Here is a 144,179-nt window from a genome sequence, read left to right on the forward strand (position 1 = left end):
TAAATACTATGAGATTTAATAATGAGAAATAAAAGAACTGCCATCCTCTTAATTGTTATGTCATTAGGTAAAACTGAAACTGAAAAATCGGTAATCAAAGATATTGGCCTAGTTAAGCAACGTGGGGTTTTTTATGGTGAGGGAGCAACCCAGGGCCTTACACATGAGCAATTTGTTTTTAAACTACTTCTCCTTCTCAGGATATTTTTATAGCCCTCAAATTTAATTTAATGGGTCATTTTCATTAAATCCAATACAGGGAAATCTAAGAGGTTTTTGCCTATAGAAAAGACTTAAGACACAAACCTATGAAGTATAGAAAATGTAGCAACCAAACTGCTTTCTCATTTTTCTAATTGCTTACTATGCAAATATATTAAGATACTTGTTAAGTTGCAAAAACAAGGGATCAACTAAACTTCAACATTTAAATATTAGTTAAAACAAGCTATTAAACAGTTTGTTAAAAATAATTTTTGTCACAATAAGCAGCAGGGGAGAGAGGAGTGGAGGTTCACCAGATTGGACAGGAGGGAATGGGGGGAGAGGAGGAAGGGAGGAAAGATAGGAATTCGAAAGACGGCAGAATGATTAGGATGCAACATTCCTATGTTCACATATGAATACGTAACCAATGTAACTCCATATCATGCCCAACCACAAAAATGTGAAGTTATATTCCATGTATCATGTATATCAAAATACATTCTACTGGGCTGGGGTTGTGGCTCAGTGGTGCAGCACTTGCCTGGCACCTGTGAGGCACTGGGTTCTATCCTCAGCACCACCTAAAAATAAATAAAATGGAGGTATTGTGTCCATGTACAACTAAAAATTTTTTAAAAACATTCTACTGTAAATGTATGACTAAAAAGAATAAAAATATTTTTTACATCTATTACTATTAAGTAAACATGGGATAAATAGTTCCTACCCTATTGTTAATGTCATTAGTTTCTATGCTATGACAATTTTTATTGGGTGGTTTCTCTGAAATAGCTTCTACTCTTCATTTTGCACAAGGCTACAGTATACCAATAAACATTCCAAAGTATTGGGCTTTGGACACTTCAAAAATGCATGAAAAACTCTAAGATATCATCACAGAAGAAAAGATGCATTATTTATTTTACTGATTAGTTGGAGAACAAAAGACTGAGGTGTTGGCTATCGAGTTGAGAGAACATGGTACACTAGACTCCACTGACTAACCCAGGTAGAGAGAGGCTGGAAATGCTGAGATGGAACATTTTAGTCTGTTCTAATAGACTGATTAAGGTGTTCATCATTCCAGAAACTATTTCTTCGGCTGTTGTTTAATTCTTCCGAGTATGCCTGATCAAGTGCTAACAGCTGAGTTTCAAGTTTGCTGAAACATCTTTGTTAATTTAACTTGATCTAAATGAGAAATGCAAGTAAGAATGAGGGGTCAATTTATTTTGTGTAAATTTATCATTAAATATCAATGTGTACAATTCAAACATTTACAAATCTTGCAATCTGAACAGTGATTTGCACCATTAATTACAATTATCTCAACCTACCTTTGTAGAAAGGTAATTATGTTTAAAAGTATCCCTGCCAAAAAGTGATAATTTCACAGTACCTTTCTTTAGTATTTGTGTCACTTAAATGCCAGCTGCATCAATAAAACCCAGCAGATTTAATAATTTAGAAACAGCAGAATCAGAACAGTAGATACAAACTATGATTAATTCCAAACAAAACCTTTTATCAACATATAAATATTTTCCCATTCGACATTGATAGAAGAAAATAATTAGGAGGCAATATTTTCTTGTTTACTAGAAAAAAATAAAACTAGGTGAATTCTTATATAATACTAAATATTTTGAGAAATAATTAGTTTCACTGGAAGGCATTTCTAATGGTAAAACTTTTTTCATTTGTAATATGACAATGAGCATTGATAATTCTCTAGCATTTCCAGATTGAAAGATTGTCTTTATTCCTACATTTTCCTTTTGTTTTTAAAATCTGACATTCCCTCAATCCCTCAAAAGAATCCCAAATATATAAAAGATTAATTGAAACAAAAAATTTTATTTTGACTAACGCTTGTGTTTGAGAACAATGTTTACTGTAATATTCCATAGTTTTCTTTTTTAAAGATATATCCAGCTAGACAATTAAATAAAAAGGTAAAGTATAAGAAATATAGCTGAAATCATAATAAAGTACATTTTCTTTTTATTGACATAGGAGATATACTTAAATTTTAAATATTGGCTCTTTAAGAAAAATTTCTCTTGGTTAAATAATATGCATAACCGTTGCCCAAACATGTATACAGCTGTTTCCCCCAAACTATTTATATACATAGTAGTCCACTTAAAACCAGCCATGTTAACCTACTAAATACAATGTGCTCCTAAATTTATAAATGGGCTACCAGTAGTATATAAAATATATAGGCATGTATGTTATACATATAAAGTAAAAAAATATAAAAAGGAGAGATGGAAGAAATAAGAAAAAGAAAACATCCTTTCCTATAAGATCCAGACAAAAAGTCACACTAATTAGTCAGACAATGTAAAATACTGAAGCATTTCAGTTTTGGCAAATACTTTTCAGAAAAATATCCAAACTATGAGCTACTAAATTGTTGTCTTAATAATTTTAGTAGAATTTTACATTTAAACATTCAATGAAGATGTGGTTTTCTAATATATAGAAAAGAAAACTTTTGGCAAACCAAAAAAAAAAAAAATCACTCTTTTTAACAGGTTAGTATTAACCCCTTAATCAGGCATGTAAGGTGCAGATAATCAAAATCCTGTTCCGTTAGCATCTGAATATGTTTGATGAAAGACTCCAATGGACAGGATCTGAATTCTTCCTAAATCTTAGAGGGAATGGGGCAGGATGTTATGACAATGGAGGGGGTCAGCCCCAAAAGTAGCTGGCCCAACCTTAACTGTCAGTGTTAAAAAACACACCAAATATTTCTGTAGCATTCTTTCTGCGGCATTTTCTTTATCTCAAGCCACAGGTCTACTTGGAGGATCATGCAGCAAGTGGCTTATAAATAAAATCAGAGTCTATGAATAGTGTCATCACATTAAGAGACAGAATTGCTGGATTCTCTCATTACATAAAAAGCTTGCATCTTGGGAATCCATGAGTTGGTATTATTTATGGGATACCTAAAATAGGGGACAAAAACCATATAAATCAATAAGACATATATGAAATTCAGGAGTAAAAGCAATGAAGACTATTCAATCATTTATTGAGCTAGAAATTCAATGATTTCAAAATAATGCCTTCTAGTTAAAATGCAACAAATATAACTAAGCCTATTCCAAAATTGGCAAATACAACTACTGTTGCTAGTTGTTTACAAGGCAAACAATTCCACTATTCTTGAATTTTGGTATATGTCACAAAAAGAACCTAAAGATGGTGACAATATGCATTCTAGAAGCCTACCAATTTGAATACATACCATCATTATGCATCTCAAAATACTCGGGATAATGAAAAGTAACAGAACAGTTTCTAAAAGTGTATGTTTATATTTCTCTATAAATTTAAATTACAGTTCTCATTGCAAAATTTAGAGTCTTCCACTAAACATTCCCGAGAAGCAGAAAGAGAACAGACGTTTTCTAATTCCATATAGATTTATGTATACAGAATCCCTTAGCACATTAGTACTAATACCAGGATACTGTTAGTACACAAGCGATGATTTGAAAAAAAATTATCTTGAGTATTCTTGAATATGAAATCTAGTTTTAAATTCTCATGCAAGTAACTCAAATTTTTCATTAAAAGATAATCTAATGTTCTGATATGTAATTTTCATTTCATAACACACAGCACTAAACTGATGATGCCAAGCAAAATAAATACTTCTCAAATTTCTACAAACAGATGTTTCTCCCACATTAATATGTTTAAAATTTGCATTTTAAATCCAGGTCATCATCATATTAACTAAGAGAGATAATTTAACTCTTTCTGTAATCATTATGATTTTATAAAATGTTTTACTTTCATGGAAATATATAAATAAGAAGCAAGTTGTTTCCATTTAAGCCAGTAATTTGAAGAAAAATTGAGCTATCATCAGGAGCAACTTCCAAAATGACTACTATTTAAATAAACACAGATTATGTTTTGCATTTCATAATATGCTGAGACATTTTACTTTATAAGAATATTCAGTAGCTGTTAATATGCAAAAATAATTCAGTTTTTGTTTAATCTCCAATTTACATAATAAATTTAAAAATTTCAGCTCACCAAATATATTCTTTTAACTAAAATACAAGTGACTACAAATCTTCTATGATTTTAGAGTTTTATAAGAACTCTACTAACATGCTCTGGCTTAGAATCTTGCCAGAAATGAACTATCAAGTCTTGTTTAGCAAATTTTCAAAAGTATGAAAAACAATTTATATACTTAATTAATGTCAAAATTACACTTTAACTTTCATCAGTCACTCTGAAAGTCCTTTCATTTAAACATTAACATTTGTACTCTTCCACTTTAACTTATTGATGTAGCTGACAGTAGAATGTAGCCCCTCAAAGAAACTATCTACTAAAAATAAAAGTTTAAGCAAAGTCACAATCCTTAATTCCAATTGTTCCAAAAGATTAATTGATATAATTATATCTTTCATTGATTTTCCAGGTTCCTAAACACAGAAAGAATGAAAAACACTGAAAACTTTCTGCTGAATTATACATAAACACATTAAAGCTAACTAATAACAATTGTCTAATTTAAAGAGTAACTAACCTGAGATGTACCTTGCTCCGATTAACATTACCATGCTACTCACTATAAAAATGCCCAAGGGCAGACTACAGAAGATACTAGGGTCACCTGTGGTCATCCAAGTAGAAGGGAATTCCAGTCAAGCAAACCAAAAGAGAGACACATAATTACAATATTTATGTTAAGAATCACATGATAGCAAAACAAAATAAGTTATAAAAATAGCATATTCATAAAAGCTAGCAAAGAGTTATTACTTTAAATCAAAAATATAATCAATATCAAAGGCTTATGACAGATAACAAACAATACAGAGACCATGCCACAAGTAGCCAAGAACATAATACATATAGACCAACATTAGCCTTCCACTGGCAAAGCCAAAGAGAGCCTATGGAGAACTTTTTGGGAGGCTGATGAGCTTTGGGTTTTTCTCCCTCAAAGATACTAAATGAGCATATTCACCAAAGTTCAAATTATACATCCTTTGGCTGTCAGAGAAGAGTTATATTAGTCTATTAAAAATGAATTAAAAATGAATTCCAAATCCCTTCTTTGCTAAAACATTGATTCAGTCTCATTTTTAAATAGATGTTGATGTGTAAGGAAATGTACCTGTAATATATTAATCTACATTTTAAAATTACCCAAGAACAACTATTTTGGTATTTTCTAATCTGATATCTATTGGAATCCTTTTTTAAAGAACATTCCTTATATATACCCATTTTTTAAATTTAAATATTATATATTTAGGGCTGGGGTTGTTACACAGTGGTAGAGCACTTGCCTAGCATGTGTGAGGCACTGGATTTGATTCTCAGCACCACATATAAATAAGTAAAGGTCCATTGACAACTAAAAAAAAATATTTTCTAAAAAAGTAAAAAAAAAAAAAAGGGGGGGGTACTGGGGTTGTAGCTCAGTGGTAGAGCACTTGCCTAGCATGTGTGAGGCACTGGGCTCGATCCTAAGCACTACATAAAAATAAATTAATTAAATAAAGGCATAAAAAACACAATAATGGGCTGAGGCTATGGCTCAGTGGTATCGAACTCCCCTGGCATGTGTGAGGCACTGCGTTTGAGTCTCAGCACTGCAAATAAATAAATAAATAAATGACAACAACTAAAAAAAAACTTTAAATACAATAACATTATTAAAATAAAGTTTAAAGAGATTATATATTTAGAATATATAGTACTTTTTATTTCGGTGTTGGGTATTGAACCTAGGACTTCAAAGCTATATCTCTAACCCCTAGAATATATAATAACTCTTTAAAGAAGAAGCTTATTAAAAAACAATGCCTAAGAGTTGAGGAAGCATAACCATTAGACAGGGGCTTCACTGAAATGTGGTTAAAGATTGTGGTGTATTGTGTGATACAGTAAACTAATGACAGTAATTTCTTTGCTTTTGGGGCTGGGGATGTGGCTCAAGCAGTAGCGCACTCGCCTGGCATGCGTGCGGCCCGGGTTCGATCCTCAGCACCACATACAAACAAAGATGTCGTGTTTGCCGAAAACTAAAAAATAAATATTAAAAAAATTCCTCTCTCTCTCTCTCTCTCTCTCTCTCTCTCTCTTTAAAAACAAAAAATTCTTTGCTTTTCAAGGAAAGGATTTTTCCTCCCTCACCATGCATTTCTTTCCCCATAGAGGTAATTTTTCATTAGAGAGACATTATCCATTTTCCCTACTCTGTCACTGTTTATGTTATTTTTGTTTTCAAATAAAATAGGGTTTTGTTCCCTATTTATACTGACTGCTAAGGCTTGGATATGAGGTTTCCCCAAAAGCTCTTATATTAATTTAGGAATGTCTGGAGGTGTGAAATGATTGGATTGTGAGATCAGTAACCTAATCATAATCAGTCCATCCTAGTGTGAATGGACTGTGTGGTACCTGTACCCATGAGGAAGTGTGGCTGGAGGAGGTGGGTCACTGGGGACATGCCCTGGAAACATGCACCTTCCCTGTGGCCCCTTGTGACTCTCTTTGCTTCCTAACTCAGCTGGGATCTGAGCAGCTTTCCTCTGCTGGGCCCTCCCTTCATGGTGTGCTACCTCACCTGGGGCCCAGAGCAATGGAGGACCAACCAAAGACTGAACCTCTGAAACCATGAGCTCAAAATAAATTTTTCCTGGGCTGGGGTTGTGGCTCTGTGGTAGAGTCCTTGCCTACTGTGTGTGAGGCACTGGGTTTAATTCTCAGCACCACATAAAAATAAATAAATAAAATAAAGGTATTGTGTCTATATACAATAATATAATAAAAAAAATTATTAAATAAAATATATTATTCCTTGTCTTGTAGGATATTTTTGGTCACAGCAATGAAAAGCTGAATAAAACAGGGACCATATTTTAATTAGATTTTAGAAAAGGAAAATCTATGTTCTGGTTCTCTTACAAGTTATAAGTTATGCTAAGGTACAACATCTGCTTTTTTGGGTATTCCTACAGTGAATTCTATTTTGAAAAGATCTGAAGATTATCTATATTCAGGAATTGCTATTTATATATAATGTTAATGAAGCTATTTCTCTTTTGGTGGAATATATACATGTTTATATATTACATATATGCTTATATCACTCATACATGTATATATAGTGTTAATGAAACTATTTCTCATTAATTCTACCAAGAGAAATAACTTCATTAAAAATATCCCACCTAAGTTGATAGTAACTCTTGGATGCAGATAAGTCTAAGATTATCATATATATATATAATTAATTACTATATATATTGATATATTATCGTATATAATTAATATACATATTGATATATTATATATATACCCATATGATGTTACATTATATATATATACTAGTAATATACAGATACATATTAGATAACATATAGTATATGTATATATAGTTATATATGTAATATGCTTGCTATTTGATATGTATGATTAATATATATAAACCAATTTGACCTGCTTTCAAAATGCCATTATGGTGGGTTGGAGCCCAAACCAAGTCGTTGTTTGTGATAAACCTTCTCTAAAAAACATCAAACCTCCAATCACTTCTACATCTAAAACACATAACAAATGTATATTAATAATGCATTCAAATATAGTTACAAGCAAAAAATAAATGACTGTTCTAATGTTGACAAAGTGCTTTGGAAATCAAGCAAACAATACTCTTCCCATAATTTAAAGCAATTCTAACATCCTTTCAAGTTTATTAAAATAGGGCCTTTTGTAATTCTATTATCACATAGCTCATTATATTATAGTTATATAGCTTAAAAGAATATAATTAGCAATTTATTAATTAAATATTATTTGGAGCTTATTAATAAACAGCTTAGAAATACCCCACATATTAAATCATGTTTTTAGAACTTTGACTTTAAAGCTACTATTGTCTAGCTGAACAAAAACAAAAGAAAATCTAAAACTCTCAAAAACTCAAATTACTTTTGTCATCAATGCTGATAAGCAGAACTGAAGAAATGTAATTTTTTGTACCAACTTTTTCTTAGCATTTTAAATTAATTGATAGGTACATAAACATTGGGAAATGGGAAATAGGTACATAAAAATGGGAAAATTGATTTGGGAGGAATTCTGCAATTAAAAGTTATATCTTCAACTACCAATATAGAGAACTGTGAGAGTACAAGGTATGGCATACAAGGAGGAAGACAGGAAGATTGTGCTATTAACAAAAATTCACCTACTAAAAGAAATCTTATAACCCAACTTCTCATTAATTCAGGACAATTAAAAAAGAAGTCAGGTACCACATCTATTACATCTCACATAACATATGTATATAATGTAACATCACATATAATACATACATCTCACATAACTAGCATTACGCTAAGAAAAATAAGTATGACTAAGAAGTGTAATTGTAAAGGATCTCAAAATTGCAGTCTTGAAAGAAAGGCTTGGCTGTCATCTTGGAAAAGGCAGCTGAATCTGAGAACAAAAAGGATATCAAGCTCATTTTGGAGAAAAAAACGAAAGCTCCAAAAGTAGGAACATCAGGACTGAAAATACAGATCACACACGGAGCTGTGGTGATAGATTGTTCTGGAGGCTTGTCTTAAAAGCCAGATACATTAAAAGTGGTTCTAGGGGGCTGGGGATGTGGCTCAAGTGGTAGCGCACTAGCCTGGCATATGTGGGGCACTGGGTTCGATCCTCAGCACCACATAAAAATAAAGATGTTGTGTCCACCGAAAACTAAAAAATATTTTTAAAAAGTGGTTCTAGGGGGTAGCTCAGTGGTAGAGCACTTGCCTAGCATGCATGAGGCACTGGGTTCGATCCTCAGTGCCACATAAAAACAAAACAAAATAAAATAAAAGCATTTTGTCCATCTACAACTACAAAATTGTTTTTAAAAAATTCAAAAGTGGTTCTATACTCACTTTGGGGGTTGCAAGGCAGGTAATATTTCATTTACAAATCTTCTCCATTAAAATATATTCCTAATCATATTATTGGCCATTGTTTTGTTCATTATACTCTTGTATTTAGCAAAGGATTTAATTAAAGGCAGTTTGAGGCTGTTTAAATCTAAATGGTTTACTTGGGCTAAATATCTTCCTGCCTAAATGATTTGAAAAGTAAAATAGTCCTTAATTTTCTGCTAAAAGCCTATCTCAATCTGTTATAATACTTCTGATTTACAATGTTTGATAGATTTCTTCCTGTTTCTAGAGTATTCCCATTGTATAAATTTCCTAAGTACTTTGAATCAGGATAGGAAGTAGTAGAATATATTCTGAAATTAAAATAGGTTCTACTGGTTCAGTTCATAAAGATAGCCTCCCAAAAAGGTAAGATAAGACAAGAGAGAGGAAAGGGGAGGGAGATAAAAAGAGGATTCTAGTTGATTTTTTGTTCATTAAGAATAAACTAGAAATAATTTTACTTTTGGAATATTTAATTATCAATTGAAGTGCCAGGAATAAACTTATAAGGAAAGATATGACAGAACAGAGTTAAAGAATTTACATTAATCTGATAATAATTTCCATTTTATGTTAAGAACTTTAAAGTGCTTTCAAAATATTAGAAACTTTGGACATATGATAATGCTTTTCTTCAGAACAGCCTGGCTAAGTAAGTGTGAATGGCCAGATACGTAGATAAATTGTTTAATATACTTAGAAAATATAGAAATAATAAACAATGAAAATATTTTACCACTTTCTGGAGACTGAGTTGTAACCCAACCCATTGACTTCATCACAGCTTTCTTCCACGTAGAATAACGAATTTCACTTTCTAGAATTTGAAAGGAGGAAAAAGAAAACAGATATGAAAGGTAATTTGCAGAGGTGTTCTGTGTCATACTTATCACTCTGCATTTTACTATGATTATTTTTTGTACTGAGGATTGAACCCAGAGGTTCTCTATCACAGAACTACATTCCTACCCCTTTTTTGAGACAGGTCTCGCTGAGTTGCTGAGGATGCTTTTGAACTTGTGGTCCTCCTGCCCCAGCCTCCTGAGTTGCTGGTATTACAGGTATGTGCTACTGTGCCTGGCATCACTTTGTATTCTTGACATTGTTGTACACATTACACTAAAGTGAGGACTCAGATTTGGGAGCACATGGTTGTAGGTTAATGGGCGGTGTTTAGATATTATAGAAGTGTTGCAGAGAAAGAAGCATGATGGGAAATTCAGCATGGGACCGCAAGGTGAAGGGAGATTGGGAGACAGACTACCTGCTATGAAGACAGGGCTATTCAGAAATAAGTGGTGGTCAATTTGAAAACAGAACCCCATTTCCCATTTGATTTCTCTTTCTCTCCCCCTCCCACTCCTCCCCTCTCCAGGGAGAGGGGACTAATGTGAGGAGAAGGGGTTAGTATGATGTGGAAAAACTAGAATTGCTTTTGGTCCAGTTAAAGGATTTAGTAAATACTGATTTCTCACAAGATTCAAAGTGAATTCCTGTGAGGCTCCCCTGACACCTGAAAGCAAGATTTCTTAAGGTGAAAATCTACAACAGGAGGACTAAACAAAAAATGAACATTGACACTATACTCTAAAATCTACCAAATCATGTGTAAGACTAGCCTTTTGTCAAGCCTCCCCAGCCTTTCCACAGCTCCTGAAACCTGAAACTCCCAGGAGATAAGGCTCAAAGATCACTTGCTTCAGAAAGTTTTCCAATGTCCCACTTGTAACCCCATCCCCACCCTTGCCTTCTCACATCCCTTAAGATGATGGTTACCAAGTGAATTTTTATGGTTTGGTCTACCTCTCCCAGTTTATGTGAGTCTCCTGAGGTTTCGGAAAGGATTTGGTCTTTTACATCTTTGTAGCCTCATGAAAGTAACAATCTCTAACATGCAGTTGGCTCTAAGTAACTGTTAGCTGAAAGGATGAAGTAGGTGCCTATTAGTATGTGGGGGATAGTGGGAAGAAATCAGTGAAAGGGAGGAAAGCTGGCAGAACTGATCAACTCCAGGTTAAGGCTTTAAACGATGGCAAAGATGGCTCACCTAAGGAAACAATCATCTTATCCCCTTTGCTCAAAACTTCCTTGCTTTAAAAGTTGGATAAGCATTTAGAGGCCACATACATGTTCTGAATATTATCTGCCTATTAAGTTGGTATGTTTTTTCAGAAGAAAAAAAATTGAACTTCATATTTTATCCAGTATTACAAAAATTTAAAAATTCCAGGGCTGGGGCTGTGGCTGTGGCTCAGCAGTAGAGCACTCACCTAGCATGTGCGAGTCCCTGGGTTTGATCCTCAGCACCACATAAAAATCAATAAATAAAGGTTAAAAAATTATTTTAAAAAAAGTTTAAAAAATATTTTAAAAATTCTGACAGAATATTAGATTTTCAAACAAATTTCTACATCTTGTTCATGGTCTAATGTCTGACTATAAAATTATAGTATTATAACTTATTTTATTGTATATGAAACTCTAGTATAAATTCTAGAAAATTCAAGAAAAATGCATTTGAAAATTTATTTTCAAAAGCTCAAAATCCACTTTGATGCTTTTATGCATAAAAGGTTATAAAATCAAATTAATAAATAAAATCATATTTTCCTATTCACATCTTTAAGAAAAGTATCACTATATTTTAATAAAGATGTTGAGCAGAGCTTTTGGTCTAGTTTAATTGCTGAGGACAGTGAATCTGATATTTAATGCTCATTTATTTAAATTGCTGCCACTCTTGTTAGGGTAGTCCTGTTGTGCTAAAACATTACCAGAGTGTCTCTTAAATCAACTAATCATATTCTAGGAGCCAGGCCATCACACTGAGGGTGACTTGGTATACACATTAGAGGTGGGTGGCTAATATATCTCATTTATCACTTTGTTATTCTCCTAAACAGTGTAGAAATGAATGGTTTAAAAAGTGACTTTAGAGACTCGGGTTATAGCTCAGTGGTAGAGTGCTTGCCTAGCATGTGTGAGGCCCTGGGTTCGATCCTCAGCACCACATAAAGATAATAAGTAAAATAAAGGCACTGTATAAATCTACAACTGAAAAAAAATAAGTGATTTTAGAAGTTTTTTAAAAGGAAACAATTCTTTCCTCCACACTTATTCAGCATAGCCCAATATGGCTTAGCAGCCACATCTGAAATAGTAACTTTTGCTATTTTACTTTGTTCCTTAACTTAAATAGTAAACAGAAAGGCAAACGTCCTGAAACTGAAGTCATTTTCACAGAATACCATTCAAAGTTTCATTCTTTATATTTACCCTCAGCATTGATCTGAGGTTCAAATCGCTCCATCGTGACAGCTGACAAATCCTCAGGTTCAAGACTCCAAACGCCAACTCCTTCTGCAGCCCCTGCTGCCATTGCAGCACCGAGTGCAGTTGTTTCAGGCATGGAGGGCTTCACTGAGGGGCAAAAGATACATCAACAGTTTTGCAGTTATGTATGCCTAAGTTCTTCCGAAGGAACCATTACTCCTGGAGTTAAAGGAATGAAGACTTACTAACCTACTGGAATATACAGGATGTCCGCTTGCAGCTGCATAAGAATTTTGTTGCTGGTCATTCCTCCATCTACCTGCAAATGGCTGAGTGGAATTCCACAGTCGCGATTCATGGCATCCAAAATCTTAAATAAACCAATGCAATTAACATTATGAAACTACTTCATAGTAACATCTATGGAAATAGCAATCCTCCACTCAAAAACCCTAAGGAACTTTCCAAAGCCTACAATATGAAATTGAGATATCTTATATTCATTTTCCAAGCCCTCCTTGATCTGGTCACAGTCAATCTTTTCTCTCATTTTATCTCTGCACTATGATATTCAGCAAGCCATATGATTCTGTTCTGCACCCTAGTTTCCTGACTTGATAAGTCTGTGTCTGTGTTGTCTCCTCTGTTTACTATGTACCACTCAGACTCCCTGAAATTATAAAATGCCTAGTAATAAAAGCTGGGAAAAGGGGTGAAACATATTTAGATTTGTTTATACTAGTTCTGTTTTTTTATTAAGTATACTTTCGGCATTTAACAAATTTCAGGCATTAATATATCATTTTAAAATTCATATTAGAGGATAATTTACAAGAAAACAGGCCAATATTTATTACCTCTCGGGTTTGAAAACAAACAGCTTCTAGTGCAGCAAAAGCGATATGGCATTTATTGGTGAATTGAGTAAGTCCACAGATTATCCTAAAAATACACAAAACATTTTCAGATTAAAGTGTTATGAATAAGTCATCCATTTGAAATGTCCCAAATATGCAAAGAATGAATTTGGTGACAGAAACATTCAGAGAAAGAAAATTCAATATAATCATAAAATAACTTGGAAAGTCTTTATAGTACACAATCCTGCATTCACATATGGAAAAGTTCATGAGCCATCTAAATAGATGGCAATAAGGCAAAATCAAATCTATATTCATTTAGATGATAGCCCTTTGCTATACAACTTGTAGATGCCTTGAAGAAAAAGGATAACAGTATTATCATGAATATGAATATAGCAGAAGCTATAGTATACTGATTTATAACTTTTTGTAGTTTAAGGTTCTGAAGTTAGAGTCTCCAAACAGGAAAGGTTTTCTTAACATTTTAAAATCATGAAAATAGGAAACTAGGGCTAGGGATGTGGCTCAAGCGGTAGCGCGCTCGCCTGGCATGCGTGCGGCCCAGTTTCGATCCTCAGCACCACATACAAAGATGTTGTGTCCGCTGAAAACTAAAAAAATAAATAAAAATTCTCTCTCTCTTAAAAAAATTAATTTAAAAGAAAATAGAAAACTATTAACTAATTTGTTAAAAGAAACGAAACACCAAAAAGTAGACCATATTGTCAATACTTACCTTCTTTATTTTCTAATTGATAATAGTTTTACATATTTGTGGATGGAGTATAGTGTGGTATTTCAATATACACACACAATATGTGATGATCAAATCAGGATGCTTAGCATATATATCACCTCAAATGTTTACCATTTCTCTCTGTTGGGAACATTCAAAATCCTCTCTTCTAGTTATTTTGACATACATATTAAATTATTGTTAACTATAGCAATACTTACCCTCTTGCACTAGGTTCCCAATAAGGTGCATATAACCCTGAAAATGCTGGAACAAAGTAGCAGCCATAAGAAGTACCTACTTCTTTAGCGAGTTTTTCTAAAAGTTAAAAGAAAAAGAAAAAGATCCAAAATCACAAATATCCTACATTTTGAATAAATATACCTATTTTCAAAATTATTTCAGGGTTTTGGTTTCCAATTCATTGGGATAGCCAAATGTTCCTAATTATAGGAGTATGTTAGGAGCAACAAAAAGGTTTTTTTACACTGAAACCCATCCCCCACTAAAATATAACCCAGCTCAAGAAATCAAGGAACTGGATTCATTTCCTTAAGGTATTTTAACTCTTTTCTATTTTTTTTAAGGTTGCTGATTAGAAGATGAAGAAGTGGCCTCTTCTGTGCCTAAATATTTCTGATTGTCTATACAAGTGTCTATACAAGTGGAGAGTGAGTAGCTAAGTTCAAACTAATTACTCATCAATTGACTACACCCATATTAGTAAAGAGTTTTAATGTTCACTGTAATCTAGTGGTTAAAGCTCTTTTTTGGGGGAGGGGAGGGTGCCGGGATTGAACTCAGGAGCACTCGCCCACTAAGCCGCATACAAAATACTTATTTTGTATTTTCCTGTCTCACCAAGTTGCTTACTATCTAGTTTTTGCTGATGCTGGCTTTGAGCTCACAATTCTCCTATCTCAGACTCCCCAGCCACTGGGATTAGAGGCATGTGTCACAGCACACAGCTAAAGTTCTTTCTTATCAGATAAATGTAAGTAGACTGCTTTACCTGCAAATTTGGGCAATCTCTGGTGTTTGATTTTATATTTGGGTAATTTTTATGCCCTCCCTTTCCATTTCCAGTTTATTAATAACTACTGCTAACTATATCAATTTGTTGTTTAAGAAACCTTCACAATATAGTTTAAGTCAAATCTATAATAGGGGCCCACCTCACTTATAGAACACCTGTGTGGCAATGCAATCTATGCAGAGATAAAATATTAGAAGTTTTCATTTTTCAGATTTTCTAACCTGTTATTAGAACATACTCACCAATTTCCTCTGAGGACTTGATAATACCAAGATTATCTCGTAGCCAGCGAATAACAGCTCCAGCTATAGCTACAGAACCCTGAGGGAAAAAAGAAATCCAAGACAGAATATATGTTAGCACTACAAAGCATTTTTATTGACCCTATTCTCTGTATATGGCACTAGCAAATGGATAAATTTCAAGCATTTCAACCTTGGGAATCCCATAAATACAATAAATTAGGTCTTCTAATATGATTATAGTACTTCTAATATAAATATAGTTCACTAATAAAAGTTTTTCATGGGATAGGGAAAAATGAGCACTCCAGATACCCTTGGACCTGTCCCCTGTCGAATCTTTTAAGCAGTTTGATTCTTTTACCATTTTTTATTTGTTGCTAAGCTACTGGGGCATGCTATCACCTAGAGTAAATTTCCATTTTATTCACAAAGTTATTGGGAGAGGCTGCATTAAGTTTCTTCAACCTGGGTACAATGATGCATGTCTATAATCCCAGCTATTCTGGAGGCTGAGACAGGAAGACTGACTGGTCAGCCTGGCAATTTAGAGATCCTGTCTCGAAATAAAAGAAAACAAAATAGCTGGGCATAGTGGCACATGCCTATAATCCCAGCAACTCAGGAGGCTAATATAAGAGGATTGTGAGTTCAAGGTCAGCCTCAGCAATTTAGCAAGGCACTAAACAATTCAATGAGAACCAGTCTCTAAATAAAATATTTAAAAGGGCTGGGGATGTGACTCAGAGGTTAAGTGGCCCTGGGTTCAATCCTCAGTACCAAAATAGATAGATTGATAGATAGGCTTGGGATGTAGCTTAGTGGTAGAGTGTCACTGGGTTCATTCCCTAGTACTGTCAAAATAAGTTTCTTCAAATCCATTTTCCACATCCAATAGCATATAAAAATCAAGCAAAAAGCTGGTCATGGTGGTGGATGTAAAATCCTAGTGATATGAGAGGCTGAGACAGGGAGCAAAAGTTCAAGGCCAGCCTAAGAAATTTAGTGAAACTCTCAGCAACTTAGCAAGGCCCTATCTCAAAATTTAAAAAAAAAAAAACATCCTAGTATGCATGAAGCCCTGAGTCCAATCCCTAGCACTGCAAAAATAATTTTTTTTATTATTTTTGGACTGGGGATGTAGTTCAGTGGCAAAGCACCCTTGGGTTCAATATTTAATACCCCCCAAAAAAGTTTAAAGACACTAGCTCCAAAGTAATTATTCTTTAAGACCAATCAATCACCAATGGATTTGGAGGTAGGGGCTGTGTCACAAGGATGAAAAATATAATTCAGAGTCAGATAAAATGAGTTTGAGTCCCATTTCTAGAACTTAACTTTTCTATGTAATCTTAGACAAATTATTTAGGCTTTCTGAGCTTCTTTCCTTCCTTTTTTGTGGGACAAGAGATTGAACTCAGGGGTACTCTACCTCTGTGCTATACTCCCAGCCTCTTTTTTGAGACAAGGTCCTGTTAAATTGCCTGTGCTGGGGCTAGGGTTGTAGCTCAGTGGTAGAGCATTCGCCTCACACTTGTGAGTCACTAGGTTCAGTCCTCAGCACCACATAAAAAAGAATAAGTAAATGAAATATCTATTATGTCCATCTACAACTAAAATATTTTTTTAAAAATTGCCTGTGCTGGCCTTGAATTATGATCCTTCTGTCTCAGTGTTCTGAGTTGCTAGGATTATAGGTGTGTACCTTTGCACCCAGCTCTGCACTTCATTTCTTTACATGTAAAATGACAGTGACTACTATCACAATATGTACTTAAACAAAATTACTGTAAGGCTCAGTATGAGAATACATGTGAAGGTTCTTAATGTAAAAATATTAACTTTGTTAATTTCTCTTTTTAGTTGTTGATAGACCTTTATTTTTCTTTATATGTGGTGCTGAGAATCAAACCCCGTGCCTCACATGCTAGGCAAGTACTCTATCACTGAAGCTACAAACCCAGCCCTAACTTTGTTAAAGTGTTCAATAAATATCAGCTAGGGGTGTAACTCAATGCCTACCATGTATAAGGCTCCAAGTTCAATTCCTAATATCACCAAAATATATATTTATATAACAGATATATCAGCCAAATTCCATCAACAGATGAATGGATAAAAATGTGAAACACTAACACTATGTAATATTATTTGTCCAGTAAAATGAATGAAGTACAACAATGGGGAAGCCTTGAAAACATGCAAAGTAAAAGAAACCAGGTATAAAATATCATGTACTGCATGACTCCATTTATATGAAATATCTGGCATAGGCAAAGCCATAGAGACAGAAAGATCAGTAGTTGTTTAGGGTGAAGGTTGGCAGTTATGGGGATTCTCTTGAGGATAATGAAAAGTTTTAAAGTTGGACTGTGATGATGGTTGTAAAAATCTGTGAATATTCTAAAAACCAGTAACTTATATACTTCTAAGGAGTAAATTTTGTTGAATGTGAATTAAATCTCAATAAAACTACTATAGGGCTGGGGTTGTAGCTCAGTGGTAGAATATTTGCCTTGCATATGTGAAGCACTAGGTTCAATCTTCAGCACCACATAAAAATAAAATAAAGGTACTATGTCCATCTATAGCTAAAAAAATTAAAACTATTATAAAAAATACATTAAGGGCAGAAAAAGTATCAGCATGAATCAACATGAATTTTAAAAATATTTTGCTCTGATGATATAGATTTTCAATGTAAATTACTACCACTGAGTCACTCCAAATCAAATGTCACATGATATTAAATGTAGAAACCTGTCAGTTCAATTAACTGAATTACAAATGTCATCCCTTCTTGTTGTCATTTTTCAAGATATATACAAATCAGATAATGAATGTACTGATAAAGTTCTTCATTCATACATTCTATAAGAAGTCACTATATGTTACTACAAAGCCACAGAATACCATAACTGTTCTATTTATACAATGGCTTTTTAACTACAAATAATTATATGTGGAGCATATTTACATAATAGTACAAAGATAATGAAGCTTTAAAACTGGGTCTGGGCTGTGGTGCAACTCAGTGATAGAGTGCTTATCCATGCATAAGTGCCAGAGTTCCATCCCCAGCATGGCAAAAACAGAACAAAACACCTTCCTCCCAGTTTAAAAAAAAAAAAAAAAAAACAAGAGGGCAGGACAAAAGCAATTCAATTAAGTAGCAACCTTAGCAACCTTAACCTACTTCACTACTCCCAGTGAAACTTATTAGTATATTTCCCATCTTTGATATGTTTACATTTAGATACTTAGTGGGACTACTCAGGAGTACTAAGTAAAAATTTTTTTAGAGAGACTTTACCTTTGGATTTCCTTTGGAGCAGACAATTCAAAGATAGTAGCTGTCAAATACTACTTGTCTGGTGTTATCCAATGAAATATAATGAGAACCATTGGTAAATTTTTACCACATTAAAAAAAAACTAAACATCTGGGTGCAGCAGTATATGCCTATAATCCTAGTGACTTGAGAAGCTGAGGCAGGAGGATTGCAAGGTCAAGACAAAATTACTGAGATATTTTATTTTTTGTACTATGTCTGAAATCTGGTAAATATTTTAAATTTACAGTACATCTCAATTCAAACTAGCCACATTACCAATACCCAATAGCCAGATATGGCTAGTGGCTACCACATTGGGCAGCACAGTTCTAGACTTCATTCATAAAACAAACGTCTTTTCCCCTTCTGCTCTCAAAAGACACTATGTATAACTCGGATCTAATCAAGAAACACATATATTTTCAATAGTTTAAGGCAAGTAGAGTGAATTTTGAACTAAATTCAACTATGAATTTTTAAAAGTTACTTTGCTAGAAGTCCAGCAGGGTGATTCTACGCCTATTAGCTAGTGGAAAACTTTGGGAAACCAAGTGCTGATATACCATATTTCCACTGAAAATGGTAGAATACTATGTACTTGAGACATTTTTTTTAAAAAAGAGGAAGCAATATGGCTTTAGCAAAATGAAAATCAAGGTTTTGATAATCAGTTGACAAGCAGAGGGCATTACTTTGACTTAAAACAAAAGAAACAAAATACAAAGCCACTGCCAAGACTTCAGAAGAAAAGTGTTAAGTTTGGTCATCAGGAGATATAGAAGTATTGTGCTGTATTGTGCTGTAATCAAAGAAATAGAGTGAATATAAGAAAATAAAATATAGATTAAAAACACTGATCTGTAAGAAGTATAAAATTTTGGTATCAGGATATAATACACAGTATGGTTTAGCTTTTACAGAAATTACTAAAAATGAGAGAAATCTTTAAAATTCACACAAAAATGTAGTTTTCTGAAATCAGAGGCAGGGGATAAAATGAAAGGTATAAAATTTTGAAGCTGGACAAGAAAACAGAAACAGAAACCTAAAATGATATGAAAGAATGTAACTGTCCATTTTGTTATTAATTAAGTTACCACAAACCTAAAATATAAAAATCCAATACTTTGGTGCACTATCTACAAAAATGAAGCAGCCCTAGTTATGAGTCTTGAGCCCCTAGGAAACATGTACGCAATTGTTGTACTCTAAGGAAGACACAATGGAACTGAGAGGGTATAATGAAGAATAAATTAAATGATATGAGGAATAAATTATGTAAAAATTAGACAATGTAGTCTGGAAAATGAAAGGCTATGGGAAGACTAGACTGAAAATAATCAAATAGCGGGGCTGGGACTGTGGCTCAGTGGTAGAGAGCTTGCCTAGCATGCTCGGGGCCCTGAGTTTGCTCCTCAGCACCACATAAAAATAAGTGAATGAAATAAAGGTATTGGGTCCAACTACAACTAAAAAATTTTTAAAAAATCAAGTAGCACTGATGTAACATCATAGCAAGTGCATGAACTCTTCCTCCAAAATTCCTTGACATGAATGCCACTGTCACAACAGTGTATGTACAAAGAAGAATACTTCAGAATGTGCCAGACTTTCATCTCAAAAGGCAGTTGGTGAGAGTGGAGATAATAATGTAAAATCAAGATTATCATTAAAATTGTTTAAAACCACTCATTAGGCATGGTAAACACAATTTTGTGCATACTGCAGTACTATGTATCCTACATGTATAATTTATACTGTACTTAATTTGTATATATTAGATTACAAATGCAAAGTCTAACTCCACAGCATTTTTTTTTTTAGTGGTACTGGAGATTCTATCTAGGTCCTCATACATACTAGGGAAGTACTCTACAACTGAGCTAGACTCCCAGCCCTTTTAAACATTTTTGAGACACACACAGTCTTGATAAGTTGCCCAGGCTGGCCTCAAATGTGTGATCCTTCTGCCTCTGCCTCCCAAGTAGCAGGGATCAAAGTTGTGTACCACCGTGTCTGGCTCTGTGGAATTTTTTTTGGAGGTACTGGAATTGAATTTGGAAGGGGGTTGGTTCTACCACTGAACTACATCCTAAGTCCCCTTTTTTCTTTTGAGACACTGTCTCAAAGTTGTGTAGGGTACCTTGAACTTTCAATCCTTCTGCCTTAGCTTCCTGAAGCATTGGGATTACAAGTATGTGCCACTGTGCCCAGCTTCCATAGCAACATTAACCACAGAGAAAAGGGGATTACAGAGTTGAGCTGGGGCGACATAATTTTGAAACATAGTCCATTTCATTGATATTTCAGTAATAAGTGAGGAAACTAAAATTCAAAATGGCATTTATTGATCAGAAGATATACTTCTCAAGAAAGTACATTATGAAAGTCTATAAATAATGTTTATAAATTTGACAATCAAACTCTTAATTTAGGTGGTCCCCATAATCCTCACTTCCTGGTGTTTATACTCTTTTGTGACTCCCTCTCCTTGAGTATGGTGGGACCTTTGAGTTTCTTCAAAGCAACAGTACACATCAAAGGTGATACTATGTATGCAATGATGTAGGTGTGATTATGATACATAAGATCATTGCTCTATCTTGCTGGAAAACCCTTCCCTTTCTGGCTTAGAGGAAGCAGAGGCTCTGTTGGGAAACCCCACATGACAAGGAACTCTAGGTGACCTCGAGGAGCTGAGGGTCACCTCCAGCTGAGAGCCAGCAAGAAACTGAAGCTCTTAGTTCTACAACCACAAGGAATGAAATTCTGCCAATAGCTTGCCTGAGCTTGGAAGCAGATGGAGCCTCAGATAAGACCACAGCCTCAGCCGACACCTTGACTGCAGCCTCATGAGACTCTGAACAGCATAACCAGCTAAGCTGTGCCTGGACCCATGAGAACTGAGAGATGATAAATGTGTTATTTTAAGCCACTTATGTTTGTGATGATATTGTTATATAGCAATAAATGACTACTACATAGGCTTATACCTAAAATGCAAAAGTTAGCTCAATAAGAATGAAAAGCTCTCACAAAGGAAATCTTAATACTATAATCATAAATTAAACCAAAGAATAGATGTGCAAAGACATTTAAATAAACCAATGAGGTGATATTAAAAAAAATCCTCTTTGAAGGTTATATTTAAAAAGAAAAATGGCATAAAAACAGAATTTGGTGTTTAAATAATATTTACTGTCTGTCTGCCAGCCTGCTAGGATAGAGGAATGAACAATACAGACAAATACCCTGACCTCAGGAATCCTAGATCCCAAACATGGAAGTCTCATATCCTAAGTAAGTTCAAGTTCATAATTATATTGAAGCCCCCGCAACCCGCCAAAGGATTTTTGTTTTATGAAGCAATACTTAGAAAATGAAGAGGAACAAGGAAAAGGGAAAGCACGGCTTCAGGAAGATAGTGTACTATTAGCAGATGACAGAGGAAAGCAGAACCACTCAATTGCTCTATTTGCTCTAGTATCTTCCACCCCTGGGAAACATTTTTCAAACTAGAAAGGGTAGGACAAATTTAAAGTTGTAGAATAATTTAAGGATCATGTGCTCTAATTTCCTTATACAGATATAAAAATAAGAAATCAGAGATGTTAAAATGTCATGTTTAGAATCACTTGACAGGGTCTTGAGAGGAAAAAAAAATATGAAGAGTCCTCTTTGTGGTTAAAAAAAAAAGAAGATGCAGATGTTTATATCAACAAAGATAGTGAATTTGTACTTCAAAAATCCCATTTATTCTAAACACAAAGGGAACAGAGAAAGAACTAAAGCAACACATGATGAAATACAGAATAATGTCTACATGGATGAAAGAGAAAATGTACCACTGAGCAGGACTGAAGGCAGAAGCATGATGGGTTCTGACTTATTTTTCTGGTTGTGTCATGGAGTAGGAATAATGGCCAGGAACTAGTTCCTCCAGAGGAAAGGTGTCCAAAATGCTTTGTGCAAGACAAGAAACAGAATCAGGTTCAATGCTTGAAGCCACGGGCTAGGTGGCGCTCTTCTACTTGTGCATGGATGCTGGAAAAATAAAGTAACTGTCTATTCTTGCTGACTAAGGCTATGAGGAGGCTGGAACTGAAAATTCTAAACTACATGAAGAAATCTATAGTAAGTAATCAGCCAACAAAACTGAACACCTGGAATAGAAATCATTTTAGTCTGACAAAGACATTAAAATAAATATGCTGAACGTATTCAAAGAGATAAATTGAGGCATGACTTCCATTAAAAACACACATAAAATTATAATCAAAAGAAAAGAGGAATGAAACAAAATTGGATTGATCTGAAAAATAACCAAATAAAAACCATGTAAGTTAACATACTGAATTAAATTTAGAAATGTAATACTTGGGATACATCCTAGTCTAAACGGAGATGATGAATAAATTAGTGTTCCCATAAATGGCTGGTGAGAGTACAACTTACTACATCTTATGAAATGGTTTTAAGTACCTACTCAAAGTGAAGATACATTCCATGGCACAGAAATTCTAACCCTACAGAAATGTGTACATGTACATATATAAAAATGTTCACAGCAGCATTTTTTATAAGAGCCAATATCAAAAACTTGAATGTCATCGACACTGAATACGTACTAAGTTGTAGCAATGGGAAAGAATGGGAAAAAACAGCTATATCTAACAACATGGATGAATCTCACAAATATTGAGTAAAAGAAGCCACAGTATCTGGCTCAGACATGCATGCACGAGCTCTTTCTTGATCTCATTTACGTTTTTAATATATAAACTATTAAAGTCATGCAAACTCAATTCTAGTGTTTGGGTTGTACATTTTAGTGTTAGAACTATAAAGAAAAGTAAGGAAGTGATTAATGATAAAAGGCAGGGCAGGATTTATCTCAGGGAAGAGCAAGGGTGGCTTATAGGAATTCCCAGGTGTTGGCAGTGTTTATTTCCTGACCTGAGCACAGGTTACATGATCTTCTCTTTATAACAATTTGTTAAGCTGTACAGTGATGCTTAGATGAATTTTTCTGTATGTATCTTAAGTTTTACAATACAAAAGAGGTTTATTGTTTGTTTTTAAAGAAAGTATTTGGAAATGGAAGATAGTTACTGAGAAACTCACCAAGGATGCAGCACAGAGAAACAAAGAGATTTTAAAAATATAAAGGGCAGTTAAGAGACATGGAGGATGGTTTGAAAGGTTCCGACATTCATCCAATAGCAATTCCAGAAGAGGATGGAGGTAATGGTAGAGGAGCAATATTTGAAGAAATAACTGCTGAGAATTTTCCAGATTTGAAGACAGACTTGGATCCAAGCACCTAACAGGATAAATAAAAATAAATCCAAACCCAGGCACAACACAGTAAAACTATAGAGCATCAATGATAAAGAGATAATATTAAAAACTCTCAGACAATAAACCAACCAGATTATCTACAAAGGAACCACATTTAGAAATGACAGGAGGTCTCATTAGCATAAAAAACAGCCAGAAGGGATGTGGGAAAAACTGTTAAATCTAGGATTTTATACCCACTTCAGAGGGAGAGCAAAATAAAGACAAACTTAAAAAAATAGGCTTACTATACTATAATCTTAATAAGTGAAATATAAAATGATGTCCCTTAGCAAGAAAAATTATGTGGATGAGAACAAAAAGGGGCAAAATCAAAGACATGATACTAGACACAGAAATGAATACAAGTCAGTAGATATGAATTACTTCACTGTGAAGCAAATATTAGTATTTATTGTATGTTGAAGGATAATAGAAAAATGAAAACTTATAATATTGATTGCTGGTAGAGATAGTGGGGGTAAGGTATTTGAGGTTCTTGAATTTAATCCTTGGGAGATTAAAAATATTAAACAACTGTATACACTGATAGAAAAAAATACAGTTAAATAATATCTTAAAAATTTCAAAATACAAACAAAAGAGAAAAAGATTACTAAACCCCCGCAAAATAGATTTGCATCATGCTACTTTCAAACCAGCAGAGGGAAAATCAAGGCAGGCTTACTGACTAAAGAAGGGTAGCTACAGTTTCAGTTTTTAAAGAGGGTAGAAAGTAAAATTTTAATATCTCAGACTTCCAAGCCTATTGACAACTTGTCAAGTTAAAGACTTGATTATTCAATATATATTTTGTAAGCACTTTTTAAAAAAGAATTGGTGTGAATTTGTCAAGAAAAAGTTTTATCAGCATTATTTCCTATTTTTAATGTGGTTTAATTTTTTAAATGTTCTTTAATGTTCATTAATTGAAAACATTAATGAAAATAATTTGATCAACTAAAATTAGCAAGGTAAACATATTCCTCTCTGTGGTTGTTGCTCCTGCTGAGACTGCTAAATTAGCAGACAAAGGGTGGGGGGACACATGTGAGTCTGCAATGAAAACAACACAGGACTCAGGCTGATGCCTAACATATCCAAACTTAGAAAGAAGGAGATAGTAAATGGGGTGTCCTATGCAATGAAACCTTGATGTTCATTAACCTGAATTTGCATCCTGGATCTATCTGCTACTCACTGCCTGTCAAAAATTACTCTGACCAAGTTACTCCAATTTCACTTCTCTATTTTTAGATTGTGTGTAAAACAATAAGGAGAGTGTACTAAGTGTGTTGTCCTGTGATCTAATGTAATGTCTCTCTCAAGTCTTAAAATTCTATAAATCTAAAAATATTACATGAATTGAAAGAAAATCATGAAACATATGCTTGTTAGGTCTCCAGATGAGACAAAATTTAAGAGTAATAGACCAAACAATGAAAAATAATTCAGACTATATCAGAATAAGCTTAAGTATCTATTGTGAAATTAAACAGAAAGAAACAAAGACCTAAAATTAGAATAATAAAAAAATCTTGTACATACAATGGAGTAGACATGGTTTGACAATGATTCATTTGAAAGAGAGGTAGGTATTTTAGCATATTTCCAGGCCAATGTATGAAGGAACTATTAGACTAAATTAATGAACTCATGGACTAGATTACCAAAAATAGTACTTATGCTTTAAGAGGCAAAAATCACACTATTGAGCACAGGTCAGATTACATGTAGGATTTTATGTTCTGTTTGGGAAGACACTGACTGGCCAATCGGAATGCATTTCTTACAGGGAGCTCAGAACTACCAAGCATCTAGAAATCATGTGATATCAGGCACTGGGGCAGTTTATCCTGGAGGAGCAAGACTCACACAAACTGATAGCTGCCTCCAAGTGTCTGAACACTTGACAAACAAACTAGATCCACTGCAAGATGTATTAAGAAGTGTTTTTGTGTAGAAGCTAGAGCAAAATAAGGGAAAGAAGGCAGTGGGAAGGGGATTGAATATTATGAAGACAGCAAGATCAGTGGAATAGATGCAGAACCAGAGGGAGGGAGGGAGGGAGGAAGGGAAAGGGTTTTGAAAAAATATGAAATTAATTTAACAAAATCATGTTATATAGATACATAAATGTGCCAAAGAGAATTTCACATTTATGTATATGTAGAAAGTGCCAATCAAAAATAAATAAAGGGTTGAACAGAAGATCAGTAGCATAGAGGAGGAGAAAAGAGTGGGGACTGGAGTAAAAGAGGGGGACAAGAATTGAAATCAAATTTCTTGCATGTGTAACTTTGTCAAAATGAACCCAAATACTATGTATAATCATAATGTTATAATAAAAAAATTTACAAAAGCAGTTTTGGGTGTCATCTTCAAACAAGTTGGTAAGGAGACCAAGAGAAGGCTTTCCTATTGGGTGGGAAGTTAAGATCAGGTGTCTCCTATCTTTGCCAAGTCTAAGGAAACTAATTCTAACTGCTAATTGTCTCCTGTGCAAGGAAAAAAAGAGAACATCTTACTACCATCATCATCATCATCATCATCATCATCATCATCATCATCATCATACGTAAAACTGATCAAGTGCATATTCTATGTTGCTACTGTCATGCTAAGTACTCTCCATAGAAGGAAAAGAGAGGAAGTGGGCTCATAGGATCTTAAGTTCTGAGGAATGTTAAGATACCTTAAATACACAGAGCAAGTATTTCAAAAATTCTTCTCTCCAAAGGAAGAGACTAGAGGGAGAGATTACACTGTTTATGTGGGGGGTAGGGAAATGTGTAGAAAACCCGGAAAGAAGTAATAGTCTTCATGTTCTAAGCCTAATGAACAAGAAAATATTTTAAAACTATAATTATAAGTTTGAAATTTTAACCAAATTATTATCAGACACTCTAGAAAACGGACCTTAAAAAGTTTTCGAATCAATAGTATTATCAATGTTACAAGGTAGCCATTCTTAAATTATTTGTGTAGAAATGCTCATAAGAAATATATCTGATTTTACAAAAAGAATATTGCTTCTTTGACTTTATAAACAAATGTTTCTAATTTTTCTCACACAAACTTACCATATCCTATAGGATTTGGCTGATATATTCATCTAAAATTTACAAGTGTCTGAAACTAATACTTCCAGTAACAAATAGGGTAAATTACCTCACTTTCTTTTCTGCATCAAATGTTACACAAAAAACAAAAAATTTTACACAGAACTGATTTTAACGAGGATACAGGTGAAGAAATCTGTTCTGCCTTTATATGCGCTGGGGTTCTCTTTAAAAAACTGTGCAGTTATAAAAATAGACTTTTTCAAGTAAGGCAATCTTCATTAAACTTCAAGGGTAGAAACAAAACTTACATTACAGAGTCAAATAATATTCCCAAGGTGACACAATTAATTGGTATAATAATTAAGGACACAATATAATCAAGGTCTCCTAGAAGTAGTGATCCCCAGCTCAGTCCCAGGATCTTTCCACTCAAAGGCAAAGGGGAACAAAAGGAAATTTTTGAGCCTTATATATTTATATTTAGCAGAAAAGATTAGAAAACACTATAATTTTCATTTTATTTGAATGTTTGTCATATCATTCATATTGATTGAAAAGAACTTACTTCCAATGCATAATATACTGGTTTGTCTCTGCCAAGTTTGTAAGCCACTGTGGTCAGAAGGCCATGTTCAGAAAATACACACTATCAGAAAGAAAAATAAAACACGTCAATGTAGAGAAAATTAAAACAGCATATTTTTAAAATCTAAACTGACATAGTTTCATAATGCTACATGCTTTATATGTATACAATTTTTAATTATCAGTTATATCTCAATAAAAATAATATTAGAAAAATCTTAAAATGATAGCTTCAAAATAATTTAATCAATAGGTCAATTTAAAAAATATTAGTCAAAATCATCAGTATTAAAAACACTTGAGGGGCTGAGGCTGTATCTCAGTGGTAAAGTGCTTGCCTCTCATGTGTGAGGCACTGGATTCAATCCTCAGAATCACATAAAAATAAATTAAAAATACTGTGTGTTCATCTACAACTAAATAAATATTTTAAAAAACACTTGAATTGTGCAACAAGTTTATTGCTTATTCCAAATTAGATTTGTATTAGAAATCTGACAAGATCAGTGTCTAGTCCATCTACTGATAGGGACTGTTGGGAAGGATGGCCCTCTTTTTTTTTTTTTTAAAGAAAGAGAGAGAATTTTTTAATATTTATTTTTTAGTTCTCAGTGGACACAACATCTTTGTGTCCAGATGCCAGGCGAGCGCGCTACCACTTGAGCCACATCCCCAGCCCCAAGATCAGTGTCTAGATTTCAACTAACACAATTAAAAGCACACACATAGGGGCTGGGGTTGTGGCTCAGTGGTAGAGTGCTTGCCTAGCATGCGGGAGACACTTGATTCTCAGCACCAAGTATAAACAAACAAATAAAGGTCCATCAATAACTAATATTTTTTTAAAAAACACACATACACATACATTGAAAGAACATAAAATGGTTCTTCCTATACAAAAATCATTCAAATGTCATGAGTTTCATCATTTTTATTGAACTCTAAGTTAAACACTGATAAAGATTAAGTAAAAACTTAAGTCTCAAAAGTCAATTAATAGCAAATTATATTCAAGCATTATTCATATGAACTTAAAAGAAGACTGTCATCAATCTTTTTATTTAAAAGAAAAACCAACCTTATGGCCTGTATTACATAGTAAGAAACATCCTGTACCATACCTATAAGTGGAAGGAAAAATGAAGAGTATGACAATTTTATTTAAAACAAATGATAAAGTATTAACAATACAAATGATCTAAACTGACATTTAATTTAGTACAACAAAAGTCATTATATTAAAGTTTTAGGCAAGTCCTGAAAGCTACCAAGTATCATATACCCTTTATGGTAGAATGTTTTCAGAGATCAGTCTAGAAGAAAATTTACTTGGTATAATGGAACAAAAATGTAGCTTTAGTTGTTAGTACTTGGTCATCACCCATGGCCGTGTTTACTTTAAAAAAAAAAAAGATTAAATTACAACAAATTCTGTATTTCGTTGCAGTTATGTTACTAAGTCATGTGGAATAAAGCATTATCACTTAACAGCCACTCACCAATGGAGTTCACCAGCTTAGCTCTATCATTAAGTTATTTTTAATATGCATTTTTAAAATTCTTTTTTAAGTAGGATACATTTTTTGAGAGAGAGAGAGAGAGAGAGAGAGAGAGAGAGAGAGAGAGAGAATTTTTTAATGTTTATTTTTTAGTTTTCGGTGGACACAACATCTTTGTTTGTATGTGGTGCTGAGGATCGAATCCGGGCCGCACGCATGCCAGGCGAGCACGCTACCGCTTGATCCACATCCCTAGCCCCAGTAGGGAATATTTTGACATAACCACAAAAGCATGGAATATAATTTGCTCTAATTCAGTCCCCAGAACTTACCCCTTCTCCTTTCTCCCTCCCCCTGCTTCCCTCACTCTACCCTATTGATTTTTCTGTAATTTATATATATATTTAATTAATGTCTTGATGTTGGGATGCATTGTGCTCTATTCAGTTTAGTCATATTCATTTTCATTGTGCTTCCCTTTCAATAAGTTAATAAACTGAGAAATGTCTCTATCTTCTGGCAGGGTAAGGAGACTAGGAGCAGAATATGGAAAAGTGTAGCTGAAAAGCCAGGACAAGAGCAGCATAGAAAGACAAACTATTCAAAGTCTACATTTCCCATTCTTTCTGCAGGAGAGGGAATTATAACAGTGGTGGCATAATAAGAGCCAGAATGCAACACAGGTGATAGGGAAGAACGGAATTTCCTCATGGCAGACTTATCAGTATAAGTTTTGGACTCTGCAACAAGTCTGGCACTTGACAGTAATGAGTAGTTTTGACTTGTGCCAGGGAGATAAGCAGTCCTAACTGATACTAGTAAGAGTCATAAAGAAACAGTTTTAAACTGAGATGGGGTAACAAGGGTAACCGATGACTCTGCCCAAGCTTGAGATTCCCTCCCCTCAAGCCTTGCTGATGTGCACTGAGCTACCACAGTTCTCAGCTGGTGACATTCCAGCAAGTGGGACAAGGGATAGTGCTCAGTCTAGGGGCTAGCAGAAGGGTCCCAACAGAATTTACTATCAGTCAACAGATTCATCAGCTGCATTTGTCTTGTGCAACAAACATGAACCAAAGGCAATTTTTTCCTAATAAACATTTAGCCCAAGGTAATTCCTTCTCTTCTTACCCAGACTCTTGGCTTGCTTGATGAACAGGTGACACATTCAAGGAGCACAGCACTAATGAATACCCAATTTTGTAAAGACACTTGCCAAATAACACCAGATATAGGTAATACATTTACAGGGGGCTGGGGTTGTGGCTCAGCAGTACAGCTGTAGCCTCACACCTGCGAGGCCCTGGGTTCGAACTCAGCACCACATAAAAATAAATTAATTAATTAAATAAAGGCATTGTGTCCAACTACAACTAAAAATAAATAAATAAATACATTTACAAGTGAAAACACATAAATAGCTGTACCTTTTTCTTGCCAAATTGCTTAAAGGCTATATTGTATATTCCAAGTTAATCTCTTAATAAAAATAAAATTTAGGGCTGGGGATATAGCTCAGTTGGTAAGTGCTTGCCTCGCATGCAAAGGTCCTGGGTTCAATCTCCAGCACCACAAAAAATAAATAAAATAAAATAAAATTTAGTTATCATTTCATGGTGTTTTTTCTTTTTTGGGGAGGTGGTACTGGTACTGAGATTTGAACTCAGAGGTGCTCTACTAATGAGCTACAACCCACACTCTTTCAAAAATAATCTTATTTTGAAATAGGATCTTGCTAAACTGCCCAGTCTGTCCTCAAACTTGTGATCCTCCTGCCTCAGCGGTTTGAGGCTAGAATTACAAGCATTCGTTTCACCATTTTTTCTGTGGGGGGGACACTCGGGATTGAACTCAGGGGCACTTGACCACTGAGCCACATCCCAGTTCTATTTTGTATATTATTTAAATGAGTCAGGGTCTCACTGAGTTGCTTAGTGCCTCGCTGTCACTGAGGCTAGCTTTGAGCTAGCAATCCTCCTGCCTTTGCCTCCCAGGGGCTGGGATTAGATATGCACCACGATGCCTAGCTAATTCCATTCTTTTTAAGGGAAAAGCAGGTACCACCAATTTAGTGTCCGGCTAAACACCCTATTTTTAATTTTTTTTCAGTTAACACTCTGTTTGTTTCTTTATTGGGTGGGGTTACTGGGGATTGAACCCAGGGTGCTTAACTATTAAGCGATATCCCCAGCCCGTTTTTATTTTGGGACAACGTCTTGCTAAATTGCTGAGGGCCTTGATAGATTGCTATGGCTGGCTTTGAACTTTCAATCCTCCTGCTTCAGGCTCCTGAGCCACTGGGATTACAGGCATACACGACCATATCTGGTGGCTTAAACACTCTTTATACTGAATAGTTGTGTATAAGTGTTGAAGTGAATTCTTCAATTAATATACTTAGTAATTATAAGTTTTATCAATGTATGAAGAGATTTTTTTGGTACCTACCTTTAGACTGTAGCTTTCAAAGCAGTACACGGGCAATTAATTTCCTCTTAAATTATATTATTCTGTCTTCTCAGTCATCAAACACATGTGAAGCTATCAGCAGTTATGTGGCCTACATAACTTGTCTCAACATTGTACCATTTTAAATATCCCAGAAAGATATCTGATTTTTCTAATTCTGCAAAGGTAAAGAAGATGGCACACAGGGGCAGGGCAAGTAGCCTTGAGCAAAGCTGGGAGGGAGGTAAAAGACAGTATTATACTAGTCAGTGTCCCTAGGGAGAGGAGGTTGTCTTCCTGAAAAAATGTAATTTTAAAAAACATTTATTATTTACTTTCAGTTAGACACAATACCTTTATTCCATTTATTTTTATGTGGTGCCAAGGATTGAACTCAGGGCCCTGCATGTGCCAGGAAAATACTCTACTGCTGAGCCACAACCCCAGTCCCTGAAAAATGTATTTTAATATTCAAAGAATCCATGTTCTTTCTAGAAAAATTGGGAAATACAGCTAAACTGAAAGACAAATTAGAAGCAGCCACAATCTGATCTCCCACCCTAAATCAGTGATGGGCTTTCCATTAAGTTCTGTGCTGCCTGTCATTTTCTCCCTGCTGAGAATGGGAAAGATTAACTAATTGTTCAACCCTAATTTTTCCAGCCTCTTAGAACTTCATTCTGTCCATCATCTATCTACCATGTATTTTACAACTTCCATCTGTTCTCTGCTCAGACTCCAAAGGAACATTCTGTGGTCTTATTATAACTTAAAAATAAAACCAAAATTCCCAAAATGTTCAATAATTCTGTGAACGCCACAAACTTTGTACTTCTGTCACTATTCCTAAATGGTTGCATTTCTGGAAAACACATTCCATCATGTCTCTACTCACATCTCTTGTGACCATTTACAACTTAGCTTCCATCTTGAGCATTCTACTAAAACTTCCTTCTTGGAGATAGATCTAATTTCTACATAAAATGGTCTGTTTTCAGTTCTCAGCCTCCATAACCTCTTTGTAGTACTCTGCATTGCTGACCATGCCTCAGTTTTAAATATCCCTACTGTGGTTTTCCACACTAATGAATACTGTATTCTATGTTTCTGAGTTCTCTATTCTGGTGCCTAATTGTCCTAAATATCTCCTTGACCTGTATACTTATTCTTGGTAATGTTACCTATACCTATTACTTCTTTATAGGGGAAATTTTAAAAAAATATCAACTTTTATATTGAACTTTTTTGGGGGTGTTTGGGGATTTGAACCCAGGACCTCATGCATGCCAGGCAAGCACTTTACCACTGAGCCATATCCCCAGCCCTTTATATCAAACTTATTTCACATTTTTAAGTATTTGTGATATATTACCTACCTGTACCACAAACAGTAATACTCCTAACAGAAATTTTTCTACATGGACCTATTCCTTACTTTGGCTAAGCCTAACCACTTTGTCCCAGGACCTAGACTCCATAATTTCTGTAGTGTTATGCACATCTACCTACAGTCTCCTTCTGTGTCCTCCTCTGGTGAGTCCATATCCTCATCACTGGGATACTATAGTGGCTTCTTCCTTGGCCTCTTTGTCTCTTTTTTCTTGTTTCTCCTTGCTTTAAGCCAGGACTGCCATATAATTAACTGAAAGTTCCCACCATTTCTCTACACACTTCAAAAGTTTCCCACTACGTATCAAGAAAAAGCTTCTTGGCTTGAAATTTGGGGCTTCATAACATGACCCTAATTCCATTTTCTACTACCTTACTCTAAGGTTCTCTACATTCTCTAAACTAAGACTTCAATTTCCCTATTATCGTTGTTCAATGTTTTCTACACTCTCCAATATTGCTCATTTTGTAAAACATCTCGTTACTAACATAACCTTTTTTTAAATTTTTTTTAATATTTATTTTTTTAGTTTTCAGCAGACACAACATCTTTGTTTTGTATGTGGTGCTGAGGATCGAACCCGGGCCGCACGCATGCCAGGCGAGCGTGCTACCACTTGAGCCACATCCCCAGCCCCTAACATAATCTTTTGTGACTTTTCTTCTCTTGCTTTAAAACCCAATAGTATGCTGTATGTGGTGGTGCATGCCTGTAATTCTAGCTACTCAGGAGGCTATGGCAGGAGGATGGAAAGTTTAAGACCAGCCTCAACAACTTAGTGGGAATTTGCCTTAAAATATTAAAAATAAAAAATGGGGGACTCTGGCTGCAGCTTGGTGGCAAGGTGCCCCTTAGTTTACTTCCCTACTACTGACCCACTCCCCAAGGAAAGAAAACAGAAAAAGAAATCTAAAAGCATTACTTCTAATTTTCTTACAGCACGTAAGTTCTGATTGATATATAATTGTGTATCTGTGTCCTCTCTCTCAGAGAAAAAAAATATGAAATCTAGGGTTTTACAATTTGTTATTTCCCTCCTCCAACCTGTAGTAGCAACAGAGGTACTCAAACATGCACTCCTTAACTTCACTGATTACACTTAAGGATATGGCTGATAATGCTTAAGGGGGAGAGAAATAAAGAAGGAAAAATAGGCTATTTCATTGAGTCCCTACCATGTGTTATCTACCATGGTAGGCACTTGACATACAGAGACAGCATCTGATTTACTAGCATTAGTGTTCCTGGCAGAGGAGGAAATAAGGCAAAAATATCCTCATTTTCTATGACTCCTCAAACAGCTGCCTGAAACTAGGATTTGGAAAATATGTTCCCTTACTCAAGCTGACGTAAGTGCTCCTTGATCGTAACCTTACCAAGACCTGCAAAGAATTTTCATATTTCCCCATCCCCAACAAATTTTCACATAAATAATGCTATACTCGTTACGTGAGGACTGATGACCCTGCTGGCCACTGGGCTATAAGAACATTTATTAAAATTGTTAGACATTCTATTATGATGATGATGATGATTATGATTATTATACCAAGGATTTAACCCAGGGGCACTTAACCACTGAACCACATCCCCAGCCCTTTTTTTTATATTTTAGTAGTAACAGGGTCTCATTGAGTTGCTTAGGGCCTCGCTAAGTTGCTGAGGCTGGCTTTGAACTTGTGATCCTCCTGCCTCAGCTTTCCCAGTCAATGGGTTTATAGGCGTGAGCCACTGCACCCAGCCATTCCATTATTCACTGAAGTAAAAACTGATGAAAAAATTAATAAATTATCATGAGAACCATTAAATATAAAGAGTCTTTTGCCTCTTGCTAGGTAAATAGAAATATTTTCCACACATGGACAGTAAAGTATGGAGGGTAAGAGCCCCAGCTAAGGAATGAGATGACTGGGATGCAAATAATACATTTCACACTCATTGAATGTGTGATGCTGTGTAAATTAGTTCTCTTATTTAATTCTCAGTTCCCCAATCCATAAAATGATAATCATACAATATGTATGGATGAAATGATACAATATCATTTAAATATATGGAACATTATATATAACCCAATAGCCATTGGCTGAGCCTGTGTTATAATCAGTATTATTTCAGCCTTTGGAGCATATCTATTTCTGTTCATGAATACATGTAATTGACAAGTGTTTTCTTTAAAATTTAAAAGATTACCTTCATATACAATTAATGGTGTTAAAGAAAGAGCACCAGACTGAGAAGATGTGGGCTTGAGATCTGGCTCTGCCTTTAAGTCAAGGCTATGACCTTTCTCTGAGCATCCATTTTCTTACCCTAAAGTGGGTAAGAGGCTAGTTCCAGACTCTACATGGGTAAGTAGTAAGGAGATAAGATTAGGAGAAAAATACTCTTCTCTACTTCCTTCATTCTTTCTACTTCTTTTCATAGAAGACACTTTAGATTAGGAGTAGGGGAAGCACAGTGCCAGGAAAATAACCTTAAAAATATGAGCTTATGATTACATTGAAAACTTGAGTAGCGAGTAATATGCTCAAAATTGTACCTTATTTTATGGCTCTACCTCACCTCTTCCCAGCCCTCTCTCCTGCCCCACCAATCTTCCCATAAAAAGACAAGAATACTATGAACCTAAATTTAGTTCCTGTGGAGAAAAAGGTAATAAACTATAAACTCAGATCTTTCCAAACTGCACCAGTGTGTTTGCATATGGTGTAATGCATTTTATTTGAAGGAGACGAAGAAAAACAAATGGTAAAAAGAATAAATAAATAAATAAAAAGTACACATTTGCTGGGCATAGTGGCCCATATCTTTAATTTCAGCAATTTCAGAGGCTGAGACAGAAGCATAGCAAGTTTGAGGCAAGCTTGGGCAACTTAGAGATGTAGAGCACCCCTTGGTTTAATCTTCGTTATCACAAAATAAAATAAATAAGAATAATTTAAAAACTACATATTCATATTGGAGAGAATAAGGTATTGATTTGCAGTCTGGATGAACTTAAAAAAGTTTTTCTTCCGTAAAGCACCAAAGGAGAAAAACAAACACACACCACAATGGTTTTTAAGTCTGTTTCTTAAACTCACGTGTTTTTGGCTTGTCCATCTTGGAAACACATTTGTCCCACCAAAGCAGCAGACTGGTCCCCCAGACACTGAAAGTATAAAATGATAATAAAGAACACTAAAACAACATTACTAATTTCTTTCTTAAAAGAGTGACAGAATTTCTTTTTTTTTTCTCTTTTTTTTTAAAGAGAGAGTGAGAGAGAGAGAGAGAGAGAGAGAGAGAGAGAGAGAGAGAGAGAGAGAGAGAGAGAGAGAATTTTTAATATTTATTTTTTACTTCTCGGCGGACACAACATCTTTGTTGGTATGTGGTGCTGAGGATCGAACCCGAGCGCGCTACCGCTTGAGCCACATCCCCAGCCCCGGAATTTCTTTTTATTTATCATTCTACCTATGATTCCTGCATGTCCTCCATTTGGCCATTCCCCACATTTGTTAATACCCATACCCTACAATATAATAAGTATGGGAAGGGAGAGGTAAAATTAATTTCTTCAAAAGATTCTCAATGACTCACACTGTCACAAAAGAACAAAAATTAGCCAATTTTGTGACAGTGATCTCACTGGTGTTCTCCAGTTTAGGGAGAGGCTGACTGATTAAGATAGAGGAAGAAAACCACAACACAGAGGAGAGTGGGAAAGGAGAAGCATCAGGGAGATGTCTGGTGACAAAACTTACCCCAGATATTGGCACACCTTCCAAGGCCCCAGCTTTCTAATAAAAATTTAAAAAAAAAAAAAGGATTATGAACAGTCACAAACTGTTGACTCTGCTAATATTATTGCAACAGGAATAGACATAAAGAGAGAGCAACGTGCCAGAGGATGTGGGCAGACAAGACAAAGCAAGTGTTTCAACTACATGAGTAGTACAGAGACAGATACTAGAAGTATACCTAGAACGATGAGAACAGACGTGGTGCTGGAGAATGAACATGGAACACTGGACTGGTAGTCGGGAGACATGGGCTCTATTCCTGGTTAGTTGGTGTTAGGGCACAAGCAGGCTGCTGAAACCTCTCTATGCCTCAACTTATTACAAAATTATATGATTAATATATCCTTTAAACAGCTATCAAACCAACATGGAGTATATTTTGGGGGGAAGGCTGTATTTTTATCAACTCTTCTTTCTATTCAAGTTGCTCTTAAGAAACAAGAGTATACAGGTATTAGATATTTGTTCATAGCAAACATCATTCTTCAAATTTAGATAAGGAACAGTTAAATTATGAAATGAATAATGGACTTTATTTTGATCAATATGGCCAACATTCTAGGAAGAATACTGAGATTGAAGTGGCTGGTTGTAGATACTATAAATTTAATTAAAAAATCTACTATGGCTGGGGGTTTAGCTCAGTGGTAAGCCTTTGCTTAGCATGAGCAGGGCCCTGGGTTTCATCCCTAGCATTGCCAAAAACAAACAAAAAACCACTAATACAAAGCACATTTTATTGATTTTAAGGAATTAGGGGGATTAAGAAACATAATCCTTGAGGTAATGATGATGTACCAGGAAGAACAAATTAAAGCTTTGGACTCACTCCTCTGCCATTTGTGAGCAAGTCTCTTGGATCCTGGGAGTTTTGGGCACCCTATCTGTTAAAGTGAGGGTAAGAATAAAATCCTTCCTCATATAGCTATAATGACAAGGAAAAAATGCCCTCTGGATATCTGGTATTATTCTATTTCTTTCATGCCTTCTGTTTAAATTAAAGACCCACTACTTATTTAAAAAATATTTTTCTTAGTTGTTGATAGACCTTTATTTTATTTATTTATATGCAGTGCTGAGAATTGAACCCAGTGCCTCACACATGCTAGGCAAGTGCTCTATGGCCGAGCCACAGCCCCAGCCCCAAGACCTGCTACTTTTATTTATTGTATATTTCTTTGAGAATCTGAACCTGGATACTAAGTAAAGCCTAAATTCCATAAAAAGGCTTAAACTAAATCAACAGAAAACCTAGGTTTTATGTCTTCTTTGTTTGTTTTGTGGTGCTAGAAATGGAACCCAGGGCCTTGTGCATGTGAGGCAAGTGCTTTACCTCTGAGTTACACCCCTAAGAATTTAAATCTTGATGTATTTAAATACTACAAGAAGTCCACTTGTACTTTTCAAATTATCAAACTCTCAGCAGGACCTATTGTGTATTCAGGCATGTAAAGCACTCCTTTTTCTTCACAGTAGGGAGCATTTAGAGGATTCCCGGGAGTGTCTTCTGATGAAGCATGCAGAAAAAGTGACAGTGCATTTCCAACTAACTTGTCTGAAAGTCTGCTTAAAGTATCATGTAAGATAGATGTTCAGGACATTTAAAAACTGTATCAAAATTTCCCTACTTTAGGCTAAAGTCCAAAGCACATCACAACTGTGCTTTGTAACAGATAATATTAGAATCTCTCATTCCAGGAAACTACCTAAGTCTTTTATTTTAGAACCATCACTCTCAGTCTATGGAAAACTTTTTAAAGAAATGAAAAAACAAAATTAAACTCTTTTAAAAAAATCTAAAATCTGACTAAAGCTTATAATATTTTTGGAGGGTCATGAACATTAGATCCATATATTAAGTAAATAGACTTCCACTTGTCTAAATATAAATGGAAATGCACTGTATCTTTTCCAAATGAATGGGTAGCATAATTGGTGGGCAACCTACTCACCAGGCTATGAGAGATTTTCTATAGTCAGCACGGGGGGAAAAAGGGACAGAAGCACAATATTTTAAATGCAAGAGGAAACTAGGCCAGTTAAATGTTTTCTTTCAATCATTCTCTGAAACTAATTCTCAAGAGTAGTTTCTTTTTCTCTGATCCAGTTTGTGATAGCTACGAAACCACAAAAGTGCTTTTATTATAGATAAGCAGTGACTATGTCTAACTTAAGAAATTCCATGTTGAATAAAAAACAGAAAAAAATGAAAAGAAGAATTCTGTGTTGCCTTAAAGCTTTATAATAAATGAAACAGTTCAGAATTCTTATTCAAGCTTTGTCCAGAGCACTTAGTGTTCAACTCCATGATTAGTAACTCTATAAATGGAATTTCTAACATTTTTCATGAAATGTCTACACAATCTTTTTGCACTTAATCTTAAACTTATTTTTTTAAGTTTTATCATAAATTCCACGATATTGTGCTCAAATACCAGTTCAATCCTCTTAGAGGTTTTCATTCCTCCTTTGTTATCATAGACTCTCAATGATGCTAAGCACACTTTTTGCTAAAACTACTTTTATTCCCTGGGTTTCAATGAAAACAAAAGTAAAAATGTCCATTATGGATATCAGTTTCATTAGTCATCCCAATTCAAGATTAGATTCTCTGTTTTCAGTTTCTTCCATAAATTTTTCTCAAGCTAAGAATATAATATATAACAATGTTTTGGCTATTAAAAGAGATTCAACAGAAAAAAGAACACCATTAAAATGTGAACAGTCTTTCTCTAAATTAAAAGCAGACATCACAACTACAAACAGTTATTTGGATTGAAAGAATAAACTGGCTCAAACATTCCCACACCACTGTTCATACTTAAAAAATACTAATATTTTTCAAAGAAAAGCCAATTAAAGTTTATGAATATAAAATCAATTGGTAAGAAGAATTCTAATGTTTTTAGTTATAAACTATTTAAATAATACTAAATTCTTAGCTAACATACTACCAACTTTCACAGCAAAGTCACAAATCTCCAAACTATAATACAACAATATTGGCTGCTGAATTCTGAATGGTAAAGTTTTTTAAAAAACAAAGTTCCCTCCTCCATTTATTTTATTTCATTTTTTTACCATTAGGCCATAGATCTCAGAAGAACTCCGAACATTGGGAAGAATTTCCATTGGAATTCCAAAAAAACTGAAAAAGAGTAAGTTTGGGTATATAACAATTTTAAATAAACATCTAGAAACATATGTATATGTTCAAAGAAAAATTTAAATTAGAAAATGGATATATTTGAGTATAGAGAGTAATAAAAATATACTTGAATATTCATATTCTAACTTTATGCAATAGAACCAATAAAAATTTAAGGGCACACACAAAACCAAAGAACATTTCTAGAAGGACCAAATCCATGAAGAATAGTTAATTTGGCCTCTTTATTGTACATGCATGCCTCTCTTAAAAAGACACAAAACATAAACTTGGCATATTGTAGTTGAAATATCAACTGTTAAATTTTAGTGCTTCACTGACATCTGAAAATAGTGTGATTTAGGTTATAAATAGGTAAAGTATTGGGAAAGCTATCCTTGGGACAAAACACAACTCACTCGCAGAGCTCTTTATCCCATTCCAAAGAATGAATGTTGAAAAGCATTGTCCTACTTGCATTCGTTACATCGGTACAGTGGACGCCTCCATTGACTCCTCCTGTCAAACTCTAGACAGGATAAAAAGCCAGGTTAAATTTGTACTTACTTGCTACTTAATTCACACATTGTTAATGGCCACAATCAGCAACCAAGCACATAAAACAAAAGAAAGAAATGTCTCCATTATATAGCTTTTTAGTTTTCAACAGTGTCCAATGGAAATGAAATAGAAACAACGTACATAATTGCAAAATTTCTAGTAGCCACATTAAAAACATAATAACATGAAATTAATTTTAGTAAAACCCTAGATTTTATTTAGCCCAATGGATCCAAAATATCATTTGAACATGTAATCAATTAAAAAATTGATACTGAGACATTTTACTTTCTTGTTTTGGGCTAAGTACTTTATACTCATAGCATATCTCAATTAAGACTAACCGCATTTAAAGTATTCACAGCCTCATGTGGCTCATGGCTTACTGTAATAGTGCAACTGCAGTTAATTGATGGTTTAAAAAATCAGTTTTGTTTTCATCTTATCTTTGGAAAATTCAGAGTCTCGTTAAATTTGGCTGGGTGAAATAAATAGAAATATCTGCCTCCTGAAGATTTTTGAGAGCCCCATGTCACTGCTGCTTTATTTTTCTCTTTTTTATGACAATTGGCATTGGGCTGTATCTGTACTGACCCAAGCACATATTCTGAAAGTGGAGTTTTAAACTCTCCATGTTAACACCCTCCCACTGGAACTAGAAGCAATGCTATCTTCCTTTATGCAGAAGCAATACGAGATAAGAAGGAACAAAAGTGAGTAAATGGCATCCTACCCGGGTAAAACCAAGATGTGCTCCCTCTAGTCTCCTGCAGTTCACAGTTCTTACTCTTGTCTCACTCTAGTTCAAGACATTGTCAGAGCTACTCATTCAATTATGACTCACACATGGAAAAACACCTGGCCCAGAGCGCAAAACCCAACTTGCCCCATCCAAGTATAGGAGAAGGCACCTCTTTTTAGAAGTGGTTCTGAAAGACCTGCTCTGTGGATCCAGCAAGTGAGATTTGAGACAAAATTCCCTTGAAGTTCCCTTTTAACCTTACATATTTACAAATAAAATATTATGTCTAGGATTTGCATTAAAATTATCTGCAGGAAGAAAAGAATATATGGGTATCTTTGAAACAAATAGTCCACAGGTTGATGATCACTGTCCCTGGCTCACAGTTAAAGTTGTTCATTATACTATTGTCTATATTACTCTTGGAAATACTGGAAAAATCATCATAAAAATAATATAATGAGGGCTGGGGATGTGGCTCAAGCCATAGCGCACTCGCCTGGCATGCGTGCGGCCCGGGTTCGATCCTCAGCACCACATACCAACAAAGATGTTGTGTCCGCCGAGAACTAAAAAATAAATATTAAAAATTCTCTCTTTCTCTCACTCTCTCTCCTCTCTCACTCTCTCTTTAAAAAAAAATAATATAATGAGAGGGCTGGGGTTGTGGCTTAGTGGTAGAGCACTCGCCTAGCACATAAGAAGCCCTAGATTCAATCCTCAGCACCATATAACAATAAATAAATAAAATAAAGGTATATAAAATATTTTTTTAAATAATATAATGAGGGAGAGGGAGAAGCACCACAGGACATGTACTTTTAAGATACCTGTTGGAAATATTTGAAATGTTAAGTTTTACTTGTCCATGTTCAGCATAGGCAAAAAGATTAACAGAAATTTCCACTCTGATTTAGCTTCGTATTATGGCTTGATTACACAAAAGACATCTGTGTAATGTTGAAAGCGAATGACAAAAGTACCCTAAGTGTTTTGTCATGTTAAATAGCTATTTCTTCTTAAGAAATGGCTAGTGGCAAAAAAGAGAAAAGCTATACCTAAATTACTTATCCTAAAAATAATAGATATATGAGATATGGTTTGATAGTTGTCCACCATTTTCACTGAAATAAGGCAAGAAAAAATAAAGAGAAAGTAGACAAAAATGACTCTCAAACGGAGACTGAAATGTTCTGCTGCCTTGAGTGGTTTTTGTCAGGAATGCTGCTAACTAAAAGTTTAAAATGTGGTAGAAAATACATAGGCAAGGCAGTCTAAAAATGTTGTGAAAAAAAATCCTCCACGTATACATTATATTTAAACATACCCAAATAAGCCATGAATCAATGGTCCCAAAAAGAGCTCTATTTTCTTCAACAGCCTTTTGAACTTTTCTCACATTGTCAAGGAGCCAACGAAGTTTCACTGCACTGAAGTAAGTGCTAAGTGGAAGGCCTGTCTTGGACTAAAACAGTTATGAAGTTCGGTCAGAAAATTAAATTTATAACAGTTTTAAATAAAACCTCCAAACCAAAGAACTCAACAAATCACAAAATATTCACTGGTTCTAAAGGCAATCCCATTGTATTATGAATGAAATACTTTTCCTATCTCATGGCACAGGAAGCACGTTCATGAACAAAGATCAGAGTGATTATGTTTGAGTTCAAAGAACATCCACGTAGCAAAGTAAAGAGAAAATTAAATGACATGATGTCCTATAATTAGATACTGACAATGTAGATGTGAACTTCTGCAATACATTACCATCATATGTAGAACCTAACCCAAAACTCTGCAGTTTATTTTATATTTCACAAAAATGATAGTTAACCCATTCACAGAGACTACATTAAATCATAACTACATCAAATCATAAAAATGACTATAGCTGGAAAATTTAATTTTTTCCAACATGAAACTTAATAATAATATATTTGTTTATATACACACATACACATATTCAAATAATATAATAATATAAAATTACTGGAAACTAAAATAGAACTCAAAGCCACACCAGAGTAAAGTGACACAGAATTGCTCTGTGTAACAAAGTAGCTGGTTCAAGTCAGCAAGTACAGTGAAGAGAAGGAATGTGAATTGAATAAAAGGCTAGAGGTAATAAATAAAGGCTAAACTTCATAATGAAATCACAGTCACAGATAGGATAGTGATTAGTTTACATATGGGTTTATCAATCTTCCTTGAGAATGGATCAGGTCTAATTCTTATTTCTGTTGGAATATTTACTATCAAATTTATTTGCAAATGCTGATTAAAGTTAAGTGGTTAAGAAAATTCATACCTAAAAATAATATAAGTATCTTTCCCTTTGATCTCTATTCTCATTTAGCACCTAACTGCTGAAAGTGATAACATTTCCCCTTCTTATCTCATGTTTCATAAGAAAACTCAAACCAAAGAATTTACTTCAATGCAACCTACAAGTTAAAGTTCTTAACTCAAGGCTTCCTAGCTTTCCTAGAAAAAGGATCAATGCTCAGAAATAATGGAAGAAAATAACTTATGGAAAAATTATTATCTGATTTGAAGGACCAAGGGTCATGCCATAGGATGACCCAGGAAGATTCCACAAAGTCAAAAGTGAGATAGTATATAACATCTCATTTTTATGATGAAGGCAAGAAATGTAAAAGTTGCCTAAATGGCAATGTAGAGAAGAAAAACATGCATCCCTTGAAGCAGAGTGAAGCTGCAGGTGGGAGTGAGGGTTAGGCAGAGTGACAAAAAGAATAGAATAGGAAATGGGCAAGGGGTTTTTCAGGAGGAGCCTGAAGTTATTGGGTAGGGAGAGGGGCATGGAATGGTTTGCTAGATCACTGCAAATAATGGGATTTGATCACTATTTTTGGATCCAAGAAGCAAAAGAAAATGCCTTAAGTGTCCCACTGACAACAAAAAAGGGGATATAAAAAGAAAAAACAGAAAAAAGGGAACTTCCTTTTGATTCTAGAAGAACTTGATCTTGACCTTCCTAAGAAAAATGTCTTGCCCCAAAATTCTCTCTCCCTTCATTTATCTTGAGAGAGATCAACACAAGGACTGAAAATTAGGCAATTTTTATTAGCCTTCTGCATATGAAGAAAGTGGAAAAGGTATTCAACCAAGTGCTAGAGTATTTTCTACTTTCTCCCCCTGAATCCAGACAGGAAGCAATATGGATGAATTCAGAAAACATGGCTTAAATACAGAAAGCAACCCAATATGGCTTAAGCCACTGAGACTCATTATAATCCCCTCCAGCCTTTCAATTGGAGTATTATTTTCAAACCTACTATGGGTTAGGAAAGAGAGGAAGGCAAAGACTTGATCTGGCCTCAGTTATCTGTAAGAAATATTCTATAAATTGTATAAAATAATTATCTTTTTTGCCAAAAGATATAAGGCCCAGATAGTCTTTCTAGTGAAACTGCAAACATTTTTTTAAACAAACATTCATATAGTATACTTTTAAAGAGATCTCTTACCTTGACAAAGTTATTATTTCCTGGAATTCTTTTATAAAGATTTTCAACAGTAGACTGGGTTCTTAGATCAAGCCACACTATGGACCAAAATACAATAATATATATAAAAAACTTCATTAAAAACTTCATAATGAAATCACTTTCAAGGATAGGAGACTGATTAGTTTACATAAGCAATTGAAATGCTATAGCTTTTAATAGACAGAAATTAGAAAATTAGAAATGAATGGGCATATTGTTAGGAGAGGATAAATTTATGAAGGAGAATTTAAAGCTTTTATGCTAAATTATAAACCAAGTTAGGAGAACAATACAAACCTTAGGCCTCTTACTTTTATTCTTTTCATAGAAAAAAAATGAAATAAGTGCTTGGAGTATGGATTTTCTAAGCATATATGAATGCAAGGAAGACCTGAGAGCTAGGCAGTCTGGTCGGCTGTGTAAAATGCACAGCCCAGGATAATATGTGTATTATCAGAAAATTCGGTAGCAATCTGTGACAAAGAGAACCTGATCCTATTATTGAAAGAACAAAATATTGAGTTTCTTGTGTATGAAATGCTTATTTACATTAAAAACTTTCAGTTGAAATGGTTAATGGAATCATGTAAAAGACACCATTCTTTCCCTATGCTGGATTGCAAGGGGCAAAAATGGCCATTTTAAGAGGTCAACATTATTTTCACTAAATAGCTATCAAATACTTTCTGATCCCCTAGTAGAAAGCTTCATGACAGAAGGCTTGAGGAAGAGAAAGCATTAAATAGTACATACAACAATTGTGAAAGGTAATAAATACAATCGAATGAGCTTTATTTGTCATATTTAAGTCTTGTGCTTAACTAAATCTATTAATGGTCACTCAATATTTTTAGGACCTCCTAAAAAAACTCAAGGCCTATATTCTATTTAAAGGATTCCAAGGAAGATAATACAAGCTTACCCACTACACATTTGAATACTGACAGTTATTATAGTCTAGTTTTGTTCACTTTTAACTATATTACTTTGTTCTCTTCATTTAAAATCCATTCTTAACTGTGGTACATTTTAATCAATTCTTTCTAGTTACTTAAACTGTCATTTCTCTTGAGGGCCCTGTGCTTGATTCTGGCAGTGGCTACTTCCCATGAGATTTAAGTTGGGGACTTTAGGATACAATAATGGTTTCCATAGGTATAAAAAGCAGCAAGAAAAAGACTCATCACAACCAAGAAAATAAGAGGGAAAAGATGACTATGAAAATAGAGGGCTTATAGACGAGATCTGCATTTGCTGCCCAGCATCTACTCCTCCTAAGTCTAGAACCAGTACCTCAAATTCTCTTTAGTAAATCAGGTCTCCTTCACCCTTAGCCTTTTGGTTTACCTGAGCTTTGACCCTACCTCTAGCTCCAATATTGGGTCTGGATCTCAGGGGTTGATTCAGAAGAAAATATGTGATCAAAGAGCCCAAGAGAAAGTTATAGGAAGTCTGCAAGCACAACTCTTCCCAGCTAAGTATGCCAGTGTCTGGTGTAGGTAGGCCTGCTACCCTCATGAAGGGAGATTTCAATGTGCCCCATCAGGAGCTATCTGGGAAAAGACAGACTTGAGGGGGATCTCTGAATTTGAAATCAAACAACACTTAATAGCACTATGCTACCCTTAGATGACTAGTTGTATTAGCAAAGTAATTCCTTTTTCCCCCACTTCACTTAATTGGAGTTTTCTATTATTTTATACCGATCGATATGGTAGTGATATCATCATAGAGGTGGCAAGATCTCTTATGCCCAGGGAACAAGGGCAATCCACTTTATACGTACATACAGTGAAAATACTGTATGACTGTGGGAAAAAAAAGTGGAACTTCCTCTCAGGCAACCAACCCTAGCAGGTATTACTAGCATAGAAAACAGTAAAGTGGAAGAATTCGAAAAATTTTAAATTTGTGATATGTAACATTAACAGGCACATCTCAATCCTCAGTGTTTCAAACTACAGTGAGGTATGAGTTTAAAAATCAATTTAGTGGGTCTGATTGCCTAATTTAAAAACAAAATAGGATAGATTAGAATGGTAAATACTGAGTTCAGTGCACTAGATAAGATAAATATTATGAAACTTTTGTTTTAGTTATGTGGGTTGCTGAACCACAATGTAAAATATAGTTCTTGCCAAAAGGACATGAACAGGGTCTGGGGATGTGGCTCAAGTGGTAGCGCGCTCATCTGGCATGCGTGCGGCCCAGGTTCGATCCTCAGCACCACATACAAACAAAGATGTTGTGTCCGCCGATAACTAAAAAAAAAAAAAATTTTTTTAATTCTCTCCCTCCCCCCACCCTCTCTCTCTTTAAAAAAAAAGGACATGAACAATACATTTGAAAGCCATTGCTCTAGCCCCTTTATTTAAGGACTTAAGCCTCTTAGACCAGTGTTTTCTCGTATTTTAATAATGGACATACCATTCACCAGGAAGCTTCATGATGGGCCCCATTCCCTGAAATTTTGGGATAGTAGGTCTGGGAATGGGCCCAGACCTAAATAAGTGTCCTATCTTGAAAAACACTGCTAGACTCCATAGCAGTGGTTCATATTTAGAAAGCAAGCCAAAACCACCTGAAAAACTTTGATATCACATATTTAGGCCCTATGCACCAGGATACTGGTTACAGGCCTAGATAAAACCTGAACCTCTGTACTTTTGTGTAAGAGGATTTCAAGATATCTAATATATTACTAAAACTTGAGAACCTCTTTCATAGGATGTGTTCTTTATAATATTAGATGGGTTTCAATCTCTTAAAAAACTGATATTTTGATGGCTCCCTGAGTCCCAGTGGCTCTGTGACTCTACTGTTCCTTAACAAGGATCACTCTAGTAACTGGGCTTTTATTCTTCACATGAAAGTTTGTAGTTATAACTGACAACAGTGGTGCTCAGCGTGTTAATCCTCACCAGAAAGAATCAAAGACTGCATGTGACATCATGAACTACAAGTTCTTTGTTTGGCTTTGTCACCAATAGCTTTGTGACTTAGACCAGTCTTTTACCCTCTTGGTCTGGATTTCCTAAATACAAAATAAGGAGACCAGACTTGATGGTTTCTGAAGTCTTTCTCTTTCCATTGTTCCATGCTCACAAAAGGCTGTCATAATATTTACTTGGTTTTTATAGCCAAAGACTTTAAGGCAATTAAAATGCATGGAATGAATTAGTAAAATTGCCAAGGAGATGTGTCAGTGGTTGATAACTACCAAGCAATTCACAAATGCTCATAATTAATTGAATTAAAAACAAAAAAATTAGAAAACTCATTAAAGAAGCTAAGATGAACAGAATTAGATTTGCAAAATAAGAGATCAAAAGCCAAAGAGAAGACCCCAAGCTGGAGGACTAAGGTGCTTGTGCAAGTACTTTCTGAGAACAATCAAAAGAAGACAGATCCAGATCTGGCAGCAGCAGTCAATTTCCCCCAACACATCTGAGTTGGAAGGCTGGGACATAAGCAATAGCCAGAGCACCAATACCTGAGGAAGTACCAGCAGCTGGAACTGAAGCACCAGAGGGAACAACGGCAACTGGAACTGAAGGGCCAGGAGAAACTGGAGCAGCTGGAGCATTAGGAGAAATAATGGCAGTTCATGCTAGAGATGGCCAGGTTCAAGGTCTATTTACTCTTTTTGACCACTTAGGAACTTTAGATCAGTTGGGCAAGTTCATCAGAATGAAAATCTTTCTACACATGTTGAGTGTAGAAAAGGAAGAGATATGGAGTAGAAGGGGAAAAAAGGAAAGGCAGTCTGAACATCTGGTTCAATAGTATTTCCATTTGGATGAAGACCAGGTAAATATCTGCTTCTTATTCAAAGTGACTCTTTCCTACCTGCCCTCATGCATGCATCATAGTTAGAAAAGTGGCTCAGTTGATTATTGACCACTGAATTGAAACAATGCATGATGTTATGAGGGTGTACATCCCCAAGGGATGTTAGAAAGGAATGCTAAGGAGCATACTACAATCTGTCGTGGCCATCTGCTATAAGACACAAAAGGGTTCCTTTGGGAAAGCATAGCCCCAAGAAAGCACTTTCCTAGTAAGGTAGCTGGAGGTAAAGGCCACCTCCACAGAAAGGAATAGCATGTCTATAAAGAATAGGGAATTGCTAACTTCCAAAGTGATTAGGAAAAAAACAATTGAAGGAAAATAGATACCAGGGAGTCCAGACGATCGTACACCTTCTTCTAGAAGATATGTCCTTTATCTACAGTAAGTATATTGGAATTAAATGGTCCAGACTATCAAATGAATAAGTTTAAAAAATTGGATGATCTGAAACATGTATGTATAAAATAAAGTCATATCCAACACATGTCAGATTTAGTACTGGGAAAAGTTTTAAGAGTGAAGAGAAATGTAGTAGCCTCAGTCCACGTGAACCATGGTTTAATTATGTAGTAATAGTACAGAGAAAGACATTATTTAGAAGTATTTAAAATAATAAACCTCACAAATTTATATAATTTGGGGATTGTCAGAATAATAGAAGGAAAAAGCACCTAAGAAACAAAATAAAAGCTAAAAATCAAACCACTAGATATCATCTAAATTACTTTCAGCTGACCAGAAACAAAGGCAAATAGTAAATCTCCACTGGGAGGGTTTGTCCTGAAGAACTAGCTTGAAAAGAAGTGAAATGACTGGGAGACTCCAGCTTATAGAAACACATCTTAAGCCAGGACCAACAGTTGCACACCATCTTATCGAGTTTTCCCCATTAATATAATTGTAAAATATATCTAACTACTGTTTACCACTTGCCATAAGTTAAATTATTAAGTTGGGTAAGAGGTCATTTGTGAGGGCTAAGACACTATACTGATGACTGTACCTTACTTGATGACATTTTGAGAAATAGGTGGGAAAGTGTGGAGGTAAGGAATAAATTAAAACCTATTTCCTCAAGAGGTAGGGGTGTGTGTGTGTGTGTGTGTGTGTGTATAAACACATGCACATGGGGCAGAAAGGAATCTACTTTGGCTCTTAGGTATATAAAAGCCAAAATGCCAATGACAGGCCCAAGTGTAGGTGACCCCAGATAGGCTTTTTATTTCCCCTAGGAAAATGATCCAGTTATAAACCAATCACTTTACTTGGCATTCTGAATTTAAAGGCTATTGGCTAGTTCAGAACAGTAGCCATGGGTAATACCTACTGAAGTACCTTATAATCTGCCAGAGTTAAAGTACCTTACATGAATTAACTCACTGATCTTCACCTTACGCCTACAATGTCCACAGTTTAACTGTCAAAGGAAAAGATATAGAATAGGTGGAGGTGGAAAATCCAGAATCTGAACTCGGACTCTTGAATCCAGAATTAAATATCTATGATGTGGGTCTTAAATGGGATAAAAAGAAATATTAAAGATTAAAGACCTCAATGTTGAAAGCTAAGACTTTTTTTAAAATTTAAACTATCCAGTGTTGAAGAATTCAATCACTACAAAATACAGTAGTATTACTTTTCTCAGGATTCAAGGAGTTACAAAGCTTTCAAAGAATTAGGTAATAAAAGTCTTGAAGTAATTGAGAATAAAGTTTGATGAAGCTGAATGTCCTAGATTTTACAAAGATAAAATATCTTCTCCCTTCCAAAGAGACAATAACAGTGCCCCCCACACACACACAGACACACACACACACACACACACACACACGCATGCATGCATGCACGCACACACGCACATGCACACAAGTACACTTAGTAGTTTTAGGTGATTTGCCATCTCTGGTTTTCTTTCTTTCATCTCTGGTTTTCTTTCTACAAAAAAATATAAAAGCATTGAGCTCAAGATTCATTCAGATCTCACAGATGATGAGAGGTTTAATAACTGGCTCAGAATTAACTGATAAGTCAAAAAAGGAGGGCAAGAATGAACAATGTTTAAAATTTAATAGTTGCACAGTTATATTATAGGGAACTTTAAATCCAACATGTTAGAAAAAAACTTCAATACCATTTAAATACGGAAAAAGTTTTACAAAGAAATTATTTTTGTGGATGGTTTTTCAATACACCAAAAGTGTTTAACCAGTGACTCTTGTCTCACTGGATATTATCCTTTATTATGACTGATTTTTTATGACTGATATTTTTACATTAAAACATTAATTGTGTCTGTAGAAAGCTACCATAGTGAGAGTCATATTGTACTAAGTGTATCGTGTATAATAAACAATTGCAGTGGTGAGTGACCCAACCTGGCCAATAAGGGGAAATTCTTCAAAAATCCTAGTTAAGTTTGGACATTTTACTGGTAGCATTAATGAAATGAGTGTGTGTGTGCACATTTAAATATTATGGACTCAAGACTTCTCTCACTCTGCATTTGAATCACTTGGATAAGTTTTGTGTTTATCAGTTTAGTGTATGGTTTGAAGACAGCAAGGCATGTAGACCACTAATAAAAGTTGAATTTGGAAGGAAAAGGCTTAGAAAATTGAGTGGGCATAAGAAATCTTTTGGAAAAGAATAGCAGTGAAGATAATGCTAAAAGGGAAAGAAAAAAGTTACAGGGAGACAAGGATAACTGAAGAAAAGGGAGAGAAGTCAAAGGCCTGCTTCAGATTCAGGGCCCCAAAGCTCTTGTGACTCCACCAATGAAGTCATCATAGTAAATGGCTGCATTATGGCACAGTGGCACTAGAATTTACCTTGTTAATCTCAGAATTAACGCATAAACTATAAAAAATACAGAACTTCTAAAGCAAACCATCTGTACTTCAATGGACCATCAAAACTTTTCTCCTATACTTATAATTGTTATCTATTAGAAAAGATATCAGTAAACAAACACATCTTTATTGCAATCAAGAACAAATAGCTTTTCTCAATATTCAACTTCCTCTCAATAAACCTATGCCATCCTATCCACAGTACCCTGGAATTCTTTTATCTTGATTTCCCTGTTACCATACTGGGGATGAAGGTATTTATTGTTTACCAAGGATACCCCAGTTATAGTATAAGGCCACATAAAAGGTAATTTTGTTTAAAAAAAGAGAAACATTAACTGCTCATCTCATTTTCTTGTTTGTAATAAATATTGTTCATCAGTTACTTAATTTAGTAAAAGACAAAAATGAAGATGGACCTAAAGTGTCAGAAATTTACAAGAAGAGGAGACAAGGAAGAAAAAAAAATACAAAGAGTGTTGTGGACTGAAAGTTTATATACTACCAAAATCAACATCTTGAAATCCTAACCCTAATTTGATGGTATTAGGAGGTAGCCCTTTGGGAGATAATCAGGTCATGAGGGTGGAGCCTTCATGAATGGAAGTAGAGCCTTTACAAAAAGATAGAAGAAAGCTGGCTTTCTTGCTGTCTTTTACCAACCATGAGGATACAAGTAGAAATGTATAAATGTACAAATCAGAGAACAGGGCCTCACCAGACACAGGATCTTCTGACAACCTTGATCTCAAACTTGTAGCTTACAGATCTGTGAGGAGTAAATTTGTGCTTTATAAGCAATCCAATCTATAATATTTTTACTATAGCAGCTCAAACTGATAGTGGGGGAGAGGGAGGGGGAGGGAAACGTACATACTATGATATAAATAAAACCAAAGTAGCTCAAAGACAAATGTATGTGAAAATCTGCTTCCAGAGGGCTGAGGATATAGCTCTGTTGGTAGAGTGCTTACATCACATGCACAAGGCCCTGGGTTCAATCCCCAGCATGACAAAAAAAAAAGAAAGAAAGAAAGAAAAAGAAAGAAAGAAAGAAGGAAAGAAAATAAAATCTGATTCCATCAATCCCACCTTTAGAATAAAGATTCTAAAGTTTTTATATTATGATGGTATTTTTAACTGAAGACTTACATGAAGATATGACACCTTAGTGTTTTCTTTGAAGAAATAAAACCGGATGTAGAATCTATCCTTGCAATTACTTGGTGATTTGGTTTTCTAACTAATTACTTCTCTCTCCTCCTGTTCTGTTCCCCTTTCTCCTTCTAAATTCCAAATTCATATCCTTAGGAACTTCTGAGACACAGAGGCAAGGACCTCTGGTTGGTGTGTATACCTGGTTTGTCATTATTTGTTTAGGGGTCATCACAGAACTTGGAACATAAAAAGGCACCTAAATTTCCATTGCATAATTTTATATTCATTCTATAGTGAATTCACATAAAATAAATTGATATGACTACATCTATTATCAACTTTCAAGTCTACATATTGAACAACCAAATTTCTAATGGCCCAGAAATCAGATTTGATCTCAAGTCTAATACTTACCTCATCCAAAACAGCTACTTTTTCCTATTTTTTTCATCCCAGATTGGTATCCCTTATATATGACTTAATTATCTTCCAGTATCTCAGGATAGAAATCTCACATCTCTGGGGTTTTTTTCCCTTCAACTTTATACCATATCCAATATGCAAACATACAGGCTGTATATTTCCTTTTCTTCATTCTCATTGGATTAAGTAACTCACTGGCATTTTTAAAAAATATTTTTTAGTTGTTGATGGACCTTTATTTTATTTATTTGTACATGGTGCTGAGAATCGAACTCAGTACCTCATGTATGCTAAGCAAGCACTCTACCACTGAGCCACAACCCCAGCCCTCACTGGCAGTTTTAATTGAATCTTTTGCTAGAATTTATGGCAGAGAGAAGATTCTTGTCATTTTATATACAACTACATACATATTTAGATTTATATGCTACTTGTGTGCACAAGTAATCCCAGCTACTCAGGAAGCTGAGGATGGAGGATGGCAAGTTCAAGATCAGCCTCAGCAACTTACAGAAACCTGTCTCAAAAAAAAAAAGAAAAAAAGAAAAAATTGCTACTTGTCCTGTTTCGTATTCCCTTCCTTCTTTTAAAATATCATTCCACTTATTATATATCACTCTTCTTTTAATGCTTACAAAATGCATCTTTGATAACACAAGGACCTTTAAACACTATAAATTCATTTACCAAATTCCGTTCACATAGAACTATTACCAAATGTGTTAATTCTAAAAATGTTTTAAGCATCAAAATGAGTTATCACTTTATACAGTCAAAATCTGCATATTTACCCTTCCTAGTGGTCTGCATTCCTTCCTGAATTTCCACATTTCCATTTGAGATTATTATTTTTGTTCTTAACACTGTTAAGCTTTTCCTTTAGTGGGCGCTACAATATGAACAATGTGGTCTCCCAAAAATTTGTATGTTAAGACCTAACATCCAAAGCAATAGTATTACATAGTGGGACCTTTGGGAAGTGATTAAATCACAAGGGCCAACTTTTATGAATGGATCAGTGGCCTAAAATAGAGGCTTGAGGAAACTCCCTTGACCCTTCAGCCATGTCAGAATACACAGAAGGCAGTTTATGAAGAAAAGTCCCTGATCAGATATCAAACTTGCTGCTGCCTTTGTTCTTCTTGAGTTTAGAGATTTCCAGAACTGTGACCAACACATTTCTGTTGTTTATAAATTACTAGTCTACAGTACTTTGTTTTTGTCTTGGCCTTTATATTTTACTTTCATTTCTGAATGATATTTTCATTGGATCTAAACTCTAGGAGGGGGGCTGGGGATGTGGCTCAAGCGGCAGCGCGCTCGCCTAGCGTGCGTGCAGCCTGGGTTCGATCCTCAGCACCACATACAAACGAAGATGTGTCCGCCAAGAACTAAGAAAAAATAAATAAATGTTAAAATTAAAATGAATATTTTTAAAAAAAATTTAAAAAATAAATAAATAAATAAACTCTAGGAAGATTTTTTTTCTTTCAGCACTTTAAAGATTATTTCATCACATCATGACTTTGCATTGTTTCCATTAAGAAATCACCTAAAACTCCCCAGTGTTGCTATCTTGAAGATTATGTTTCTTTTTCCTGTGGTTACTTTAACATTTTCCTTTTTGTCTTCAGATGTCAGTATATGTTTATATATGATATTTTAAGTATTTTTCTTGTCTGGGCACCATAATGCTTCTTGAATCTGCAGTTTGATATCTTTAACCAATTTTGGAAAACTTTTTCTAATTTTCTTTCAAATATTATTTCTTCCTCATTTTCTCTCTCCCTTCTTTCTGGAGCTCCAATTACAATGTTTTCTCACCTTAGCCCATTTTTTTTTCTGTATTTTCTAAACTTTCCTTTGTGTTTCAATCTGGATATTTACTTCTTATCTCTCTTTCAGTTCATTGGTTTGTTTCAGCTGTGTCTATTCTGATGTAAAATGCATCAAGTGAGTTCTTAATACAGCTCTAAAATTTCCATTTGTTAATTAATTTCCAATTCTTTGTCAAGAATATCAATCTTATCAATTAATTCCTTGCACATGTTAATTATTATTATTATTATTTTAAATCTGATGATGCAGTGGCACATGCCTGTAATCCCAGTGACTTGGGAGGCTGAAGCAGGAGGACTGCAATTTCGAGGAGAGCATCAGCAACTTAGCAACACCCTGCCTCAAAATTAAATATAAAAAGAAGTGGGGATGGGGGCTGCGGATGTGGCTCAAGCGGATGTGGCTCAAGCAGTAGCGCGCTCGCCTGGCATGCGTGTAGCCTGGGTTCGATCCTCAGCACCACATACAAACAAAGATGTTGTATCTGCCGAAAACTGAAAAATAAATATTAAAATTCTCTCTCTCTCTTAAAAAAAAAAGTGGGATGTAGCTCAGCAGCAAAGTGCTCCTGATACAATTCCTAGTACCAGAAAAAAATCTGATGATTAATATTGGAATTTCCTATGAGTTTAGCTTTAATATCACTCTTTCATGTTGGTTTTCATTCCTGTCTTGTTTTGTTTTATATGTGTGGCTATTTTTGAAAAGTAGACATTATCTCTAAAAATTTCCATATGTAATCTATGTAATGTTGTCTTTTACCAAGAAGTGGTTTACTTCTGTTTCTGAAAGGCTAGTAACATTAGCAATCTCAAATAATATTAATTCAATCAGAGTTTCATATTATTTTAATCTTTAGGATTTGACTCTTCACGGTCCCAATCCTAAGTCTGGGATTTTACCAATACTCATCCCCATTCTTGGTAGCACCTGACTCCATTTTTTTCACTCCTATCTTTATGAATCTATAAAAAGTGCTGCTTAGTCTCTCAGATCCTCCTTTCAGAACCCATGGATATCATTAGGGGATAAGCAACCCCAAATATCAGGCTTAACTCTCAGGGCTCCCTTTCTCTATTCTATCTTGGTCCCATAACTTATCATTTCTCTAGTAACCTTCTTTCTAGTCCCTCTGAATTTCATTTCATTTTTCTAGCCGTTTCTCAGTAGAATGATGTGTTTGAAATAACACATCCCACCCATGGCATGTTAAACTCTCCTTCATGACCCTTTTTGTCCCAAGGTGTCCAAGGTATTAAGTCTACTATTCTGTGCATGGTTGTCAGTGTGCTCTTACAGATCCAAATCTATCCAAACTTGAACACACATTTTGGGCTTAACTTCAACTAAAAGCTACATGATATTAAATAAGTTATAGAGGTTTCTGTAATTAATTCATAAAATAAGTCAGTCTAGTAAATCTACTTCACAGGGTCAGTACAATCCTACTATAATAGCAGTTACGACTTATTGAGCATTATCATCACTATTAGTTCTATTAAAAACAATATGTAAGTCAACCTATGCTTGAATCTGATCAATTTTCATTCTGGTAAAATATATACAAATATTTTTAACTTCAAAGCTTGGTCATGCTGTTCCTCAATTTTCCCTTTTCCTAATGCCATCCAATACATGCTGTAAAGTCCAAATTAAGATGAACCTCTACTATAACAGGCATGGAAAAAAATCCATACTGATATGGACTTGTCCTAATTCCCATCCACTTAACAGGACACAATTATCAACTACTCCCTAATTTTCTGTTGTTCCCTTTCCAAAACTAGACTATAAAGTACTTGCCAAAACAACCAATAAAGATTATATTATAATAATATCAAACATATTAGAGGTTCTCAAAACATAGATGTACCTCAGTATAGAAAAGGAAAGCTCTTCATTTGTGATAGGTACATTTGAATATTCCAAAGAACACAGAATAGAGGAGAGGTACAGAGGTAAAAGAAAAGGAAATAAAAAGCACATAATAGAAAACTTTTGTGAAAAAGTATTTACTTAAAGTCTTCACTGTAAACCTGACTTCAATTAACCTAGTTGCATTATTTAAATATGATAATTCAAATTGAGATAGGTAAGAACAAGAGGGGAATACACTCTTGGATCTTTATCCATAACCTATTACCTCCTAAAATCTTTCCCTACTGTCCCCAACTTCAACAATGTTTGAACTATGCCCTTCTATTACCCTTTTAATCAAATTCTACCACAGAAACAAGATAATACCAAGATGTCTCCAAGGATCTTCCACAAGAAACTCCAAAAAAATTGACCATACTTATGACTAGAGGAAAAATACTACACCCTAGCAGTCCTACCTCAGCTTCGCAATGTAATGCTAGCTCCTTTCTTTATTCAGCCTGAATTTTCTCTTAATCAGTTGGTGTTCCCCTTTCTCTTCAAGGAGAAACTACCACTGCTTTTATCTTCCCAATTAAAGCCTTGACTGTGTGTTCATAATCTTTGACCCAGTTTCATTTCTATTGTCACTGGGTCAGGAGTTCCCATCTCTGGTATCAAAATTCCAAAGTTCCATTTTTACAATTCAAAATTTAGAATTTAATAGGCACTTTCTGGTTCCCTGAATAGGCCCTTCCTTTCACTAGGGGAAAAAAGTAAAATTCTACTGTGAATTCTTTTATCATTTATGTTCTCTCAGCATCCATTTTAAATATGTTTAACTTTCTCATACAGGGCTTAGTCACCTTTGACACATTTCTAGTTCAACACCTTATCTTGGTTCCTGGACATAGGTGTTCCAGATATTTGCCTTATATCACTTTTTCCTGGTGTCCACCTCCCTAAGGGACAGTACATATGGCCAACTTGACTGGCCCCACTGACCTTCATGCCCCACATGGTCTGTACAAATATGCCAGTGACCACCTTTCAGTAAGAATGACTTCTTTAAACTTGTCCTTGCATTAAACCCATAAAACAGAATTCCCCACAGGCAATCTATTTGAAAAAGTTTTGGATACAATTATGGTGTTGGCCCATAGGTCCCTCCCTGCCTAAGTTACCTGATCTCTATAAGTATGGCCTCCAGGCATGTGTATCTCTAGGGACCAGAAATAAAAATATCATTATTTCTATCTTATGATTCTCCTAATCATTTAAGGGGTACTCCCCATTTTAAAGATCCTAAGTTACAACAAACCCTAACTAGTTCCAGAAGTTAGCTAATATTAATATATGAAAAATATTCCCCTAAATACCAGTTATTAAAATTATAATAGTTTTGCTTTATTTATTAAAAAAACCCAGCTCATATTTTTAAAAAAACAGTTTTTACCCTAAGTGTTAAAGTCTTTCATTTGGATTAAACTATCATTACAATTATGAGTGAAAAATTGATCAAAAAATAAAGTATGTTCAAAATTTTGATAGGTAATTATAATTCAAAACTCATGTCTTCATGAGCTAAATGGCTGCTCCTCCTACAATTACTTCATATATTCAAGTATGAAAATAACCAACTGCTAGAATAAAGAAGATTCAACCTAAAAAAAGAAAAAAAAACCTGCTCATGACACTGAGAAAAAAAGGTTTTAAAAAATGTACTTTATGTGATAGAATCTTTGGTTACAATTTTTTGAAATTTTTTGAGTATTTTTTATCACAAATATAGAACATACACTAAATGTTTTCTTATAAACATTAACATTTAATATCTTAATTTCTTTTAAAAATATTTTTATTAGTTATTCATGGATCTTTATTTTATTCATTTATTTATATGTGATGCTGAGAATCGAACACAGTGCCTCACACATGCTAGGCAAGCACTCTATCACTGAGCCACAACCCCAGCCCAATATCTTAATTTCTTTATGAAAGAATTTATGGTACTCTTACAATATACCCTTTTCACATACCGTTTGCTTTAATATTTCTTTATCCCAATCAAAACTAATGTAACTATATTACTAAAATAACTATAAAGTAAAAATAGCTCACTCTAGTTGGGTGGGGGTGCAGACCTGTAGTTCCAGCACTCAAGAGCCTAAGATATCCAGACCAGCCTGGGCAACATAGCCAGAGCCATTCTCAAAAGGAAAATAAAGGCCTACTCTATAAATCAATCCCATCTCTGACAATTTCTACTTCATTCCCTATCCTACAACCTGTTATTTTACCGATTTAAAAAATTGTGCTTTGCTATTTCTGACAGAAGTGTTTTAATGATTATAGACTTAGAACACAATTTTCCTTTTAGGAAGTGGCAGTATCATTCAGTGTTCACTAATTATTACACGCTACAAAAATAACCATGGTCATGTATATCTAAGATGTGATATCTAAAATTAATATATTTGAGATTTGAGTTGTTTAACCCATGCCAGAATGGCAAAATTTGTAGCATAAGCAGCTAAAATTATGATATTTCATTTTTTATAACCTCAGAAAAGTAAATCGGATTCTTAAAGGAAAGAAGAAGTACACAAGCACTTTATAGATAGGTGACTATGAACATCTGTAATTTTGATTTGAGGGTAGGAAGATGTGGAATCTCATTTAGATATCATAAAAACAGGAATTATAAAACAGTTCTGGTAATAGTCACCCATGTTTTTTTTTTGGGGGGGGGGGCTGGGGATGTGGCTCAAGCGGTAGCGCGATTGCCTGGCATGCGTGTGGCCCAGGTTCGATCCTCAGCACCACATACCAACAAAGATGTTGTGTCCGCCGAGAACTAAAAAATAAATATTAAAAATTCTCTCTCTCTCTCTCTCTCTCTCTCTCTCTCTCTCTCTCTCTCTCTCTCTCCCTCCTCTCATTCTTTAAAAAAAAAAATAGTCACCCATTTTTGTAATACAAATAATCAACAAAAAGAAAGAATATGGGAGAAAGTTAATTCAATGTGTGAATAAGTATGATCTGAATATTATAAATATTATAAATAAATAATATTATAAATAAATATTCAGAATTCTTCTACTCATCCCAGATTATATAAAACATGACTACACACTTTTTTAGCAAGATATTTTAGTGTGACCACATTTGTAAGTGGAAGAGGCCCTGTACTTGACCTCCAAGCATAATGGCTTACCCACAGCATTGTAGAGAGGCTCTCCTGTTAACTTGTCCCAGACTACAGTGGTTTCCCTCTGGTTGCTGACGCCAATAGCTTTAAAGCAAAAGTTAAAGAGAGTAGAAAATTAAACAAATAGAAAACTGCTTTAGGAGAACAGTTCAACTTTTTTTATAGGCACGACTAAACAAACAATTCCCCCCAAACTTTTGGAAGATTTGTAGTGGTATTAAATTTGTTTTCATTGAGTGGCCCTAAGAAAAACAAACACATAATGTCAAGTTTTTCTTTTTATTTCTACATATGCCTTGTAGCTTCAACACTAGCACATAGATATAGAGTCAGTTAAGTACCCAAAGGAAAGGCTCCCAGATTGCTTTAAGGAATGCAATAACTTTCGAAGATTATAATACCTAATTTATTATTCTGAGCAGACCAACATTCACCTCATTCATTTATTTACCAATTGGTATAAAAAATTTCCCTTCCCATATGTGTGTGGTTGTGTATATGTATGAAAATGCGTGGGTGCATACCTGAATTTTAAGAAGTAGCCCAGACAAAATCCCTCATGCTGAGCAACCTCATATTATCATTGATTTGAAATGAAGTTTTACTTCCATATTTTAATAATGTGTCACAAAACCTAAGAGTTTGAATTAGGCGCAAACAATATGTAATGGCATTTACATTATACTAACTACACATAACTCAGGTGCTATATATTTACAATAACATTATAAGTAAAGTATAAATCTCGACCATCTTATTCAGATCCATTTGGTTCTGGTAAATCAGAGATTGTCAGACTTGGCTGTAGTTTAAAATCAACTGGGGGGCTGGGGATGTGGCTCAAGCGGTAGCGCGCTCGCCTGGCGTGTGTGCGGTCCGGGTTCGATCCTCAGCACCACATACAAACAAAGATGTTGTGTCCGCCAAGAACTAAAAAATAATAAATATTAAAAAAAATTCTCATTCTCTCTCTCTCTCTCTCTCTCTCTCCTCTCTCACTCTCTCTTTAAAAAAAATAAATAAAATAAAATCAACTGGGGAGCTTCTTAAAAAAAAAAATCAACCTCTAAGCCCTGGTCAAAACATTCCAATTTAACTGATCTGGGGTGGGATCTGAACATTGTATTAGTTCCTATAACTCCCTAAGTCATTCTAACATGCATCCCAGAACACTCTGAGCCAAAGAATGGAGCACTCCCTGAATTTAAGACGAGGACAGACCTTAAAGGTTATATAATCAGTTACACTTTTATGCACAAATCTCCTCTAAAATCATCTGTCATGTGACCACACAGACTTGTACTTCTGGTAACAAGATACTACAGCTCTCAAGGCAGACCAATCTCTACTAGACAACTTTGGTATTTAAAAAAAAATCCTGAGGCTTAGTGGTAGAGCATTTGCTTAAGATTTCATGAGGCCCTGGATTTGATCCCTAGCACCACAGAAATAAAATTTAAAAACCCTTTCCTTGTGGCTTCCATCTACAGATCTTAGCCATATTCATTGGAGATATTTAAAATATAAAGTTAGTCTTCTTTCCATATGCCAGTTTTTCAAAAACTTCAAGTAGCTACTTTGTAGCTTAAGTCTTCCCTTCCACTATCCAGGCTAAACAATCCCAATTTCCTCAGCTGCCTCTGTTTCCACATGACAAGTTCCTTTACTACAGCTCCTGGGAATATACAACTATCTGTCCATATCATTCAAACTGTAGATGCAGAATAAAATACACTATTCTAGCAGTGTTTGGAGTAGCTCAGAGCTGAGGATGACCATCAGTTCTCTTGTTCTAATACCATTTATCCAATGTGGATTTACTTGCTTCATTTGACACCTTTTGTAGAGGTACAAGGTACAAAGATGATTGAACTTCTCTTCCAAAGATACTTAGAGGCATAAGTTAAAGGTAAGAGATCCTGGGTTAGTTGGTTGTAAAAATAGAACAATTATAGGAAGAAAGAAGAGAAAATGAGGACTGAGGCTGAAATTCAAAGGGACATGGTTGTGATGTGCAGAGACAGGAGGTGGCATGAATAGCACAGGCAGAGGGAGGAGCCCCAAGTGGGACAGAATCTATTTCCCTTATGATTAAGGAAATGGGGCACAGGGGGGCACAAAATCCACACATTAAGTACAGAAATAATGAAGGAATTAAGGTCCTAGAGCCTCACCTTTCTCTGTGAAGTAGGAGGCAAGGTTATATACTAAAATGAGGCCAAGCAAAAGCAGTGTCAAGAGTTTGGAGCAGGGCTGAGCATGGAGGCACACACCTGTAATCCTAGTGGCTCAGAAGCAACAAGTTAGGAGGAGTGTGAGTTTAATGCCAGCCTCAGCTATTTATCAAGGCCCTAAGCAACTCAGCAAGATCCCGTCTCTAAATAAAAAATATAAAATGGCTCAGAGGTTGAGTGTAAAAATGGCTAGGGGTGTAGCTCAGTGCCTAGCATGCGCAAGACTATAGATTAAATTCCTAGTTCAACAAAGAAAAAAAATTGGCAGGGGTTTAGGGCTCTTCAGTAGAATTTAGGCGCTGAAGCCAGACAGTTGAGGTTCAAATTACAATTCTGAGTTTCCTATTTTCTTTTGTCATAGTTTTGTCTCCTGTAAAATGAAGGGGTAAAAAAGTTCCTACCTTACTGGGTTATATTGGTGAGTCGATACATGTTAAAACAGATACCTGGCACATAGTAAGTACTAAATGTTACCTACTGCAGTTGCCATTATCATCATTACTGAGGAGAGAGTGACATAACAGTTGCAGAAAATGGGACACAGTTAAGCAGACACATAAAGGAACTTCCCAGAAGCTCTGTGGGTACAACAGTGGGACTTTGGCAGTAGGTTGCTACAGTGGAGTTTTGTAAACTTGTTAATTTAGTGACAACTTTTCAATGCAAAATCATAATAAATTATAATGGTAAACTAAAGTCTCCTACTTTCTCCTTACTACATTAATTTTCCTATAAACCAGCTGGCTACTCCCTTAGCTACAATTCTTGAGTCACCATTAGGACAGGCATCAAATAGTGCTACCTTCTTTATTGGCTCCTCCTGACTTGTACACAGATTCTAATCTACAGCTATTTCCATCTGATTCTTTGGTCATGCGATCCTCCCCGACTACTCAATCTCCTCTATCTTAATTCTATTCTTTCATGCCAAGTAAAATTGCTTTCCTTGCAGACAATCAAAGTCCAGCAAAATAGCTTTTCAGTATTCTTTCCAGCCAGCACATCTTTATTACCCATTTCTCCCCAAGGCACACAGGTCTTTTGCAACGACTGAGTTTTTCCAAACCTCTTCCTATTTTACCCTAAAATCTATGTCTTTTAAAAAAACTTTTATGACTATTAATCCCAATGTATATGCCATTTTTAATGTCTCCTAATTTTAATCCCCTTTCTCAGAATAATATATGCAAGTTTTGTAATTCTCCACCATAGTTCATCTGCACCACATAGAGGCAGGCAAAAATTAAGAGGTTAAAAAAATAAACCCCAAAAACATTATACAGTTTCATATAGAAGATATGTACTTTGGCTGGGGCTGGGGCTCAGCAGTAGCACACTTGCCTAATGTGTGAGGCACAGGGTTCAATTCTCAGCACCACATATAAATAAATAAAATAAAAGGTCTATCAACAAATAAAAAATACTAATAATAAATGCAAAGGAAGAGAAGGCTGGGAGTGACAGAAATGTGTAAATGTTGGGTAGGGTAAGGCAGTGAAGGAATGGATTTGTGAGTTTTCCTTTTCTCAGAACAAAGTAACTGGTTTAGATACAAGAGAATTTAATTCTTTAGAATTCTGAGCCTTTGTTACTAACACAGTTTATGTTTTATTTTGCTTTTTTGCATGAAAGAGAATGAATGAGGAATATTTGCTATTGTAATTCCTTATACTTGCTGATTCTTTCAGTCCCATGACACAGGTGCTTGACTGAAAGTTTAGTAGGAAAGAAGCAGAATATTTTCTTGCTTTGGGCTAGAATGTGCAGTTAAATTTGAGAATGAATTTTAATTTTGAGGACATTGTTCATAGTAATCTGAAATCAACAGACTTTTTGAAAGTTGAAGACAACTAAAACCAATGAAGCAGGAATTTGTGAAGGAAATACAACCAGATATGTATGATGAGCTCTGTTAATAATTACTAGGTAAGATTATAAATGCATCACTCATCAGCTGGCAAAGCCAATTTACCTGCCACACAGCAAATATATAAATAAATGGTTTTTGAGATTATTATCAGCATAGCTCAGGGGAAAAAAAGCACTGGTCTAGGAATTACAGGAGCTGTACTTTAATGCTATTGAACCCTAAACAGCAGCATGATCTCTAGTAAGTCCTCTTCCCTCATTGCAGCTCGAGGAAATTGGTCTATATTAGTGAAGATCTTTTAGAGCTTTAACAATTTGAGATTTAGATCTCTATACAGGAAAGTGAAAGCTTGCTCATTAGCAATGCCAATTCAATAAATTATCAGAAGAAAAGATTAATACAACTGGCCTTGTATAGAGGGGTTTGTGAGACACTTTTCATCCCTGGCCATAGGCTGGTAATTATGGAGAGAAAAAAATGCTGGGTCACCTTGGCTCAGGTAGGGGTTTCACGTTGGCCAAAGAAAGAGGAGTGTAAAGAAGAGGGCTTCATGTTCAATTACAGACCAGTTAGTGCAAGTAGAAGACAAGTCCCTTGGGCAGTTGTGTACATCTTCATATAAACCACACACACACAAAAAAAAAGTGGGAAAATGAGTGGCACCCGAGTGGGTGCAGAAGGAATAACATATTACAGCCCAACTTAACCTGTAAGGAAGGTATAACAATGTCAATGCATAGTCAGTCCCCCTGTACTCCACATTCTGAACATGACAAGCCACGTAGATTACCTATGTCTTGGGAATGACTATTTTGACAGTGTTTCTGATTGCCTATTATTTATCTGCACTGCTTAGAACATGAGAGATGTAAACATAGCTTTAAGAAATGATCAAGAGGGCTGGGGATGTGGCTAAAGGAGTAGCGCGCTCGCCTGGCATGCGTGCGGCCTGGGTTCGATCCTCAGCACCACATACCAACAAAGATGTTGTGTCCGCCGTGTTCTCTCTCTCTCTCTCTCTCTCTCTCTCTCTCTCTCTCTCTCTCTCTCTCTCTCTCTCTCCTCTCTCACTCTCTCTTTAAAAAAAATTAAAAAAAAAAGAAATGATCAAGAGCAATCACTTTGATGTACAACTCATCTAAAATTTAGTGTTTGCAACTCGTAAGTTTGAAGTACCCCAAATTAGATGTAAGGATAAGACAAGTGTATGATTAAAACATGAATGATCCCCATATGAGGCATACACCCATAATCCCAGTGACTTGGGAGGCTGAGGGAGGAGGTCACAAGTTTGAGGCAAGCCTCAGCAATTTAGTGAGACCCTGTCTCACAATAAAAAATAAAGGGCTGGGGATGTAGTGGTAGAGGACTTTTGAGTTAAATTCCCCATACCACAAAAGATACATGATATTAAAAACTGCTAATAGCCAAGCGCAGTGGTGTACACCTGTATTCCCAGCAGCTTGGGAGGTTGAGGCAGTAGTGTCATGAGTTCAAAGCCATCCTCATCAATTCAGTGAGGCCCTAAACAACTCAGTGAGACCCTGTCTCTAAATAAAATACAAAAAAAGGGCTGGGGATGTAGCTCAGTGGTTAAGCGCCCCTGGGTTCAATCCCTAGTACGAAACAAACAAACAATAACAACAAAAAAAAAACCTGTTAATAAAATTTCAAATTGTAGGGGCTGGGGATGTGGCTCAAGCGGTAGCGCGCTCGCCTGGCATGCGTGCGGCCCGGGTTCGATTCTCAGCACCACATACCAACAAAGATGTTGTGTCCGCCAAAAACTAAGAAATAAATATTAAAAATCTCTCTCTCCTCTCTCACTCTCTCTTTAAAAAAAAAAATTCAAATTGTACCTACGTGTTTCTATTAAAACTCTGTAATAACAGAAGCTACTATTGTTCTGATTGTTCATTCATTGTGATTATATGATTAACATGTTTCCCCCATTTGACTGTTAGCTACATGACTCTATTTGTGTCCCCACTGTATACCTAGGTGTACACTGTATACGATAGGCTTTCTACAGACTTGCTAAATGATGTGATTATGCATAGTCTTTATTTTTAAATGAGTTTCTATTTATACAAATATGGGAAAGTCTCAGGAGTGAAGGCAATTCTTAGAGCCAAGATGATGAGAATCAAGGTACCACTACTATGGCCAAACTAAGAAGATCAGAACTATCCTTGAATGGTGAACTTGAAAAACATAGCTATAAAAAAGCAATTACCACATCATGCTTCTACCCTTTATGCTGTTATATCAATCTTGGATGACTGGATTATTTTCTCTCTCTGTGTGTGAAAATCAAATGTAGATATTATACTAAAATACTAGGAATTCAGACAGAACTGTTATAATAAACTTTTGGGGGGGAGGGGTACTGGAGATTGAACTCGGGGGGTATCCGACCACTGAGCACATTCCCAGCCCTGTCTTACATTTTATGTAGAGACAGGGTCTCACTGAGTTGCTTAGTGCCTCACCGTTGCTAAGGTTGACTTTGAATTCACGTTATTTCTGTCACAACCTCCTGAGCTGCTGGGATTACAGGAGTGTGCCACTGTGCCTGGATAATCTCACATTTTCAAGTAATTATTTTTAAATATTTGTTTTTTAATTATAGGTGGACACAATAATTTATTTTATTTTATGTGGTGCTGAGGATCGAACCCAATGACTCACACCTGGCATGCCAGGTGAGCGCTCTGCCTCTGAGCTACAGCCCCAGCCCTCAAGTAATTATTGCAAGGAAATTTTATAAGCAAAGCATTTAGATTTCAAACACCCCTCCCCCAACCTGCTCCTTTAGTTTTTCTCCCTTTAATAAGAGGTCTATCTATCCAGGTCCCATCTATTCAGGACATCCAGGAAAAAAACAACCCAAGCATTAAAGCGGGGGTGTGACTCAGTGGTACACCGCTTATCTAGCATGCATGTGGTCCTGAATTTAATACTTAGGACTACAAAATTGAAAAAATAAACAAGCATCACCTTTGACGCATTTCTCGAATAGCTAATATCCAATCTATCAGCAAGTTCTGGCTCTTCTTCCCCACCTCTGTGTTGCCACTGTTGGTCAAGCCACCATCCTCTTTCAGCCTCTATACTGGTCTCCCTGTATCTGCACTTAAACCCATATATGGTCTACTTTCCACAGAGCATTTGGGGAATTGTCTTTCAAGTGCAAGCCATCCCTAGCCACCTTGCTTAGAATCTCCTAATGGCTCCTTATGATGCTAAGGATAACAAACTACTAACTACAGCTGACAAGGCCCTACCCACTTTCCTGAGTTTAATTCCTACTGAAACACCTACTCAGCCACTCTCACACCTGAACCTTCTGTTACTGTCCTTTTGACATGCTGGCCTTCTTTCTGACCCTGGAATGTCCTAAGCTCACTCTCACCTCAGGGTCTTTGCATATGTCACTTTCTTTGCCTTAAACACTCTTTCCTCCCAAATAGTCACATGACTGGCTGACCCCTTAGAGCCTTGGAAATGTCAGAAAGTGTAGCCTCCTTTATACCCAACCTCAAGTAAGCCCCTCTAGGTATACCCCACCACATCACTTAAGTTTTTATTTTCTGCATGGAGTTTACTGGTATCTGAAATTATCTTCTGTTTGTCTGCTTTAGTTGTCTTACCCCCACACACACACACACACCAAAATAAAAGCTCCAGAACAGGAACTTAAATCTTTCTATTCATAACAGTTGTAACCTCAAGTTTCCAAAGAAATTGCTGGCCCTGCGTAAGTACTCGTTGTGAGCTGAAAAATGAATTAATGAATCCAACTAAGAGTCATACCACAAAAATATAATATTCCATTAAAATACCTTTTATGTTGGAAATATCAATATTGAGCTGTCCAAGTTTCTCACATGTTTTCTCTATGCATTCATAGACAGACTGCAGAATTTCCTTAGGATCTTGTTCTACCCATCTTTGAAAAAAAAAAAGGATGTGTTTGGTTAATCCATAAGAAAGCAATATAATTGTAACTAATTTCTACAAAAATGTTAACTTATGAATGTGGCTGGTATATAAACAAAATATAACTATATCCCATAGTCTAAAGAAATGATTTAAAGAAAAGCTTTCCCTTACATTTTTATTATTCTTTGCACAGCAATCACTCATTTTAAAGGAGACCATTTTTTCAAGTCCAAAAATAAGATGTATTAGTTCCCCAATTCTTTATGTTCTGTGGGTTTGATGAATTTTGATAAACTATCTTCATGTTTCATTAGTTACTTCTAAGTAGATTAAAATACATTATTCTTATAAATTATATATTTTGGAATCAAAAGGAACTCATTAGTAATAGATTTTTTTTTTTTTTTGGTACCAGAGATTGAACTCAGGGGCACTCGACCACTGAGCCACATCCCCAGCCTTATTTTATATTTTATTAGAGACAGGGTCTCACTGAGTTGCTTAGTGCCTTGCTAAATTGCTGAGGCTGGCTTTGAACTCATGATCCTCCGATTACAGGTGTGCGCCACCATGCCTGGCATATAGTAATATTATTTGCCACACTTTTTCCCCAAAATGTTTTGTTGAAATTTGGGGGAAATTTTTAAACTTCTAATAACTATTTCATGTAGATGAATTATTGATCCATATATTCATACTCAATCCCAGTAAAATGTTGGTAAGGTCCCGCACCTCAGAAGGGTAGAAGACTAATAAAAAATGAGAAGGAAGAGAAGGCTGGGAGTAACAAACAATTTAACAAGCAATTTAAGGAAGCCCAAAGTAGAAATGATACAAACTAAAAGAATTCTACTTCAAGGTTCTGGAAATAGCAATGGAATTCCAAACACCTTTTCTCTCTGCCTTCCTGGAGCCAGATTAAATGTTTCCCTTTCCTGAGCTTTAAGCTTTGTGTGGAACATTTCTTTTTTTCAAAAACCCAGTATTTTAATTCTCATCCCTCCAAGAACCAGTTATCCTCTTTCCAAATTGTACTAGGATCAGGCCTATAGACAGTCATTCTAATGGTCCTAAATATTTAACAAAGGAATGCTTTTAAAAATAGGAGAACCACAGTCTCTGTGATGCAATCCATTAGCAAGTTCGGCTATTAACTGAAAGGTTGGTGGTTTGAGCCCATCCAGGGATGCTGTCTTTTGCTGCGAAGTGACTTCAGCAATTTAGCTAAGCCCTAAACATCTTAATGAGACACTGTCTCAAAATAAAATATAAAGGGGCTGGGGATATAGCACAGTTGGTAGAGTGCTTGCCCAGCATGCCCAAGGCCCTGGGTTCCATCCTCAGCACCATCAAAAATAAATAAATAAAAATTTAAAAATAAAATAAAAAGGGCTGGGGATATGGCTCAGTGGTTGAGAGCCCCCGGGTTCAATCCCCAGTACCAAAAAAAAACAAAACATTTTTTCTTGGGAAAAAAATAATACAATTTGTTAAGACATTGTATTTTTCTTTTTTCTCAAATTGAGGTAAAGTTTAGACGCAAACACATGTATCTAAAGTTGACAATTGGCCAAGTTTGGACAAATTATTTATATATATAAAATATCAATACCCCAGACAAGATAAAAAAAAATTATCATACCCCAGAAAATTCTCCCCCACACCTGGGTATTGGGGATGGAACCTGGGGTCCCTCACATGCTAGGCAAGCATTCTACCACTGAGCTATTCCCCCAATCCATATCCCAGAAAGTTCTTTCATGCTCCTTTCAATTCAATCATATACTCCATAGGCAATCACTTTTCTATCATCCTATATTAATTTAGACTACTTTTGAATTTCAGATAAAGTGAGCCATGCAGTATATACTTATTGTACTTCTTTCAACATCCATTACTTCAATGAGATTCATCCATGTTGAAAGTATCAGCTCACTTTTTAAAAATGCTGAATAGCATTCCACTGTTATCCATTGTACTGAGGACAGACATCTGGGCAGTTTCCAGTTTGGGACTATTATGAATAAAATGGCTATAAACATTTGTGTGTGAGTCTTTCTATAGTTATATGTTTTCATAAGATTGAAATGCTACAGATATACGATTAACATTACAAGAAACTACCATATGGTTTTTAAAGGGGTTGTATCATGAGTATCATTAAATTTTAAATAATGTACAACATTATATTTAATTACAATTCTCACATGTTATTCTAAAAAAGGATTATTTCAGAGATGGACATCATTACCCTAAGTACATGTATGAAGACACGAATGGTGTGAGTATACTTTGTATACAACCAGAAATATGAAAAATTGTGCTCTAGGCCTGGGTTTGGGGCTCAGCAGTAGAGTGCTTGCCTCGCATGTGTGAGACCCTGGGTTTGATCCTAAGCACCACCACATAAAAATGAATAAATGAAATAAAGTTATTGTGTACAACTACAACTAAAAAAAATAAGTATAAAAATTGTGCTCTATATGTATAATATGAATTGTAATACATTCTGTTGTCATAACAAATTAGAATAAAAATATATTTAAAAAATAAAAAAGGATTATTTCATATTAGTGATAGGATATACATGCTTTTTAAAAAGCTTACACTCATATTAGTAAAAACTCCATATGGCAATGATGGGAACACAAAACTAAATATAGAATTTCAGATATTTAATAATTACTATAGTTTGGATCTAGAATGTCCCCAAAGGTTCATATGTTGAAGACTTGGTCCCCAGCTGGTGGCACTACTGGGAAGTGGTGGAAACTTTAGGAGGTAGGGCCTAATTAGAGGAAGTAGGTCACTGGGAGCATGTTCTGGAAGGTTATATCTTGTTCAGTTTCTCTCCCTACCCTCATCACCACTGCTCCCCAACACACACACACACACACACACACTCTCTCTCTCTCTTTTGTCTTATTTTTTTATTATTCATTCCTTTTGTGTCACTGATTTTATAAACCACGAATTACCCACATGTTTTTTACTGACCTAAAGTTATTACTTTTTTTCTTGACTAATACCAATCCCTCAAGTCTTCTCAGGTGGGTGCCCAGGGAAGGTTACTTTACAAATCTACAGGGAAGGGTAAAATGAACCAATAAACACAATTTGTCTTCACAAATCAAATTAGGAAACATACCCTTCTCTTGGGAACTCCTGTTTTATTTCTACTTGATGATGACTAAGAAGTTCAGCTGTTTTTGAATTGAAAACCTGAAAAAACATATTGCAAAATTAGTGTAAAAATGCAAGAAGATATTAAACATGTCTAAATTTATTCAGCAACTGAAGTTCTTGTTCACAGATTTTAAAAAGTCCAATCAGATTAAATGCTACACAAGATTTTCTCTTCACATGGAATTGTAAAAGTTATAAGACAGCATCAGAAATAACTTCTCCTGGCCAGGGTCAAGGGCACATGTCTATAGTCCCAGCCACTTGGGAGGCTGGGGTGAACGCATCACTTAAGCCTAGGAGTTTGAGGCCAGAGTAGGCAACATAGAGACTAAAGAAAAAGAAAGAAGAAATAAATTCTCCTTAGAAAAGGAAATAAAACAAAAAACCTGAATGAAATCAAAAGAAATAACTTTCCTTTAGAAGAAATGAAACTTATTGAGGGTAAAGGTAAATTTAAGAGAAAATTCCTTAATAAACCAAAATGACTCTGGTTTTAAGAAATTTAATACATCAACCAACTAATAGTATGAACTTCCTTTCAAGAATAGGAAAACTTAATAATAAAAGTGAGCTGTTACAATACTAATAGCTATGGCTTAAGGATTCATTCCTCACTCATGTTGGAGATTAGTCAGGAAGGGTCACATGACACACAAGCAAGGATGCATACTGTGTGGATTCCTTTGAAGGGAAGTGCTGCAATGCCTCTAGCTATCATGAGAGGGAAACAGCACAATCAGCAAAGTATATACTGGCCCCAACCAACCAAGCATTCTCTGTGATATCCTTATCATAAACTCCTGACCCTTGAGATAAAACATGAGAATCAAGGGATAAATGCTAACAAAGAACTGCTTGCTACATAATCCTCCGTAATTTTAGTGCTACTGAATCATTAACTTTTTTTTTTTAAATTGGCAGATTTTTTCTTATATATTTTCACCTGGTAGTCCCTATACTTGAGTACCAAAGCACTTACTTTTTCAGAGTAAGAATGCATATTTTAATTAAAATTAACTCCCCAAATCACTGTAGTTATAGCAGTGAAATCACTTTCAATTAGTTAAAGAGTTACCATGTCTAGGTTTCCTGTGGGAGAAAATTACCTGTTCAACAAAGGCTAGGAAAAGATGAAGTAAGAGAAAACACACTGTGACCTGTTGCCTCCCTCCCTCCTCATATGCACACCCTCTTTTCTGGGAAAAACGGATAAACATAATGAAACCCAGAGGGCAAATTCTAAAGTTCTCAGAGGAGATAAAATATCTTGCAAGTCAAAGGTTAATCCAACACATTCTAAATAAAAGACATCTGGCAGAACCCCAAGTAACATCCCTGCAATTATAACTTTGCATTAAGGTATGAGATCTAGGATGTCAGCTCCATTTGTTCTGTTTTATTCACTGAAGCATGCCTAAGACCTAGAAAGGTATCTTGCATAGAACTGGTGCACCACAAATATTTGTTAAAGTTCTAAAAAATGGTCTGTCACAAGCACTTATTAGAAGAAAAATTATCAAATCAAATAAAAGAATTATCAACAACAATTATATTATTTTTATTCATATCACTGCTGCTCCCTTTTAACTCTCAATTCCCCAAAGGAGTTTGGGTTAAGGGACATGAGGTATCCCTTTTTGCTGGTTGAATTAATAAAGACCTCATAGCAGACAGAGGGGACTCTGAATGAACTGGGATCCCTCTTCCATCATCTCCTAGTTTTAACTAAATGAACTTCAGGACCTCGTACTAAACATGAATTCACAGGCGTTTGAAATAGACACAGAAAACAGAAGAATTTTAGCAAGCTCTATTTGTTGTATTAAGTAAAACATGAAGCCATCCAATAACACAGTATTTGTAACCCTACTTTATAGAGCTCTGAACCTTAGGCAGGTACCACTACCAAGTTTGTGGGATACTTTATAGGTTTAATATTTTCAGAATCTGAAACTTCTCAATATAACACTCTCCAATAAAATATAATGCAAGCCATGAGCGCCAAGTCAAATATGTAATTAGGTACTGGGGATAGAACTCAGGACCTCACACAAGTGCTATACCACTGAGTTATGTCTCCAATCCTTTTTTATTTTTATTTTGAGACAGGGTCTTAACTAAGATGACCAGGTTAGCCTTGAATTTACAATCCTCCTGCCTCAGACTCCCAAGTAGCTAGGATTATAGGCATCCAAATGTGTAATTTTATGTTTTCTCATAAAACCAGTAAAAAGAAACCAGTGAAATTAATTTTAATAATACATTTTATTTAAGTCAATATGCCTATACATGATTATTTCAACATGTGATGAATGTTAAAAAATTATTAATGAGATCATTCACTTTTTTAATGCTGTTTTTGAAATCTAGCATATATATACACATACATTTTATATATATACATATACATGTATGTATATATATATTATATATATAAAATGCTTAAATGCGAACTAGCATATTGGCTTTTTTTTTTTTTTTTTTTTGCAGTGCTGGGGATCAAATCCAGGGTCAGCAAGCATTCTCCCACCACGTTACACTCCCCAGCCCAGAACTAGCCACATGTGGCTAAAGACTATTGTATTGCACAAACTCCTAGAGTACTTTTTTCTTACATTATCTTGGTTTACATTAAGGATTATAATGAAGCCTCCTGGATGTCCTTTTGTCTGCAGCTGGAAAAAGGTAGAAAGAAAGCTAATGATGTTTCCACAAGATTCTATGATGGGGAGTAACTATCTTCACATGAGAACACATTGCCCAGTAGCAAGAATACTAGCTGGGTTTCATTAAGATTTCAAAAAGCATGCAGATTAAAGATGACAACAGCTGTATATTTGTTTTATAAAATGCCTAGCATGGGCATTTGTTTAAAAATCATTTGATGGGGGCTGGGGATGTGGCTCAAGTGGTAGCGTGCTTGCCTAACATGTGTGAGGCACTGGGTTCGATTCTCAGCACCACATAAAAATAAAATAAAAATGTTGTGTCCACCTAAATCTAAAAAATAATTTTTTTAAAAAAATCATTTGATGGCAATGGCCAAACATTGCAGAATTACAGATACTCCTTACTTTTTAACTCACTTTTCAAGTTTGAAATTCACCAAACTTAAAGGTCACTTAAAGCTTCTGATACACAACAATATAGACTAGAAGAGTATCTTTAAGAAAAAAAATTAAGGGCTGGGGCTATAGCTCAATGGCAGAGCACTTGCCTAGCATGTGTGAGGCACTGGATACAATCCTTAGCACCACATAAAAATAAGCAAATAAAATAAAGGCATTCTGTTCGTCTACAACTACAAATTTTTTTTAAAGAAATTAAAAGGAATAATTAAGACACAGCAGTTCATGGGAATTAGTAGGCATGTTAGAAATCCTGTGGCCCAGCATTTTCAGAATGTGCTTACTGCACTCCAGAAGCTGGGAAAGAGGGACAGGGAGCAGGAAAAAAATTGGTTAGCAATGGAGTTCCAAGGTGAAAATTAAATGACACCACCAACTCAAACCCATAGCCCTAATATGAATACTCTCATATTTACAAGGTGAGATCCAGGAGGTTAGACAATACTGAAAAACAGAACTAAGCACCAGGTTTTTTGAATACTAATTCAATACTTTTTGGGTTCAAAATCATACTGATACAATTCACAATTTTTAATCACCCATTAAGTGGCAGTGAATACAAATAAGCCTTATAATTGCATAGGGCTGCCAAGGGCTTTGAAGAGGAGAAAAGTCATCTTCTGATTAGGACATGTGGGAGTCAGAAGAGCTCCCCAAACAGGTAACTTCTAAAGTAGGACTTCAAATTAAACAGAAGTGAATTCACGTGGGAGACAAAGTACAGATATACAGGGTGTACAAGTGGGCGAGGGTACACACTGCTAGCTACTGTTTAGGGAGGTGAGGCTGGGGCCAGGAGAGCAGTCAAAGTGTGTCTGTAGAGATCCTGGTGAGCTGCACAAGACTCCAACTAGGACAGCAGCAGAAATAGGGATTGAGAAGAGTGAAATGTAAATGCAGAAGTATACACAGGAAAAGAAGGAACACTCAGGGATGGTAGATTCTAGGTTAGCACAAATAAGTAAGCAATGTTTCCAAGCCAAGGGACAGGGTAGAGCAGTAGCTGCAGGAAAGGAATAGGTAATGAGTTTGCAAACTTCATTTTAGATATTGTGTATGTGAGGTGTTGCTCTGTTAGAGTGGAGATGTCCAGCAGTCAGTTGCTTCTATTTTTCGGTCATAAGTTTAAAGAAAGAGATTCATTCTCAGAATTTCATGTGAGCCAGGAAGGCAGATGAGAATTTCATGTCTGCCATAATGTAAAGGTGAAGAACACAGGGCTCAGAGGCACACAGATTTGGGAAGGTCAAGCCCCCAGTCCTGCCCATGTCAACAGTTTAAGAGGCTCAATTTTTCCACCTGTAAAAGGACTGAGTAAAATAATTCAAGAAGATTATTTAGCACAGAGCAAACACATTATATATATAGTGTATGCATATATATGTATATACACATGCATACACATCATACTATATATAAATGTTATCACTATAGTTGGTACTACTACTGCTACTACTTATTACTATTATTAGTATAACCACCAACAACATCAATATGTCAGTTCTAGATTCATCACCGTAAATCATGTCTTAATTCCAGATTTTGTTTTGGGGGAAGGACAATTAAAAATAGAAGAGGAATTGGGGTTTTAGCTCAGTGGTAGTATACTTGTCCAGCATGTGGGAGGCCCTGGGCTAAAGGAGGAGAAGCAGCAGCAGGAGGAGAAGGAGGAAGAAGAGAAAGGGAGGAGGAAGAAAAAAAAAGAAACAAGGGAAGTTAATGTAGGAAAAGAATTTAGTAAAGTGCAGATACACAGTATACACTCAAGTGATATTACTATTACTGTAGCTGCTACCATTACTGTTACATTATTGTATTTTATTACCACTAGTATCTATAAGTGGTACAAGTCATCAGGTGTATATTCACCCCATGCCTAAATTATGACTCAATTCTAGGTTTGGAGTAGGGAAGTAGTTAAAAATTAAAGAAACAAGAAAATTTGTTTTTATACAATACGTTTTAAAATAACCTGTTGAGGGGCTGGAGTTGTAGCTCACTGGGAGAAAATTTGCTAGCACATGTGAAGCACTGGGTTCGATCCTTAGCACCACACAAAAATAAATAAAATAAATGTATTAAAAAATTAACCTGTTGAAACAAATGCATGTCTTACCAGTCTCATAAGGAGAATTGTGGACAGACAAAATGCTCTCCTAACTAAATAAATGTCTTATAGGTTTGCCTCTCTCATCCTATTACTAATTTGGTCATCCCATCATAAACTTGCACATTCATTTCCCTCCCCATGTGACTTCCTCACTAGACTAGTCTTTTATGGCACAACAAACTTCATTATGTGATAAGACATTGTTCAGGAATGTAAACTCTCTCAAGAACACCATGACTGCATAAATTTGAATGACCAAGAATAAAAATACGAACTACAAATATATCACATTGCAAATTTTACCAGAAAAGTCCTAATGGCATCTTCCAACAAGCCACAGAATTAAGAAAAAGAAAACATCACAAGACATATTTTTCTTCTACATGAAATCATATTAAATATGGTATGCATGTATCTAACAGTTATACTTGCCAAATATGTTATGTTCAAAGACCCTTTCAAGTTTTATTGTGCTGTTCTTCTAATACAAGACTTCTAGTCAACACATTTGAGCCCTACATGCCCTCTCACAGCTGAGGTCAGTTCATGATATAATCACCTATTACATGCCTTTGGGAGAAATAAAGACAGTGTTTTGATCCTCAAGGGGCTCAAAGTTGAAATGTTTTAACATGAAAGTAGGCTTGAGAGCAGGGCACAGTGTTGCTCACCTGTAATCCCAGAAGTTAAGGAGAGGCTGAGGCAGGAGAATTGCAAATTCAAAGGCAGCCTCAGCAATGGTGGGGCACTAAGTAACTGTGAGACTCTGTCTCTAAATAAAATAGGGCTGGGGATGTGGCTCAGTGGTCAAGTGCCCCTGAGTTCAATCCCCAGTATCAGTCAATCAATTAATCAATCAATAAAAATTTAGGCCTGAGAGACAAGAGGATAAATGCAGGTGGCAGCTGTCTGAGGAGAATGTGTTCATGCCACCTTATATAATACAATGGGTAAGAAAACAAGCCAATTGGGGCTGGAGATGTGGCTCAAGCAGTAGCGCGCTCGCCTGGCATGCGTGCGGCCCGGGTTCGATCCTCAGCACCACATACCAACAAAGATGTTGTGTCCGCCGAGAACTAAAAAATAAATATTAAAAAATTCTCTCTCTCTGTCCTCTCTCACTCTCTCTTTAAAAAAAAAAAAAAAAACAAGCCAATGTAGTGGAGAAAAAAATAACAAAAGAATCACAAGTTCCAGTTGTTATAAAAATGGTCTCATTCCAGTTGCAAGCCACATTCGTTTTAAGAAACTTACTGTTTCTCAGTCTCTGGCCCATAACAGGTACCTAATAAATATGTGTTAAATAAATTGAAGCGACAAAGGAGGAAATCTATCCATAAACCTTATGAGATTTCTAGGTATGATGAGACATCTGGGGCCAAGGCAATGTTTCCTGCCAAAACAAGCACAGAACTACAATTCTAGTCATTCTTCATTTACACTGGCTGTTGGAACAAAATGATTATGCAACCATTATCCATGGTGACACACCTAAGCCCTGCCCAGGACCCGCTGAATATGAGTCACAAGATGATCTTAACCTGAAGTTCTTATCCAAAGCAACATTTTTATATTTTGTGAAACCAATTAGCAAGTATGTTTTTCTTGGTGAAGAGCCATTCATTTGTAACCCTAATCCCATAATCAAAACTGACACTTGAGTGACAGATGGGGAGATAGTCTTCCCCATTCTTCCATCTCCTCTTCACAGTACTCCAGGTAGCTAGGGATCCCAAGGCAGTAGTAAGGAAGACTGGTTTCAGAGTATGACAGATCTGGACTTAAATCCTAGTTCCAACATTACTCTGTGACCTTGGACACTATCCTCAGCCACAGCAAAGGAGCTTACTAATACCATCTACATCACATTAAATGAGATAATGCTGGAGAAGTCCCCAACACAATACCTGATAAATTTCAAGTCACAACATATTTCAAGCCTTTCTGTAATGGGGAAAATTTAAGTTACCAAATTAAAGAAGGAAGTTGACTGTTAAAGCTGAAACTTTTGTCTCATAAAGAAATGGCCCCTCCTTAAAACCTGTTACACTAATATTCTTTCCAGGAAGTTCCTATTCTGAAATCTGAGTAACCATGTGCCAACCTCAGTTCACTTTCCTATCAGACAAGGTGGAAATTTTCCTCCAGTTCAAAACATATGCATAGGGCTCCACCTAATGAAGAAATTAACATATTTTAAAATTACAGGTCTAACACTAAAATAAATTAACTAATCAAATATATCCAAGTCAGGGGCTGGGGATGTGGCTCAAGTGGTAGCGCGCTCGCCTGGCATGCGTGTGGCCCGGGTTCGATCCTCAGCACCACATACCAACAAAGATGTTGTGTCTGCCGAGAACTAAAAAAAATAAATATTAAAAATTCTCTCTCTCTCTCTCTCTCTCTCTCTCTCTCTCTCTCTCTCTCTCTCCTCTCTCACTCTCTCTTTAAAAAAAAAATCCAAGTCAGAAAGTTTTCAGATTTTTTTTTTTTTGGCAACATAAGAAAGAAAACCAGGGATAAAATTTGGTTGACCTATTAAGAGAAATTTAAAAATCTATTCAATAAACATGTATAAAGTTCTTTCTGTAACAAAACATGTGTTCATTTGTCATTTTGATCAAGATGTTTTAAGGAATTCAAAGAAGAACAAACTTTAAAAGGAGGTCTCTGCTCCTAAGTATAGAAGGTATACAAATACAAGGGAGAAGGTGATAAAAGTTATTAATAGATGGGGCAGGGGTTGTGGCTCAGTGGTAGAGCGCTGGCCTAGCATGTGTGAGGCCCTGGGTTCAATCCTCAGCACCACATAAAAATAAATAAAATAAAGGTATTGTGTCCAACTACAACTAAAAATATTTTTAAAAGAGTTATTAATAGAGGTATAAAAAAGTGCTATAGGGTGGGAGAGAAAATCCAACTAAGGAATTTTTTACTAAAAAGTGGTGATTGAGTCATTATTTAGAGATAGGATAGAACTTCAAGAGGCAGATATGGGACAGGGGAGGAGGCATTTTACTCTGATGAAAGAGCACAAATAAGGCTTTTTCTCCTTATGGGAGAAAGCTAATATTACTAATAAAGAAAAGGGGAGAAGAAAGAGGTTATTGGTCTTGTGAAACCTAAGGCAAATTGATGAATAATGGCCAGGAAATTAAATGCTTTTAAATTCATAAGCTTCATTATGACAGTTCTTATCCACTATATTCTCTCCTGAGTCATAATTACAACGTAGAACAATATAACTGGAATAACTCCCGGGAATTACCTTGTGATTGAAGCACTGGTTCAGCAAATCTATTATCTGCATTTCACAGGGAGTGGTTTAGCAACCTCTTCCTTATAACCAAAGGGAAAAATCTCCCTTGCTAAACCATTCCCAAGTTTTTCCGCTTTCACTTATGATCCTTAAGTCTTTTATCTGTCTCTGAAGAGTTATTTCATGGTTGTTTCTCAAGGAACAGATGATTTTATTGATTAACTTTTATACATCATTCTTTAAGCAGGATGGGAATCTTCTGAATTTGCAACTTAGCTTACTGCCTGAGATTATGCCCTGTGGAAATTGGTAAAGGGAACCCAGTCTTTCAAAGTTCATATTGTTCATGTTACATGCTGAACAAATGATTGTGGCATTATGAAGTTGATCAATTCTTTCTCTACCAGTGTAGACAGATGCCTTTTGGCAACAGAATCATAAGGACTAGGAACAACCTGTAGTGGATAACCACAATCACTAGGCTACATGGACAGCAACAATGAAAAACTAAAAAAAAGGAAGGCAAGCATGTTCAGGCTAACTCCTTAAAAGGAAGCTTACAAAATTGTGAAATATTGTATCCATTTTAACATAGGGCAAACACTGTATAAACTTGAGAACAATTGCCATGCTTAAAAAAATAGTTGCCATCACTTAAGAATTTGAAGAGTTCAGCTGGGTGAGTGGTCAACCCCTATAATCCCAGCAGCTCCTGAGGCTAAGGCAGGAGAATTCCAAATTCAAAACTAGCCTCAGCAATTTAGCAAGGCCCTAAGAAATTCAGTGAGACCCTGTCCCTAAGAAAAATATAAAAAAGTGCTGGGGATGTGTCTCAGTGGTCAAGTGCCTCTGGGTTCAATCTCCAGTACCCCCTCCCCCAAAACTGGAAGAGTTCACTGAGAACTCTAAACTACTGGCTTTCTTAAACAATCTGAAGATCTAGCAGCCCTGTGCTTGCATTTCTACTTAGCAGTTACTGGCTGCTGGCTATCCCCTTAGCCTCCAATCTGCTGGCCCTCTTCCTGACCCCTACAGGCATTTTTGTCAGCGATTTTTGAATATGGCTTTAAAACTCAACCCACACATCTTAATGGTCTTAAATTGGGAAGATAATAATGATTGTATATTTTATATATTAATCAAATCCAGTTAAGCAGACTTACTTAAGATTCAGGATTAGAACATTTATATAAGTTTAAGACAAAATGAAACCTGGCTTGGGTGATCAAAAGATACACAATACAGAAAACATGGAACTATGCCTTGTCAGTGTGGCAGCTCAAACCAGGGTATGTTATTAAATAAGATTCAAACTAAAAGTGGACTGAAAGTTTCTCAGTTTCAAAGCACATATGCATTTTCTTGTCAAGTGCCAGCTAAATAGAATAATATATGCGCGCGCACACAATGTACATATACACACACATACATGCCAAATAAAACAGAAAAAAATGATTCGAAGTACCATGAAGAGGGAGCTAAATAATCACTAAATATTTACATCAACTTGCCAGGCTAGTCAAATGTCCATTGAAAGCATGAACTCAATTCTACATTAAGAGTAACTTTCCTAATGGTAGCAGAGTTACTTAAATAGCACTCTTACATGGTAAAACTCTACTGTTATACATGGTAAATAAAGAAACAAAGAATTTCCCTGACACATTATGCTGGAAAGCACTGAGAGGACAATATCTGTTTATAATGGGTAAAGTATCCAAGCCAAAATTTTCGAATCTTTGAAGTTGAATAGATTCTTGAAAAAGCAGTGTAGTGTGACTGTTTCCTAATTTTTTCAGCCACCCCCTCAGTTTGCTACCCTCTGCAATTTCTGTGGGAGAGAATGACAACGCATCATCACGCTAATACTTAATTCTTTCTACTGCTGGAAAGGACGTTGGGTTGAGCTACCACAGCCGTGACACAGCTTTCCCTCCATCCAAGGACGTCCTGTGCCTCTCAGGCCAAATGCTGCCGGGGAAAACCGCTGCAGCGGTCAATTTGGCCACCTGTCCCCTGCTGCACGCGGGCCGCTCTGCGTCGGATGCTCAGATAATCCTCGTTCTATTTGGGCAAAGAGTCCCCCTATTAGTGCGTGACCCAGCTCCACGACCAAAGCTGCAACTGCTCAACTGTGCCTCCGGGGTCCTGGGAAGCTGAGTTCCTCAGGCCCGGGCGGGGCAGCCCCAGCGTGGCAAGCCCCTCTTCGGCCTTCCCCCCTTGCCCGGCCATCAGAATTCAGGGCCGCGAGAGGAGCGGGATGGGGACGCGATACCCAGCCCCAGCGTCCTCAGGCTCCCGCCCCGGCTCAGCGCCTCCTCAGATATCACCCCAGGCTCACCAAAAAGCGTGTCGAGCTGGTACCCTGGTCCACTGCCCCCACCAACGGCCCCAAAACTGCTTTCTTCGCCGCTGCCATGAAACCAGCTTCAAGTCGGCCGGCTATCGCGGCCGGTTTCCCGGGTGACCGCGGTGGGCGGGGGAGGGGCGGGCGGAGAGACCGGAGGCTAAGACGGCGAGCGTCTGCAGAACACTCGGACCGCGCTGGAGGCAGCCCCTTTACCCGCGCAGAGCCTTCTCACTCCGCCCCTCCGGCCCAAACTCCGCCCCCCAGAGCGTTCCCCCACGGCTTCGGGGGCGTGGTGGAGGGGGGGGGCGCTGTCTGCTGGGCTGGCCAATTAGCGAACACGGAAAGAAACAGAACATTCGGACAGTCAGAGGGCGGTGAGACGTCATGGGGGCGGGGTCTGGGCGCGGCGGAGGCGGTGGCCCGCGCAGCAGGTCACGTGAGAGGAGGCCCGGGAGCCCGCTGCCTAGCCGGCCTGCTGCAGTATCTGGGGCGGAGGCGAGTACTAGCCGTTGGCTCGGAGCGTCTCTGACCCGCAGAAAGAACAAAAGTCCGCCCGAGCCCACAAATGGATCCAAAAGCGCAGAACTGCTTGTTCCCCCCCGTGGGCTGGGCTGAGAACGACGTGAATCTCGGTGGGAATCTCCCGGGGGTCCGACCTTCCCGCGCTTCCCACGCCCCGCCCACCTCCCGCACTTGGCCCCTGTTAATAATAGTTATAATCTCGCCTACTGGGACTGGCCCCCCACGTGGGACCACTACAAGGAGCAATGCGAATCCCTCACCTTTGTAGATTTTTCAGAATCAAGAAATACCGTAATTCTTTCGGTTAAGTATTTAAGGGAAACATTCAAAAGCAACTTCCCCGATTCCCTCAATTGACCAACCACACAGAAGACACCCAGCACCTCCCTGTCCTGAGGCGCCCTTGCTCCAGGCTGGGCTTCTGTCTTGTGTCCCCTCCCCCACACGCCATTTCCGCTCCCCTCGTTAACTGCTTTGGACCGTCAAGGGGAGAGAAAAGGGATTCTCACTTGACCTTGAATTTACCTTGCCAAGATCCTGTTGAGTCGTGTGTTCTAGGGGCTTTCAAATTTTGGACCCAGACCCATAATGTGAAATAATTTCCAAACAACTTGGGGATTGTGGGTTTGTGAGTGTGCATGCATTATATAAATATATAACAGTTACATATATAGATACATTTTATATGTATTTGTATGTATTATGTTTCCTAAACACTTTTTGTCTTTCCGTGCTCTATACAGTCTATATTATAGTGTATCACTTTTAAGAAATATTAGTTGAAAAATCACTAAATTGATTTAGTAAATCATATGTGCTTATCAGTTTTCAAAAGCTCTCTCATTTCTTTCCATCCCTTTCCCAAATCTCCCAGTATTTTTGGAACATCATTTCTATTTTTTCCTCCTCTTGCATTACTCTATACCACCTTACTTCTCCATTTATTTATTTAGTTACACCACAGTTGTTCTGGAAGCAAATTTTCCTATACTCCTTTTAGCCATTAGATTCTGGTGTTCCAAATGAAGCCTGCTTGTGGAGCTACTGGACTTGATAACTATTAATAAACTGACTTGCTTTGAGGTAGAAGGGCAGATGGGTAAGTATTTCTGAATTTTCTTGAAAGAGGAAAAAGAGGCATATAGGTAAATGTTGAGGAACTAGGTCAACTTGCCTCTAAAAATTGTGAAAGGCATGAATTGAATAAGTGATATATAAATAAAGATTTCCTTGGTTCTAGAAGTCAGTGAAAACAAAGCGCCAAATCTATCACATTGATCCATTTATTTAAAAAAAAAAAAAAAGGCCCTGACCATGTTTGAACTTTCACACACTTTTGGCTCAGATTCTACTAGGACAGCAAATTATTTGTTTAGCGGCACAGTGGGGATCAGAACTCAGTCATTTCAAAATAAGTTGCACTGTATGTACATGATAGATCCTTAAATTTATTGGTCCTCTGATTCCTACAGCAGTGTATACCCCACATCCTCAATCCTTTCACCAAAACAAAACTGAAAAGCCAAAATATTATTTGAATTTTCAGGAGTTACACACATCTAAGTGCCCTCTAAAAGACAAGGGGAAGACAAAAGGAAGCATCCTAAGTGGAAGAATCAACCTCAGCCTGCCTAAACTCCACACTCTAAATATTTACTCTAAACTCCCATAAATCTATTTTCTCTTACTCTTTTAGAATTATTCCCTTGCTTGCCCTTTCTCACCCCTTCAAGCCCCAGCTGCAGTCCAAAATATATTTTTTTTTTTTTTTAAAGAGAGAGTGAGAGAGAAGGGGACAGAGAGAGAGAGAGAATTTTAACATTTATTTATTTTTTCTTAGTTCTCGGCGGACACAACATCTTTGTTGGTATGTGGTGCTGCTGAGGATCGAACCCGGGCCGCACGCATGCTAGGCGAGCGCGCTACCGCTTGAGCCACCTCCCCAGCCCCCCAAAATATATTTTTAATTTTTAAAATAACTTTATTTTTTTAATGTAATGCTTAGGGTTAAACCCAGTGCCTCACATTCTACCACTAAGTCACAACCCCAGCCCCCCAAATTTTACATAAATGTAAAAATAAACCAATACCTATTCTGATTCCATTTTTCATACTATTACTGAGACAGAATTGGAAGTAACAATGGCCTGAGACCCAAACAGGATAAGTGATAGACATGTTTGAGACAAGCCCTCCTCTGTGGCAGAACCAGGACTTGAATTTCCTGACATCAAACCTAGTGCAGCAAACCTTTTACAGCAGACGGGAGGCAATGGAAGCTGAAGGAAAATGGACTAAAAGAGAAATGATGGGATGCTGGTCCACCTTTATTTCCCCACCATGCACTGCAGATCTGAAGGCAAAGTAGCAGAGGAGTAAACACTTAAGTGGAAATGTAAAGACTTGGTCTGATTTTGGCCCTGCCATTCAACTCTTACTCTTCTTGACCTTGAGTAACTCATTTCCTCTCAGGGCTTCCTTTTGCTCATGTGTAAAATAGGGAAAATGTCACTGATACTGACGTGGATGGGTTAATGTGACTTGACTGATGTAATGCCTGTGTCATGAAAGGCAAGATGCAGTGTCCCTGTCATTTGTTTTCTACCAAAGAGATCTAGAGATGAAGAACCAAACTTCTTCAGGCAAATGTTTTAAGTAGTTTGAGTCATCTAAGGCTTGCTATGATAATTTCTGCCTAGTAGAGCAGGAAATCAAAGTTAAGCCCCTTTAGAGTGTCTCTAGGTGTTTTGCTTATTCCTCTAGTTTTTCCTGTTCTTTGTTAACTTACACAGAATTTATATAAGCAGAAAAAGCCTACATTTCCCTAGAGAATCTTTTTTTTTGTTTTTGTTTCTGGCATTGCTTCTTGATCTCAGGTTCTCCTGAGCTATAGCACTTACTTTTTCTGGTCTAGTCTATTTGGAAAACTGGCCTTTCCTTATTTCCTCCTGACTATTCTATTGACTTGAATATGAATTGGTATGGATAGGAAAACCATAACATGGAAAGTTAGTGCTAGAAAGATTTACAATAAAAACCCAGGCACTTTATTATTTTATAGAACTGAAATGCTTTAAGCAGATATATGGAATAATCTGCCTCTGCTAATTAGAGGGAGTTAAAAACAGATTAAGAATTTAAATAGGGGTGCTGGAGATATAGCTCAGTTGGTAGAATGTTTGCCTTGCATGCACAAGACCCTGGGCTCAATACCCAGCACCACCAAAAAAAAAAAAAAAAGAATTTAAATGTATTTGCTAAAAAAAGCCAAATTGGGAGCATCTCTCTTCCACTTGCAGATTGGAGAATCCACTCACATGCACGTTAATCATCTAAATGTGACTGCCTAAAATTGTGTGTCACTTTACTCAATGTTAAACTCATAAAAAAAAATAGGATTGGGCAGTGGTTCTCAAACTACTTGTGTCAGAACCATCTAGAGGATTTGTTAAAACCCGGGTTGCTGGGCCACAACCCCACAATTTGTTTCATGGGTGAGGTCTGAGAATTTGCATTGCTAACAAATTCCCAGGTGGTGCTGATACTGCTGATACAGGGACCCCACTTTGAGAACAATTAGGCTCTGGGTAGAGTTTGACAAAACTGTAGTAAAACCCTGAGGTAAAAAGAGGTCTCTGTTTTATGAGTTGTTAATGTCCCTTTTTCCTAAACCTCAGGTCTCTGCTAAGAATCAAGTCGTCTACTTAAGATATTGGTAGATAAGGGGCTGGAATTGTAGCTCAGTGGTACAGCACTTACCTGGCATGTGTGAGGTGCTGGGTTTGATCCTTAACACTGCATATAAACAAACAAATAAATAAATAAATGATCCATTGGCAAGTAAAATTTTTTTTTAATTTTAAATTTTAAAAAAATGGTAGATGAAGGCTTAAGGAAGAAGGTTCTCAAACATTAGTTTATGTCAGAATCATCTTGGGCACTTGTTAAGGAGGCTTATTTGTGCCACTCTCTTTTACCCCACCCCAATAAATGCAATGAGGTAAGCTGCTTGATGCCAGCAATTTTGTCCTGATCATTATTTTGATCCCAGGAACTATAAGTGATATCAAAAGAATGATAAGTGATTATCAAAAGAATGAATAAATATGGTAGACTGAAAAACCAAATGACTGGCTCCTAATGACTCATGCTTTCTAGTAATAAAGTCCTTTTATTGTGCCATCCCACAATGACCTTCTGACTTGGACCATTGATATGCATAGACAGTGGGATAATAGGAAACATGATAGGAACCAAAAATAGCACTTGTGCAGAAGTGAATGTTTCCCTCTTGGAACTCAGTGTAATCTGCAACCAAATAAGAGGCCATGTTGGGGAAAACAAAGACACCCCAGGTAACCAGCTCCAACTTTAGATATACCTATGAAACCATCTTGGATATTTTAGCTCCAGCCAAGCTCCCAGCCAACTGCAGCTGCCGAATGAGCAACCCAGCTACTGAACGACCTTAGATAGCATCTGCAACAAAACACTACACAGCTGAGTCCAATGAATCCACAGACTCATGAGAAATAATAGATTATTGTTATTAGCCACTTGGTTTTGGAGTTTTCTTCTTTTTTTTTTTTTTTTTTTTTTGGTGGTACTATGGATTGAACCCAAGGCCTTGTGCACTGAGCTGTATCCCCAGTCCTTTTTAAGTTTGTTTTGAGACAGGGTCTCTGAAAGTGCCCAGTTTGGCCTTGAAATTGTGATCCTCCTGCCTTCCAGGAAGTTGGTATTACAGGCTTATGCACCATGCCTGGCTTGAAGTCATTTTTTTTTTTTTTTGACCAGGGATTGAACTCAGGGGCACTCAACCACTGAGCCACATCCCCAGCCTTATTTTGTATTTTATATAGAGACAGGGTCTCACTGAATTACTTAGCACCTCACTTTTGCTGAGGCTGGTTTTGAATTCGAGATCCTCCTGCCTCAGCTTCTCTAGGCGTTGGGATTACAGGCATGCGCCACTATGCCCAACTTGAAGTCATTTTTTTTTAAATTTTTTTTATTGAGAGAGTGAGAGAGGAGAGGGGGGGAGGAGAGGGAATTTTTTCTCGGCGGACACAACATCTTTGTTGGTATGTGGTGCTGAGGATCGAACCCGGGCCGCATGCATGCCAGGCGAGCGCGCTACCGCTTGAGCCACATCCCCAGCCCCTTGAAGTCATTTTTGATGCAGCAATAGATAAATAGCCTGATCAGTATAATTTTGATGTGATCTATATTCTTCATAATTTAATTCTTTTTTAATATTTATTTTTTTAGTTGTAGTTGGACATAATATCTTAATTAATTATTTTTTTTAAGAGAGTGGGGGGGAGGGGAGAGAGAGAGAATTTCAATATTTATTTTTCGGTTTTTCGGTGGACACAACATCTTTGTTTGTATGTGGTGCTGAAGATCGAACCCAGGCCGCACGCATGCCAGGTGAGCGTGCTACCGCTTGAGCCATATCCTTAGCCCCAATTTATTTATTTATATATGGTGCTGAGGGTCAAACCCAGGGCCTCGCACTCGCTCAGCAAGCACTCTACCACTGAGCCAAACTCCAGCCCCCATAATTTAATTCTTGGTCATATTTGGTTATAACAAAGGCACTGGGTTTTTCAGAAAATTACAAATATGAAACTTTATAATCGCCCAAATATTTTTGGAAAACTTGTAACTAGTACAATTTGAGACATGTTCCATTCAAAAACCTGTTCCTAATAAGGTTCTGGGACAAGACTGATACCAGGCGAGAATGTCCTAAAATCATAGTTGGTTCTGTTAAGATGGAACCACTGGCTACTGAAGAGAGACAACGATGTATGTTCTTTTTGATTTCTTGCCTTTTGCCACTATATAGATAGAAGTAAAGCAACATGGATGCTGATAAAAATTAAGCCTTGCTGTGAGTTCAAAGCCAACCTCAGCAAAAGCAAGGCCCTAAGCAACTCAGGGAGACCCTGTCTCTAAATAAATACAAAATAAAGCTGGGGATGTGGCTCAGTGGTCTAGTGCCCCTGAGTTCAATCCCCAGTACCCTCCCCCCAAAAATGAAGCCTTAACCACTATTGTGTTCAATTATTTTACTTATATAATTTTGAGGCATTGACATTTCAATACTTCATCCAACATTCAAATCATACAAAGGAAAGAATATTCAGCCTCCTGCACAAGTAATATAGTAAGAATGAAGTGCATATCCAATGGATTGAATCAATGAGATCACAGTCATTCATTTGCTCTTTAAACAATGTGCTATTGGGGCTGGGGATGTGGCTCAAGTGGTAGCGCTTGCCTGGAATGCCTGAGGCCCAGGTTTGATCTTCAGCACCACATACAAACAAAGATGTTGTGCCTGCTGAAAACTAAAAAATAAAGATTAAAAGATTCTCTCTCTCTCTTTAAAAAAAAAAACAATGTGCTATTGAAAACAACTTTATATTTTATTTATTTAGACTTCATATTTAGACTTGATTATGAAGAAAATGTATCATTCACTACTTAATGGCATGTAGGGAAAGAGGAATGATGATTTTAATTGAAGTGTATTATCTTTTTAGTGGGAAAGTACTACACCTTTTTGAAATATTCCACTGGGATCACATTTGTTTTGGGAGGCATTTCTGCTTTGTGAAGCAATGTATGAATTTAGTTTTTATTAATTAAAGAATCAGAAGGAACTCCCTAGCTTGTGTAGCTCAACTATACTTACTAGAGATGAAGTAAATAAGGACAAAAATCAGGGTAATTTTTTCAAGGTCACTTAAATAAATGGTCACCAGGTGGTGAGATGCACATGTATGTCTTTTGTATTTATCACTATTCATGAAAATAAAAAGAGCATACCTAACCTATAATCAACCAACAATACTATTTCCCCAAAGATATTATAAACATTACTTGTATAAATTAATATAATGAATACATATAAACATAATATGTATAAATAATTTAGCCATGACTTTTAAAAAGTTTTTTTTTTAGAACTTTCTATTATACTTTCAGTACTCCATTGTCTCAATGCCCCATTCCTCACCACTTTTACAAAACCTAGGTCTTCATCCTTGTCATTAATCTCATGACATTAGAGATGGGGATTAAAACTGTAGAGGAACATCAAATGCTAGAAAGGATTTAGAACAACAAGAACCCTCATTCATTACTGGTGAGGTCACAAAATGTTACAGACACATGGGAAGACAATTTGATGATTTCTTACAAAACTAAACATACTCTTACCATATGATCCAGCAATCACACTTCTTGATATTTACCTAGTGAGTTGAAAATTTATGTCCCCACAAAGACCTGCATGGGAAAGTTACAGTGGCTTTATTGCTAATTTCCAAAACTTTGGAAGCAAACAAGAAGTCCTTCAGTAGGTAAATGGATAAACAAACTGTGGTATATCTGTTCAATGGAACATTATTCAGTGATAAAAATAAATTAGCTCTTGAGCTGGGCATAGTGGCACACCCTTGTAATCCCAGCAGCTTTGGAGACTGAGGTAGGAGGATCATGAGTTCAAAACCAGCCTCAGGGATTTAGCGAGTCCCTAGTCTCTAAATAAAGACCCTGTCTCTAAATAAAACACACAAAAAGGGGTGGGGATATGGCTCAGTGGTTGAGTGACCCAGTACAAAAATAATCAGCTCTTGAGTCATGAAAAGACATGGAGAAAACTCAATGCATATTACTAAGTGAACAAAGCCAGTCTAAAAAGCTGCCTTCTGCATGATTCCAACTATTTGAAATTCTAGAAAAGGCAAAACTATAGAGACAGGAAAAAGGTCTTTGATAATCACGGATGCAAAGAGAGGTAGGATGAATAAATGAAGCACAGGAGATTTTTAGGTCAGTAAAATACTCAGTATGATACTATAATGGTGAATACATGTCAATATATATTTGTCCAAATCTACAGAATTTACAACACCAGGAGTGTCCCCAATGCAAACTATGAATGATGATGCTTCAGTATAGATTTATTTATTTATTTTAAAATATTTATTTATATTTTCTAAATTTTTGAAATTGTTTATTTGCTTATTTATATGTGATTTAGGGGAGGCAAGCACTCTACCACTGAGCTACAACTCCTAAATATTTATTTTTTAGTTATAGGTGAACACAATGTCTTTATTTTGCTTTATGTGGTGCTGAGGATTGAACCTAGTGCCTCATGCATGCTAGGTGAGTGCTCTACCTCTAAGCCACAACCCCAGACCTCAGTGTAGATTTATTGATTGTAACAAATGCACCCACTCTGGGATAAGATATTGATAATGAGAGAGGCTATGCATTTCTGGGGGTAGGGTCCATGTGGGGAAAACTCTGTATTTTCTGCTCAGTTTCACTGTGAATCTTAAACTGCTCTCAAAATAAAGTGTATTTTAAAGACTTTATTTTAAAGAGATTATTTTGATAGATATGGATGGTTCTGTCACTTACTCATCCTCATCTGACTGCTTATTGCTAGGCATTCATTACCTTGGTTGAGAAATCACCACTTTCCCCTTTCAGTTGCCATTTCTGTTTCCCCAGACTTAACCTTCCTTATTGTTGGCCACATTGCTTGCATTGGTATATTTCCTTGCTTATAATGACATTGATTTTACTGGAATGCTTTTTGGTTATAATTAACTTATTAATAATTATTTAAATTATTAAATTAATAAATTATATTGTTAAAAGCTAAGACTATTTTAGCTATTTTGTAAACTATTAGCACAACATGAAGTCACTAACTTATGGAGAATAAAATAGTTTTTTCTCCTTTTAAAGACAATTGGCTCCCAATTCCCTACCATTAAGAACAATTTCAAGTATATTTTCTATTTACATTTTCAAAGGTACCTTAATTTCTCCCTCCCCTTCATGCCCCTTCCCCCAATTGCTGGTTAACAGCACAAATGGAAATTTTCTCTTTTGTAGTTTGTGTCTGACTGCCTGGAAATGGTGATGTCACAATCATTGGTTTGAAGTTAGGCAACATAATAAGAGGAACATGGTTAAAGGGGAAACAACCTCTGTTTGTAAATTAGTATTTGTACAATGTAGAAAACATAAGTTTGTATGACTCCTGATTCCTCCTTCTGAATAGGGTGATATGCTATCTCTTTCCATTGAAGAGAATTTGCTTTGATGTAGTGTCTATGTGTACACACTTTGGGATACCTGCATATTACATGGTTACAGAGCCCATGTTGTTTCAAGCATTGGAAACCTCTGATCTGAGCATCTTGCAATGATATTAGACAGGTAGTTAGGTAGTCAGTATAGATAGGTAAATGGAGTCAGGTTGGATCTCAGAGGCCAATTTTGAGTGAGTCTGGGAAGTTGGAGACTGTCCCCTGGGGGATCTTATCAAGAATCTGCCCCTGCTCCAACCTGTTGCCAATGTAACCTGTCCCAGAAATTCCCCTCCCTACCGGGAGCTATAAGGTTGTTAATGTGTCTTTGTCTACTCCATCCTGCCCTTCCCCCTTCAGCCTATTTCTCACCTTTTGGCCACCCCACTGAGCATTCCTGGGCCTAGACAGGTATGCAGGAAGGAGAAAGATAAGGGGAGAAAGCAGGAGAACCAAGGAATCCTAGGACATATAAAAAGGGTGGAACACGTCGCCTCTTGGGATATCAGGATACCAGCTATGGCCCCCTTCTCCCTTGATGGACAAGTCTATGTTACCTCTTTTTAAATAAACCCTGTTTTATATGCTTGCCTCAGCATGCTTCTCTAATGTTCAAACTTCAACATATGGGGAAGCAGGATTCAGCACTGGTAACTGGCAGTATCAATATGGACCCAGAATGGCATGTATTCAGGAATAAGAAACAGAATGTCCATTGTTAAATTATGATTCACAGCTATGTGATTATGAAGCTTAAAGGGACAAGCTCCATTTCAAGTGGTGTCCTTTGCGGCATCACTGGATGATATTTTTGAATTGCCTAACCCATGAGCTTTTCATGGAACACCTCATCTCCAAACTATAACATTTGATCCTTGGCCCCCAAAAGTTCATGCCCATCTCACAATGAAAAATGCATTCATTCCATCTCCAAGGGTCTCTATAATCTTAATAGTTCCAACATTACCCAAATTCCAAGTCCAGATTCTCCTCTGAGACTAAAGAGAAACTCTTAGCTGTTAGTCCCTATAAAATTCAAAAGCAAGTTACATACATCCAATATACAATGGAACAGAGTAAACATTCCCATTCTAAAAGGGAGAAATAGGGACATAGAAATAAAGGATGGAAGCAAAGCAAGACTGAAACCCAGGACTGGAGTTGTAGCTCAGTGGTCACCTGGCACTTGTGAGGCACTGGGTTAAATCCTCAGCACCACATAAAAATAAATAATATAAAGGTATTGTGTCCATCTACAACTAAAAAAAATATATTAAAAAAAAAGACTGAAACTCAGCTGGGCAAATATTAAGACCTGTAGCTCCATGTCCGACTCTGCGTTACATGGCAGTGAGATGTGATCTCCAAAGGGCTTGGGCAGCCCCAGCCCTACAACCTTGCCAGTTGTAGCCCACATGATCTATCTCTTGATCTGGTTCTGCTCCCTTCCTACAGCTTTCCTTAGCTAGCATTTCACATTCCTGGCATCTCTTAATTCTTGGGTTCTCCATTTTAGTTTCAGTTTATCTCACAGCTTCACACACTGCCTTCTTAGCAGTAGCCCCCAGGGATTCTGACCCTGTTACACTTTGCCTGGCCTCCCAAGCCTTCCTTTGAAATCACAGTGAAAATCTCCATGACCCTTTAACTCCAGCATTCTGCATTCTTGCAGAACCAGCACCATATGGATGACATCAAGGTTTGCTGCCTGTTTTAGTTGCCACCCTTCGGATCATAGCTGCAATGGCCTCTGAGTGCTAGACATCTGAACATAATGAAACAAATCATAGGGAAGCAACTTTTTAGATTTACCCATGCAAGGTTGCCCCAAGGTCTCTTCCCAAAGGAGTTTTTACTTTTACACCTTTGAGTCTGTGACAGGTAGGGTTTTGAAGTTTGATAAGATACCCTCAAGGCATTTTCCCATATTTCTGTGAAAATTATTTAGTTTCTCTTTAGTGGTGGTAACCTCTTCATTTTCATTGGCCCTAATATTATGCACATTTTTCTGACCAAACTATAAGTTTTTTAAATGCTTCCACTCTGTTATCTGCTTCCACTTATCACACTAAACCTAGCTAAAAGCTAATAGCAATATCCATGCTACTACTGAATGCTACACTGCCTTGAGATTTCTTCCACCAAATTAATTTGTCCATCGCCTTTAAATTTAGCCTTACAAAAAGTCTTGGACTACCTCTAGTCCGATTCTCAATAGAGTCCTTGGTATCATCTGAAATCTCATGTGCAGTCTTTACTGTTCTCTTTCCTGAGGGCAATCTGTTCTGAGCTTCTGTCAGAATCACCCAGAAAGTTCTGCCTGCAATATTCTAAGCCTTTTCCAGCCTGAATCTCCAAACATTTCTAACCTCCCACAAACCAGTTCTAAACGCCTCTCAACTACATGGCCAGGCTAGTCATAGCAATGACCCTACTTCTCTGTACCAATTTCTATGTTAGTCAGCTTTTCATTGCTATGACAAAAATACCTGACAAGAACAACTTAGAAGAGGAAAAGTTTATTTTGGGCCATGGTTTCAGAGGTTCAGTCCATGGTTGACCGACTCCATTGTTCTGGGCTTGAGGTAAGGCAGAATATAAGGGTGGAAGGGCATGATGGAAAAAGGTTACTTAGTTCATGGCACCTTAGAAGAAGAGAATGGGGAGAGATATAGTCCATAAGACCACATCCTGGGTTGGAATTGCAGCTCCATGGTAGAGCACTTGCCCAGCATGTGTGAGGCACTGGGTTCAATGCTCAGCACCACATAAAAATAAATAAATAAAATAAAGGTATTGTGTCCAATTACAACAACAACAAAAAACAAAACAAAACAAAACATGTTCATAGTGACTTACTTCCTCTAGCCATGCTCCACTTGCCTATAGTTAGCACCCAGTTGTCCATTCAAATTATTAATTTATCAAATGGATTAATTCACCAATGTGGCTATAGCTTTCACAGTCTAATCCTTTCACCTTTGAACATTCTTGCACTACCTAAAACTTGAGCTTTTTGGGGGATAACTCATATCCAATCCCTAACATCTTGTGTGCCCTGAGTCTACACCTAACCAATGACTTGCTTTTGGCTATGAAAGCAATGGTAAATATCTTATGTCATATTTGATGGGAATTTGAAGCTTATGTCAATTAGATGGGAATACCATCCAATTATGCACCTGGATGCCATCTTTCTGAAGCCAGATTTAAAGATAGGTAGTTAAGGTAGTTAGGTAAATCAGGTCTAACTCAAGTAAGATAAAGAAAATGGAGGCCATTATTGAGAATGGAGTCCTGGAAAGCAAAGCAGCACTTGGGGAAATTGAAATGTCAATGTCCCCAATGCCCTAGAACCCATCCTAAAGCAGCAAACAAGGAAATGCAAATCAAAAGCCGCCCCAGGCCCTTTCCTGCCCAGATTACTCCTCCAGCCCACCTATCTCCTACCCTTTGGGCCTTCCCACCTGCATTCTAACACTGAAAGATAAAGGGAAACAAAGGATAACAGGAATGTGGGAAAGCTGAAAGAAGACTTTAGCTATAAAAAAGGGAAGACCTCCCCCTTCCACTGATTCCGCCTTTCTGGTCCCCTTCTTCCTCCGGGGAGAAGTCTTTTCTGCTGTCCTTTAATAAAGCCTTCCACTTTCCACTCTACACTTGCCTCGGAGTGCTTCTCTGGTGCTATACTTCAGCATTTGGGGAAACAAGCACTCATCACTAGTAAACAGTGATAACATTTCCTCCTCTGTTATTATGGAAAGTATCTTAGTTCTTCAGTTGCAAGGAACAAAATCACTAACAACTTACGCTAACTAAAAATAAAACTCCCTCTGGCACACTCTTTTCTAAAACTCTTTCAACATCTTTTCTATTTTCCTACTTCACTCTGAAGACTAGTTTCTCAACCATTCCTCAGGTAGCACAGGGCTCCAAATGACACCACAGTCTCCAAGTCTAGAAGGCTCCATCCTTTATTGATTATGATCAATTTTGCAAATCAAACCTTGAAGAAGAAGATCTGACTATCTCAACCCTTTCTTACTTCCTGTGGTCAAGTGATCACCATGATCTGGTCAATAGTGGTGACATGGGATAGATGGAGTATGAAAGAAGATCTTGTGCATTTGCTTGTTGGCTAGAGTTCTGCTGATCTAGGTGAGGTTCAGCTGGGAGTTCCCACTTGAGGTTCTGGCAATGAGGGTGACCTTTATTCTTACAGCAGACTGTGTATGGGTATGTGTTCTCAACTTCCTTGGACCAATGAGATTGCTTTTCTTGGATGTGTTTACATGGTGATGGCAAAAGTGTAAAAGAATAAGTGGAAACATGCAAGCCCATTAAGGCCTAGACTTGTAACTGTCATACTGGAAATTCATTCAGATATCATTCTCTAAAGTAAGTTATTTGACTAAGCCCAAAGTCAAGGGGCAGAAAAGTAAACTTTACTCAGGATGACACCATGACAAGTAGGTGCATGCCAGTAGGGCTGGAAAAATGAGGCTAGTAATGCCACCTAGTACACCTTTTTCTTTTCATGTCTTGAATACTCATGTTTGGATTAGCAGGGATGGTAGTAGTGGTGACTACTGATAAAGAGTTAGAAGAGATGGGTCCACAAAACAGAGGGACTAACTTGTCTATAGGATTGACTTTTAAGATTGTTACCAGTCAAAATGTCAGAGTTTAAAGGAACACAGTGGGTATGGGCTTGCTCTGGATCAATACTATTATTTCAATATGGTGCCATAGCTGAAATCTCTAGGCCATGACATGGCCCCACAGTGGAGAGCTGGCTGATCCAGAGGAGAGCTATACTTTATGGAATGAGAAAAGTGCTGTGCATATCAGGAAAACAACATAACTATGCAATCATATATCAGGCCAACATAATAGAGGTCAGAGGCAAGGTGTCAATATAACAGCAAGCACTGGTCTGAGACTAAAAGGGCAAGACCAATTAAGGCACCAGAAGTTCTGCTTTGATCAGGATTGACTAGAGTGAGGTGCATAAATTTATTAAAGGTCCTTAAGGACTGAAAAAAGACTGATCTTGCTACTAATAGTGCCTCTTCTGTCCTGCAAAACTTGTCACCCACCACCCCACTCCCCTACTGAAAGGCTCCATTCTTTATTTTTTATTTTTTTTAAAGAGAGAGTGAGAGGGCTGGGGATGTGGCTCAAGCGGTAGCGCGCTCGCCTAGCATGCGTGCGGCCCGGGTTCGATCCTCAGCACCACATACCAACAAAGATGTTGTGTCCGCAGAGAACTAAGAAAAAATAAATAAATGTTAAAATTCTCTCTCTCTCTCTCTCTGTCCCACTCTCTCTTTGAAAAAAAAAAGAGAGAGTGAGAGAGGGGAGAGAGAGAGAGAGAGAGAGAGAGAGAGAGAGAGAGAGAGAGAGAATTCTTAATATTTATTTTTTAGTTCTCGGCGGACACAACATCTTTGTTGGTATGTGGTGCTGAGGATTGAACCCGGGCCGCACGCATGCCAGGCGAGCGCGCTACCGCTTGAGCCACATCCCCAGCCCATCCATTCTTTATTGATTATGATCAATAATCAGCTTCTTTCAGCTTTCCCACACTCCTGCCCACTTTACTATTCTCTACATGACTCAGTTGGCATTACTTTAATTTGTTATGTGTGGATTACATGGTAAATCAAGTAACTATTTTAAAAAATCAAACTCAGGGGGCTGGGGCTGTAGCTCAGTGGTAGAGAGCTTGGCTCTTACTGTGAGGCACTGGGTTCGATTCTCAGCACCACATAAAAATAAATAAAGATATTGTGTTCATCTACAACTAAAAAATAGATTTAAAATATCTAATTCAGAATAGGCCCTTATCTATATGGTTGATCTTGGTTATTTAAAGATAAGAATCAGTGTCATGAAGTCACAAGACCCAGTAGGGAGTAAGAGGCAATCAAATTGTGAACAGAGGTTCACTCTGATAGTCCCAGGACAAGTCCCTGATGCAAACTATTTACTAATGGAGGAAAAGATGCCCTGGCCTATGCATTAGAAGAAATAGGGGAGGAGCTCACTTCCAGCACTTAGGGGAAGAAGTTGACATATGCCAAGAAGGAGGTTGAACTCTGCACTTCCTCATTTCTGAATTCAGAGTAAGCTCCTGTTTACCTTTGGAGCCTTATGTATCACAATTTCCCCATGTGTACTCTAACCATTGCCAAGGAGAGTGCTTCCCATTCTCTGGAGACATCTTGCTCTTTCCCTGTTCTGTGCTTTACACCATGCTGTTCCAGCCATCTGGGATTCTGCCTTTTCCTGTTTCTGTCCATCAAAATGGTCTCATTCTTCAAGGCCTATCTCTAATTCCACTTCTTCTATAAAGTATATTCCCTAAACCTACATGACCTGTTCCTCCTTGAACCCCCATAGCACATCTCATAGTCAGCTTTATATTATTATTTTACCAGTATTTGTTTTACCCATCTTTTCTCCAGCTTCTTTCTGTATTAGTTCTCTATCGGGCATCCCATATTTTCTGGACATACTATGATGCACATCCTCAATGTTTCTGCTCTCAAAAGACTCCATTTGCTTTAGGGAGAGATGCAACAGGTAAACTAGAATAGCAACATATGGTAAAAACTAAACAAAAGTAAGCATAAGTGCTATAGAGACTCTAAGAAGGTAATGCTAACCAATTTTTATTTTTATTTTATTTTTTTTAATATTTATTTTTCAGTTTTCAGCAGACACAACATCTTTGTTTGTATGTGGTGCTGAGGATCGAACCCGGGCCGCACGCATGCCAGGCAAGCGAGCTACTACTTGAGCCACATCCCCAGCCCCACTAACCAATTTTTAAAAGTGAGAATCCTGAGAGTAAATAGGGAATAAGTCATTCCAGCAGAGCCAGCTATATGTGTGAAGGCCCTGAGTTTATTTACAAATTGTTATAAGGAGCAATACATTAGATATTCATGTTTAGATAAATTATGCAATACTTTCCTAATTGTCATATCTTCTGGCAGTCTTCAGTTAGCTACCATTAACCTCAATTTCTAAGCAAGAAAACCAAGGCTCAAATGATTGCTTTAGAGTAAATCAGATTAAGAGTGGTAAAGATGACAACACAGGCTTTCTGATGCCAAAGCCATGCTCTTTCCTCTACATTCTGCCTCTCAAATCTGGTTCTCTCTGATAGGAGAGAACTGGGCAAAAGGTTAGGCAGGAGCTCCAAGAGAAAAGTTAGGAACTGGAGGAAAAATGATATGACCTTCCCAACTTTTGCCCAAAGGTTAATTTCTGCTTAATAAGGTATACCAAGTACATGTAGATAGACCTGAGCACCTTACACCCTTTCCATGAACTCTTCTCTGCTTTAAATACTTGACATTACCATTTACATAGGTAATAAAAAGGGACTGGGAAGCAGGATGACTTCTAACCTACTTAACTAACGTGGATGCAATGATGATAGCCAACAAGAATGTCATAACATGGCAAGTAAGCATAAAAAAATTATCTTGGAAGAGTTGCAAAAATAACTGGACAGAAATTCTAACCTCAGTACTAATGTCACACCAGTGGTGTGCCTTTAAAACAACACATTCTAACACAAAACAGAGCTTCACTTTATTTCCCCCCCCACAAAAAAAATATACAGGTATCATATGAAATGTTAACAAGAGGTACTAAGGATTTTGTGGAAATCTAACAAATAATAAGGTTGCTGTTCCATTGTACAATATTTTTTTCTCTATAGAGACCAGCATTGCCACCTTCAGTAAGAGGTGGAAATTGCAATTATCAAGTACAAATAGTGCATCTTTAATTTTTTTTTAGGGCTGGGGATGTGGCTCAAGCGGTAGCACACTGCTCGCCTGGCATGCGTGGGGCCCGGATTCGATTCTCAGCACCACATACAAACAAAGATGTTGTGTCTGCCGATAACTAAAAAATAAATATTAAAAAAATTTTCTCTCTCTCTCTCTTTAAAAAAAATAAATATTTTTTTTAGTTGTAGTTGGAAATAATACCTTTATTTTATTTATTTATTTTTTATGTGGTGCTGAGGATCCAATCCAGGGCCTCCCATGTGCTAGGCGAGTGCTCTACTGATAAGCCACAACCTCAGCCCAATATTGTATCTTTAAATATAAATGGTTGTTCTAATTAGCAGTCTTGAATGACAGAATATTTGAGTTGGAAGAAACCTTAGAGATAACTTATAATTTTCTACATTGAAAATAGATTAAGAGAAATTTGGTGACTTTGCTAAGTAACATTTGAGGGTTCTTTTGTATATTTGTGTCATTTTATCTTTGAAGCCTTGCAAAGTAGATGTGACAAGTGGTATTCAATTTTATAGCTAAGAAAATTAAGGTTCTGGGCTGGGGATGTGGCTCAAGCGGTAGCGCGCTCGCCTGGCATGCGTGCAGCCCGGGTTCGATCCTCAGCACCACATACAAACAAAGATGTTGTGTCCGCCGAGAACTAAGAAATAAATGTTAAAAATTCTCTCTCTCTCTCTCTCTCTCTCTCTCTCTCTCTCTCTCTCTCTCTCTCTCTCTCTCTCTCAAAAAAATCCTACCTCTTAAAAAAAAGTTAAAAAAAAAGAAAATTAATGTTCAAAGAGTTTGAGACTTGCTAATTGATTAACACAGCATTAATAAATTATCATGCCAGGATGTTGTGCTCTTAATTCCACCATGTGACTTTTCATGAATTTGAATTGCTCTGAAGGAAATTATAATAGGGAATAATAACAACAACAACAAAAAATAGTGTTTCAGGTGTTTTCTTATGCAATTCAATAAGAAGGTCGGAAGATGTCTAGGTTGGAGTCCTAAAACTCATTTCCAGTAGTCATTTGCTAATCGACCCTGGACTAACTTCTTACAAATCTTCTTCTCTGAAGTCACATGCCTGGAACTGGACCTGTCTTACAGGATAGGTAGGAGGCTCAAATGAGATAATGAATGGGAAAATGCTGTGTTATTAACAAAATATTCAGTGATTATATGGTCAAAACAAGTCTGGATTTGATTCATGCTTTAGAAATGTAGAAAATAATAAAAACATTAAGTTTTAGGTACTAATCTAGTGAGATACATCTGTAATTTTTAAAGGAAGATTTGGCAGCTCAAACAGCAGAAATGATAACTCTGAACACAAGAAAAAATATATGCATTCTTCTTTGGGAAGACAGTATGATAAAGAGATATTTCCCAAGTTAATTTATAGATTCAGTACATTATTAATTAAATTTTCAACAGAGTAGTTAACAGAACTTGAGTATTTGTAGTAAACTTTTTATGAAAAACATGCCACTAAGCAATATTTTTAGAAAAAAGATAAAAGTGTAAGATTTACTGTGTCAAATTTTAAACAATTGTCACAATTTTCTGGTACTATCCTTTTTTTTTAAGAGAGAGAAAATTAATTTTTAGGCGGACACAACATCTTTGTATGTGGTGCTGAGGATCGAACCCGGGTCGCTTGCATGCCAGGCGAGCTACCGCCTGAGCCACATCCCCAGCCCATGGTACTATCTTAACTAGAAAAAAAATGGAATGTTGAAGTAGAATACATATAAAAGGTAGATTTGAGATAGGGATTTAGGATAAGGAGAGAGAAATACAGATTTTTTAGGGAAACACCCTTAAGCCATTAAAATGCAGAATCAAGCCATTGAAATGCAGAATTAAGCAAATTGAGATTCAGAAAACGCAGATGTTAAGCCTTGGCTCTTGTCCTTGGCCAGTGTGCTTGTATAATGAGGGAAATAGGCAAGCACAGGAAAACTGGCGGGAGTGCAGCTCCACTCTGGATCCACTTCCAGTCTGGTCCCTGATACAGCCTTTCTATAAATATTGGACCCCCCAGCCCAAATCAAGGCTACTTTTCATTCTGGAGACAGCCTGCATTCTCCCTTGAATGTGTATCCTCCTTCCTAAGTAAACCTCCGTCTACCTTTTCTCTGGTTCATGCTAAAATTCTTTTTGGTTCTCAGGACTAGAACCTTGCTAGTACTGAGTGAGTTCCCCCTCCTCTCTGGGAATGCCTAGGACCCTTCTCTGGAGACAGACTAAAAGCATTTTAAGATGAATATATGGCAAATCAGGTGACATTAAGGAATAAAAGTGAATCACTAATAATTGTGTTAAGGAAAATGGATATGAATATGGAGAAAAATAAATATGCAGTAATATATTTTGTTACATTCAAAATACATTTTAAATTAAAGTGATAAATATTTAAAAACATCTATAAACAAAACTAGAAGAAAATGAAATCACAGATCTTAAATCAGCTTTAGAAGGAATAAAATTCCTTGATAATTAAAGTAATAAAAATATCTGTGCTAAAAGAATATTGTAAGACAACATATAAATTATAAAATGAGAGCAACTGAGCAAGAATCATATTCCTACTTAATATGTAGGAACAGAAGTTTTAGTCTCAAAATATATGAGAAAGAGATACTGGTTTTTAAAAGTAATAGTCACTCTAATGGAAGCAATGTTCAAGGAATATGAATGTAAAGTTATACAACAAGAAATATATGGAGTAAGTAATCATTATTCGAAAGTTAAGCTTTCAGGAGAATTTTAAATTTCATGACTTAGAGCAACTGTGAAGTGTCATCTTAGTTACATTAAGTTAGTAAATATAAATCAACTTGAATGGGTCATTGTTAACAGGGTTGTGGGAAAAAGGTATTTTTTATACATTGCTGATAGAATGTTGGCCATATATACCAAGGATATACTTCAAAAGAAGAGAAAATGACCTACTTGTGCAAAGACATTTACATCTTTTTTTTGTAGTCATACATGGACAGCATGTCTTTATTTTATTCATTTCATTTTTATGTGGTGCTAAGGATTGAACCCGGTGCCTCACACATGCTAGGCAAGTACTCTGCCTCTGAGCTACAGCCCCAGCCCATTTTCACATTGTATTCTGTTCAAAATTGGAAAGTATTTGAAATACTCCTTTGGAGAAATGGCTAGACAAATTGTAATATATTTAGGCAATCGATTAATATTCCCTGTCTCTACAAATGTGAAGACCATATAAATTTGAAAATAAGTATATAAACTAATGTTAAATAAAATCTGTACATACTTTGGTACCAGCCTCAAAAAAATTATAGCATAAACTGTTAGCACAAAAAAAAAACAGGATGAAAGCAAACTTCACATATCAGCTGAGTGCTTTATTCAGGAATGAAGTTTCACACAGGAACAGGGGATGCAGAGACAAAATATTGCCATGGTGGGACCCACTTTCCTGGTGAAAAATGAGCCCCTGGACAAAGGAAGGGCCTGGTCTTATATAGGTTAGCCTGAGAGGTGGTCTAGTGAGCATATCAGTTTTCTTGGGCACCCAGGAATTTGTTTTTTTTCTATCAATCAGTGCTCAGGAATTTGGGGTCTGTTTTACTGGGCAAAATGGGAGGGAGTCTAAGGTCATTGGTTAGTCTCTGGGATTTATCTTACTGGACCTCATGGAGGGCCTGGGGTCAGTGGTTGGCATCTGGAAAGGATTTGTTTATGGAAGGATTAATGCTTTGGCCTCTTCCCAGAGATTGCCTTTCTAGGTTTGATAGACACATGCCTCTTTCCCAGGGTTTGTTTTGTCACTGGGAAAGAATGTATTGGGAAAGGATCAATGGTCTCAATGTATGGCTTTCTTCTCACTTCCCTTTCCCGGGGTCTCACTATTTTGGGGTTTTTTTCATTTTCCAAATCTAATATAAACAGTAAGATCAGAAGGGACTCTGAAAAGTAACAAATAATGTTTATATTATTTATTTACTTTTTTAAAATTAATATTATCTATAGGTTTATGTAATTCAGTAGTACAGCTCCCCTGGGCTCAATTCCCAGTACTGCAAAATTTTTAAAAATGGCAATATGATTTTTTTTTTTAAAGAGAGAGTGGGGGGGGGGACAGAGAGAGAGAGAATTTTAACATTTATTTATTTATTTTTTAGTTCTCGGCGGACACAACATCTTTGTTGGTATGTGGTGCTGAGGATCGAACCCAGGCCGCACGCATGCTAGGCGAGCGCGCTACCGCTTGAGCCACATCCCTAGCCCGGCAATATGATTTTAACTTGAGTTTTAGATATCCAAAGCATAGCATGCATGTGTATGTGTGTGTGTGTGTGTGTGTGTGTGTGTGTGTGTATGAATTCTAGAATAAAACAGAAGAAACATTAAACATTCGCTGCCTTTGAAGAGAGGGAATGTGGAAGAAGAGAAAGATGAAAGCTTTCACTTAACATCTTGTACCAATCTGCCTATTTACATGTATTACTAATATTTAAAAATTACCAACAGAGTTTACATAGGTTATGGAGTCTTGGGCCAATATTTTTTCCTTCATTATGGTTTCAACTTCTCTGTATGTTTTCTTTATATTTCTCCATTTAGATGAATAAAATTTTTAAAAAATTATTTATCTATTTATGTATCTTTAGTTTTAGGTGGATACATTATTTTGTTTTTATGTGGTACTGAGGATCCAACCCAGTGCCCCATGCATGCTAGGCGAGCACTCTACCACTAAGCCACAACCCCAGCCCCTAGATGGATAAAAAATTTTAACTTTTATATTGAGTTATATCCATATGAATCTGTCCATAGAATTTTTCAATACTGGGGATTGAACCAATGAGTGTTTTGCCACTGAGTCACACATCTAGCTCTTATCTATTTATTTATTATATTTGGTACTGGGGATTGATTGAACTCAGGGGCACTGACCACTGAGCCACTCCCCAGCACTATTTTGTATTTTATTTAGATACAGGGTCTCACTGAGTTGCTTAGGGCCTCACAGTTGCTGAGTCTGGCTTTGAACTTGTGATCCTCCTGCCTCAGCTTCCCAAACTGCTGGGATTACAGGCATGTGCCACCACACACATGCCTGGCCCTAGTCTTTTTTTTTATTTTGAGACTGGGTCTTACTAAGTTGAGGAGACCTGGGGTGGGGGGTGCCTGGGGGGCTATAGCTCAGTTGTAGATTGCTTGCCTAGTACAGGTGAGGCTCTGGGTTGGAGCCTCAGTGCTACACGAAAGAAAGAAAGAAAGAAAGAAAGAAAGGAAGGAAGGAAGGAAGGAAGGAAGGAAGGAAGGAAGGAAGGAAGGAAGGAAGGAAGGAAGGAAGGAAGGAAGGAAGAAAGAAAGAAAGAAAGAAAGAAAGAAAAGACCTGGGAAAGGATAGCTGTTCATTCATAACCTAAGATGAATAAGATAAGTAAGGAAGAACAGAAAAAACACTTTTCCTTTATATATAAAGCAAGAAATTTATAAACATCCAAGAAAGGGGCTGGGGATTTGGCTCAAGCGGTAGCGCCCTCGCCTGGCATGCGTGTGGCCTGGGTTCGGTCCTCAGCACCACATACAAACAAAGATGTTGTGTCCGCCGAAAACTGAAAAATAAATATTAAAAAAAAATTCTCTCTCTCTCTCTCTCTCTCTCTTAAAAACAAAACAAAACAAAAACATCTAAGAAAGTAAAAAACAAAACAAAACAAAAAACCCCAAACAGGTCATATGGTATCTATTTAGTTTCCCATGGCAGCTGTAGAAAGTTACCACAAATTTAGTGACTTCACACACACACACACACACACACACACACACAAATTTATTATCTTATATTTCTGAGGCTAGAATTCCAAAATGGATCTCATGGGCTAAAATCAAGGTATTGACAAGATTTCATTATCTTTTTGGAGGCTCGAGGGGAGAATATGTTTTCTTTTTCAACTACAGAGATTGCTTACTTTCTTTGGTTCAGGTCAACCTTAAAGACAGCATTGTGAGTCTAGCCCAGTATTTCTCACATCACATTACTCTCTTACACTTTTAAGAATGCCCATAATTACATTCAGCCCAGCAGATAATCTAGGATCAATTTCCCATCATAAGGTCATCTAATTATTAACCTTAATTCAACTTGTAACCTTAATGCCATGTAAGGATACATATTCACAGTTTCCAGAAATTAGAATATTGACATTTTGCAGATACCATTATTCTGCTTTCTGAGCACCTAAAGGCAAGGACCACTTTTGGGACTATGTGGAGATGTCTCCAATGTAAGGCAGAAGGGTTGGGATGCGGATTATTTATCTGGAGAGGCTGAATATGGCTTTATGATCTCACCCTGACTGTACTTAGTTCAGTATAGTCTGAAGGAAAACCTGTTATGCTAGTTTCATACCCCTGAATTGATCTTGGGAAGCAATAGGACTTCTAAATGCTTAATTCATCCCTCCCCCACCCCTTTTTTTGTACCATGGATTGAACCCAGGGGCACTCAACCGCTGAGCCACTTCCCCAGGACTTTTTAATATTTTATTTAGAGACAGCGTCTCACTGAGTTGCTTAACATCTTGCTGTTGCTGGGGCTGGCTTTGAATTCGCAGTCCTCCTGCCTCAGCCTCCCTACCTAATGGGATTACAGGTGTGCAACACCAAGCCTGGCTACTTTTTTGTTTTAAGATGTGTTTGCTGCCCCTGCTTCTCCATCAGTACGTTTGCTCTTTTGCAGAGTCCTTTGTAAACCATCAGAACACCTAAAACTTTTGAAGACAGAAAGGTCTTCTCACAGAAAACAAGTATTTTCTCCTTGTGTCCTTGGCACACCTCTTGAGAAAGTTCTACCACTTTCTAGAGCTTCTGCTATATCATACTTCTCATCGTTCTAAATTGACAAAAGGCAGGGTTTATAAGGTTTATTTGAGGTATGTATGTGTAATATACATAGACACACATACATGAATTTTACTCTGGAGATTTGGGTGAGAAAAGAAAGAATTCAGTGTGGCTTAAAATGAAAACCTAATGCAAAATTCAGGAGTAAAAGTTAATTGAGGGGTAATAAAAGAAATTGATTCTATGATTAGATAAAATCATAGTTTGGGAATATCAATTCATTCCTTAGTTCCAGAAGTGCACATTTTCTTCAATTATTATATGATTTTCCATTAGCTTAATCTTCCTTCCTGGTTTTGTGGCATTAGTAGTACCCAACCCAAAATTTGAAAATAAGGCTATAAAAAGATATCTGTTGGGTTTTTTAGCCACCCCCCCCTTTCCACCTGACCTGTGGGAGAGATGGGGAAAGCACACCCCGACCAGGACGAACCAAGAAAGGAAAAGGCCGACTGACCGCCCGCACCCAGCCCTCCCCTCCCGGAGGACAATCAGACGAGTCACGGAGACCAGTCAAAGCAGGACCTCATTTAATGAGAAAACACACACAGCTAATATAATGTACAGGAGCCAATCAGGATAAAGGCCAGCAGGGTGGGGAGAGTTCATGTGTACACCCATCCTACAGGTCATAATGTGGAAGGGTTCTGAGCCTATCCTAGAGGTCATCTGATTTTTCATCACCACCCACGGCAAGCCTTCTGGCTAATCGCCAGGTGCTATCTTAGCCAGATGTGGTCCCGGGACCAGGAAGCGGGTAGCAAGTTAGGTTTCCTCTTTTCTAATGCAACATGCCCCAAATGTTATTTCATGCCCTACAGATATCATCATCTGAAATGAAGTTAATGGAATCAAAATGGGGGTGATTAATCATGAACAAGAGTGACCTGTCTACATAGGTGGTATAAATTATTAGGGAACTCAGCCAGAATTTAAGTGCAGGTCTCAGAACTTCTAATTCCAGAGGTTTTACTCTTTAAAATGGAGACACAGTCGGGCACCATGGTGCGTATCTAAAATCCCAGTGGCTAGGGAGGCTGAGGCAGGAGGATCATGAGTTCAAATCCAGCCTCAGCAAAAAACAAGACACTAAGCAACTCAGTAAGACCCTTTCTCTAAATAAAATACAAAACAGGGCTGGGGATGTGGTTCAGTGGTTGGGTTCCACTAAGTTCACTCCCCGGTACCAAAAAAAACTAAAAAATAAGGTGGAGACACAATTCAGGCTTGTTTTATCTGGAAGGGATAGGGAAAACTTTAAGGCTAAGGTGATTATGCAGAGAGCATAATCCCTCATTACTGACAAAAGACAGGGTTATAGTTTCTTGCTTAAGAGAGCATTTTCTGTATTTTGTCCACCTGGCACTAGGTAAAGGTGTGGGCCTATGCAGGCTCTCAGCAAATATTTGCTTGAAGCTTGACACATGTTTCTCCTTGAGTGTAATATATTTGGTTTAAAGGTGAACAATATTAGAAACCAGGCAACAGCCTCCACAATGGTTGATTCTCAAGGAAATGGTATTAAGAGAATGTGGGTGTGGGATGAGGAAGGGTTGGGGTTTGATAAGAAGTGGACATTCTGTGTGGCTTTGGGCATGTAAATACAGGAAAAGACAGCTGAGAAGCATACAATTATTGTGTCATTTTCAAGGCAATATAAAGAGCTTCTTTCATCTGTATGGGGTTCCTTATGTAATGTGGGTGTGGGTGTAGGTGTTAAGTTGGGGGATGAATAGGAGCACATTCATGACTTTCTCTGAGCAAACCTATAAGAACATTTCTGTCATCCCTGTCTCTCTCTCCCTTCTCTTTCCATTCTCCTCACTAAGAGGAAAGACAGGAAGTAACAAGGCCCACTTCAAACCACCCTTGCTGAAAAACCAAGTATTCTCATTGTACTTAGCCTATGTTATTTAAATATGTTGCTTCTGCCATATCCTGAAAGCTTATGTAATCTGATTGTGAAATGCACAACAAAGAAAGACAATACCTTCATTGTCAGCTGTTTATAAGTGGTATACCTTTTTTTTCCCTTCACTCAAAGTTGAATATCAACTTGCTCATTGACTTTGGAATTCAGGGAAAAAAAAAAGGCACGTCAACTGAAAAAAAATTTATTCTGGGGTTGGGGCTGTAGCTCAGTGGCAAAGCACTTGCCTAGCATGTGTGGGGCACTGGGTTCGATCCTCAGCACCACATAAAAATAAATAAGTAAATAAAATAAAGGCATTCTGTCTATTTACAACTACAAAACAATTTTTTTTTAGAAAGAGTGAGAGAGAGTGAGAGAGAAAGAGAGAGAATTCTTCAATATTTATTTTTCAGTTTTCGGCGGATACAACATCTTTGTTGGTATGTGGTGCTGAGGATCGAACCCGGGCCGCATGCATGCCAGGCAAGCACGCTACCGCTTGAGCCACATCCCCAGCCCTGCAAAACAATTTTTTAAAAAAAGTTTATTCTATTAAAATCCAAAAAAAAGTTAATACCCCCAGATCAACCTGGTGACTTTCATAAAGCTATGTTTCCTCAGTTAATGGGAAAAAAACTTTAGTATTAGAAATTTAACGGTGCTATGCTTCTTTTCCAAATAAGTTTTATTTTATAGTTTGTCTTTCCTGTCTGTGTGTCCTTACTGTTAGAAATATTAGGTTAGCACTCTGTTTATTGTGACTACGGATCAAAGCTAGTTAAATGTCCTTCAGTGAGAAAGAACATATTGAGAAATCACACTTCATTGCTCTGTTTACATTTCTATTATAAGCATTAAATATTTATTTTAAGTCAAAGATTATTAATTTTAGTCACCTTTTAATGAAGGTCATTTAGTAAAGCCACTTCAAGGTTATGAGAAAATGAAAAACCTATGTCTTTCTCATTTTGTATTTTATAGGAGGAATCAAAGTTCAGCCAATGCTCTAACCTGCAGAGACTGCTAACGTAAGTTAATAAAGAACTAGATTTTGTGTGAATCTTGTCTCTGTTGGGCAATATTTAATGGATTTGTTAATTGCTCTTTGGAAATTAAGAGGTAGTTATGGAAGACCAGGTGAGGGGCAAAAAAACCAATTACCTGGGTGAGGGAGTTCAATTGCTTGGTTGTAAGGCCACGATTTATTAATTTAATGTTCTCTCAGATCTGAATTATCTCAATTACACTTGAATTGAGAGAATGATAACTAAAAAATCCTACCATGTGACAGCCGCCCGCCTTCACCGTAGACAGACCACCCCAACTGGAGAAGGGGCCGCCGCCCACCCGTGCGGTCACCTGACCGAGCTCTGGACAAACATAAGGTCTCCCCAACACCCCCTTTCTCATCAAACACCTTATGAGAAAAACTGATGGAACTCATCTTGGAAAATCCCACCAACCCTTGGCTACCAGCTCGGTTCTGCAGTGGATCAGGCACCTGGTTTACATCTCAGAGAATAAGAGTAGAGAGGCCACAGTTGGAAGCTCAAATCCTCTCACACTGACTACCCCTGCCACCCTGAACCCAGAGAATCACGCTAGGAATAGACAATGCCACCAACTGGAAGAAAAGAAAACAGAGTTCTGAGAGACATTTTTTCTCTCCTTTTTTCTCTTCTCTCTCTCTTTTCATCCATTCATCCAGTCTCCTCTACCCTTCCCCCTCTGGTCCTCACAACCTCAACATATGTGAAACCATGAATTGTGCATGAAAAAGGTCTTTAACAACTGAATCACCAGAATAATATAATATAGAGGAATTGCATATGCCCCACCTCCCTCCCCACTTTTATTTCTTTTCTTTTTTCTCTTATTTTCTTTTTCCAACTCTCTTTTTTCTCTTTCTTTCCTTGTTATTTGTTTTTCTCCTTCTTACTCCCTCTATCCCACTTGCAACTCCCTAAATTTTACTATTTATAAGTAGGGTAATCTTATAAATACAGATAGGAATTTGAATCTATTCAGTCTTCCATAAATTACCCATCTATTGGTTAGAGCTTTTCAAAGTTACTAAGTTAGATTAACTCCATACCCCCACTCTTTTCCCCCTAAACATAACATCCTACACCTGAAATTCAGTTATTCTCTTCAAGCTACCAGAAATGGTATGACTTTCATGAAACTAATGACTATATTTGTAAATGATAATGGAAACCAACATTTGTAGACATAGAGTCTAGCTATAAATGTAGTAATAAGGAAAACGTGTGCTTAGATGATGTACTATTGATGTTGGGAACTGTTAACATTGTCTTTCTCCACAAAAGGGATATTTGCAACTATACAAGAGCAATATAAATATATAGGGGGAAAATCAATAACACAACAGTTTCACAAAGCAGAAAGAAACGTGAGCAGTATGAAAAGACAAGGAAAGAAAGGACCACAAGCAATGCAGGTCAACTCAACTTTAGAAGAGGTAATATCTGCAGCAGATGGGATATCAGATAAAGAATTCAGGATATACATGCTTCAGATGATCTGGAGTCTCAAGGAAGACATTAAACAGCAAAATCAGACAGTGAAAGATCACTTTGACAATGAATTACATAAACAAATCCAAGAAGCAAAAGATCAACTATGCAGGGAGATAGAGGTTATAAAAAACAAACAGAAATCCTAGAAATGCAGGAAGCAATAAACCAAATTAAAAACTCAAATGAGAGTACTACCAGCAGAGTAGAACACTTAGAAGATAGAACATCAGACAATGAAGACAAAGTATTTCAACTTGAAAAGAACGTAGACAGCTCAGTGAGACTGTTAAGAAACCATGAGCAGAACATCTAAGAAATATGGGATAACATAAAGAGACCAAACTTAAGAGTTATTGGGATACAGGAAGGTATAGAAGTCCAAACCAAAGGAATGAGCAATCTATTCAATGAAATAATACAAGAAAACTTCTCAGACTTGAAGAATGAAACAGAATTCCAAATCCTAGAAGCCTACAGGATGCCGAATGTGCAAATCATAAGAGATCCACACCAAGACACATTATAATGAAGATGCCCAACATACAGAATAAGGAGAGAATTTTAAAAGCTACAAGAGAAAGGAAGTAGATTACATTTAGGGGTAAACCAATCAGGATAATAGCTGATCTTTCAACAAAAACTCTGAAAGCTAGATGATCCTGGAACAACATATTTCAAATGCTGAAAGAAAATGGGTTCCAACCAAGAATCGTGTATCCGGCGAAATTAAGCTTTGGGATGGAAGATGAAATTAAAACCTTCCACGATAAACAAAAGTTAAAAGAATTTACAGCTAGAAAACCAGCTCTTCAAAACATCCTTGGCAAAACATTACAGGAAGAGGAAATGGAAAATAACATTGAAAACCAACAGTGGGGGCTGGAATGTAGCTCAGTGGCCAAGTGTCTGCCTTGCATTCGCAAAGCCCTGGGTTCGACCCCCAGTTCCAAAAAAAAACAAAAAAAAGAACCCCACCGAAAACCAATAGTGGGAGGTAGTACAGTAAAGGGTAAAAATAATCAAAGATGAAAGACAAATCATGTTAAATAACATAAATAAACAAATATGGCTGGAAGTACAAACCATATCTCAATAGTACTATAGGAATATTGCTACATCGATGTTCATAGCAGCACAATTCACAATAGCTAGACTGTGGAACCAACCTAGATGCCCTTCAATAGATGAATGGATAAAAAAATGTGGCATCTATACACAATGGAGTATTACTCTGCATTAAAAAATGGCAAAATCATAGAATTTGGAGGGAAATGGATGGCATTAGAGCAGATTATGCTAAGTGAAGCTAGCCAATCCCTAAAAAACAAATGCCAAATGTCTTCTTTGATATAAGGACTGCAACTAAGAACAGAGCAGGGAGAAAGAGCATGAGAAGAAGACTAACATTAAACAGGGACGAGAGGTGGGAGGGAAAGGGAGAGAGAAGGGAAATTGCATGGAAATGGAAGGAGACCCTCATTGTCATACAAAATTACATATAAGAGGAAGTGAGGGGAAAGGGAAAAAAACAAGGGAGAGAAATGAAGTACAGTAGATGGGGTAGAGAGAGAAGATGGGAGGGGAGGGGAGGGGGATAGTAGAGGATAGGAAAGGTAGCAGAATACAACAATTACTAATAGGGCATTATGTAAAAAAGTCGATGTGTAACTGATGTGATTCTGCAATCTGCATTTGGGGTAAAAATGGGAGTTCATAACCCACTTGAATCAAATGTATGAAATAGGATATGTCAAGAGCTTTGTAATGTTTCGAACAACTAGTAATAAAAAATAAATAAAATTAAATAAAATTAAAAATCCTAACATGAAATGATTAGTGTTCTAGTTCTGAGGAAGGACTCTGGAATCAGACTGCCAGAGTTAAATTCCCACCTCAGGGGCTGGGGATGTGGCTCAAGTGGTAGCGCGCTCACCTGGCATGCGTGCGGCCCGGGTTCGATCCTCAGCACCACATACCAACAAAGATGTTGTGTCCGCCAAGAACTAAAAAATAAATATTAAAAATTCTCTCTCTCTCTCTCCTCTCTCACTCTCTTAAAAAAAATAAAATAAAATCCCACCTCAGTTGCCTAGTGAGGAGCAGCAAGTCATTTAGTCTGTCTGCTCATGGCTTCACCACCTATAAAATGTGAATTAAAAAAGTACTTATCACAGAATTGCAATAATGAATATTTGACAATTCACATAGAGCACCTAGAAAGTATGATTACTTCTAAGTAAGAGTTACGCTGAGTGGTCTTGACATGGAATTAGGTTATAAGTCAATCCTTTTACAGAGTGGATGAATGGATTTTAAAAAATTGGCCTATATACACAATGGAATATTACTTAGCAATGAAAGAGAATAAAATCATGGCATTGGCAGGTAAATGGATGGAGTTAGAGAAGATAATACTAAGTGAAGTTAGCCAATCCTCCCCCCAAAAACAAATGCCCAATGTTTTCTCTGATATAAGGAGGCTGATTCATAGTGGGATAGGGAAAGGGAATATGGGAGGAATAGAGGAACTCTAGATAGGGCAGAGAGGTTGGAGCAGAAGGGAATGGGCATGGGGTTAGAAATGATGGTGAAATGAGATGGACATTATTATTCAAAGTACAGGTATGAAGACACAAATTGGTGTGAATATACTTTGTATACAACCAGAGATATAAAAAATTGTGCTTTAAATGTATAATATGAATAGTAATGCATTCTGCTGTCATATATAAATAAAAAAATAAATGAGGAAGGGGGATTGCGAATTTGAGTGTAGCCTGGGCAAATTAGAGTGACTTTGTCTGAAAACAAAAACTAAAAAGGGCAGGAGGTGTATCTCAGTGCTAAAACATTCTTAGGTTCAACCCTCAGTACTGAAAGAGATTTTTTTTTTTTTTTGTTCTTCTCTTAGTCCTAATTTACTTTGGAAAACATGCTAGAATTCTTGGTGACTCATTACAATGATTGCTATCTCCTTCCTTATTGAGATGTGATGTGGGTATTTCTGTTTTCAAAGTGTTAAACAATAATAAAAAACTTCAAGGAACAAAACAGGCTACTAGCATAAAATATTTAGAAATAATTTATGAAATTGAGAGTGATTGCATTTATTCCTAAAATTGTTTCCTCTATCTATACTATCTTTTTACTTGATTGAAGTTTTTTTTATATATTCTTTTAATTCATGAATCAGCTGCTGTTTGACCATGTCCCTCATTTTGCTTATCGCTTTGAATCTCTTGCACTGAAGCCAAATTTAACAGTGCAGAAATAAACATTTCTGTTGCAGAAATAAAAAGGTATATTATTTTAAATACTTTATTGAGATATAATGGTTATACAGTGAGCTTCACATATTTAAGGGGTAAAATTTTATGAGTTTTTTTTTAAAGAGAGAGAGAGAGAGAAAGAGAGAGAGAGAGAGAGAGAGAGAGAGAGAGAGAGAGAGAGAGAGAGAGAGATTTTAATATTTATTTTTTAGTTTTTGGCGTACATAACATCTTTGTTTGTATGTATTGCTGAGGATCGAACCCGGGTCGCACGCATGCCAGGCAAGCACTCTACCGCTTGAGTCACATCCCCAGGCCCATGAGTTTTGATATATTTATACACACATGAAGTCATCACCATAATCAAAATAATAAACATTGTATTCCCAAAAGCTTTTTTGTATCCTTTTGTAAACCTCTCCTGAATCTTTCATCCCAAAGCAAATATTGATATACTTTCTGCTGCTATTGATTAGTTAGTATATTCTAGAGTTTCATTTAAATGGAATCATATAGTATTTACTCATTTTTTGACATTTTCTTTTCATTGAAAAATTATTTCAAAACTCATCCATGTTGTTGTATGTACCAATAATCCATTTCTTTTTTTAAACAATTTGTTTCATAGTTGTAGATGAACTGCATGCCTTTATTTTATTTTCATATTTTTGTGTGGTGCTTAGTATCAAACCCAGTGCCTTGCATGTGCTAGACAAGTGCTCTGCCACTGAGCTACAACCTTAGCCCAAGAATCCATTTCTTATTGTTTGTTTAATAATATTCCATTGTATGATACACCACATTTTTTTAATTCATTTACTTACTTTTTATATTTATTTATTTATTTATTATTTTGTGGTGCTGGGGATTGAACCCAGGGGGCCTTGTGCATTCAAGGCAAGCACTCTACCAACTGAGCTATATCCCTGTCCCCTGTTCATTCACTTATTGATGGACATTTGTTTCCAGGTTTGTTTGCTTGTTATAGTACTGGGGATTGAACTCAGGGCCTTGTGTCTGCTAGGCAGGTGCTCTAGTGTAATAGAGTACTTCTGTCTAGAGGATTTTTTTTTGTACTGAGGATTGAATCTGGGGGTTCTCAACCACTGAGCCACAACCTCAGCCCTTTTTAATATTTTATTTAGGGACAGGGTTTCCTTGAGTTGCTTAGGGCATCACTGAGTTGCTTAGGGCCCCCACTGAGTTGCTGAGGCTGGCCTTGAACTTGTGATCTTCTGCCTCAACCTCCTGAGTCATTGGAATTACAGGCGTGTACCATCACGCCCAGCTTGGAAGAGTGTTTAACAGCATTATTTCCAACCATTCTCTGCAATCTTTTCCTTAATCTTTTAAGTACCCATCCCTTTCACATAGTATTCTAAATTTTATTTATTTATTTAGGGTACCAGGGATTGAACTCAGAGGCACTGGAATACTGAACCACATCCCCAGTTCTATTTTGTATTTTATTTAGAGACAGGGTCTCACTGAGTTGCTCAGCACCTTGCTTTTGCTGGGGCTAGCTTTGAATTCCTGATCCTACTGCCTCAGCCTCCTGAGTGGAACTGCTGGGATTACAGGCATTGGCCACAATGCCCAGCGTATTCTAAAATTTAAATGGAGCCCTTCTGGTAAGGCCTTCTCCTCTCCTCAGTTCATATGAATTGACTTGCAGAAAAGCAATTTGTCTGTCTGAAAAGAGAATGCAGATGCTGTCCTCAGGAGGTTGAGCAAGGTTCCTTTCCACATTCCTGAGAGGGAGAAGAGGATACAGAGACAAGTGTACTTTGGAGAGGAAAGCCCCACCCAGCCCATAGATTTCCTGCTCATTGTCTTATTTTACTCCATTTTCTCCCATAAAAATCTTGTGCGTCACTGAGCCCCTGGAAGATGGATATTTGAGAAAAGAGTTTCCTCTATTTTCCTCAGTGCTGGCCTGGAATAAACCTATTTCCTTTCACTAACTTCTGTTTCCCAGTGAGCAACATGAATCTTTAATTCTGGTAAGAGTTTTTGACTACTGACAAGTGAAAGTGTTACAAACCTTTGTATACAAGTCTTTGTGTGGATATATGCTTTCATTTCTTTTTCACTGGGCAAATACCTAGGAGTGCATAGCTGAATCATATATGTGGTAGGTGTATGTTTGTTTAATAAAGTGTACAATTTCTTTGTATTTATTTATTTTGGGTACCAGGGATTGAACCCAGGGGCCCTAATCACTGAGCCACATCCCCAGCCCTCTTATATTTTATTTTGAGACAGCGTCTTCATGAGTTGCTTAGGGGCTTGCCAGGTTGCTGAGGCCAACTTTGAACTCATGATCCTCTTGCCTCAGTGGCCAGTGCCACTGAGATTATAGGGGTGCACCACCATGCCCAGCTAAAGGTCCAATTTCTGAAGTGGTTGCATTATTTTTACGTTTCCAACAGAAATTTTTGAGAGTTCCAGTTGTTCCACATTCTCACCAACAGTATGCTCATTTTTTAAACAAATTTATTTTATGTTTTACACAAATGGAGCACAACTTTTCATTTCCCTGATTGTACATGATGTAGAGTCACACCATTTGTGCAATCATTCCCTTATATAGGGTAATAATGTCTTTCTCATTTCACCATCTTCCCCCCATCCCATGTTTAGTCATTTTAATTTTAGATATCTTAATAGATGTGTTAAAGTAGTAGTAGCTCATTGTGATTTTAATTTGCATTTCCCTCAACAAATGATGTTAAACCATCTGTTTACAGGTTTGACATACATATGTCTTCTTTGGTTAAGTATCTTTTCAAATTTTTTGCCTATTTTAAAATTGATTTGTTTTGTTTTCTCATTATCAAAAGTTGACTGTTCTTTAATATAGTTGATTCTTTATAAGATGTAGTTTACAATGAGCTTGCTAGTTCATTCCTGTAATCCTAGCAATGCAGGAGGCTGAGGCAGGAGGATTGCAAATTCTAAGACCAACCTCAGCAATTTAGTAAGGCCCTAAGGACTTAGACCCTGTCTCAAAATTAAAAATTTTATAAAGGGCTGGGGATGTAGTTCAGTGGTTAAATGACCTCGTTTCAATCTTTAGTGCAAAAACAAAGATATGCAGTTGCATATTTTTATCCTAATCTGTCTTATTATTTTATTTTTTAACAGCCTTTTTTAAAAAATTGAAACTCTTAATGTTGTTAAAGAGCAACTGATCTTTTTTATGTTAAAAATCAATTGTTGGGGGCTGGGATTATGGCTCAGAAGAGGAGTGCTTGCCTAGCATGCCTGAGGCACTGGGTTCGATCCTCAGCACCACATAAAAATAAAATAAAAGGTATTGTGTCCACCTACAACTAAAAAAATTAATGTTTGAAAAAGGTATGGGGATATGGCTCAGTGGTTGAGCACCCTTGGGTTCAATTCCCAGTACCAAAAATACAAAGAAAAGAAAAAAGAAAAAAAAAAACAATTGCTGGGCTAGGCTGGAGTTGTGGCTCAGTGGTAGAGCGCTTGCCTAGTAAGTGTGAGGCACTGGGGGTTTGATTCTCAGCACCACATATAAACAAATAAAATAAAGGTCCATTGACAACTATATATTATTGCTTATATAGGTGTGGGTCTATTTAGACATATCCTATTCTGTCAATTGATGTATGCATTAGTCTTTTCACTAATACCCACTGCAAATTTATAGTAAGTTCAAATTTATAGTAAGTTTTATTAACTCCAGTTCTAGAGGAATTGTGACCAAAAATATTGTTTCTTTTGGATCACTAGTTAAAATAGTTGTATTTTTCCACACTAAATAGTCACAGCAGAGACTCAGGAACAAATTAAATAGGAATGCAAATTCAAGGCTCAAGGGGCTTCTGTGGGTTTGTGGAAGCCAGACTTTGACAGAATTGTTGGCTGTTTTAAATTTATTTTGAAAAAATACCAGAGAAAACTCTTTTTAAAGTGATCTTATTCATATTTCTGTTCCTTGAGAAGATTACAAGTGTTGTCAAAAACAGAATTACAAAAAAAAAAAAAAACAACAACATAGTTTAAGGATTTTTTGTGCAACAATGAGAATCAAATCCAGGGCTTACTTGTGCTAGGCAAATGTTCTACCTACTTACTGAGTTACATTCCTACCCCTTAATTGGGAGAACTTAATAGTCTTTATTTTGTGATTCTAGAATTGGGCAACACTTAATTCTAGAAACCAGAATGTGATCCAATGAACTGAGCAGAAGAGGTTGATTTTATAGACAGAGTACAGTGGATTGGACATTTTCAAATTTACTTCCCTTGTAAGGTGGAGACAGGCAGCCAGAACGTTAGAAAAATAACTAATTGATTAGCAGCAGCTTACTTTCTCAGTTATTTTTTGTAAGGATTATAAGGATTAAAGTAGAGGGAACTTCATTGTCATGCTGATGGTTGGTTTTGGAAATTTGGCTGTCATTTTGATTTCTGGAAAGGCCAAGAAAACTACTTAGTTTTAGTTTGATGACTTGGATCTTTAGTACAAGTGACTCTATTTTGATTTTTAGTATGGTTTGTTGGAGGGTAGCAAAGAGCTTAGTCTAAAATAATGGCTTGTGGGCTGGGGTTGTGGGCCCAGCAGTACAGTACTCACCACATCCTAGCGTTTGGGGGGGCCCTGGGTTCAATCCTCAGCACCATGTAATAATAAATAAATAAAATAAAGGGATTGTGTCCAACTACAACTAAAAAATAAATACTTCAAAAAATAAATAAAATAATGGCTTGTGTATTTTTTTCTAAATATGTAGACACACGTACACACACAAAAGAATGAGGAAACAGTTAAAATTTTTTTTTAAAATTTAAAAGCTTTACATCAATTGATATGCTTCATGGAGATATACTTCAATCAAACCTAGGCTTTCGAAAAAATCAATCAGTGTGGGATTTTCTTATTTAAAAAGATGTTCAATATTCATAGAATTGCTTATCCACAAAACTTCAACTTTAAAGTTTGAATAAATATACTTGTTACTGGTTGTTCCACAAGTTCAGGGATGCTTCAGTCTACAGAATATATTTCAGCTATCGAAATTTTTATTTTTTCTCTCCCTCCCACTGTATCTTTTATTCTCCCTTCCTTCCTTTCTTCACTACTTTTCCTTCTTTCATTTTTTGGCTTGGGGATTTGAACCTGGGGATGTTCTTTGCCACTGAGCTACATCTTCAGCCATTTTATTTATTTAAACAATTTTTTGGTACTGGGGATTGAATTCAGGGACACTTACCCACTGAACCACACGCCACACCCCCAGCCCTCTTTTTTTTTTTTGTATTTTATTTAAAGACAGGGTCTCACTGAGTTGCTTAGGGCCTCACTAAATTGCTGAGGCTGGCTTTGAATTTGGCAATCCTCTTGCCTCAGCCTTCAGAGCCTCTGGGATTACAGGTGTGCACCACCTCACCTGGCCCTTTTATTTTGAGATAGGATCTTACTAAATTGACCAGGCTGGCCTGGAACTTGAGATCCTTCTGCTTCAGCCACCATGCCCACTGCAATTTTTATTTCTTAGTGAATTGCAAGGAAACATTAAACCTTCTTAGCAGAAGTGGTGGTTCCAGAAACATCTGGTGTTTATAAATGGCATCTTGTGGGTGGAAAGCATGTCAATTCAATGCTGAATTGATAGACAAAATGGAGTGGCCCAAGAGCTAGAACTTTTAGAATTATGTCAGCCTAATTGAGTTGTGGAATCATTGTTCTAGAGTATTGATTTTCTTTTCCCAGTGATCTTAATTTAGTTTAGTTTTACTTTTCAGTGATTTAGTCCTTAATTTACATAATTATGCTTTGAGAGAGGTCTTGATATAGTATATCAAGATTGGCTTGAAGGCTCAGACCCATCAGGAATGAAACACTTTTTCAAGGATTTCCTCAAGAAACCTCTTTTTATCTCTGCAGTAATTCACTTTTCCCAATATGGATTGGGCTTCCTCTGAGTAACGAATAAATCAAAGAAGGGGTGTGTGAACTGTTGCTTCAGTCATACTTGACTATTTTATCTGTTTAAGGCATAGATCCAAGTGCAGGCTACAATCAAAATGATATTTTTTAACTTTAAATTTTGTCTCCTTTGAATAGAACAAAATCTTAGTTACCAGATTATATTAATTAACACACATGATGATTGTTATGTCAGTCTAAGATCTTCTGACTTTTTAGTTTCCTTCAATAGATGTTTCATTTTTTTCAAAATTAATATTTAGAGAACAGATAATTTTTCTGCTCAAAGACCATTTGTAGAATGACAACATATTTCAAAGAGCTATTAACAATATAACAGACCTTAAATTCTGGTTTCAGATTGAATTGAATTTAAATTTTGGCTTTCTTATTTACCAGCTGTATGACTGCCTCAGTTTCCTCATGCAAATAGTATCTAACTAGTAGGGTCATGGCAATTAGTAAATGAAATCAAATATGTAAAGAGCTTAGTAGTAGCTCAATAAGAGCAAAAACTTAAGAAGTTATTTTTGCCTCAGAGTAAAACCAGAACAAGCCAGGTACAGTGGTACATGCCTGTAATTTAAGCTACTCAGGAAGCTGAGAAAGAATGATTTTAAGTTTGTGGCCAGCCTATGCAATTTAGCATGACCCTGTCTCAAAATAAAAAATAAAAAGGGACTTGGGGTGTAACTCAGCAGTAGAGACCCCTGGGTTTAATCCCCGGTGGCATGAAATAAAACAATAAAACAATAAAATGATAAATAAAATAATAAATAAATAATATATACGTTTAAAAAAATCTATGTCACAGATTAGAATGTGACTGTCATCCCTCAAGTTCTGCAGTTCAGTGGGTACAGAACTCATCACATGTGTAACACTCCTTAACTTGTACAGTATACAGCCATGTATGGAATAAGTCTAGTTTCATGACTGTCATTAATTTTCACATTGACCACATGAATATTCCAGAAAGATCCATGACGCAGAAGAGACTGTGATTATCACACCTTGAATAGTGCCTTATATACTACATCTATAATTGAAATAAGTCTACACTCAGAAGACCATCACTTCCTACTACATTAGTAAATGAGCAGTTCAGAAAGAACTATAGAGCTTACCAGATAGTGAATGACACTTCTTCAGTATATAGTGCTTCTAAAAATATATGGGTAAATGTATTTCCATGTGGCCATCTTTTATCTCCACATTAAGCATATGAAGAGATTAAGAAGATCCATGGCATAGACTGGAATATGATTGGGACTATTTGTGTTTTGCATTACAACCAAAATACATGGCACAACCTAATTTTATGTGGCTAACACTTATTCCCACATCAAGAATATGAAAAGTCCAGAGAAATTCATGATGTAGATTGTGATATAAATAGAACTGATAAATTGTGGAGTGTACCTGTCTGTACATTGAAAAAAAAAAAATATATATATATATTTGTGACACTGGGGACTGAACCACCCCAGGGGCACTCTACTACTGACCTACATCCCCAGACCTTTTTAAATTTTGAGACAGGGTCTTGCTAAATTCTCCAGACTGGTCTCAAACTTGTGACTTTACTGCCTCAGCCTCCCCAATAATTGAGGTGCTGGGCACCACCAGGCCCAGCACCTCATTGCCTTTGTGACTGACCCAAACTTCTTTTGTTATAAGGCTTTGATTATTTCTCACTAAATAGACACCAATGTCCCCAACCCACTATTCTATCAGCCTGATTAGTTTTTGCCATGTAAGTCTCTTCATCATTCCCTACTAATATTTCTTCCTCATTGTGCCATCCCTAACACTGATTGTGCACTCATCACACTAAATCTATTATCTTCTGGGATACTTCCCTGTTTGACATCCTTTCTGGGTCTATCTACTTGTATGTGATAGGCAGGAAAGAAACATATCCATGATGTGGGAGAAACAAGAATAAGCTGAACCTGAGCCTAAGCTGGAGCCCAGGAAGATGTACTAGAACCTGGGCTGACATCAGAATACTTCCATCATGGACTGAGGGTATCCTTACACAAATTGACTCCTCCTGACCTTACTCATCAGTATATCATATAAATACCAGCTCAGGTAAAGGTTATTTTTTAGTTATTTGTAGTTGTAGATGGACAACATGTGTTTATTTATTTATTTTTATGTGATGCTGAAGATTGAACCCAGTGCCTCATATGTGCTAGGCAAGCACTCTGCCATTGAGTTACAGCCCAAACTCTTGGGTAAAAGTTTGGGTCACAGGTCTATAAAGGCATGCTAGATCCTTTCCAGTGTGGGTCTTTTCCCTGCATTCCTAGCTCCTCTGTTACCTTTACCTCTTAGCTTACCCAGTACCTCTGGGACTCTGTACTATAGCTATAGTGAATTGTTGAGTAGTCAGTTCCTCAAAGTACATCACATTTCACATCTCCTTAATTTTACTATACCATTCTCTTCCTGGTATCTTTTTTTTTAAATTTTTTTTCATTCTAATCAGTTATACATGACAGCAGAATGCTCTTTCATTCATTGTACACAAATGGAGCACAATTTTTCATTTCTTTAGCTGTACATAAAAAGGAAGGGAGAGGAAAATTTTTCTAAATACTGTCTTTAAAATAGGGTCACTGGAATCTTTTTCACCAATTTTTACTTGAAGATTTATTCGCTCTCTGTTTCTCTCTCTCTTTTGGTACAGGGGATTGAACCCAGGTGCGCTTAACCACTGAGCTACATCCCCAGCTCTTTTTTTATATTTTATTTAGAGATGGGTTCTGCTGAGTTGCTTAGGGCCTTACCAATTTGCTGAGGCTGGTTTTGAACTCGTGATCCTCCTGCTTCAGCCTCCTGAGCTACTGGGATTACAGGTGGGCACCATTGCTCCTGGTTCAACCTTGGAAGTTTCTAATTGGGAAGTCAAGAACAGATAGTTGTTCAATGGTAAGAGCTATTTTCCAGCTACTATAACAGAGGGTATGGTCAAAAAGTACTTATGATCTGGGCATGGTGGCATATGCCTCTAATCCAGTGACTCAGGAGATTGAGGCATGAAGATCAAAATTTTAAGGTCAGCCTCAGCAATTTAGCAAAACCATGTCTCAAAATAAAAAAAATAAATAAAATAAAAAGGACTGGGGATGTAGCTCAGTGGTAAAGTGCCCTTGAGTTCAATCCATAATTCAGAAAAAGTACTTATGAAGTGAATGACTAAGTGATTGAATAGATAAAGAAGGACTATGTGGATAATGGATCAGCACACAGGAGGTAAGTGGCAGGGTTACAGCAGAAAGTATGTAAAAATGACAAGAGCTGCCCTACTTCTGGGCGTGACAACTTATTTTAGAAAACTAAGAAGGGGGTTTGCTGAAATGTTTGACTTATTAGTTAAGGCATCAAATTTGATGGTGCATTCAAGGGAAGGAGGAGGCATTCCCAAAATGAGAACTTGACCTAGTCTGGGCAGTGGGCCAAAGGTATTTATATAGTAGCTACTTTGGGGAAGAGATGTTCTACATGATCCTGGACTGAGAATATTCTGAGGAAGGGGCTCTCAGATCTAAATGGTCTCTTGCAGTTTTGAGGATGTCTGCACAGACATAAGGCTACGCCCTATGTGTGTGTAATTATAGTAAAAAATGAGTCACTTAGCATATTTGATGGATAAATAATAGAAAACAGTTTTAGCTTTAAATTGCAAAACCATTAGGAAGATAAATGTCACAAGTGTATGGTATAGTTCTGTAAATAGTCCCTTCTCTATTTTCTCTTGCTTTTTTCTTGTTCTTTGAATTACTATAATTTTGTCTTTTTACATATGGCAATTTTCCAATTATTTTATTTTATTGTTAGGTACCAGGCATTGAACCCAGGGGTGCTTTACAACTGAGCCACATCCCCAGCCCATTTTTATATTTTATTTAGAGACAGGGTCTTGCTAAGTTGCTTAGTGCCTCAACAAATTGCTGAGACTGGCTTTGAACTCATGACCCTCCTGCCTCAGCCTCCTGAGCAGCTGGGATGACAGGCATGTACCAATATGCCCAGCTAATTTTATTTTTAATATACAAGTATAGCATACTTATTATAAAAATAGAAACCTCACATAAGCAAAAAGGAAGGGAGAGGAAAATTTTTCTAAATACTGTCTTTAAAGGAGAACAAGTGTTAGATATTGGTGCCTAGATAGATAAACATTTCCCTTAATAATCTTGTTTATAACTTAATTGAGTGGAAAATAACTTTCCTTTAATGGTAACTTTCCTTTAATGATTTTATTTAATAACTTTCTTTTAATGATTTTATTTAAAATATTTACTCTTTTGTGCTAAATGTAATACATGCACATAATGTAAATTTCAAAGGGTATGCAATTTTTTTGTAGGCCTTCCCAGAGATATTGCATATATTTAGAAATATCTGTATTCTCACACAAATAGCACACTGCAAACATTAGTCAATGTCTTATTTGGTTTTACTTACACTAAATCTTGGGGATTATTATATTTTATGTCACTGAAATTTCTAAAACTTTCATTAGGTGGAAGAACTATAAAAATAGAAATCACCTTTTTTTGAGTGAGACTAATTGAAAGAAGCAATTAAAGAGAAGAAAAGGCCTTTTGAATGATACTCATCACTCTAAGCCTCAGTAAGTATTCAGAAAAAGGATTAGGCAAAGAAGGAGAGGTTTAGAGGGGGTGGGAGAGTGAAAGCCTAAGGAATCCTGGGGGAAAAGATGCCCAGTTCTAGCTAGGAAGAGGGGAGACAGGAAACAAAGGGAGTGGCTGATATCAGTGCCTAGAGATAGGAAGGGAAAGAGAAATTTGTGGAGAATGAGTAAGAACTACAGAAAGCCTAAAGAATCCATGATTCTTTATCCATCATCCTTTCCATGTAGAAAGGGGAAATTTCTGCCTAGTTGCAATCCCTGATTTATGCTGTATAGCTTGACCTTCAGGCCTATCCACACCAGTAGCTGGCCTAGTTGGTTCTCCTGCCTCTTGCAGTCCTCTGCCCCATAGCAGAACTGCCCTAATGTGAGAGCACCCTCACCTATTGGAGTCTATTTTCTATCACTCTTTTCAAGGTGAATTTTTCACCAGGCTGAGACATACCAGGAGGAACTCGACCTCACCTCTCTTATTTTCTTCTCTTGCCCTCCCAGGGGATTCAGAACCTTCATTTGGTATCTTTCCTGCACTGTGGCGGAGCTGTCTTCACAGATCCTCCTCTGTTCTTTGCTTAGAGGTGGGAAATATTGGAAAATTAATGGCTGCTCCCTGCTTTTTAAAGGGTTCAGGTTATCTTCTGTGCAATAACTCTTAGGTTGGGGTGAGAAAACGCTTATCCCAATGATAGTCTTTGAATTAGTTCTTCTTTATGTGGGACTTTGTTTTGTACAATACCTAACACAGAACTTGGGATAGTGTGTTCCTTAAAAAATATCTGTTGAAAGAATGAATGGATAACTATGAAGATAGTGTCCCAAGATAGAGCAGAAAGGCTAATTTAAGCAGAATGGGGATACAGTCTTTGCTAGGAGAACTATAGAGGAAAACCACCAGGGAGAACCACCAGCTGCAGCAAACTTCTTAGGGGAGTTATCTTCAGGGAGGAGGGAGGAGGGAGGAGGGTGGAGGGGAGGAACAAAAGCTAAAAACTTGGAATTCTTGGTTGCAGAACAGAATTTTCTCTTTCCTCCTTTCTTGCTGGTAAATGCTGTTGACCACCAAGAGAGGGTAATTCTGGCCCTTAAATGCCTTTCCTTCTTGCAGAGATGCTCCATCCTACTTTTACCTAGGAAAGGCAAGAAGGAGCTATCAGGACTCAGGAAATGAGACTGTGAAAAGATTTGTGGGTGGCAAGAAAGGAGCATGGACCCACAGGGGTGTAGAGTAAGGGAGGGGGAGAAGATCAAGGAGGGACCTCTGTTTCCCAACCTCAGGCATGGTCTAGAAGGAGGTGGTTTCCTGAGTTGGGGACTGTTTGCATTTTTATGACTTTTTTGTTTTTTAGCCTGGCCATGGCAAAAGTACAGGGGATAAAACCCATAGCCTCAAGCATGTTAGGAAAGTGTTCTGCCACCAAGATACATCCCCAGCAATCTCCCTTATTTTTTTTTTTATTTTACAAATTTGAGACACATTCTTGCTAAGTCACCCAGGCTGGCCTTGAACTTCTTATCCTCCTACCTCAGCCTCAGAAGTAACTGGGAGTTACTTCTGAGGCATGCACCACTGGGCTGGGCATTTTTGTGTTTTTTTTTTAATACACTAAAAATAAATAACCTCCTCCCCCCCCAAATGACTAGTCTGGCATCAGACAGAAAAATGGAGGTTCACTTAGGAAAAGCTCTTGTGTTGGAAGTTAACATATAAACCCATTTTAGTAAGTTGAGTAGCAATATCACTGCCATTATTTTTAGAAAAAGGAAATATACCCCAAGACAACTAATTCTTGTGGTGGTAAATGGCAAAGGAAAGAGTTCTATTGTTATACCCATGATTGTTCCAGTGCCCCAGGCTTCTCCAGGAACAGGTGTGTTCTTTGATGGGCATCTGTCATATGCTAAGTGTGATGCAGACCACATCATTTTCCCATCTGCATACTTGGTCACCACATCCTGATCTCAAAAATCTAAAAATGTAAACTGAAGTATACCTTTTTTAGGACTCTGTGCTTGATGATTTCTGTGAATTAACTTGTTTAAAATTTCCACACATTTTCAGAAGGCTTTGACACGCATGGTTTTGCTTCTCCTTGAGAAATGAAACACATAAACCAACACCTTTTGATTACATGACATTTTAGACACAAATAGGCAAAAGTATTTGTTTTGAGCATCTAAATGGCTTTTATATTTAAGAAATGAATTGCAATTATGACAGTTTTTTTAATATTTATTTTTTAGTTGTAGTTGGATGCAATACCTTTATTTATTTATTTTTATGTGATGCTGAGGATCGAACCCAGGGCCTTGCATGTGCTAGGTGAGTGCTCTACCACTGAGCCATTACCCCAGCCTAGACAGTTGTTTTTTATTTGGGACTTCTCATCATTGTTTTTGCTTAGGAGATGTTTCAGTGAAATGTTTTTTTTGGGGCTGGGGATGTGGCTCAAGCGGTAGCGCGCTCGCCTGACATGCGTGCGGCCCGGGTTCGATCCTCAGCACCACATACCAACAAAGATGTTGTGTCTGCCGAGAACTAAACAATAAAACATTAAAAATTCTCTCTCTCTCTCTCTCCTCTCTCACTCTCTCTTTAAAAAAAAAATTTTTTTTAATATTTAGTTTTTAGTTGTAGTTGGACACAATATCTTTATTTTATTTATTTGTTTTTATGTGGTGCTGAGGAGCGAACCCAGGAGCTTGCACATGCTAGGCAAGTGCTCTACTGCTGAGCCACAACCCCAGCCCAGTAAAATGGTTTTGAAAGCAGTCTTCTTGGGTTAAAATATTAGCTTCATAGTTATTAGCTCTTCATCCTTGGAAAAACTATACTATCTCTATGAATCTCATTTCCTTATGTCTAAAATAGGGCTCATAGGAATACTCACATTAATAGTAATACTCAACTGTTGAGAGGATTAAATGAGTTAATGTGTTTGAAGATTTGTTTTGCTTATTTTAAATTGTTCTGCATTGCTGGGGTTTGAATTTAGGGGATCTGTGTCACTGAGTTATATCTTCAGCATGTTTTATTTTTATTTATTTTTATTTTTTAAATATTTATTTTTTAGTTTTAGGTGGACACATATCTTTATTTTATTTTTATGTGGTGTCAAGAATTGAACCCAGTGCCTCACACATGCTAGGTGAGTGCGCTACCACTTGAGCCACATCCCCAGCCCTCCAGCATGTTTTACATTTTTATTTGAGACAAGGTCTTGCTAAGTTGCCCTGGCTGGGCTTGTAATCATACTGCCTCAGCCTCCTAAGTTGCTGGGATTACAGGCATGTGCCTCTGTGCCAAGCACATTTGATGTTTTGAGAAGTTTTTAGTATATAAGTGCTTAGTACATCTTAGTTGTTGTTGTAGTTGTTATTGTTGTTATTATTATTATTATTATTTGTGATACTGGAGATTTAACCCAGGGGCACTCTACCATTGAGCTACATCACTAGGTCATTTTATTTTATTTTATTTTTTATTTTGAAACAGGGTCTTACTAAAATTGCCCAGGCTGGCTTCAAACTTGCGATCTTCCTGCCTCAGCAGGAGTGTACTACCATGCCTACCCCAAATCATTCAATAGAAGAAAAATGAATTGTTATAGTAGCAACAGAACAAACTTAGATTAATGAAGGCCTGGATTTATATCTCCATTCTTGATCCTAGAAAATTATTTATTTATTTGTAAAATAGAAATAATAAGCCGGGCATGGTGGCACATGTTTGTAATTCCAGCAATGTGGGAGGCTGAGGCAGGGAGATAACAAGTTTGAGGCCAACCTCAGCAGAGACCCTAAACAACTTAGTGAAACCTGTCTCAAAATAAAAAAAAATTAAAGGGCTGGGGATGTGGCTTAATGGTTAAGTACCTCTGGGTTCAATCCCCAGTGTGTGTGTGTGTGTGTGTATATATATATATATATAATCTGCTAGTGTGGTCTTCAAGTCTCTTTCATAGGGTTCATGAAGTCAAAACCATTATCTTAATACTACCAATATACTATTTGCCTTTTTCACTGTATTGACATTTGCACAGATGACACAAAAGTAAAAAAAAAAACAGAAACAAAACAAAACAACAACAAAAAAAACTCCTTTGCATGAATCTAGGCAGTGGCACAAAACTCTCCTAGTAGCCATTGTATTTTTCATCATCCCACACTCATGGTAAAATAAGTCTCTCATACTTAAGAATAAGAATATCCTTAATGAGACACTTAATGAGTGCACACTTGTAATCCCAGTAACTCAGGAAGCTGACACAAAGGATCACCAGTTCAAAGCCAGCCTCAGCAACTGCAAGGAACTAAGCAACCCTGTTTCTAAATAAAATACAAAATACGACTGAGGATGTGGCTCAGTGGTCAAGTGCTCTTGAATTCAGTCCCTGGTACCAAAAAAAAAATTATATATCTATCCTTAATGAAACATCACAAATTATTAATTTTATTAACACTTGATCCTTGGGGCTGGGGTTGTAGCTCAGGGGTAGAGTGCTTGCTTAGCACATGTGAGGCACTGGGTTTGACCCTTAGCACCACATAAAAATAAATAAATAAAATAAATATATTATGTCCAACTGAAAAATAAATATTAAAAAAAAATAAGTCCGTCTTCAACTTTAAAAAGTCTTGACCCTTGAGTACACTTTTAAAAATATTCTCTAAGGCTGGGGATATAGAGGAATATATCTACTGGTAGAGTGCTTGCCTTGCATGTATAAGGCCCTGAGTTCAATCCCCAGCACCACAAGATATATACCCTCCCCACACACAAATAAATATTCTCTATGATGAAACGTGACACACACATAAAGCACTTCTGCTGAATATTGAAGTAGAAGAGATACCTCCAGGAAAAGTGTCTGAGTGATTGAGAGCTAAACTAGCTGCTTTTCTCATAAAGTACTATTTTTATTTGAAAGAACAACTGACAGACATACTATGGTTTTTCTGACTTGGGGATTTGATAGACATTTTCTTGAAAATGAAGGAAGGGTGTTGGTTACTTTGAGGACAACAGCTGACAGTGTCTATTGCCAAGGATAAAATTCAAGTTTTTAAATGAAAATTAAATTTTTGGAAAACTTGTTCCACTATTGTGATCTTGATGGCATCTCAATATTGAGACTTTTCTGATAATATGGATCATGATATTAACAAATGTGTTTTTTATATTATAAAGTAAGAAATGTGTCATATTATAAAGGAAGATGGAGGCCACATTACATGGAGAACCACTATTTTTTTTTTCAAATGATCAATATGTGATATAAAATTATGTATATTTTACATTCAAAGTATAAGGTAGACTACTGGATTTTAATGTAACAGAGTATGAAAAGTTTGTTGATAATTTCACATTACAAACTACCTTTAAAATATTAGCTAAGGGATGGGAATGGGAGAGACAGTAGAATGAATTGGACATAACTTTCCTGTGTTCATATATGAATATATGGCCAGTGTAACTCCACATCAAGTCCAACCAAAAGAAAGAAGTTGAGCCGGGTGTGGTGGTGCAGGCCTGTAATCCCAGCAATGGTGAGGTGCTAGCAACTCAGTAAGACCCTGTCTCTAAATAAAATACAAAATGGGGATGGGGATGGGGATGTGGCTCAGTGCTCAAGTGCCCTTGAGTTCAATTCCTTGTACCAATAAATAAGTAAATAAATAAAGAAAAGAAAAGAAAAAAGAATATTCATAATTATCTGAAAATTTTGAAATATCTTTCTCTTTTCTAATTTTATGTCTCTGGGGTGGGGGGCTGGATTTTCTTTACAATGTTCAAATTGAAGTTTTTAACCAAAACAACATATTCCAATTGATCAAATGCAAAATATAGCAATTTATTATAAGCCAGACATTAAAGAGATTTCTAAAAACAGAAAATGATATTTTCTCACTATTTTTAAAAAATAATTTCTGCATCCAATCTCTAGGATCTTGCTGGACATAGTGGGACATGCCTGTAATGTCAGCTACTTGGGAGGCTGAGACAGGAGGATTGCAAATTCAAAGCCAGCCCCAGCAATTTAGAGAATCCCTAAGCCATTTATCAAGACCCTGTCTCTAAATAAAAAAAAAAAAAAGGGCTGGAGATCTTGCTCAGTTGTTAAGCACTCCTAGGTTCAATCCCTGGTACCAAACAACAACAACAAAATGAAATGAATTGGAAAGCTTTTAAAAAATAACTAGTATCTAGCCCCACCTCAGATAAGTTAAACTGGAATCTCTGGGTTGGGAACCTGAGCATTAATATGTATACTATGTACATTTTAAAACCCACCAAGTGATACTCTATACATCCAGGTTTGAAAACTATTGCCCTATTGTAGTGTTTTTCAAACTTGTGTTATCATAAGAATCATAGAAGACAGTTGTTATTTGTAGCAATCCCAGGTGCAAATACAGTAAACCAAATCTCCAGGAGAAAGGCCAAAACATCTGCATATTTAATAAGTATCTCAGGGATTCTTAAAATGAGGCAACTTTTGGAAGTGTTGTACCATTCTCTCCCCATGCTCCTCAATATTAATGGCTGGCTTGCTAAGGGGTTAGTTACTAACAAAGGCATTATTCAATTAAATTTAATCCTCAAGAGTATTATGCACTGGGGCTGGGATTGTGGCTCACTGGTAGTGTGCTTGCCTAGCATGTGTGAGGCACTGGGTTTGATCCTCAGCACCACATACAAATAAATGAATAAAATAAAAGTCTATCAACAACTAAAAAAATATTTTTTTAAAAAGAGTACTATACACCTTAAAGCTTTCACTGGGCCACTACTTGTTAATGAGATTTTGCTGCAGAAATGACTTTAAAGCTTATAGGAGCCAGGCGTGGTGGTGTACAACTGTAATCCCAGTAACTCAGGAGGCTGAGACAGAAGGATTCTAAGTTTGAGGTGAGCCTGGGCAACTTAATGAGGTCCTCAGCAATTTAGTGAGGCCCTGTCTCTAAATAAAAAAATAAAAAGGGCTGGGGATGTGGCTCAGTGGTTAAGTGCCCTTGGGCTCAATCTCCAGTACCCCCACCCCCGCAAAAAAAAAACAAAGAAAAGAAAAGAAAACAACACACACACACACACACACACACACACACACACACACACACGCACGCACGCACACATGCATGCACACATACTCAGGCACCCACAAAACAAACAAAAACATAAAAAAAACATGAACAACAACAACAAAACTTGAAGGAAGAAAGAGTAGTTTGACAAGGTACTGTTCTTGTGTGGAGGGACTCTTCTTTCAGGCTATTCAAGTTTCACACAGTTTTGTGGAAGGCATTTTACAAATTTAACTTGGATGAGCAACTTCTGTATCTGACTCCTTAGCTCAAGTGTTTAGAGGGATACTTGTCAGAGAACCAGCAAGAACCAGTTTTTCTTGTTTTGTTCATTTCATACTTAGAATAAAAGTTTTGTAAAGACAGTGTCATGTGTCATTTCCTTATGAATTGTAAGAAAGCAAATAGGTAAAAGGAGAGTTTTAAATGGATTACCTTGGAAAGCAACTAATCAGTGATTTATGAGAATCACAGTGGAGAAGTGAAACTTGACTGAAGAGAATATATCCTTAAATTCTGACTTTTTCTCTCATGCCAAAACAGGAAGAAGGTAGTCAGTATTAAATAGCAATTTCCTGTCTGCTGCACAACAGTCATTTTTTCCTGGTTAGAGATATATAGAAGTTACTCAACTACAAACCCTTTGGAGATGGGAATTGAACGTAAATAGTTTTTATACAGTAAATGCCTAATGCCTGGTCATAATAAACGCTCAATAAGTATATTTTGGATTGATTATGATAGTGATCAAGTCTAGATCTCAATGTTAAAAAGGTACAAATATTAATAATTCTATATGGAACATTTCTTTAATATAACTTGTATTCAATGAGGTTCACATTGAGAATTTGTTAAAATCTATAAGAAAAACCTTAGGGGCTGGGGATGTGGCTCAAGCGGTAGCGCGCATCTGGCATGCGTGCAGCCCGGGTTCGATCCTCAGCACCACATACAAACAAAGATGTTCTGTCCGCCGAAAACTAAAAAATAAATACTCTCTCTCTTTAAAAAAAAAAAGAAAAACCTTATTTTGCCAGAAAAAATAAACATAATATTGGAAACAATGTTTTCCTTTTGATAGTGATAATGAGGGGGTTGGGGGGAAGGTTTTTTTTCCTTTATAGTTCTATAGTATTATATTTTAAAAAATCATGAACAGATAATTAATAGAAATTATTTTAAAATTGCAAGTTTAAATTTTGACAAGAATTTTTATTTTATAAGTAGAGATCTTGAAATGACCTCAGAGATGTTTATCTCTCCCTCTTCCTCAGCCCCCAACTCTTAGAACTTCACTCTTTGTTCTTCTTCAAGTTCCTCTTCCCTATTATTTATAAATGGAAGTTGTTAGAATGCCCACATTTCTGTACTTCTTTCATCAAGAGATGTAATCTGGGCTGGGGATGTAACTCTGTGGTAGAGCATATGCTTAGCATGTGCAAGTTCTTGGGTTCCATCCTCAGAACAACAATAAAAAACAGGTAGAATTTTTCTGGATGCAGTGGTATACACCTGTAATCCCAGTGGCTCAGGAGGCTGAAGCAGAAGAATCATAAATTCAAAGCCAGCCTCAGCAACTTAGTGAGGCCCTACACAATTTAGAGAAACAATATCTCAAGATAAAAAGATAAAAAGGGCTGGGAATGTGGTTCAGTGGTTAAGCACCCCTGGGTTCAATCCTGGGTACAGAAATAAAAGAGGTACAATCTTTTGAACATCAATGGAATGTTAACAATTTTAATACAAGTGGGGGCCTGGTTTCTTGGTGCTTTTATCACTTGTCCAAGAACAAATGCCCTGTTCTCCTTCATTGTGCTAGTCAATCACTGGCTATGTGAATGAGGCCACTTGGGTCCAGTTATTCCTCATCTGACATTCTGATTGACTACAGAGAAGTGAACAAGGCCTTGTGCAGACCAGAAAAAGCTACCTACAGGATTGTGAGCTAAATAAATGGCTATATAAAAACGCAGAGTTTGGGAATCTTTTGTTATGCAGCAACTGGTAACTGATACACTCTGCAAATTATGAAATTATCTGCTGTGCCCAATGGGTTCATTCCATTTCCACAAAACACCACTCCTCATATACCTTCTCTTCACTCATCAACATCCCAGCTTTTCTTTGGAGGTGTCCTCAATTCTCCTATCTCTCCATGAATAAGAACTTTCTTTCCTAAGCTTCTGAAATAGGCTTTATATCTCTTAATAATCCAGTACCAATTTTTAAATTCTATTGGAAATATTTTTATATTTTAACACAACAGAAATTAATTAAATCTAATCCAAAGTAATTTTACAGAAATGTATTATTAACTTTCTTTTCCTATTTTATTACTATTTAACTCAATAGTCTATGCTTCATCTTTGATATTTGCACAATAATTTTTAAAAACTGTAATTTATCTTCTCATGTATTTGTCCAATTTCTTCTATTATACTGTTGATCCTGATAGGTAGAAACTGTTCATCATTTCTCCCTCAAAATGCTGTGTTCAAGACCTTGTATATAACACATAGACCATATTATATATGATGCTCTAGCTTTAGAGTCAGTAAATACCTGGGTCTAAATCCCTGGCACCTAAATGATGTGTGACCTTGGGCAAATAATAACTTATTTGGAAACCAAACTTTAATTTTTCTTTCTTTTCCTTCTCCTTCTCCTTCTCCTTCTCCTTCTCCTTCTTCTTCTTCTTCTTCGTACCAGGGATTGAACTCAGAGGCACTCCACCACTGAGCCATATCCCCAGGCCTATTTTGTATTTTATTTAGAGACAGGATCTCTCTGAGGCTGGTTTTGAACACCTGATCTTCCTGCCTCAACCTCCCAGGCCACTGGGATTACATGTGTGTGCTTCTGCGCCCTGCCCAAACTTTAATTTTTGAAATAATCATTGTTACTTTTAGGGATATTTTGTGGATTAAATTACATAAGTCAAAACATTAAGTTTGTATTATACCATATAGCAGACATTATGCAAATAAAAACTTTTGCTATTTATAAAGATTCATGTTAAGATGCAAAAAACAGGGGCTAGGGTTGTGGCTCAGTGGTAGAGTGGTCACCTAGCATGCATGAGTCACTGGGTTCGACCCTCAGAACCACATAAATGTAAAATAAATATATTGTGTCCACTAAAACTAAAAAATAAATATTTATATAAAATGCAGAAAACCAGTGCCTTCTTAGATAAGCAGCATAAATAAATGTGGTCCCCTGTAAATAAGCAGTATTGTCATCCTCTAGGAGACTGAATACATTTAGAATATTAGGCTCCATTCCAGATCTACTAATTTGATTTTTCATAGGATTCCTGGGTAATTTATGTGCATGTCAAAGTTTGAGAAGCAATATATTAAAAAGCCATTTTATTGCACTTATTTAAGATGTATACCTGGATATTTTAGTATACTTATTTTGAAAGACATATGCATAGTTAAATGATTATTACAATTAAGCAAATTAACATAATCATCATCCACAAGAGTTATCTTTTCTCTTTCTTTATTTTTTTCTTGTTTGTGGCAAAAATACCTAAAATCTAAAAGACCTTGAAGAAAAGCCAAGAGACCTGTGAATCAATTTGACATGATATGTGTGCAATGAGTTCTTATGTCTCCTGCATTAAATTCTAATCTAATCTTATTACTTAGTTGGAATTTCTAATAATAAGCCTTCAAAAGAAAGGATCAATCATCATATGCATCATAGTAATTCCTACAAGAATGTTAAGATGCAGAAAACAGGGGCTGGGGTTGTGGCTCAGTGGTAGAGTGCTAGCCTAGCATGCATGAGGCACTGGGTTCTATTCTCAGAACCACATAAATGTAAAATTTTGTTTTTTAAATAAATATTTTTTTTTTTTAAATTTTGGGTGGACACAATAATAAAAGTTATCTTGAAAAATATTATGTTGAAAGTTATCCCATTTTTATGAGCCTTAAACATCTTTCTTCTTGTCCCTAGGAGTTAAGGAAAAGAGGTGCAAACAATAGAAATTGCTTTGTTTTTATAAATGCAGGAACTATAAATAGAAAGAAGTTGCTTAGACAACATTAGCTCTTGGACCTATAATTTAATACGCATATGTGCTAGAGTTTTACTCAAAGAGGGACAGGATTTTAAGGAGGATGTGGTCTACTGAAGATAGAGATGAAAAATTTCTGTCCCAGAAGGGAGGAACTATGGAAATTTAAGATATCACAAGATGAGTGCCAGGGCACACACCTGTAATCTCAGCTGCTCAGAAGGCTGAGTAGGAGGATTGTAAATTCAAGGCCAACCTCAGCAATTTAGTAAGACTCTGTCTTAAAATAAAAATTAAAAAGGGCCGTTATGTAGCTCAGAAGCTCAGTGATGAACCGCCTCCAGCTTCAATCCTCAGTACTAAGCGGGGGAAAAAGAGCTCACAGGCACTATTTTCACTTCTCCATTGCTTTGAGAAATAACGCTCTGGACCAAAGTTTCAGTTTCTCATCCGTAGACCTCACATGTCTCTGGCTGCCTTCATCAACATGAACCAGTGCTAAGGCATGATAAAAATAAGCAAGGGGAAAAAGTCAGAAGAACCATTCCAAAGAGAATGTCAGTTTTGTAAATCTGGAATTTTCTTTTGGGTGTAAAAATCCCTGCTTGGCTTCAGAGCTTGTTGTTTCTCTGCCTTAAGAAACCTATCCTAGGTCTGGGGGTGTGGTACAGTAGTAGAGTCTTGCTTAGCATGCGTGAGACCTGTAGTTTGATTCCAAGCACCACACACGCATGCATGCATGCACGCAATTACCCAAACTGAACAATCTAGAATCTGTGAACTTCTATAACCTACTTGATGACAGAAGCTAAAATTCTCATTAGAAGTCTGGTTGTAGGGCTGGGGTTGTGGCTCAGCAGTAGAGCGCTCGCCTAGCACATGCAAAGAGGCACTGGGTTCGATTCTCAGCACCATATATAAATAAATAAATAAAATAAAGATATTGTGTCAACTACAACTAAATATATATATATATATGTCTGGTTGTAGAGTAATATTTGTAAGGGTTCGGCGGAGCGTCGGAGAAAGAGACCACACAAGAGATTGGCTCCATGCAATTGGCATAAGAGGATTTATTGGGGATCCATTCCAGCACCGCTGGGGCTCTGTGCTCACTCAAGAAGGGAGAGCAGCCCAGAGCCCAGAGTAGAGGTCAAGCAGAGCTTAAGTACACTTTTTGGAGAGGGCAGTGGGCTTTGCATACATCAGAACAAATCATCATGAGGCACGGGAAAATTGAACAACAACTCTGAGACATGATTGGCACATTCATTGGCGGGAACAGGTCGGGCGGGGGTGATTGGTCATTCCTAAGCCGGTACACATTCAAACTGATTGGTTCGGGCCCTGTGACAAACTGCACAGGGCCCTAGGCTAAATGGCCAGTAGGGTGTTGTTTTAACTATCTCAGGAATCTGAGTGTAACAGAGGAACTTTGCCTCGCCCGAGTCTTTTACATTTTAATTTTGCAGTTTAGAATCATCTTAGAAATTTTACCCTTACATATTCAAACTGCTAGTTAACTTTTCTCTCCAAAGCCACTGTTCTAAACAGGTTGAAAGAGAGAGGCCACTATCACCTTTGGATTTGAAAATTTACTATGCTCGTCCTTTATAGTTCAGATTATCTAAAACTGTGCAGGCAAGAACATTAAAGAAAATGGAATTTATATTCTATCTAAAAATACAATTTTAATCTATTGGGTCAATGTATCCTTTTCATTTAGTTCAGTGCTTTAGAGAGACCCCAACAAAAACAGATACCAACAGATTCAATCTTCCTTTTCTTTCCCTCCTTTCAAAAGTCTGAAGGGCAGACCAAAAAACCAACCAAAACAAAACCAACCAACCAAATAAAAAATAAATAAACCAAACCAAACAATAAAACCCCTGACAGACTACAGTTTAGGATAAAAATCAATGCATGAGAATTAAGATTCTTTATAAAATTGGCTGAGTATTTTGTCTCCTAGTCTTTTTTTTTTTTTTTTTTTTTTTTTTTTTTTTTTTTTTTTTTTTTTTTTTTTTTAAAGAGAGAGTGAGAGAGAGGGGAGCACAGAGAGAGAGAGAGAGAGAATTTTAACATTTATTTATTTTTTCTTAGTTCTCGGTGGACACAACATCTTTGTTGGTATGTGGTGCTGCTGAGGATCGAACCCGGGCCGCACGCATGCTAGGCGAACGCGCTACCGCTTGAGCCACATCCCCAGCCCTGTCTCCTAGTCTTAACAGAAGTAAATTAATATGAGGCCAAAGCAGTATTCATGCAAATACTCATTTGTGTGAGCTTCAAAAAATAGGTAAGTAGGGATTTTGGCTCAGTGGTAGAGTGCTCACCTAGCATGTGTGAGGCACTGGGTTAGATCCTAAGCATTAAATAAAAATAAATAAATAAAATAAAGGTGTTTGTCTACAACTAAAAAATATTTTAAAAAATAGGTAAGTAAACATTATCAGTTAAATGGAAATCCTAAGTTGTTCAACCAGAGAACAGAATAATATTCTCTTCAAAATCAATTATGGTAGATGAAATAAGACATTATCTTAGCTTGAAGAAGCAAATGTCTCCATGTTCAAGATCTGAATATCGGATCGAGGGAAGGAATAAGAGATCAACAGAGGAAAATATAAGAACTATGAAAGAGAAGTTTGTTAAAATGGGTTTAAAACAAATAGTTTTGCTACAGTTTCCAGTATACTTTAATTAGAGTTAATGATACAGATTTGAATTTGGTGTTAGCAATGTTTACTAGATCATTAAGGCAGACAGTGTCCATAAAAAAATCAAAGGATGACAATTAGAAAGCAGAAACCCAAGTATTTGTGGGATTGTTAATTCCTTAAGCATTCAGGTACTTTCTTTGCTACCTTTGATTGATGCCAACTAAAGAGTAATAGCCGACAAGGATGAGCTATTCTGTGTACTATACATGGCTTTAAAATGAGATATATAGGATTAAATTCAATTTGCCTTTCAATTTTTATCATATTTCATTTTCAAATCATTTTTCAACTGAAAGCATTTCAAAATGCTTCAGAAATTTTACAAATGCAGTAATCATATTATTTGATACTGAAATGAAAATCTTTCTGAGGTGGAAAATGGGAATTATTCAAGAGCAAACAGTATACATTACAATCAATTATATCCTAAATAACAAAATCTCTAGTGCACAACAAGCTATTACAGCTTCATAGGAATTCAGAATGTTGTACTTAATAAAGCAATTATAATCTGTCATTCTGTCTTCAAGATAAGCAGTACTGCCCTGGAGCTTACCTCATGGATTTCTTTGGTATAAATTAAACCTACTGGAGTATAACTAAGAATTTTTAAATGTCATATTAATTTAACACTATGGGATATGTAACATGTTTCTAAATTCTAATATGTTCATGTTAATTTTATAGAATGCCAACTAAAATTAATCTTTTGTAGAGAAAGTACATTAAAAACATATGTAGAATATTATAATTATATCTGCAGAAAAAGTAATTATTAAGATAAACTATGAAAAATGTATATTGTGTAGATAGGATTACAAGTTTTGTTTTTGTGGTAATGAGGATGGAACCCAGGGCCTCATATATGCCAGGCAAGTACTCTGTCACTGAGCTACATCCCCACCCACCCCCATTTTTTAAATTTTGAGGCAGGGTCTTGCTAAGTTATCCAGGCTGGCCTTCACTCTCAACCTCCTGAGTAGCTGGGTTTACAGGCATGCACTGCTATTTCTGGTGAATTGTGTTTTTAAAGATGTTATATTATGCATTATTATGAAAAAGGGTTTTTTTGTGTACTGTCATATGGGTACTATTGTTTTATTTGTTGTTGTTTTGTTTACTTTTCTTAGAAGTGCAAAGAAAATCCAATTATAAATGACTTTGGTCTATTGTATCAAATTGGCAGGCATTGGTGACTAATTGTAGAGATCAAGGATGAAGTTAAATTAGAGAGGAATTCAAGGTAGGAATTTGAGTTTAGGTCTTGCCATAAAGATGAATGAGGGGGCTGGGGATGTGGCTCAAGTGGTAGCGCATTTGCGTGGCATGCGTGCGGCCCGGGTTCAATCCTCAGCACCACATACAAACAAAGATGTTGTGTCCACCAAATACTAAAAAATAAATATTAAAAAAAGATGAATGAGGATGTGGGCTGGGGTTGTGTCTCAGTGGTAGAGCACTTGCCTAGCAAGTGTGAGTCCCTGAGTTTTATCCTCAGCACCACATAAAAATAAATAAAGGTATTGTATCCAACTACAACTAAAAAATAAATATTAAAAAAAGATAAGTGAGAATGTGACCTTTGAGGCAGATGATTAAAGTAGTCAAATGCCCATAAACAAGCTTTTTGTGATCATAAGAGAAAAACAATCCGGCCTAGAGATACAGATATACAATACAGGTCATGAAGAGAAGATAGTGGAAGGTGTGGCAAGTGATGAGTTCACCAAGATAAGATATTTACAATAAGATAAAAAAAGCAAGAAACCTTAGTTCTAGGAAATAGATGGTTGATGTGAAACTAATGAAAGAGATTAGAAAGGAGAAAGTGGGGAGGAAGGAGAATAACTAGCAGTGTGCAGTGACACAAAATCAACTAGTGTTAGAACATTTAGAAGTAAATATAGGGTGGCCACTGTAGAGTGAGCTAGATGTGGATGATATGATGAAAATTGCATAGAAGATATTTTTTACACTGGCAGAGGTAATTGGGTAATAGTAATAATATCCATTTAGAGAAACAGAAATCAAGGCAATATAGCAGATTAATGGAAACCCATATTATAAGATTTCAGCTATTGAGGAAATTTCCATCCTACTTTATTATAGTCAACAAAGGAAAGCAGTTCAAAACCAATTTCTTTTTTTTATATATTTATTTTTCAGTTTTCGATGGACACAACAACTTTATTTTATTTTATGTGGTGCTGAGGATCGAACCCAGTGCCCGGCGCATGCCAGGTGAGCACAGTACCGCTTGAGCCACATCCCCAGCCCCAAAACCAATTTCTTATGCTCAGGTTTTATACAAAGAGAGATGTAAGCTAACTTCTCATATGCCAAATATTTTATTACAGAAAACTTTTTCCTGGCAAGGATGATTTTCAGTTTAAGATACAAAATCAAGAGTGTTATCAAATTCTTCATTTAATACATGTGACGTAAGCAAACCTGCAGTGGGGTGGAATACCCCTCGTTGGTTATTTCATGGCATTGCCAAGTGAGTTCTTGGGGAATTCACCAAAGTGTGTTTCTGGAGTTAGGTAAGACTCACTCTAGGGTATCCGCATGATTGTGGTTGGACTTACACAAAGGTGAAATTAAACAATGTTTGGCCTTGAAGTTTCTATGATCTCTTGATCACAACTAGATCCTTGATGACCTACCAAAGCCTGGAGACATCCCAGGTCAGATTTTATAGTATTGCACTGCCACTGAGCCTACCCCTGAGTCCATGAGTCTGTGTTTCTTATAGCAGATCAAGTCAGATTTGAAACTAGTTGATAACTGTCCTTATTATGGCTCATATGTAAACTGCCTTTTCAATTGGATCTATATCCATGACATAATGCAGAAAATTATGAAAGACTCTAATAAAAATGCTAGTAAGATTTTAAAAGTGAGTTTTTAGGATAAGCCATTGAACAAAGGTAAACAAAACAATCAAACTCACTAAGTGGAAATGGTCACCAATTAAGGATTTGGAAAATAGCTTTGGTCTACGTAGAAAAAGATAATGAAATGGTTATCATTTGAGCAGGGTTATTCTTTGCCAGTTAAATTGAAACAGGATAAACCAACTAAGGGCTTTTGAAAACTTTAATTTTCTGTTTTGGGGCAAGAAGAACTGATTCATTTGCAGATAGACTTGTCTGTCATCTAGAAAAGACAGATTATAATATACTTGGACTGTAAAATCAAGTAAATTTAAATAGGACTAAAATACAAGTTTGTAAAATGGACATGCATATACAAGATAAAAATTTCAAAGGGGTGGAGAATGAAAAGTAACCTCGTTCTAGAAAGGCTATTGCTTGTTTCTATTTTTTTTCTGTATCCATACAGAAAAAGAAATATTCTAGTTAGCAAATAATTTGTGTGTGTGTATGTATATATGTGTGTGTATTCCTTTAAAATCACAAGTTGGAACATAATTTTTTGCTAAAGAATGTATCTTAGATATCCTTTTCTATCAGTAGACATAAATCTACCTCACTCAATTGCATAATATTCCACAAGAGGGATACATTCTTACTTATTTAGCTAATATCATACTTATGGATAACATTTTTTTCTCAGTCATCTTCATTTTCTTTTTTATTGTCACTATAAATTGTTTATTCAAACATAAAACAATGGACAGTGAAAAATATACTTTTGTTGGTAGTGGGGTGGGACATGAAAAGGGCAGGGACAGATGAAGAACAGCCCAGAAGGAAAAACAGCTCTATCCACCCATTCTGCTTCCCTGGCCAGCCAGGTTCAAAGCCCTTCAAGCACAGCTTGCTGTGCTGCTGTAAATACATATGTGATTATGTGCAAGGGGTTGGTTCGGTCTCCACAGGGAGAGGATGGGGGGGGGTTCATTTACTTTTTCAAACAATGCTGTGACAAATATATGTTCATATACATGTTTGTGCACAAGTATGTATATATAGCTAAGATAAATTTATAGAAATGAAATAGTTGCATTTAAAAGGAATAAATTTTGACTGATACTGAAACATTGCTCTCTAAATATGTTTACAATCTCACTAATAGTGGATGGGAGTGTCCGTTTCTCCACAACCTTGCCCACAAAATTTTAACTTTAGGTAATTGGAAAGAGAAAACTTTTTTTTTCATTGCATTTTTAGAATTATAAACATGATTGATAAATAATACTTCTTAAAAATATAAATTAGTGATAAAACTGAGAAATTTCTAAAGTCATAAATGGCTTTGGTTGAATTTCAGTAAAGGGTTCCCACAGAATTAGTTATTGTAGAAAGAGAAATTAATTGTGTTGATAGGGTGCTTGCATAATGCATAGAAATAAACTTTTCTTTCTTTCTTTCTTTTTTTTTTTTTTTTTAGCAAGAGACAGTTTCATAGATAGGTTTCATTTTTCGAAAAAGGGGAAGAAACACCATTCTGTGCATTCTGTGGCTCGATGTGGGTTCGTCAGTTATTACCCACCCCCCATTTCCTGGGACTTCCCACTGCTTCTTTGTACAAATCAGACTTGTGCAAAAACAACTCTTTTTCCATAGGATCAGTTATAAAAAGAACTGCAATGAAATGAGCAGCTTATTTTCTCAGTCTCACCAGTCAAAGACTTGCAAACGTTCTGGAAAGAGTGTTGGCTGGCTTGTTCATTTCTATTGGGACAATCATTGTGTTTCTGCAGGACCAAAGTAGCAGACTGGCTAGTGAAGGTAAGAAAAAGGAGGCAACGGGTCCTACCGATTCTGGTAACATTTCCTTCCATTTCTCTTCTCACTTTCTTAACCCTTTATTGTCACAGTTCATCTAAAATATTTTTAAAGCTCACCAAATCAGAGGTGACTAGGAGTTGAAGCAAGCATTGAATGGGGTTGGACAATAAAAAGGAATTCACTTTCTTTTCTTATCTCCTTGTGCGATTCCTGACATTTAAAAAAATTAACCTAAAATTTTTTGACTGGTTTGATCAAATTCCTTCTTGTATAATTTATTCAGTCCTCTTATTGGTTACTGTGCTAGTTTAGTTTCCACATTTTTAACAGAAGGCCTAAAAACTTAAGTAGGATTTTGCACTGACAACGTGGCTCTTGAATTCAGTTACAGAAATGAGTTATAGAGACAAACACAATCACAATGCATTCCAGTTGGATTTCACTCTCAATTATTCAGTTCACCAAGCTTTGATAGTGTTGTTCTATGTGGCAGCATATATTCAAAGTGAATCTGATCTATAATGATGATGCTTTTCAAATTGCCATCTGGGTGATTTAGGAAAAGCCTGCTTTAGGATATTAAGACTTTTGTTAGAAATATCTTTAGACCTGCTGAAGCATTCTTTTGCTTTGTGCACATGCTTCTTGAATATATGCTTGCATATAGACCTTGTTTAGTCAGAATACGCATACTGATTTTTTATATAACATTCCTTGCATAGTTTAGTGTAAGGCAATTGTTTCATAGCTTGAGAAGCTTGTAAGAGTAAAGAGTATTTGAAATCTGTGTTAAACATCCATATCATGCTGATGATTTTGAAGATTTACAAGAGTAGTGCACTACTTATTATCTAGAGCAAAGTGATGTTTGAAATACTTACATAAAGTCACCAGAAC

General features: G+C 36.6%; 2 protein-coding genes across 10 annotated transcripts in view; one reads left to right on the forward strand and one right to left on the reverse strand.

The window, feature by feature from the left end:
• Nucleotides 1–1,096: 1,096 nt before the first annotated feature.
• On the reverse strand, nucleotides 1,097–82,267 carry Gk (glycerol kinase). 9 transcript variants are annotated; one of them, XM_013360272.4, is made up of 22 exons: nucleotides 82,034–82,266; nucleotides 71,158–71,231; nucleotides 67,910–68,016; nucleotides 59,967–60,044; nucleotides 48,265–48,348; nucleotides 44,751–44,827; nucleotides 42,587–42,724; nucleotides 40,376–40,485; nucleotides 39,890–39,956; nucleotides 38,761–38,778; nucleotides 36,770–36,805; nucleotides 36,107–36,174; nucleotides 28,762–28,804; nucleotides 27,664–27,744; nucleotides 15,360–15,438; nucleotides 14,303–14,399; nucleotides 13,340–13,424; nucleotides 12,732–12,852; nucleotides 12,486–12,629; nucleotides 9,946–10,026; nucleotides 4,781–4,867; nucleotides 1,097–3,170 (listed from the first exon to the last, which is right to left on the reverse strand). In XM_013360272.4, the coding sequence occupies exons 1-22, from the start codon at nucleotides 82,109–82,111 to the stop codon at nucleotides 3,160–3,162; spliced, it is 1,764 nt and encodes a 587-aa protein (XP_013215726.1). In that variant the 5' UTR covers nucleotides 82,112–82,266; the 3' UTR covers nucleotides 1,097–3,159. The 9 variants fall into 9 exon arrangements, with proteins under 9 accessions (XP_013215726.1, XP_040128092.1, XP_021584672.1 ...); XM_040272158.2 differs by lacking the exon at nucleotides 42,587–42,724 and having other exon boundaries at nucleotides 82,034–82,267; XM_021728997.3 differs by lacking the exon at nucleotides 38,761–38,778 and having other exon boundaries at nucleotides 82,034–82,264.
• A 60,864-nt stretch (nucleotides 82,268–143,131) lies between these two features.
• Nucleotides 143,132–144,179, forward strand: part of Tasl (TLR adaptor interacting with endolysosomal SLC15A4) — a 19,109-nt gene continuing 18,061 nt past the window's right edge. The window contains exon 1 of the mRNA XM_005329166.3: nucleotides 143,132–143,282. The gene's annotated coding sequence lies outside the window, so the exon portion shown is untranslated. The remainder of the gene's footprint in view (nucleotides 143,283–144,179) is intronic.

This window comes from Ictidomys tridecemlineatus, chromosome X (assembly GCF_052094955.1).
Source record: "Ictidomys tridecemlineatus isolate mIctTri1 chromosome X, mIctTri1.hap1, whole genome shotgun sequence".
Taxonomy (NCBI): domain Eukaryota; kingdom Metazoa; phylum Chordata; class Mammalia; order Rodentia; family Sciuridae; genus Ictidomys; species Ictidomys tridecemlineatus.

What these genes read in the sequence shown, in the direction of transcription:
- Gk (XM_013360272.4), bottom strand. Translation starts at nt 82,111, where the DNA reads ATGGCAGCGGCGAAGAAAGCAGTTTTGGGGCCGTTGGTGGGGGCAGTG. An exon ending in AAGGTGTGCCAATATCTGGG is followed by an intron (nt 36,175 to 36,769) that starts GTAAGTTTTGTC and finishes TTATACTTTCAG; the next exon opens with TGTCTGGGGGACCAGTCTGC. An exon ending in TGGGAACCTAGTGCAAGAGG is followed by an intron (nt 13,425 to 14,302) that starts GTAAGTATTGCT and finishes GTGTATTTTTAG; the next exon opens with GATAATCTGTGGACTTACTC.